Source organism: Coturnix japonica, chromosome Z (genome assembly GCF_001577835.2).
Source record: "Coturnix japonica isolate 7356 chromosome Z, Coturnix japonica 2.1, whole genome shotgun sequence".
In the NCBI taxonomy this organism is placed as follows: Eukaryota; Metazoa; Chordata; class Aves; order Galliformes; family Phasianidae; genus Coturnix; species Coturnix japonica.
Genome location: NC_029547.1, coordinates 10,177,044 through 10,321,222, shown reverse-complemented (window position 1 = coordinate 10,321,222; position 144,179 = coordinate 10,177,044). Strand labels below are relative to the sequence as shown.

The 144,179-nt window shown below is 37.6% G+C and overlaps 1 protein-coding gene and 2 long non-coding RNA genes across 5 annotated transcripts; 1 reads left to right on the top strand and 2 right to left on the bottom strand.

Moving 5' to 3' along the window:
* Positions 1-36,677: 36,677 nt before the first annotated feature.
* Positions 36,678-94,563, bottom strand: SLC1A3 (solute carrier family 1 member 3). Of its 3 annotated transcripts, XM_015848511.2 has the most exons (10): positions 94,322-94,543; positions 92,483-92,756; positions 76,914-77,051; positions 53,941-54,145; positions 52,501-52,543; positions 45,382-45,677; positions 43,448-43,681; positions 41,912-42,106; positions 40,334-40,468; positions 39,119-39,323 (listed from the first exon to the last, which is right to left on the bottom strand). In XM_015848511.2, exons 2-10 carry the CDS (start codon positions 92,661-92,663, stop codon positions 39,119-39,121), a joined length of 1,632 nt encoding a protein of 543 aa, XP_015703997.1. In that variant the 5' UTR covers positions 92,664-92,756; positions 94,322-94,543. The 3 variants fall into 3 exon arrangements, with proteins under 3 accessions (XP_015703996.1, XP_015703997.1, XP_015703999.1); XM_015848510.1 differs by lacking the exon at positions 94,322-94,543 and having other exon boundaries at positions 36,678-39,323; positions 92,483-92,663; XM_015848513.2 differs by lacking the exons at positions 39,119-39,323; positions 40,334-40,468; positions 41,912-42,106; positions 43,448-43,681 and having other exon boundaries at positions 45,378-45,677; positions 94,322-94,563.
* Positions 60,900-66,690, top strand: LOC107305871. The gene is made up of 2 exons (XR_001551907.2): positions 60,900-61,003; positions 65,411-66,690. It is a non-coding gene; the product is annotated as an uncharacterized LOC107305871 (long non-coding RNA).
* Positions 94,564-113,475: 18,912 nt separating the features above from the next.
* Positions 113,476-125,743, bottom strand: LOC107305876. The gene is made up of 3 exons (XR_004305653.1): positions 125,662-125,743; positions 114,375-114,456; positions 113,476-113,885 (listed from the first exon to the last, which is right to left on the bottom strand). It is a non-coding gene; the product is annotated as an uncharacterized LOC107305876 (long non-coding RNA).
* Between the last annotated feature and the right edge of the window lie 18,436 nt (positions 125,744-144,179).

The window sequence follows — 144,179 nt, the reverse complement described above, 5'->3', positions numbered from 1 at the left end:
ACACAATATTTGTAAATCATGCTTAGTTCCAAAAATCGAGAGAAAATGTATCTGCGCACACAGTGACATTTGAATGATGTGGGACATCCCAAAGTGTGTCTCAAATGCATGGGGCATATGCGATGAAGTCATTGGGATCCTCTGAGTAGAGATTAAAATAGCAGATGTCAGAATCTTTATCCAATAATTTCTAAATTAATTCCCTCTTAGCTTTCTCACAGAAGTTACTTAATTCATTAAAAGGTTCCAAGGAGGCATATCTGGTACATAACATCTGGCTAGAAATCTTCAATAGGCTGTAACTGTTGAAATATCAATGTAGAAATGATAAAGTCATGAGGAAGATTCACTTTCCCAAAAACATCCTGATAAAAGCTTTGCATTCATTAGCAGTACTTTCACCTTCCTAAAAAGTGACTAGTATTTCCTTCCCACATTTCTTCTTAAAATGACGTCAGTTGGTAATTTGGCTCACTTACAAACACTAACCAGGGCCACCCTAAGCACCTTCTGTATTTAAAGAAAATTACATGAGAAAATAAGAAAATCAGAGGATCTTCAGCTATTGAAGTAATGTTTTTTCCTGGCAGATTTCTAGTAGTAGAAGTGATATTGAGCAACCTGTCTTCTCTGGAAGAATTTTGATAACTGTATGAGAGAATATATATTAATATTGAATTTCAAATGAAACTTTTTAAAGAACATCACCATTTCTCTAATGCTTGTAAAGCTCTCATTTTTCTGTAGATGTCCCTCAGATATACCCAGCCGTTCTCAGTGCTGGATCTTTGTTCGTAAAGCAGTTCTTGTTGCAAATTGGTGGAACTGAGCAAGACTCAGTGACCTCAGGCTTCTGTGAGACATATACAAGCACAAAAGAAATATTTCAAAGAATAGATCTGAATTTAAGACAAAAGCAGCTTCAAAGTTGTTATATGATAAATTTAAATATCTAACCAAATTATCTTTGAATTTCCCTGTAAAAACTGTGATTCTGCCTTTGTCATGCATTCCAATGGGAAATGCATTCCAAAAGTACCATGCACTCCATTAATCTGTCAAATTGGCACCATCCTATTTTATTGTTAATTGCTTTCTTTTTTGTTATACAGTATTAATGACACTCCCCATGTGATTTTTAAGTAATTTACTCTTCCTTGTAATTAGATGGTATTATTAAAATATACTTTGTATTATGTCACTGTTTCTTTTAAAAAGTGACATTTATGCTGGGGGAGAAGAAGCCTGTAAAATAATGACAACCTGCTTTGATAGAATCATCCACTTAGTGGATTCCTATGGTATCAAAAGACCAATAATTTTTTCATTGTTCAGAAGTCAAAATGTAAAAGGGCAATCTAATCTAAAAAGTCATTTGAGAGCTTATAAAAATGCTTAGAAGATATAGGCTATCCTTTCAGCAAACACAGCTTACAAAGCAAACACAAGAAGCCCTTTTTGGCATTCTCAGCTGTTTTACATGGATAGGTATTTTCTCATGGGTGACTCACTTTTTTTGTACTTGGGACCAGCTCGCAAATATTAAGAGATAAATGAAAAAATCTGATGGATAGTCATATTCCTTACTGTTTATTGTTACTCTTGTACATGTTGCACTAGTCTGCATGTAATATGCCAAGGTCACTCTGAAATTAATGTCTTCTTATTTATTTTCTTGGAAACTACAGCAGACATAAAGAACACAATAACACCATTTGATAGAGCAAATTCTCAGCTACCAAACACTATCTTTCAGTATAGTCACTACCATTACCTATCAATTTTTGTCAGCTGAGCAGCTGGTGGGGCCACCTGGCAGAAACTGTGATGCTGTAATGTTGTCACTGTTGTTTCTGATATGCTGAAGTCTATATTCAGCTCCTTACACAAATCTGCTAATTCATCTGGACAAACTGATCAAGGTTCTCTTCAAGGTGCTTTTTGTGGTGTGATATCCGTACCTGTACCTGGAATGTGCCTTGTTGTTCATGTCACTGTTGCTACTGCTGAAATACATCACCCACCACCCAACTAAGCTCACATCCACTGTCTCATCTCCATAAATCTTCTGAAGTATTGATGAATATCAATGGGTGCCATTTTAGCAGCATGAAGAAAAAGTGACACAACTTTGCTACATCTGTACCAAATGTCAGATTCCATTCTGTCAGATTGCCCTTCTGCTGCCATCTGTCATAGGACAACAAAATGCAATGGAAATTTGGTGGGAAGGCTCATCCTCTACTGCTGTACCACCATCTAATTTGGATATAGTGGGACAAAATAATAAAACAGGAGGTGTTACTTTGAGAGCAGAACTGGTGTGCAAGACATTTCATTTCTTGTATCTGGCCTCAGCCTTCCTCTTTTGTCAGTAGGGCAAGATGCTTAGTTTCAGATGAGACAAAAAAAATTAATTTTGTCTTGCTCCCATAGAAATGCTTTTAAAGATCTCTTTGGCTGGTTTTTATACAGAGATTTCCAACCACTTATACCCATGATTCATTTAAGTAGTAGCACAGTTTATAAAGTTCTGGCCAGTATGACATCTTCAGACACTTGTACTGTCACAGCAGAAGCTGGCAGAGCAGAGGAAGGAGGTATCTCAGTAGCCGTTCAGTCATTCACAAAGTGATTAGCAGACATTCTACTTGTTCAGTATGCCTCAAATAAAATATATATTTATTTCTAAGGAAAGGACTGATCCTGGCTTGGGGGACTGTGCTTCTTTCTGCCAATAATTTCCTTCACCACCTTGGATATGTCATGAAGGGCGGTGTCTGTAATACTTTTGAGAGTGTCTTACTAGGACTGGGAGTGCACTACTCCGAGGAGAATCCCAGCTTGCCGACTTCATTGGCCCAACACGCCAGAGGCTGTTCACCTTGGAGACCTGCTGCGGATATGGGTACGGCCCGGCGCGAGATTTACACCCTCTCCCCCGGATTTTCACAGCTGATCCTTGGCTGGAGGATCCTAGATGGAGATATAAAGCTAATGTAAACTTCTTTTCTGTTTCTCTATTCAGAAGTCACATATTCCTCAGCAAATGTGACTCCTTACCACAGTTTTGTGCGTGTTTCTCTGTGGGCCCTGTGGTTTACTTGGGGACCAAGTTTTCACATTCTTAACACTTCTTCATGTCTGTAGACCACATAGTCTAGAGAGATCTATAGAAAGCTGTGTCTACCAGTCTAAAAATAGTTACCTGTGTTTGTGAGGAGCTATATTGCTGGCACTCCTGAGACCTGTCCCATGATTAAAGTATGTGTGGACAGTACCTAGATAGAGGTCTTTACTGCTAGGAAAGCTCCCTGACAATTTGATGGCATGTTTTTGAAGCTGGACATCTTCACATAAACAGTCAAATATCAAGTTCAAGAATATCAAAGGTGCGATATGTCTACCAAGAAGACAAGAGCACAGCTTATCTGCCAGTTCTACAAAAAGTTATATGACATATTCAGGAGGGAGCTCTACTTTAAGTTTCTGACAGTCCTGAACCCTGTACTTTTAAGACAGGTTGTAACTGATGCTACTGACACCAAGAAATCTAGAGCACAGGTGAGGGATCCTTATTGCCAAACTTCTCTAGCCTTCTGCAGAAGCATCTTTTCCTTCACCATCAGAGAGACTGGATAGACTAGAGCAAGTCTGCCAACAGCTTAGATATAACACACTGTTACACCTATTGCTTACAACATCCCGAATGCAATCCTTTCCAGGGAACATGATTCCAGCAATCATGTCATGAAGCGGCTAACTGTATCCCCATCAGATCAGTCAAGGGAGATTAGCTGGCACCATTCTAAGCCAGTTCTAGCTAGGGAATGTAGTATGTGTAGTAAGAAAGGAAAGTAAGTGTCAACATCTAAGCTCCAAAGATGCAGGAAAGAATAACGAGTGTGGCATCTCACAGAAGAGTTCTCACATAAGCATTTACATTATCTTAGTGGTATCCAGCTGAACTAAAAGTATGAGCTGAAATCACTTCCTCTGAAAGTGAAAGGAGGAAGACACAACAATTTCTTAATTATTCCTTAACAGCTCCACTCTTTAAGAGGCCCATATTTCTTGAGATCATGATCTCAGCCATGGCAGCTGCCTCCAATCTCAGTTTCTTCTCTTCATTGGTGAAAACCAGAATGCTTGTAGAATCTTGATAGATGTACTAAGTTTCACTGAAGAGTGATGTATGACTCCTGAAATAAATTGACTGATCTGAGTTCACTGATTTGAGCTGGTAAAAGTTAACATTGCCATAATGATGCTGTTCTGCACTCCTAATTCACTGCTGCTGTCCACCCCTTCTGAGTGAGATACACGCTGCTGTTCTAAAAATGAACAGTAGAAGCATGTTCTGAATCTGTTTTGTAATTAATCATAGAATCATTAAGAGTGGAAAAAACCTTTAAGACCACCTAGTCCAACCATCAGTCCAGCCATCAGTCCATCACCACCACTTTGTTCCAGCAGAAACTCAGGTTTATCTCCTATACTATTAATTATGGTAATTAAACAGAAATCAGAAGAATTTTTGTTAAATTTTTTGTATTTTTAGAACACTGAGTGTTTCTGAAAAAATGGCTGAAACAGGAAAACTGTCAGTTGCTAAGTTCTAAAGTACCTTCTCAGATCTATGGTCAATGGAAGTCCCAGTACATTTGTATAAAGCACATTTCAGAAAATAATAATGCCATTATGGAATTGACTGTTAAATGTGAAAAGCAAGCACAGACATGAACTTTGGAGGCATGTTTTCAACTAGCTCTAGTGAAAGAAAGGAACTTATTGGGAATAAAACCTCAATGCCTCCAATTTCTCAGAGAGAAAAATTGAAAATCTTAGAGGAAAACCTATCTCAAGACCTTAAGAGGGAAACTGTAGATAGATGCTCAATAGAGAATTTCCCAAGCATGTGGAAGCAGAGAATTGTACTGAGGTTATTGAAATGAAATTGCTTCTGATTATGGCATTCTATCCAAAGGAGTATTCACATTTTACAGTTCCCAGGAAACTGTTGTGAAGTAATGCTACAGGCACAAACACCCTTATTTCCATCTGATCTAAATAGTCAAATCAGAGACTTTTTGTAGCAATGAATAACTTGGGTATTTTAGTCTGATTTCTCTAATGGATTCTCATCCCTTCTGACAGTAAGACTTGGAAAAAGACGCCAGAAAAGAAGATTCTCTGTTCTGAAAGTGTGCTGTTAATTATTCACTCAAATGTAATTTTGCATTCTTCTGAACTAACACACCCCACCTCTTGTGAAAGATCCAGGAAGTCTGTCTGACTTGCAAGATCCTGTTAGAAATATGCTATTAGTATATTATGCTAGATTATGTTTACAACAGTGAGCCACTCCCCACAAACAGGAAGGTCATTTTCATTATCAAGGTCTTGTTTGGGGGCTTTTATGAAATCATCCTTCTAGCATTGTATTGGCTTTATTTACAAGATTTTCACTATGAGAAGCATTTTATACAGAGCTATATCTGAATTTACTGAAGAACATGGTACCCAGCAACAGCTGCTGCCATCACTAATGTCCCTTGTTTGTTTTATAAAGTTGAATGTACTGTTCTCTGCTTAGTTAAATGGGATCCACACTGTAGTGAAGAAAATCAAGTGAAAGAACACAGAAGCTGTATTCTGTATTATAAAGTTATACATAATTTATCTCGAGCCTGCAATTTTTTTCTTGCTGTAATGGTGGTGTTTGTGTATATCACCTCTCCCTTTTCTCATGATTGCAATTCAGAAGTGTCAGCTTCCTTTTCCTCCTATTTTTTTTTAACCATTTATTAGAAAATGCTAATGTTCTATGTCTAACCTTGGGATACCATGGCAATAGATTGGGACATTTTTGTAATTTGAGTATATTCAGTGCATCCTGCAGATTTTCATAGCAATGCTGAGAAAAACACCATAACATACAAAGAGAAATGACAGAAATAATATATTGTTTCTGCACATGGTATCTCAACTGCTGTTTTTTTTATTTTTCGCAGCCATGATGTATTACAGATTAGAGGCAGGTTTTCAGAAGAACAGTCTGTGCAGCCCATGCATTTGCATTTTGGAGAAAAATACATATATCTATACAGTAGCAACTTGATCAGTGGTACAGTCCTGAAAGAACTGATGCAGCACAAAGCAGTGTGTATGTTTGATTCCCTGCACTTTCTCTTAATCATGATACACTGTAGTTATTTTTACTTCGCAGATTCCAGGCCTCTGTTACAGGCCAGAAAAATTACTAGCCACTATTGAATTTATAGTTTTTCCACTTATTATAAATACAGTTCTTCATTGTTTGCATTACTGTGTTGTCCACAGACCTCAGTCAGAACTCAAATTCTATATGTTTTTGTATTGAAAAAGTCATTTATCTGTGGAGGAATTAAAATACAATGCTAGGTAAGATAAATGACATCAGCAAGACTTTTGGTTCACTTAATTTCTCCTTTCTGATTTAACAGAATTTTTTCTGTAGTTACAATAACTCTTATATAGCAATTTTCATCAATAGATTTTAGAATCAGTTTACTAAGGTTGCATTTATACAACTACTGATGTGTAACATACACTTCGTCAAACAAATCACTGAGCTTGATACAACTGTACTTTTGGTCTTAAAAATCATGAGATATCTGTTCTTAGTTTACAAATGAAAGAAAAAAGGATAGAAACCCATCAGCTGAGTGAGATGCAGCAAAGCAGAGCAGAGGAGACAAGTCCAAAGCCCCTGATGATTTAAACCAGAAACGAACTACTATAAAAGAACTTAATGGCACAACTAATGCCTTTGAGTGACTCGGGTGAAATCAGAATCTCACCTTCTATTTAAGGAACCAATAACTACAACACTGATAATCAGCACTTCCAGTAGTAAATTGTGTCAAAGTCCACATTGACAACATGTGGCTTGCAGATCAATGGCTTGGAAGGCCTTAGCTACTCAGATGTCACTGAGTCCATGGATCAATAGAAGTGCTGTTTACTGGCAGGCTGTAATGGTTAAGTAGGAGACTTTTTTATCTGTTGTATCAAAGAGGATTACCTCATCAACTTTATAAATTTCCTAGAACTTATATTAGCTCTCCAGTCAATGACTGTGACAACTGAATTATGATTTTGTTGTTGTCCACATATACGTGCATATTATGCAAACACCAAACAGTGGGCACTTTTGAAAATAGGTCCTAGTGTTATCGTTCCTCCAGTCATTTGTGTGCAGGTTCTCTCTGTTGGGTCTCTCTTTCCAGACTTTCCCTTTTTCGAGGAGAGCCACATTGCCCTGTACCAGTAGCAGTCATTACTCAAAACTGTTCCACCATGCTTGGTGATCAAAGGTTTCCCAGGTGCTGCAGATATGAGGAATGATGTGCCACACTTTGGACTGTCAGATATAGTGGTTTTATGCATGGAGACACCTTTCTTTTCCTCTTTTCTACTCAAGATGGAAAATGCACAGCAGGTTTCAGTTTTCTAGTTTACTATTATTATTTTAATTTAATAGTAGTTACCTAGAACTAAAACAAGCATCAGCAAATAATGTCACTCAGAATAATAAAATAAAAATAAGATCTGTTGCAATGCTGCACACTGAAGCCTAATTGATTTAAGAGGCCCTAGTGGGTGTATAACATAAGTAATTTCCATGTTCTCTACTTTAAAAATATTCTAAATTAACAAATATATAATGTGAGGTTTTTTTCTATTTGTTTTGGGAAAGGGTGAACAAATTTAAATATAGCTCTCATAAGTTTGGCTTACTCTGAGCTCAAAATCAAAAAGAGACCAGTGTTCCCCAAAACAATCTGTGACCCAGTATCTGCAGCAGGTGCTCTCCTGAGGAACTGAAGAGAGGTCATTCACCAAGTCTAGACATCAACACCAGCTATCAGTTTTGAAGATGTTTATACTGTGAGATCTTTTGTGGATGATGAATAAATAACAGAATCCTTATGAATCTGAACAGGAAATTGTATCGCGAGGTTCTCTTAGGCCTTAATTGTCATGTAGGTCAGTGATAGGCAAAGGTGACATTATTCAACCTGTATTATTGCACAGAACAGAACTTCATTGTGGAAGCAAGAAGAAAATCATTGTAGCAAGTAAAACTGGTTGAAAAACGCTTAGTGAACATTCAGTCATATCATTTTAGTGTCTTCAAATGTCATCCAGTCCAACTGTCAGAGGAATGGGGAACTGAGGGAGCTCTGTAATGAGGATTTTACAGAAGAAGCCAAGATATGTGGAAATAATTAATGCCACTCATGCTGTGACAAACAGCTTAGATCTAAAAGCATGTTGCAACCCAAGTATATTGCAACTCAAGCAATCATTAATGGGAGCAGAAAGTTGTGCCTGTCAAAGGTAGGATACTCTTATGCAAACTAATGGTGTTGTATTTTGTTTATGTCAGCCCACCTTCTGCTATATTTAGGAAATAAATTTTCAGCTCACTAATTACAATCACTCTGTGATTTCTGAATGGAGAAAAAGGTCTGCGTTTTACTTGGGCTGTAGCATGCACACTTGAACTTTGGTCAGTTGCAGGTCCCTTGTAACCTCAGGAGATTCACAGGTTGCCATATAATGAGTCATCTCTTCAGAGGAACTTGATGGAAAAAAGATCCATGCTGCTGACTCAGCATGAATAAGATTGCCAAAGAAGCATGATAGCTACACCTTTCCTCAGGTGTTGGCAGAACTGAAGCCATCTTTGCCAAATCTGAGGTACAGTTACGTTCAGAGTGAGATTTATGCATTTTATTATTTAACTTATCAATTCAAATAAAAGATGAAAATGCAGATATGTGCACTACAACCAGTGCAAGAACATTAGAAATGGGGGAAAGTGATCTTGTTCACTTGACGTTTTCTGGAGAATGGAGTCTTTCACTTCATGTGAAAACATTTCTGTTGCCACTGTCTGCATTGCTGCCTGCAAATACCCTGTCAATTTGTACAAACACAGCTGCATGGCTGTGAGGAATATTCCTATAGTTATTATGTTTATGTACATAAATGGTTGTAGGAACAGCAAGGTTCTTATGAGATGAGAAGAAAAATTAAAAAATGTATTCTTGAGAGAATTAAAGCTACGGATTTTCCACCATCAAAAATATACTGAACCCCCAGTTTTTGAGGACTCTTCTGTAGGAAGAAAGTAATTTAGAGAACTTGGATTTTTTCCGTGACACTTATCCCTTCAAATGGTCATACCCTTATTATGCTTCAAATTAAAATAATTTGATATTTAGTTTAAGACATTAGTCTCGTCAGCTGAATTCACATCTACACCTTGGAGACTGACCTGCTGATATCTCCTTTTCACTTTGACAGCATATTTTTTTATGTTAAACTCTGCTTTTTCTGCCCTCTGACTTTTCTTATTTGACTTGCTCTTCATGAAACAGAGAAACACTATTCCAGTAGTTGTGGTGACTCTCTGTCAGAGATTAATGTCGTTAATGGTCATCTAATGATGTGGGATGGAAGAAATGCAGAACTGTAAGTCAGACACAGAAAAGATGAGGAAGCTAGCAGACCTGCCTGGATCAAAGTTTGTTAGGAGTTTCCAGGCTTTTCATTCAGAGAAAGAATACCTAGGTGAGAGAAGATCCTGATCTGAGGAAGAGGTGCCATGTAAATGTAAAGGCTGGTAGTACTGATAGCAGTATACAGCCAAGAGCTCTGCCTGGACAGAGGAAAGGTAGATGTTGGTTAATACCTAGAGGACCTACGTTCTATGGCTTGTGGAGAGCTTCCTCCCAGAGCCTTTTGAAGGAGTATTCTGTCCTGTCTGCCTTATTGCATTAAATTTCAGACTTGATGAATTTCCATCTTTAGAGATGTAGAGATGTCCTTGCCTCTGTCTTGCTAGGAGAACCACCAGTATGCAAACATCTTTGTGCCAGGAAAGCAAATCTAATACATCATTCACCATGATGCCAGAAAGTTGAGTATCTAGATTTTTTGTAAGACTGTCAAAATATGCATATATACCAATATTCACATGGATGTGATAGGATTAGTAGTGTCTAAAACTTTGTCTTCAATGGTGGCTAAGTCCTTACTTTCCAGTGTACCAGAAAACAAGATTATTTCCAAAACGAACAGTGTAAGATGACCCTAAAAGGAGGAGAGGATGCAGATAGAACTGTGTTGAGTTTGTTTAATATTGCAGAATTTTCACATAAATGTTGCTGTGCACAATAATGGGCATGATGTTCAATGTGTATGATACACATGTACGTGACAAAACAAAAAAAAAGCAAGGAAGGACTGAACTCCCCTGTACAGTGTCTATCAGATAAATCTTTGGGCAAGAAGGTAGAATGGGTAGAATTTATTTGCCTTTCTTTCTTTGTGAGTGGCCTTTCCCAGTACACATTCACAGTAGCTATGCTATGAACTTCAAATGCAAATACAACCAGTTTTATAACTTGTAGAGTTCAGCAGATACTTTTGTTTGTACAATGAATGTTACCCAGATTTGGCGTCTGACTGCTGTTATTCATATCAAATTGTCTTTTTTTTTTTGGTTACTTAGCACTCCTGGAAGAAAGGTATCCATTCCCCCTTCCATTCCTTCCTACTCATTCTAGGATACAAGCAAATCAAATATGAAGGCTGTCATTTACAAATCAAAAAGACGTGGCTCTTGTTGGCACTGTAGAAATGTAGTTATTAAAATGTTCATAAGTGTACAGTAAAAAACTCAGGAAAATATATGCTCTTCAGGCGGGTGGAACACTTGCCACATCTTTGTAGTAGCTGCAAAATCGCATTACTTGTAATGAGAAACTGGCTGTATAAAATCCAAGCATTTAAATTAGCATATGCTGTAAGCAGGCTTGGCCACATGGTTGAACTTAATTAAAGCTCAGCAACTCTTTATTTTGGGTTCTATGTCCAAAATCTATTAAAAAAACAGCCATGAGCTGTTTGCTCACAAGACTTCATGCAGCCTTGACCTCTGAAGTTCTGGGACTTCAGGCAAAAATTTCTGTACTTTCTCAACTTCTTTCACACTAATTTGCGCTATTTCTATTTTTCTAACAGAATTGTATTCTTTTTTATGCTTTAATATTATCAACATATTATCTTGATGCTATGGAGAGAATATCTCTTGCATCAACAAAGAATAAAAATAAAAAAAGAGAGAGAAAAGCTTTCCTGTTATGTAGCAACAGGTCTCCATTCAGTGTTGCTGCAACACATTGCCATAGTGATGGGAGGTGTTGCTAGGAAGTTTTCCAGTGGTTCTTAGGTTGCTGACCTGAATATTTAAGCCTTAAAGGGGCCGCTGAAGTGTGCATTTTGAATTACAAATAAAAGCAAATTAGTGTCTTGTTGATACTAACAGATTCTTATGTACTGTTTAGCATGGAAAGCAGTTTTATAACACAACACCAGCACTTTTTCAATGTTATGGACTGGTTTTCAGTACCACTTCTCTAGAAGTTCACATCTCCTGGGTAGAATTCAAGTAACTTGGCTGAGAAATCACAAGCCTTTGCTGTGACACTCAAGAGGATTTTCATTTACTTACACTTAGAGGAACTGCAAAACCTTATTCCCAGTATAGGAAGTATTTATGTTGCATTTATGTCTGTGTCACAGTTTGAGGTCTCTATTTGAGTGAAATTTGTCTAATGAATGAATAAGGACTAATCTGAGAGAAGGTAGGAGGAGGACAATGAAGCAAGAATGCTGAATAGGAGCTGCAAATCTCATCCATCTATATCCAACTCTGCTAAGGGAACCATTCTGTGGATCACATCTATCCCCATAGCTTGCAGTTTTAGTGTTGTAAGAGGCCACGGTTTTGCTCCATTGCCTCAAAGTTTGCTGACAATGGACAAGTCCAGGCAAGTCTTGGTCAAGGGTTGAGAAATCCTTTGTCTGAGGGACAGATGGACAAGGCCAGGGGCAACAAGAGAGCGATAAGCTGCCGATGAGTGGCTGCAAAGTGCTCTTTTGTGTGAGCTTATCTCGAGGAAGATGGCCATCTCAGGAGGTGCACCCAGGAATGTTAGGTAGGCAGGAGAAAGGAGGATAAAAGAGGGATCACCAACCATGAAGTTAGGTTTTCTGACATCAGATTCCTCACAACGTCTGACATCAGATTCCTCACGACCTGACACCTGCGTAATGAAGAAGATGCCTGCATGCTGAAGAACAAGAAAGGTATCTGGCTTCAGATCCTTCGCTGCTGCTTTGCTGCTTCCAGCGGACTCTCCTGGGCCTGCTGCATGAGACCCTGCTGCTTCTTCCACCACCTGCTCTGCACTGACCTACTTGCTGCTTGTGGCCAGTCACTCTGCTGCTGCTCCCTTCTGCTGCTGCTCTCCTCTGCGCTTTTGCCTTGGACCACTTGAACGACATCTGACAGGATGCTGTGGCATCCATGTGGTGACTATCCCCGCTTTGTGCAATTCTTGTTTTCTTCCTACCTTTCCTATCACCTGCGTTCCCCTCCCCATCACCCTAATTCCCAGCAGTCATCACTCTCCCTTCCCCATCTTCTTGGCTGATTATTATTTGTAATAAACTGGTCAGACAACATTTGAGCCATTGTTTCTGAATCTCACTCTGAGTTTCAAAGAGTATCAAAAAGCCTTGGCTCTGACCTAATTGGAGTGTGACAATTGTCACTAATGACATAGCTTTTTACAGTTGTTTTAGGCATGGATAAAATTTTAAAATTATAAAATTTAAGGCATTTGCTTAGCTACATTATTTAGAAAATGAAAACTGAAGGAAGATTTTGTATCTTACCTGCTTGTTTTTTGTTGATTATTTTGTTTAAGATACAAGAGTAGATAAAGCACTTCAGCAAAGTGTTTGACATTGTGTTCCACAACATCCTTGAGGGTGAGATGGGAAATATGGGATAGAGAAGTGGACAGTGAGGTGGACTGAGAACTGGTTGATTGGCAGAGCTCAGGGGGTTGTGATTGATGGTGCAGAGTCTAGCTGGAGGCCTGTAACTAGCAGTGTTCCCTGGGTATTTGTTCTGGGTGTGATCATATTTAATATCTTCATCAGTGTCCTAGATGAAGAGATATAGAACACACCTCAGCAAGTTTGCTGATGATACGGAGCTGGGAGGAGGGGCTGACACACTGGAAAGCTGTGCTGCCATTCAGCAATACCTGGATGGGTTGGAGAGTTGGGCAGGGAGGAACCTGATGAGTTTCAGCAAGGACAAGTGCAGATTCTTGCATCTGGAGAGGAATTACCTCATGCATCAGTACAGGTTAGAGAATGACATGCTGGAAAGGATCTCTGCAGAGAAAGACCAGGACAACTGGCTGGTCATGGGCAAACATTGAGCCTTTGTGGCCAAAAAGGCCAGTGGTACCCTGGGGTGCATTAAAAAGAGTGCAGCCAGAACAAGGAAGGTGATTGTCCCCACTACTCTGCTCTGGTGAGTTCACATCTGGAATTTAAACCATTCATGATTGAATGAGCCTGTCTAAATGACACTCATCCTGGAGAAGGGAAGAGGAGAATTCATTGTGACCTGCTAATATCTGAAGATCATCTTGAGGGAGATCTCACAGCATGTGCAGGACAACATAGGGATCAGCCGCAGCAAGCATGGGTTCATGAAAGGCAGGTCCTACTTGACCAACCTGACTCCCTTCTATGATCCAGTTATCCACCTAGTGGATGAAGGAAAGGCTCATGATGTAGTCGATCATCTAGCCTTCAGCAAAGCCTTTGACACTGTCTCTCACAGCATTCTCCTGGAGAAACTGGCAGTCCATGACTTGGACAGATACACTCTTTAATGTGTAAAGAACTGGCTGGATGGCCGGGCCCAAAGAGTGGTGATGAAGTGAATAACATCCAGCTGGTGTCTGGTCACAAGTGGTATTCCACAGCATTTGGTACTGTCCTGTTTGATATTTTAGTCATGACCCAGATGAGGGCATTAGGTGCATCCTCCTTAAACTTGCAGTTGACACCAAGCTGGCAAGAAGTGTCATAGAATCATAGGATCATAGAATGTCTTGGGGTGGAAGGGACCCCAGGGATCATCAAGTTTCAACCTCCCTGCCACAGACAGGGCCACCAACCTTCCTCCCTGCCTGGGGGAAGAAAGGCCCTACAGAGCAATCTGGACAGTTGCCACACTGAGGGACATGGTCACAGGCGTGGGATGATGGTTGGACTAGATGATCTTAATGGTCCTTCCAGCCTTAATGATTCTGTGATTCTATGAATTAAGCTAAACTGAAGCACAAGAGAATCTTCAAAATGCAGTTCTTCAGATTTTCACTCAAATAGCCTTTGGGATAATTTTCTAGAGAAAATGATTTACCAGCTTTACAGGAAGAGGTTGAAAGAGGTAAGCAATGCTGAGTGACCTAAACACCAACTGACCGTAAAGGCAAATAACTCTAAGTTAACTCATGTTCTCTTCTAGTCACTACTAGTTAAGTGACGACTGATTCAGTGCCTGTGAGATTTCTAAACTTGTTTCCATAAATGTACTGTGCTTGTATACGGCTCTGAATGTTGGCTGTTTTTCTTTTCCTGCTGTCCATACCATCTTTTTGTTATTAACAAGTCATCTGCCTTTGTGAGGTTCTCCTCTATTTATACTGGTAATGTGACTCAAACTCTTTAACTACTGCAAGACAGACTTTTGGGAATAATAGTTCTCACAGTGACAAAATCATGCCTACGTTTGTATTAGTAAATTTTGTATCTTTATGAGCAAGCTTTCTGTTCACTGAAGGGTTGTTTATATGGGAAAGAACAGAAAAATGATTTAAGGTCCAGATCCCTTCTAATAATTAATTCTCAGGTACTTCTTTATTGATCTCTGGGTGTCTTGACTACAGAAACCTGTCAAGAATATCAGTTTTCTTCTCTAAACAGGCTTTAAAATAAAAGAAAAAACAACAACAATAGACGCTGCTCCTCTCAAACAAAATCAGCGATGTTTGAAAGGAGTGTCTATTCTGCTCTGCTGTGCAACAGGACTCCTACATGCTTTATCTGTCCAATACTGCACCCCAGAGGTAAGAAAGCATCACCAACTTTCTTACACAAAACGAAAGCATAATGCTTCAGTGCCTTCATGGCCCTTAGTGTTCATTTTGAGCACCATAAAAGGCAATTCTGACCTCTCATAACAGTTATGTTTTGCCATTGAATGGATTAGTTTTGTATTTGAGAATTACCGTAGACAGTATGCTTTGGCCAGAACTAAGAACTTAGCTGCTGAAGGTGCCACTGCACTGCTGTGATTAAAACTGAGTAAGTACTTGGATGGGTCAGCAGTTTCTCACTGCTCTATCTCCTGGCAATGTATGCTGGCTCTCTTTCTACCCTAGCCCAAGTACACATTAAGTGATAGTTAAGTGATTAAGTGATCTGGGGGCAGATCAGGTAATTGCAGATGTGAAATTCTGTTCCTGAATCATTATTTTATGGTGTGACCTTGACTAACTCAGGTCCTATGCCTTCATTTTCTCAAGATGTTTACCCACTTCTTGAGAAATGGTTTCAGATTCCTAGATATACGATAGCATCAAAAAGCAAAGCATCACTATTGCTGCAATTCTATTGCTTTCTGTGTGGTTTATCTTCTGATTCTCTCTGGTGAGCATAGTCTACTGTGCTTCCACTGAGCAAATCTTGCAGTCATCATCATTGTCTATCTTTCTTTTTGATTGACAAGCAATTTTCTAGAAACTGTTGTCTGTCAGTTAAAAATAAGCACTTCATCTGATGTTTATAAAACGTGGATGATTTTACCAGGTTTTGGGAACCCTAGAAATCCATGAATAGAATATATCCTTCATTCTCCTTGATAATGATTCCCATATCATATATTTTCCATTTTATGCTGCAGCATTACATTTACATAACTTTTGGAGAGGGATCCCAGCCAAGCTCTTCTGGACATCTTAATTACAACAGTATAAATGTTACCATCCTGAAACCAAAGTGAGTTTCATTTCCGTAATAGTTTCCATATGTGGGAAAGTAGACAGTCTCTTTTGGATCTAAACACTCACAAACTTTTAAGAACTCTAAAAGGACTTCTGTTCTTATGCTGGTACACCTGTGGTTTCATTGGAAGGAATCTAGAACCTCCTGCTGTCATTGGTCTTGGTGTAAATGCCCTTCCTTCCTCATTTGATCTGCATGATTTTAAATGGACCTCCAGACTGTTTAGATATCAATTCTATGTGAAATCCTATTTTCTTATTTTTGGTAATTCATGCTTTTATACAAGTACCCCTTTGCAAGCATTACTCTAAACATTATCCCTTTGTAACATAAGTCTGAATTTTGCTTGAAATCTGAAGCAGTAACTCAATTACTCTGCAGGCAGGTGATGTGAAATGAAGAATTTAGTTTCAATTTTATAAAAAGAAACTACATCTCTCCATTTCTTTACCCTTTCATTTAGCTACAAATGACCCATAGTTCAATCTCTCCATTTTGATCAGTAATTTAATCAGTACATCAGCTTCCTTAGTTTTAATTGTCAGCTCTGCGATAAATCTGTTTTCAGGCTTGTTCTGCAAGGAAATATCTGGATACACCAAATTTTAAGAGATTCTGCGTAGAAGTTTCTTTGTGAGGGGGAGTAAAAGCATCACGTACTCCTTTACTTCATCTCTCTTTATCAACAGAACTTTTAAATTTACTTCTTTGCCCTTGGTTACAGTTAATAAAACACCTCTCTATGCCTGAAAATGTACTGAAAGGTCATAGGTCTACCTGTGTTCAATCCTCAGCATCTCACACCATCTCAGAGTACATTTTCAGAGATTAGGAACAAAACAGTATTGCCATCGATGCCCAGTTCCTTTTTTATTGTAGTAACCTTCAATGTACCTTCTTTCACATATTCTGGTTGCTCCTTGGTACTCTTGATTTGGTTCGCTGATGTTCAAACCAATTTTCTGTTTTCTGTGAGAACTAGAATGATGAAAACATTGAACAAAGAAGATGATATATTTTGAGTTTTGTAGGAAGTACTTCAGTGCACAAAATGTTGTCCTTTAGAGCCTCACCGTTTCCTCACAATGTACCTCTCCAAATCAACATTACCGCAAGCCCTCTGGTGGCACGAGTTGGTAGTTCAAGATACTTTTCATATTGTGAGGAAGGCAGTTGCTTTCAGGGATTAAACAGAGACAGTTCAGTTAATGAAGCAATAATTTTATAGGTCAGCATTAATGCAGAACTAAACATCATTTGACTACGTTGTTATTTAACTTAGTAAACTTGGGTAGGATAATCACATAACATGATTTTGAAATAAATCTGTAGTCAGCTTATTGTCCTCTGGTATGATACTTTGTCCTACAAGCATTCCAGTATGGTGCTGTAAAAGACAAGATTGCATTTTAAAGCCAAAGATGCAGGAATAATCGTCTGTGATGGACACAGAGTGTGCAGACACACAGACACACAGACACACACACCACATAGTAATGAAATAAGGCGCAACAAGAAAGGCCTCATAGTACTTGTGAACAATAACAGAAACTTCAATAATCTGTCTGCTGCAGACCTATTTCCATTTTCATGAAGAATAAACTGTCGATTTTTGACTATAATGTCAGAATTTTTAGCTGTGTATTTTTCACCAGGATCATTTTTACCCACAGGAAAAAAAAAAAAAAAAAAAAAAAAAGAAAAGAAAAAAAGAAAGAAATAATGAACAGTGAACAATAATTTGCCACATTTCTTACCAAATCACATTTTCATATCACCTTTGGCAGATATTCTTGGTTCTGCACAAATGTCTACCCTTGCTGTAAGCAAATTCCTGCATTTACTTCCTGTGGGAAAACAAAGCGGAACTTTCTCCTAGCATCTGAAGTTCCTCAATGTGTAATATTTTGTCTGAGTGTTCAGTTTACTTGTCACATGTGTACTCTCATTGGTGCTGGTTCTGTATCTGCGTTACTGCAATAAGCTTAATTAAAAGGGTGCTCAGAACAGTGTGTCACATTTCTCTCTGGGACAGCATGCCCACAGCCTATAGCTGAAACAGAAACCTCTGCCTTTCTTTGTCAGCCCAAAAGCAGAGGTTGTGGTGCACAAAAGCTTCTCGTGCTGTGCCAGCTGTGTGCCCTCAGCATGTGGGTGCTTGCTCCCTGCTCCCACAGACCATGAGGCTGTGTATGGCTATGAGCTGTGGGCCCTTAGCCAGGGGCAGGCAATGTGTATATCAGCATCCTTCCTCCTCTTCCACCACACCCCTGTTGCTGAATTCAGACCAGGGAAAGCTGCATACCTCACATGACATCCTCTGTGAGCTGGGGGTGCCAGCATTGTGCTTTATGAGTCCGTCCTGCAAGCAAAATGTGGCCATTTCAAAAGGAACATAATGAACACTGACAGGTAAAAATGTATTTAGAAGATAAGTTATGGACACAGACAACCAGAATTAGCCTTTAGATTGCTTTGCCGTGGAGCCTTGTGTCATAGGGAACTGAAAGTTTTTATATCTTCGTATGTGGACCAAGTCACATCCTCAGCTGATGGTGCTTTTTAGAAATGTATCATGCTGAAACATCGAGCAACACATTGCCAGTCTCTGCTATTACACTTCATTATTTCTAGATCACTTTAAGATACTCATTTGCTCCAGCAGTGAGTGAATTGTCTTCTCTGGAAAGTTGAACAAAAAGTGGTAGAGGTTAAACATAACCAAGCATGGAACTATTTCAAGACACCTGGCTTTGAAAATCATCCCAAAAGCAAAACCACCAAAGCAGCCTAACAAGCCTGATGAAGGCATTTGTTTGGGTTTAAAAAAAGATGCAGCATTGTTTTTCACATGTTTCAATGTACAGAGCTCAGTTTTTCATAAGTATAAAATAAAAACATTTGTGTCGTCTAAAATAAATCCCCCCAGGCTAACTCTCATTTCTCTTAAAAGTAGTAAAGTGCCCTGTACCGCAACACATTATTTTTGAGGCTTGCTTAATAATATTTCTCTTTCATTGTCATGTATGAAAAGACTGACTTTAAATTAGTGTCAATGGGATGGATTTCACAGGTTGCTTGTGCCTGTGGTCAGACTGGGAGGTGAGGGCAGAGCGTATTTAAGTTTAATCCATGTTTTTTTGCCAGTCTCTTGGGTCACTCTGACCACCAGTACAATCACCACAAACCTCTGCAGTGGGGCTGGTGTTAGGAGAATATTGCACACGCCTCCAGGTATCAGCGCAGAAACAGGCTGCACTGCGGGGGGAGCAGCTGCTGGGGCTCTGACAGGGGAATTCCTAATGCTACAATGTCAGCAGAGGTCAGTGTGTTTTCTAGAGTGCTTCCAGTGATGTCTCTATAGGTCCATTCTCCGAAGATAACTGAAATAGCTGAATGTTGCCATTCGTTTTTTGGAGAGAGCAAAGCAAGTCTGTTTTCATTCCTTGTAATTGCTTCACTCTTTTAAAGCACTCTCATTTTGCCTGTTTCTGGCACACTGGTCAGTATATTTCCAGAGTGTATCTGAGGTGGGCAGAGGAACACAGCAGCACTGCCTCAGATGCTACTGGAAAAAGAAACCTTACACTGGTTCTTGCCATAATACTCAGTTATTTGGAAGACTGTGCTAGGGCTGTTGGATTCAACTGGACTGAATCTGAAGATCTGTTTTGAGCTCTCCAACACCTTACAAGCTTGGGCCCACAGGAACGCCATTTAAAATCTTCTTGGAAAAAGCCCAACAACTGTGTAACAACAATACACTAAAAGCACAATTAAAATGATTTATTTGAAGTAATAAGTGCAACAAGTAGACAGAAATAAACAATTCTGTAATTGGTAATCTTCTATTTTAACATCTGCCTCCTACTTCTTCTGTCCCTTTTTCTCCTCTTGGTTACCATCTGCCTTATAGCCAGCAGGAAATTTTCATTGTCCCAACAACTGATTTTGCTCTTCTCACTTACTCTCTCATTTTTTCTCTCTCTTCTTCCCCCAGACTTCCTTATTTTTAATGAGCTTTGCTTGGTGTGCTGAATGCTCATAGCTTCACTAGGTGTGGAGTGGTGAAGCCTGACCGTGATCTGATGTTATCTGACCTTTGTCTGACCCCACAGCTTGAACACGTTACCCTGTGTCTCATTTCAGCCCAAGTACCCCAGCATTTACCACAATCTGAGATTAATCTTGCCTGTGGGCAGAGAGGCTGTAGATGTAGATTATATATCTCTGATAAGTGGCAGGCCCCTTTGGCTGGAAAGGCTGATAAAACGAGTAGATATGCTTTGCTGATTTTCTTATAGTCTTTGTTTTTATGTGGTGCTGACGTTAGATGTAACTAAGGAGAAGTTTATCTACTGATATTCTGTCCATCTACTGCACTTTGGCACCACAAACGCGCATTATTTTCCTTAGCAGATGCCTCATTGCCCTCTGAAAGTCTCAGCTATGAATCTGGAATACACTGTGTTGGAGAACATTGTGCTCACAGCTTTTCATCAAAATCTTCCCCTGATCATTGAGAACAAACTTCTCTGTAGCATTTCTCCTACTTCTGTAGACTTGTCTTTGGTATGTTCTTCCTGTGAGGAGTTGGAAAGAAATCTCCAGGAAGAGCATATTATACACCTAAGGGGTTTTAAATTCTTTTTAAGACTGCCAAGCAAAATCTTGCTTTTCTAATATATGAGGTTTGTTACACCTATATGAATAAGCTCAGACTGCAGGGAAAGATGGTTAAGCTAAGTCACGTTCCTTACAATTGCTTTGCACTCAGAGCATTCAGTCACTTCCTGCATTTCACCCAGGGTCAAAAACTTGTTTGCCTTTGTCTGCAGAAATGATTACAGTAGCATTGGTCTAGAGGCAAAATATGAACATTCTTTCCCTGCATAAAGTCTGTGCCAAGTATGTTGCAGGAAGGTTAGATGTGAATGACAAACTGGGCATAGAGTTGCACAGCAACAACAGCAATGGATTCATCTGCATCCATCATGAGTTTTAGTTTAGCGTTTGTTTTCTCTCTTACAAGAAAGCCAAACCCATGTGTGGTTTGAATCTCCAGGATTCTCTTCCACGTGAAGCAGTCTGCAGGATCAAACCTGTACAGAGACTGATGAGTATGGGCAGAAGACTGCTTAAACAGTTATTAACAATAGAGCTGATTAAACTTCTCTCAGGGCAGAATATAAACTGTAATCTCAGTAAAATCAATAAAGTCTGGAAATGAGCTAGACTGCAGACGAACTTGGTGCCTTATATTTGCGTTGCTCTGGTCTCTTAATTATCAGGATGCTCTTAGATCCACCATTTCACTTCTAAGTGAGGGCACATCTTCAGATTCTTTGTATTAACAGGTCACAAACGAGCCTGGGTCCTTCTGATCCATCCCCCTCTCACCCTCTCATTTCCCTCCTGGCTATCTTAAGAAGTTAAATATTCCACCCAAACCTCTTTATCTTTGTTCCCAATTCATTGCTGCTCCTCAGATACACAGCCACTACCTTTACTCCTTCTTCCTGTACAGTCTTCCAAGAGCCACATTAAAGGGTGCTGCTTTTTACTTGCAGAGCTTACTACGCCTGGGCTTGAGTAAGGGACATCTCCATTGAGAGTTAGTGATCCTAGGGGATAGTATGGGTATCACCAGCTGTTACAGCACCTCTGTTCCATTACCAGAAGTTATTCTGCAGACTCCAAGTGAAGGTGGATATGTCATCCTACCACTGTCTTATATTTTGCATTGCTCTGAAGAAACTATTTTCCTCTGTACTTTGGTGAATTTTGGAGGGACCAGTGGAGTTAGGTCAGGCTTTGTACGCAATTGAGACTGATAGTATCTACTGCTAGAGATCTATGGGATGCAAAACAGATGGCTATTTGTGGTGAGGCTGTTTCCCATGGATATGTTCATTCGTAGTTTCTTAGCTTTTTTTGTTTGTTTGTTTGTTTGTTTGTTTGTTTTTGAAGGTGGTAATAAGTTCCTTCCTCAGAGCAGAAGGAAGTGCTGCTGGAACCACAGACCTCCCCATGGCTACAGGGAACTATGCCACAACTATTTGGCTGTTCCCTTTGCTCAGAAGAACTCCACATATTCTGGCCATGAATGTGCCACATTAACCCCAGAGAAACTTTCTGAGAGGATGATGGTTGCACTGCAAGAACTTCCTTGTACTCTGCTTATTACCCTATTTGCATTTTGCTTTGCTCATTTGCAAAGCACACACAAAAAAGGAGTGGAAGGGCCAGATTTAATCCTTAATGATCACAAAGTGTTTCAAAGTTGCTAATGCATGACTGCCATTGCTATTTAAAAAATGCATCCTCCACCCCTGCCACGTATGCCATATGAATACTGGTTTGAGGGTGTTCCCACCTGCACGTGGTATCCCAGGAATCACTGCGCTGCTGCCCTGCTTACTGAACCATCCCTGCTTACCACTGACTCACACAATTTTCTGCTGAATAATGACTCTCTGAAATTCAAGTTGTTCCAGCCCACGCATGGCAAAGATTTCTCACTTCAGATTAACATTAAGCATTGCCTGCATCAATCCTGTAGGGACTGGAAAGGGAGGAGTGGGGTAGCTTTGTGGCATGCACTTTGCACATCAGGTGACGTGAAACTAATAAGCAGGTTAGTGCCAGCAATTGGATTTTCACATATCAGATAGAGATGCAGTGTAAAACCTTCAGTGTGGAAAATAAGTAGTTTCAAATATGATGTCAGCACAATAACTTATGAAGACATTGAAGTATTAGTTTGAGTTCTAAAGTCTCAGTCAGAGGCAGGCATGCTTATTCTATGAGAAACAGATTCCCCAGGATATCTGCCTGCAGATTCAGATAAGGGTCGTTCTCAGCTTAGAGAACTTTCCTCCACCTCATCTCTCCTGGCATAAAAATAGAGGAGCTGTGAGATAAGCAAATAACCTGTTCAACTTTCTAGTTACCTGCTACTCATGAGAACAATAAACATTTCACAGGAAATCTTAAGATCTATGCGGAGAACTGAGTACACTGTGCTAGCTTAAAAATGGGCTTAGTCTGGCCACATTCCTTTGCAGCTCACTGATGTGCTTCAGTAAAAGCAAGCAGGAGATCTGTCCCCATGGCTCTAGGAGATTTACAGGAAGATCCTACAGAAACATCTGTAATCCCACATAGATCAGAGCACAATATCTGCCTTGTCCACTCCACTGTCTCAGGAGTGACTCAGCTTGTTGCTGAAGTAAGGTGATAATTTCCCTCAGGAAGTTTCTCAGAGGTGATTTGGGGAATGTCTTTGATCATGTGAGGGCAACTCAGCATATCCTGCTGATGGCACTGACTCTGGAAGGACATAGAGACTTGTAATTTTGTACCTTGTCCTTTCCCAGGCTGAAAAATGTCCTGCAAAATGCTACTACATTCCCTTCCTAACTTTCCCAGCCCTCTTCCCTTTTCTTTCTCTCCCTCTGCCTGATACTGAACCCAGTTTTAATGAAGATACTGCTGCCAGTAAAATGGTGGCTGTATTAGTTTAATGAGCCTGTTCCAGTGTGTTGTTTAATTGCTCCATTAATTCCTTTGTCAGCACTCTGTGTAAAAATGTTATTGGTGTTTGACTAATTTTTCATGCTTGAATTAAAATATATCAGTAAATACAATGTAAATTGCAAAGATGAACTACCAAACTATGGGGATTTAGGGACATGGGTGTTTTCTCTCCCTCTCCCTAAGCAGTAATTACTGAGGTAGATGAAACTTCTGGGAACTGTTATTTCAAATTGAATTTTAACCACTTGTTTCCTGGAAGGGAAGACATCAAGCTCACTGTTTGTGTGAGGCATAAACAAGAACAGTGTGGAGATGATATGTCATGGAGGAATCACAGGGAAGGCAGGTAATGAGATTATGTAAAGGTTATGCCCCTCATATTTAGGTTCAAAAATGAATTAAACCAAGCAACCACTACTAAAGTAATGTTTTTATCCGTGACTGCATTGTCTCTCCCTCTAAAAAGACAGGCTCACAGGACATCCCATGCTCATTTCCTTACTTCTTTCCAAAGGATGAGGTGCCTATTTCATGATCACATGGGAATTAGAGAACTGGGCACAATGAAGAAAGTGTGCTGCATCCCAATGGCCACAACTGCAAGGGAGAGAGAGCTCCTTGCTCCTGTTCTATGAATGCTTTCCCCACAGGGCACCTTTCCGATCTGCATCTGCTTCTTCATTTCCTCCTGGGAAGAGAATCAGCCCAAAGCTCTGCAGAGTTTTTTTCAAGAAGATACTTTGAAGTAGAAGTGATTCTGAAATTACATCAAGTTAAAAAATGCAGTCTTTCCACAGCTCTTAAGCTACAGAAGGTAAAAGTTCTTGTTCTTGTGCAAGCCCAGACTTCTATAACCCACCTGAGACATCCTGTCACTGATTAGCCTGGAGCGTCACAAAGCTGGAAACTTGGGAAACTATCTGGGCTTGGAACATGCCCTCGTTATAAAACCTGTGTTTGCTGTAGTACAACATCCTTTATAGTTCATGTTATTTAATCACAGGACAGCAGAAGTTGATATGATAACAAATTACTTAAAGTCCTATTGTCAAAATCAGAACAGCAAAGGAGGTGAGGGGCCTGGAAATGGGGACTGCAGCCTTCACTGAGACAAATTAGCAGAGGAGTCCATGTTAAGGTGTGGTAAATCAGAACCAGATGACACCTGGGGACACTGCTATTGCTTCAGATGCTCAGACCCTTTCATCTCGGTTGTTCTGACAGCAAGACTGGAATTCAAGTCTGTCAACTGACTCAACAGTACTAAGCTGGCACCCATCTTTGTGATGGGAAGGAGTGGAAGGAAAACTCCTAAATAAATGCACCTTAGGCTCAGAATTATAATTAGGATATGCAGAATGCTGCCAAAGTAAATCAGCTCTGCAGAAAACAAGTGTCAGTTGAAATGATGCTGAATGCCAAAATGCTACAACGATCTTAAGAAAGAAAACAACAAAATCTAGAAAGTGATGGTACTTCACTAAGGTTTCTATAGGGGGAAACACTACATAGGAAAAGCATTAGGAGTTCTCCGCAATAGAAAACGTTGAATCAAAATACCTACCTTATTTTAAATGGAATTTTGGTGAATTTGTGGGCAGGAAATGTTGCTTTGCTGTTCATTCACTTGAGACAGCAAACCTCTAGATTTCAGTTATTCCTTTAGGTGGTGTTTGACTGTCTCTATTCACTGACTGTTTAATATAAATGTGGAATCATACACTGTATTAGAGGGCAAAACATAGATGTGTATCCAAATCACTGACCAACAGAAAGATGCTAGCTCTAGATCAGCATCTTAAATTCTTTTCTAAGTAGTGGCATACCTTCAAGAGCAGGGAGAAACCATGCAGCATCCATCCACCCCCTCCTAAGAGCCTTTTCCAGGGTCACATCTCACCTAAAAGATGGATATACACTCTGCAGCTGCTTGATGTATGATACCTTCATTCTGCTCTATCCAAGTCAAGAAGAACATCTTTTTGGTGGAGATGGACTTGATGATCCTTATGGATCCCTTCCAATTAAGCTTATCCTATGACTTTAAAATGTACTTGGAGGAACAGCAGCCATTCGCTAAGAGCTGCTTCTTTCAGCAGGGACATGGCAGTGTGTAAGCAGGTAGCAGTCACAACTGGGTAACCTTGTGAGGAGTTCTTGCAGAGACTGGAAGCAGAATACACATACTGATGGAATCTTCCTTTGAATAGTTTTTTACCAGTTTGGAGCACTGTAGAAACTGTAGGAAATTTGTGCTGCTCATAAATGTAACCAATCTATTATCCGTCTGTATTAGGTTCTGTTTACCAAAATGTATATTTGTGTGAGTCAATAGTAACTCTTCTGAAGTAATCATCAAAAAAAGCAAGTATGAATTCTGCACAGTCCTTGAAGTGACTTAATTTTTTCTTAAGTCTGCAGGATCTGTTGGATCTCTAGATATGTAGGAGAGGGAAAAACAAAATACTTTGAATGAGCAGCAGATGTATTTATCTAATCCATAGACTGAAATAAGGCTGCACAGGTTACCAAACACTGGCAGAGATAATGTGTATTGTAGAGGAACACGTGTGCTGGTGTACATGTTGCACAACAAACACTCACTATACCAGCTACCAGATTTCATTCACGCTTGAAACAGGAATTACAGGACTGAAAGGAAATTATACTGTGAATTATAATGAGTAGGTTATTACATGAAATATTTATTAAATAAACTGGAGAAAGTGCCAGAGGGAACAAGAAGAAATGTAAAAGATTTGTAAAACATGCTCCTAGGAAAAGCTGGGGGAAGTGAGTTTGTTTAAATTGTAAGGAAGGATACTGCAAACACAGCTGTGTCTGCCTACAGGGAGGCTGTACTAAAGAGGAATATGATCAGCAGTTTTCTGTTCCATGTGGGAAAGAATTGTCTTCTGCTGCAGAGAGGGTTTGAATTGAATGATACAAGGAACTTCTAACTTCCTGCTGTAGAGAACCTTTGCATTGGGGCTGGACTGGATGATCTCTGGAGGTCCCTTCCAGCCCCTATAATTCTGTGCTTCTGTGATTCTGTGAAATATAACACTGGTTACTAACTACGCTAGTCTCAAGAGCAGGTCAGACAAACATCTGTCAAAGATAATGTTCATATGATTTTGCCTCTGTACATGTGCTTAATCTCTACAGACATCTGAAAATCCCTACTGTTGCAGTGTTGTTTAAGCCCGGTTTAAGCAGAACAGAAGGACTTGGGGAGAAAAAGAATTAAGATGCGAAGAGAAAATGAAACAGGATAAAACGCAGAATGGATTCCCCAATTTCAAGTCAAATCTGCCACATCATTTTCTTTGATATTCAGTCTTGCCACAATGTCTTGGAGAAAATTATCAACTGAATCAAAGTATTTGGGACAACGTAGCACTGCTCAGGAGCTTGAGGTGCTGGTTAAAGGAGGAACTGAGATGAGTAAAATTGAAGTGGACATTACTGGCAAAGTTGAGAAAAAACTTCGTAATTCACTGAATGACATTAATATAAAAGGAAGTCAAATGATTAAATGCAGATAAATTCATTTGTGCAAAGTAGAAACTCACTGCACTTGGGGATTAACAACAAGATTTACTGCTATTAAAAAAAAATATATATATTTCAATATATATATATATATATTGAAAATCTTTAAAGGATGACTGCAAGTAGCCAGAATGAGGTGACAGTAAAGCAGTAAATGAGATCTGGAGATGTGTTAAAGAGATGTTTGGTAGCTATTTGGAAGAATTAAAGTTTTTCTGTGTCCATAACTTCATGTGAAATACTATTTGCAATTCTGGTTGCACAAGTAAGAGAAGGGTGAGGGCTTGGGCACAGCACAGGAGTGCGAGCACAGATAGTAGAGAAGATAAACAGCAGAGTAGACTAGAAATGAGTTTATTCTTTGTCCAGATGGCTAAGAGAAAATACAGTACCTTAACAGAGATGGGACTGAAAAGAGACACTTACATGCTAGGAAGTATTTGGAATAAGACAGATCGATATTAAGTGGTTTTATGAAAGCAGGGAATAAAGAGTAAATTCCTAACCACTGGATTGGCTAATAAACAACTTAACAGTTACAGTAATAGAGGTAAAATCCTAAATCCTAATTTACTATTCAGCAATAAAGAGCTTGTTGTATTCACAATGAGAGATGTACAAGGTAGTATCACTGATAACATGGCACTTGCCTCACAAAATCTTGCTTTCTTGCCTCCTCTCCTTCAGTAATAATCACATATGTCTTTTGCTTCACATTCTGCTATGCTAATTGGGAACTCAAGAACCAGACTTGCATCAGAACTCCAGTTCATTTCAATTAATAATGTGACTTTGAAAAGAGAAAGCCAATGTTTTAGAGAAGGTGCAAAACTTCTGAATAGAACATGTGTTGTAGTATACCACAAATGGATTTTCTTCCTACTCATCACATCCTTATAAAATAGCACTCTTCTGAATTCTACAGAAATCTTTATCCCAAGATAATACAAAGAAACTGACTGCAATGCGTGAAATTTTATGGGATACTATTTTGCCTCTTTGTTAAAGAGAACATAAAAGGCACATTTACTTTATGCTTACTAGAGATCTTGTCTTCCTTAGTAGTGCTTCTACTACTTCTACTTCTTCTATGCTACTTTTGGCTGGGAGGTTTTCATGCTGCTAATACAGACAGTAACTTTGCCTTTCTTGGAATGTCCTGTTGCTGTTGCATAGTTTTTGAAATTATGTGGCCAAATATGAAGAAGGAGCTGCTATTCAGTCCACTGGAAAAAGAAACAAACAAACAAACGATTTTTTTTTTCAGATTTCTGAAACAGTACTTTCTCATTTTATTAATCTTCACCAAGTATAGACTACTTTTGCATTGTTTTTTGAAAGGTTTACTTCTGAAAGTTATAGCTGAAAGAGATATTAAGATCAGAATGATGAAAAACGAAGAGCAATATGCTTATAGTCTGAGCTGAATTTACAGGCACCGCTTCTACTGGACTCCATGTTTTAGGGACAAGTAGTAAGTGCAGTTGCTCGAAATGCTTCTGTTTAGGGCCACTAGATGTCAGGCTGAACAAACAAAACTGTGTGATTTGGACTGAATTTCATCCTCGTTTAATGGTCTAGTTGCAACATCCATCACTCAAGCTTTCTCTGTATAAAGAGACATGCTGTTATGAAGGCTGTAATTAATGTAGGGACAGGACATCTTCTGGACCAAAGCACTCTGCTGGAAGGGCATGAAACTTCACCGAATTATTACAGCAAAATTTTCAGTGTATAAGAGCTAGCAAATTCTGTGTTGCTTCTTGTCCCAGTCAATTCATGGGGATAAATGGCCAGAGGGCAGCCTCTGAACGGAATTCAGGAAGTCCCCTTGCTGAACATGCTTTGTATACCAACTTATCCACTAATTCAAGAGAGCAGTAGACAAGGGTGAAGCAGAGTGACAAAAGTGATGAAAATTAAATGAACAGCACTGCCACTATTTAGGGTTAGCTGTAAATCATAGAGTCACAGAATCACTGAATGGCTTGGTTTGGAATGGACTTTAAAACCCATGCAGTTCCAGCTCCTTGCCATGGGCGTGCTTGCCACCCATTGGATCAGGCTGCTCAGGAAACCTGTGATTTACTCTGCCATCTCAGCTGAATGAATGTTTAGTGCTGGCTAATCAGGCTAATGAATAATGGCCCTGTGAGGAGCTTTTGACTATTTGCAGGCCCAAACTGTTAAGGGAAAGAAATCACAGGTCTATGATTGCATCATGTTTGGCACAATTGTGTGAATGGAGTTGCTAGAATGGAGATGTCACATCACATCTGAAGCTTCCATAATACTTGTAATATATGTGTCTATGATGAATTCTCCCAAATGAATATACAATAGAGGTTCAGAATTCACTTACTTTTGACTTGCCATGTGACATATGACCTTTCACACAGTTTTTGTCAGAACTCCTTTTCAGCACAAAAGAAATGTAAAATGTTCAGAGCCTCTCAAGAGAGAGAGAAAAAATAGCAACTTCATAGCATGCCATTTCTGAAGTTCTTTCTGCTGAGTTTTCTAAGTAACTTACTTTTAATAAATTGCTTTCACAGACGTGCTGGCTCCCCAGCTATAGCACTGCCAGAGCTCCAGCAGGCCAGCAATGCTGTACTTCCCTTTGCAAATACTGTGTCAGCTCCCTCACAAGGCTGTGTGTTTATCCACGTGTTCAGTGAATATTTATCCTACTATCTTATCGTGGGAAGAAGTAATAACTGTTGCTCTATACCTGTACCTTTTCTTTTACAGTGCTCTATCTCTTGTGTTCAGTTTGTTGTTAGGGCTCTCATAGAGACACTGTTCCAGGCTGGCAGTAAAGTGCTACCTGTGGTCATGGACGTGTTTTCACAATCCTGTAAATCTTCTCTATGTTTTTAGTAGATTCATTCACCTTTTGCTGTTAGTGGAGTTTTGCTGTGAAAATTCTTGTGCGGTTTCATTCACTGAAAGGTCAGTATTTGCTGGAGTAATTTTTGAGGGCAGTTAGTTCAGTAGCATTCAGTATAACAGACATCAGATGTTCAAAACCGTCAGTTGAACCATTTTGAGACTAACAAAAAATACAATTGGACACTCTTTATTTCTTCTTTCTAATTCTTTATGTTATTCTTGGGAAACTTTATTTTCCAAGGAACTACAGACCAGTCAGTCTCACCTCTGTATTTGACATAATTGTGCAGCAGATCCTCCTGAAGGCCCTAATAAGGCACATGGAAAATTAAGATGAGGTGATAGGTGGTAAACAACGTGGCTTCATCAAGGGCAAGTCATATCTAACAAAACTGGTGGCCTTTGATGGTGGAGATACAATGTCAGTGGAAAAGAGAAGAGTAATTAATGTCATCTACCTGGACTTGTGCAAAGCATTTGACACTGTTCTGCATGACATCCTGATCACCAAATTGAAGAAAAATGGATTTGATAGATGGACCACTCACTGGATAAGGAATTGGCTGGATGGTCATGCTCAGAGAGTTGTGGTCAGTGACTCAGTGGCCAATTTGAGATTGGTGATGAGTGGCTTTTGTCAGGGATTGGTGCTGGGACTGGTGCTATTTAACATCTTTGTATGTGACATGGACAGTGGGATTGAGTGCACACTCAGCAAGTTTGCAGACAGCACCAAGCTGAGTGGTACAGTTGACATGTTAGAGGGGAGGGATGCTATGATCATAGGACTGGAATGCCTCCCCTGTGAGGACAGGCTGAGATAGCTGGGTCTCCTCAGTTCAGAGGAGAGAAGGCTCCAGAGGAAACATGAGCAGCTTTCCAGTTCATGGAAGGGGCCTACAGGAGAGACAGGGAGGGATGTTTTCTAAGGGTAGGCAGTGACAGGACGAGGGGAAATTGCTTTAAACTGGCAGATTTAGGGTAGATTTAGACTAGCTATTAGGAAGAAATCTTTGCTGTGAGGGTGGTGAGACACTGAATCAAGTTGCCTTGTGAGGTTGTGGATGCCCCCTCCCTGGAGGCATTGAAGGCCAGGCTGGATGGGGCTTTGGGCATCCTGGTCTAAGTGAGAGATGTCCCTGTCTGTAACAGGGGTTTTGAACTATATGATCTTAAAGGTCCTTTCCAACATGAGTCTATGATTATGTCACAGTGGAATTGCATTTGTAGACAGCTATGAGGGATGAAAAATTATTTTAAGATAGTATTGTCAGTCGTCTGATTCTGATTCTAGGAGAGTGCAATACAATATGTAGTACTACTAGAGTTGGCAACGCTGCAGTTTTGGGAAGGAAAAGCTCAGGCCCTGGACAGATGCCACACAACCTTTTTTTTTTTTTTTTTTTTTTTTTTGCCAGCAGAGAACAACCTCGTGCCTGACAGATGTAGTCCTGAAAGATCTCATCTGAATTCTGACGTAGTTCAGAGGGCAGACCATCAGCCAACCAGGTGGAAGAAGATTGAAGAAGATACTTGATCTATGTTATGGGGGCTCTATAACTTGTCGTCAGTTTGGAGAGCTGAGTTGAGGAACTGGCATGGGCCAGACTTAGGAGCAAGGAAACTCAACACTTTTTTATGATTCTTCATCAAATGTACCAGTTGCTTTTTGACCACAGCCGATGACCTGGATGAGTCCTTTTCAGTTAGATACCAATCAGAGCTTCTTGTAGGAAGGCTATCATTTGGTCAGGCTCTTTCAAAATGTGTTATCTCTATTTACTGTCTGTATGTGTCAACAGGGACAAGCTTCAGCAAGTATAGTTTCCAAGTGTAGAAATCTAGCATTCCACAAAGGAGAACTGGAAATTTGGGCAGAGGGGAACTTCATGTGGTTCAACAAGAGTATAGAGTCCTACTCCTGGAGGGGTATAAAGACCTCACATGCAGATTATGGTCTGACTTGCTGGAAACAAACTCTGCAGAGAAGGACCTGGGTGTCCTGGGGATAGCAGGCTGGCCATGAAGTAGCAGTCTGCCTCTGTGGACAAGAAGGACAATGATATTCTGGGGTATATTAAAAAGAGTGCAACCAGCATGTCTAGGGAAGTGATCCTCCCCCTCTACTCTGCCCTGGTGAGGTCACATTTGGAGTGCCATGTCCAGTTCTGTGCTCCCAAGTTCAAGACAAGGAACTTCTGGATAGAGTCCAACAGAGGGCCACAAAGATGATGAGGAATTTGGAGCATCTTCATTCTAAGGAAAGGCTGAGAGACTTGTGGCTGCTCACCACTGAGAAGAGAAGGCTGATGGGGATCTTATAAATGTTTCTAAATATGCAAAGTGTGGGAGTCAAGTGGATAGGGCCAGTCTGTTTTAAGTGGTGTACAGAAGTAGGACAAGGTGCAAAGGGAACAAACTAGAGCACAGGAAGTTCCATAATAAAACAAGAAAGAAATTTATTTTGAAGGTGATGGAGCACTGGAACTGGCTGTCCATGGTGGTTGTGGAATCTCCTTCTCTAGAGATATTCAAGACTCTTAGAAATATTACTTCTCAGAAAGGGTGGTCAGGCACTGGAATGGACTGCCCAGGGAGGTGATGGAGTCACCAACCCTGGGGGTGTTCAAGGAATGAGTGGATGTTGTGTTGAGGGACATGGTTTAATGAGAGCTATTGGCAGTAGGTGAAAGGTTGGACTGGATGATCTTTTAGGTCTTTTCCAACCTTGGTGATTCAATGATTCCATGACTCAACCTTGAAGTTTTCCTGTGCAATCTATTGCAATTAACTCGCTTTAGCAGGGAGTTGAACTAGATGATCACAAAAGGTCACTTCCAGCCTCCATGATTCTGTAATTCTGTTATTCTCACAGCACATTGGCAGATACCAGATCACCAAAGGCCCCTTTAAAGCGAGATTAGCAATTGTGCTAAACTTCATCTTGTTAGCAACCAGAATTAGCAAATAATAAGGCTACACACCAGCATTGTCCATTACTTAAAAGAATGTTTCAGGCACAGTGTAGGACATTTACTCTAAGAAAACTCATCTTGCCTGAGATGCTCAGATAAAGAATAGGCAAATGAGCACAAACACATACAAAAGAACACATATAACAAGAATAAAGGTGTTCATGGCTGAACATTTTAATGGCTGTGCTGAACAAAGTACAAGATGAATGAATCTATTATTCACGTGAATAAACTGGATTACAGTAACATTCTGCAGATGAAGTAGTCTCGCGAAGTTTTTTGCTGAACTGTTCACCAGATGGTTTCATTTAGATTTTAATTGGAGAAAACTTTCTTGTATAAAACATTTGCCACACGATGGCAGCACAATCCAATGGGACCATGGCTGTCCTTGCTGGGAAACATTTTGCTTTTTGTAGGTGGCTGATTGTTACGGAGCCACAGAACAGCTAAAAATGAAGTGCTGGCAGCATCTGAATAGCTCTTTTGCACTGCGGATGCTAAGTGGCACACTGGGTTAGTATCGTAGTCTTTTCTCCCAGAGACTCAGCCTTACATCCTGGCTTAGCCAGCAAGTGAAAGCAAGCTGGGTGGTCCAGTCCTAGTCCCCATTTGTGCATATCACAAAACCACCACACAGCTTGGCATGGCCAGGCACTGCTGCCTGGAGGAGGAGTGGGATTCAAAGAGCAAGGGGCAAGATGAAGCAGCAACTCTGTGTGTGGGAAGTTGTGTGGCACCTGCAAAGACCCAATGCCTGTCAATATCTGGCATCAATGCTGATTTTATTCTGAATATATTTGCACTGTAGTTTACTCCCTGTGTGTGAAATACTAGTCAAATCTTTATTCTATTTTTCTTCCTACTGCAGTTAGTGGGAGTTTTGGCAGAAGAGTAATCAAGCACCAAAGAATTTGGCCTGGTTTTGTGCACAGTTAAAGTGAACAAATTGATTTAAGTTTTGTTTGAAGCAAAGGTTGTGTGAGTTCCCAAATGCACCTCAAATGTCTAAAGCACAGAAGCATTCAAAGGTCCAGATCAGTAGATCTTCTGAGTCTGCGAGGTGCACTAGGTATTACTCAGCTTTGTACAGCTCCACTGTATGGGCTCTCCACAGTCTTCATCACAGAGTCATAGAATTGTTTGAGTTGTTCACTCTCTGGGTGACATGTTTCAGTGCCTCACCACTCTAATTGCAAAAAAGTATCTTATATCTAATCTACATCTCCCCTCCTTTGAAACCATTTCCCTTTGTTCTATCACCATGAACTCTGATAAAGAGTCTGTCCCCTTCTTTCTTACAGCTCCCCTGTAGATACTGACAGGATGTTCTCACGTCTTCCCACAGCATTCTCTCCTCCAGACTGAACAGCCCCAGCTCTCTCAGCCCATCCTCAAAGGAAAGATGTTCCACCCCTTGCATCATATTTTTGTGGTCCTCCTCTGGCTGTGCCTCATTTCCTGTCAACAGTCAAGAAAAAATTCTGAGCAATAGGGAAATGAGGAAAAATATGTAAGGTGTGGGGAAAGAAAGAAATAGCAAAGAAGTGTTCATATAAAAATATATTGCTGAAAAATGCAGTTTTGAGATAAGTGCTTATGAAGCTGTGCCAGCATTTGTGAGTACAACTGGCTTTAAAGTGAGTAGAGGTAGAAAAGTTGATCTATTTCTTTTTGACATTTTCCTTGAAAAATTGTCCAGCATTTTATTCAAGAAATACAGTTCACTTAAAAGCTGGTTCACTTCATTTTAAATAGATCAGAAATTAGATTAAAATGAGGTGTTTTGTGGGAATACAAGAATACAGTGAAGGGGATGATGAAACACTTAACTTTACCTGAAACAGACTGCTCTGTAATAAAAAAATTTGTAATAAAAAAAATTGTTTCATGATGCCATGGAAAAATTTTATCCTCCCATGTTTTTCAGTTCTCTCACTGAAGTGAAAAATCAGTTATTTGTGCAGCCCTAGTTGTGTAATGAGGCATGCTGATGAAAAACTTTGGTTAGAGATGAAAATGTTCCTGTTCTAAAATTTTGGCATTTTAGATACCTCTGTGTAACCAGAAGCCAGAACGGAGGAAAAAGAAGGACGAAAAAGGCTCACCATGTTATCTTCCAGCTAATGTTTTCTTTACTGTCAGAGAGAATCTTGCTGCCTCTCTGATGTTGCAAGTCTGGGTTTTCTGATTGTCATGGAGGTGCAGACATCTCTCCCCATCTCTCCATTGCTCCACACTTCCAGTGTAAGCCAATCTCTTAATAAAAATAAACGACAGGAAACCAGACAGGGAGTGATCTATCAGCTCTCCTCAATATTTTATCCTGTTCTGGGAAACTGCTGATCATGCTAGAAGCAAGTTGTTGACACTGATGACACTGTGTTGATTACAACAAGCACAGCTAGCACAGTTGATCACATCAGAAGCAAATTGTTCTCTTCTGGATCATTTTTACTCTTTATTAAACCAAATACATGTTATATTACTGGTTGAAAACAATGCTGTTTATCTCTCATCAATTGCATTTGCACTGGAACACAAATGTCCCTAGTGCAAACCAGTCCTTCTGAAAGGAAGGCAGAAGCACTTTCTTCTGCCAGTAGTTCATTTTCCACATGCATGATCCCTTTGCTTTGTATGGGCCACACACTGTCACAGAGACATAAATTCTTGTCTAAGAATGGCATGCCTGTTTTGTACCTCAACTTCCAAATGAAAACACCACTGAAAAACTATACAATACTAGAGACCTTATTCTGTTTCGGGCCACTGAGCTGTGCGGTCACCATGCCAGTAATACCTCCGAGCAATGCACTAACCCTTTTTTCTTTAGCTCTTCGTGTAGTGATAGTAATTATCAAAACACAAAGATGCCTAACTGAATTGAATCAAAAAATGAATGTGTAGACAACATTAAAAAATGGGTAAAATGATGCTTATGCATTTGATAACATAACCATTACTTCTTTGTTTGTTTGTTTTTTTTTTAATGCCGATTGCATTTATGTATTGTTTTTGCTCAAAATGCTTCAGATGAATCAATGAAAGTCAATGTCCAGTTCTGTTGGCATGTTCAGGAAGGCAAGGCTTCTCTCTGCTGTCTCTATCTGCTCCAAGACAGATTTCCAAATGCAAGTGATTCAGCTCACATACCTTCCCACTCCTTCTGACAAGACATTCACATCCATTAGATAGTATCTCTGCTAGCTGAAGTTATTGCCAGATGAACCCTGACACCATAACAAACTACTTCTGTGAGAACAGTGGATTGTGTAGGATGACCATAACATTACAGTGCTTTAATACCCCAGTCAAAGGACTCCTATTGCTTCCCATGGCACAGTGACCCTTCTGTGTTTGGACCATGAAATTATACATTCAAAATGAACCAGCAACTTTTCAGTTACTGAATCAATTGAAATATAAATGCTTACCTTTTTAAGATTTTGCAGATTTACCTACATGTGAATGAACTTCATTCAGTTTGACATTTTTTCTTATAATTTTTAATGTTCCTTCCTGCCCTCCCTTCCTTGCCTTCTTTGGTCAGTGGTGTTTCACTTATCTGTTTTCTTTGATCTTGGAACTCTAAGCAGATATTTGAAGTGAGGAATCCCCGCTGTGTAGAATGACCTGGGGTCCCATAATATAAATTTGTTTGCTTTGAGTTTGTGTAGAACTTTGGTTAGAGAGCCATTGAAAAAAAATCTCCCCAAAAAGTAGTAATGTAAAACTATTTTTATTGAAAATACATCTACAAAGTAATGCTTCTCAATCCACTCTGTGTGCATACCAACTCAGAACCAATGAGGGCTGAGCAAGGGAATCTTTCTATAATACCTGATTTCCATAAGAAACAAAGTTAGTTTAAAAAAAGATCACATACTTTGTGAAACAATTCATTTTTCTCTGCTGATGTCATAGAAAGACAGCCATTTATATTATGTCTTTGCAATGTATTTCCAAACAGAATCTTAACAAAAATTAAATCGTTATGCTGTACATTCTACAGTTAAAATTTATACACACATTTTGAATACAGTATCTATATAAAAATATCTCTAATTACACGTATCTGAGAATGTCTATCTGTATCCTAGATTTGCATTCTGTTAGCAAAAACATAAAAGTCACACTTGCTTTCTTTCAGTGAGAGATTAATTTAAGAGCTTTGTAGGTTTGACCGCTCAGTGCTCTGAGTTAAACCCTGCTCACTTAAGTCACTGAAGAGTTCCTGCTCCTATTGTCTGGACTAATCAACTGGAGAAGATGGGCAGGAGTTTTCAGTCCTAAACAAAACAGTCTTGCCTTGTTGCTCTAAACATGGGAAAAAATTTACCTTCAATCAGGATGTTGACATTTTCACTACAGTGAAATACACCGCATTTATGTTGTCTTAAAGACAAAAGCAGCATGGTGAATATTTTTTGTATTGCGCTTTGGGCATTACAAGGGAATCAATCCTTCATTCATACAATCAAGTTTTATTTTGTTGGGCAAGGTAGAAAGAAGAAAAAAGAACATTTAAATAAAAACCATCACTCAACATTACTCTGCCTTCTGATTAGTATTTCTTCATTCCCCTAACTGTAGCTGTATTTTAAAAAATTCCAGTTTAACCTCTACAATTATACAAGTTAAAAGGAGAATGTATATAATTAATATTTCTAAGAAGGGGCTTCACTGGGGAATGATTCTGGAATGAACAAAAAAAGCAACAGGATTACAAGTGCATTGTCTCTCTTTTTTCATTCTTTCCCTACTGATTCCTTGAAAGAAATCTACAATATTGAGCTTTAAAATCCTTTGTAATTATTTTTTCATATATTTATTATAGTATTTACTATTTTGTATTTTAGATTAGGTTAGATTTATAGATTTTTCCTAGCAAAAGGTGAAAAAGCACCCATTAGTTTTACTTTCTAAAGGGTTATTTTTTATTTTTGGGATGCTGCTCATAAATGCATAAGGCTTTTGGAATTTTGCACTGAAACAGGGAGCCTTCTTCTCCAGGTGGAAAAACACAGATCTATCTAATGGCTTTATTACTGATCAGTGGAAGACCAAGGGTTTTGGAGCTCTACAATCAGAAGATCTCTTGTTAGCCCTAAGGATTCAGATTTAGAATCCAGTCTTGTTAGGATCTGAACAACTCAACCTTCTGCACTTTCTGCAGAGGGCCGGTACTGCCTCCTATTTATATTATTGTTTATTAAGTAGATTAATTGGTGTACCTAAAGCATATTTTTTTATATCCCCAAAAATAGAAGAAGATGCATTTCCAGTCCCAGAGTCAGTACAGCCTAGGGCCTTGCCCCTACAAACATTTACAGACATTGATTGTTCAGCTGGGTTGTGGAGTTGAAATTAAAGGGCAAATCCAGTGCGGAGGTACACATATATACATACACAAATGTCTGCAAATCCATGGGAACTGACTAGGCTGAGTTTTTGTCAAGATCAGCTGAGGATAATGTAAAAAATAGTGTCTAGGTAAAATTGTTTCTCAGCTTAGCTGACAAAGTGCTGATTGTGGGAATTGTTTCTGCATCTATACACTTCCTTTTTTATTCCTTCAATTAATGTCCTTTTATTGTCTAGTAATTGAACAAGGCTGTAATGCTAGAAAAAAAAGAACATCAAGTGAAAGAAATCTTATTAATTTACTCAGCTGAATGCAGTTATCAAGTTGGAAAGTACTGATTGTGTGCTTACAGATGTTGAATTTTCCAATAGGTATTTAAAAAAAAAAAACATTTTCAAGCTCTGTTATATGATTTTACTTTCCAGTTCATTAAAAAAAAAAAAAATCACATTTTCAGGGCTGAGTAACAAAGATGCCGTTTTTTTTTCTTTTTTTTTTTCTTTTTCTTTCTTTTTCTTTTTTTTCTTTCTTCTTTTTTTTTTTTTATCCTCACTTAGCACATTTCTAGCAGGACCAGTGTTGCTGTCTGTTATTTTTTTTAATTTTTTTTTTTATTTTTAAAGTGGGAAGCCACTTGATCACTGCTAGTCTGGAATATATTTCCATTAATTCTTTTCAGTGCTAGCATAAATGGAAAAGATAAGGAATAAGTGAATGTGGTGAATTCAAGATATAAAAGGCTGGAAAAAGTGTGTGTTTTCCGCACTTGTAGTGTTAGACTCATGCCATCTTTGCCCTACATCTTGGTTTCGCTGTCTAATGGTTTCTCATTTTCGTTTTCTTGTGAGATCAGCTGGTATGGTTTCTTCATTTCATTCTCCTCTATCACAGAATTCCCCATCTCGGCATCCCTGTTCTTCAGCTCATGCCGTGACAAGTGTTCAACAATTCCTGCTCCAATGGAGTCTCCCAAGACATTGGTAGTAGTACGGAGACGATCCCTAAGGAGAAATAGTAAATTAACCCTGAGTTTATCACTTGTTCAGGGAAGTATGCAGACAAGATATTTAAATTTTCACTGTATATCTACTAGACGATTCAGCAGTTTTATGTTTATTATGTATATTATTGAATTGATTGTCATTATTCCTCCTTCAACAGAAAACTGCAATATACAAGGATTTGGAGAAACTACATCTGTTAATACCGTTGGCAACTCCACCCTAAGAAATAGCTTGTGATGTGGAGAACAAAAGGAAAATATGGCAGATGCTTATCAGAGGCACTTTTATACTTGTTTGGGTTTATATCCTCTGACATACAAGCCAATGAGAATCTGCCTGATTTTCATTTTCCTTCTGACCAAAGTTTCCTCCAGCTTCTTGCAAGGATCACTTGATAAGAGTTCATGGGTAAAACTCTCTGGAAACTAGGTCAGAGGAAATAGGCTGGAAGAAACATGCCTGTGATTTACTTCTTGGATCTAGGATATCTCCCTGTATACCTATGGATGTGACTGTACTGTCTTCTGCAAAGGAACAGAACAACTGATGTGTGATACATTATGGGTGCTGGATAAGAAGTAAAGAACTGTTTTTCACTTCCATGTCTGTGGAGAAGATACTAACCTTTCCTGGATTAAATAGCCACCCCAGCTCAATATTCTAAGCCTAACTGATGGAATTTCATTAACAGCTTCCAAAAAAAACACCAACAAGCAAACAAACAAATAAACAAAAGTAGTCACACTAGAGCAATTCTTTTCTAGTTGAATTACTGCATCTGAAAATTTTCTTAGTATCCTAAGTATCCAGGTTTATAAATCATCCTTTTGCACATAAGTAGAGCCATCATTAGGCTACACCATCTGCTTTAAGAACGTATCTTAATTGCAAGAAATTGTGATTCACAACTTCTAGAGCAAAAGCTCACTGCGGTGTTGTCAAATTGTGCCTGCCTACTGCACCTCCAAATAAATTTAAGTTCTTAATTCAGCCATTTAAGTACTTACAAGAACCAGTCCACTGCGATGATAAGAGTGATATCATCTGTAGGCAAACCCACTGATGTAAGCACAATGACCATGGTCACCAGCCCTGCCTGGGGAATGCCTGCAGCACCGATGCTGGCTGCTGTAGCTGTGATGCTGTGCAAAGAGACCGCAAGAACAATTAATTGACTTCTGTAGTAAACACTTTTTATCATCTGGTAAACACCGAAAACAAGTACAAGCAAGAAAGCATTTCTCTTTAGTAAAGAAAGAAAACTGTGAACCCAGCCCCTAATCTGAACACTGCACAGCTTGGAGGGGTATGTGGATTTTAGTCCAAAATGTATACACTGAGCATTTATCCAGAATTCTGGTAACATGATTTTGTGGCATGGTAAATACCCTTCTTAGTGCTTATGGCCAGTCAAAAACATCATAGGTACATGCCACCAGTCACTGAACAAACCAATTCCATCAGCTCAAATGTGTTAAAGTTGAGGAATTAATTTTGTCCCGGCAGATGTGATTCAAAGTTTTATTCTCTGTCCACCTCACTATAACCTTATGCTAGGTAAATTACCAACTCCTTTGCCATTTTGAATTCAGTCAACAGAAATCAGAAAACTGGCAAAACCCCTGAATCATACATTCTAGTAGCTTGGCTGAAATATGCTTGTTCACTTTCACTTTAGTAAGAATTTTGTTTTGTCAGGTGATTTGTCAGGGAGCAGCTCTGGTATTAACAAATGTTAAATTACTGCTCTGGAGTGTGAAAGCAGAGTGTCATTAACGTTCTGTTAATGAATATTAAGTTAATATGGTGGGCTTTATGGAGAGAAGCACTTCTGCTTGAAAATACCCTGTGTTTTCAGTTCACCATTATCTGAATGTTCAGTGTTGCTGAGTAATAAATACCTGCTTGTCTGCCTACATTTTTCCACTCTCCCCTTGCTGACATTCATCTACAGTGCACATGTATCCATCACCCTCTTCTCTCAAGCCATTGGAGTCACAGAACAAAATTAATGGAAATCAGTTATCATGTGCTACTTAGGTTTTTTTTTTCCTTTTTGCTGTCACATTTCAAACATGAAGGCTTGTTTGCTTGAAAAAATACTCATCTTCTCCACCTCTATCAGCAGATGTAATAAAATGTACTGCTTCTCCTTACACAGCTTGCTCTATGTGAGACCAAGACTAGGAAAATACCACCCTGCTTGACTTAGCAGTGCACCATGCCACTGTGCTGCTCCTTTGCTACAGCTTGGTACGTTCACTGTAAACTATCTGGTGCAGATCCCAACATCTGTGTGAATACTTCAAGAAAATTTTAATGACAAAAGAAATTTAAATCTTCTTTTTGACCCTACTATGTGCAGTGATAGGTATCTCATGTTCCAGTTTTTTAAATGTTTACCTAATGAAGGGTATGTGCTGGGGGCCTCTTCTGTGCAGAAGGTGTAAATCGTTACAGTTATTCACCTACTTTAGTAGTACTTGTTTTTAGCTCTAGATGTTTATTGTTTAATCCCTCTCTAAATGACAAGAAATCATCACAGAGGTGCTTTCATTAGATGTAGGTAATAATGACTTCTGTACCTGATTGTGATAATCTGCCCAAAGTTCAGGTCAAAGTTGTTAACCTGGGCAATGAAAATTGCAGCCAAAGCCTCATATAAGGCAGTTCCATCCATATTAATTGTAGCACCAACTGGCAGTACAAATCTTGTAACTCGTTTGTCCACTCCATTTATTTCTTCTAGACACTTAAATGTAACAGGCAGTGTTGCAGAACTGAAACAAAAAGAAAGAAGTCATGATGTGAGTTTTACACTGTAGAATGCAAACTGTCATTCACTGTGATGACACGTGTATATATCTGCCAAGCTATATATGATACTGGAGGTTCTCCTGATCCTCTGGGACTAGTTGGCTGTTTTGTAAGAATAGATTTGTCTCTTTGTTCTTAAAGATGCATCTTTCCACCTGATCACACTGAAGAGATTTTTCAGCAGCGCAGGTTTCTGTGGTTCAGTGACCTCTTCATTGCTAACTACTTCACAGACTTGGAAAACTTTATCAGTACTGATAAAATAAAAATACTGATAAAGAGCAAAGAAGGGAAGTAAACATTGTGCTAGAAAACCTCTTTGATGACAGTCAACATAAAATAACATTTTGAATAATTTTTAAATCTACTTGCATTACATTATACTGTCTTAATACAGCAGCTGTTTAGGTTCCTACTAAGAATCTTGAGCAGCTAAGATTGGAAAATACACTTTTAACACTATTACACACTGAAGTTCAGTTTTGATAGAACTAGGTATTTGTTTTAATTGCCACTATTTATTTTCTTTTGAACCATGTTGATTGTCTTTAGTTTTACTACTGACCTTTAAAAATCATTAAGAAAATTCCCATTTAGGCATTCTACACATTGCAAGCACTGACATCAAAATGTCAAATAAGAAGGAGTTGGTTTCAAAAGTAGATGTCTTTCCTTAACTGAAAATATGCTGACACAGTCTTTTGTAAGTCCTCAAGAGACTTTTTACCATATGAAATTTACTCAGACTCTGTGTTAATAGTCCTAATAGCTTCTCGTCTGGATGTGGAATATGAAATAAGTATTTCATTTTGGCAACATTTTCTTCCATCTCAGATGCAAACAGACATTAGTTCACATGAAGTCTTTCACTTCACCAACATAGAACACTAGTGGACTTTCTGTTGCAGGTCCAGGATACTTAGCATAGTACATCACCCGCCAAGAAAGGCTCCTGAGCTCTCTCACAATTGCCTCTGAGGCTTCATGCTTGCTTCTTTGTTTTGCCATGCACAACATTTCTTTTGACAGCTTTGTCCTTCACCAACAATTACAAACTCCTACAGAACTCAAGGACCAGGGCTAAATGGTGTCACAAAGGCTCCAGCCATACAGTCTGCATTACCAAATATGTCAATTTCATACCTTTTCAGGAGTTCATAATAAAAATAACAGTCTGAATCAATATAATGCTAATGACCATCTCTCACAGAGTGAAGTTAACCAGCTGCATTAGGCAAAAGTTTGTTTCTTAAAGCAATAATATTAAAAATATATATATTTGGCCCTAAAATATTATTTTATACCTGGAAGATGTTCCCAAAGCTGTGACTAGTGCCTGGATTAGGCCTCCAATAAACACCCAAGGGTTTTTACGAGTGATTAGGAAGTACAGGAGAGGTAGAACTATGACAGCGTGAATAAGCAAACCGATTATAACTGTTACAGTATACATGGCAAGCTGACCACCAATCACGCCCATATCTTCCATCTCAACAATTTTTCCAGCAATCAAAAAGAGGATTCCAAGTGGAGCATACCTGCAAATAAGAAATCAAATTAGTATTGTAGTGAACAATATAAAATGCTCCCCTGTTCATAACTTTTACACATTTGTATGTGTGCTTCAAGGTAGGATATTACTAATTGGATGACTGTAATTGAAAAGCAGTTCAGGAGTTTAACTGTTAGACTATAAGGAGCTCAAATTGGATGAAACCACAGCACAAAGATTTTTTATAGGCTCTACTACATTCAAAATCTGTTAAGAGGAACATCAGAGGAGTATAGCATGCCTTTCAGACACAAAGCCTTGAAGATTAACTTAAAAATGCATGCAAATCACTTAGGAAAACTGGAGTGGCCAGACATGTGACTAACACTGCAATGTAAAGGGAGTGTCATTAGAAGAACAATTTCAGCTCAAAATTCTCCAGCAACAGGCCTTCATATGTAGGGAGATGAGCTCCCTTCATAATTCAAGTATCATTTACAAGCTGGTTTAGCAAATTTGTTTAATATTCTGCAAGTTAGAATGAAGTCTCATTCAACACAGTTGAAGTATATGCCAAGTGTCCTTCTTTGTTCTCTCTCCAATGTTGTTTCTTATGTTGCAGGGGAAGAACTCACTCTCCCAATGATTTCACGATGTTTCTGTCCATTCCTGGTGGAGCATTCCATAAATACTTTAGTGTGAAGCTGTCTGTATGGAAAAGGTTATGGCACTGTGGGGTAGCAACATAAGTGGTCTTATCTATTTCTTCCTATCAGTAATCACAGCTACAAGTAAAGGAGTTAGCACTGGGCATAAAACTCTTAGATCTACAGAAACATAATTCTATTATTACAGCAGAACTTTTGATACAGCCCTATTTCCATTTCCATAAGTACCCATTTGTCTTTTTATCAGCGAGCATCATTATATAGAATATCTTAATTGTGCCTTGAAACATAAAATACACATTGAAGCTTACTAGAAGTAACATTTTCTACCCTCTGCTTTGTTATCTCAAGTGTTCTTATAAGCAATGGGAAAAGATTTTTGATTTGCACAGATGTTTTCTGTATTATAGAATTTTACAACATACTCTTTTATAGTTTTGCACTTAGTATGTGCAGGTTTTGAGGTTTTGGGGATTGTGAAAAGGCAACAAGACATTTCAGCCTTTTCTTTCAAAAGCTACCTTCTACATGACAGAAAACAAGACTTCATTTCTGAAAAGGATTTCTGTGTGTTTTGGGGAAAATGTATAGGTTTTATTTATCTATTAAACAGAGGAAACGAAACAGCAAAAAATATGTATATCTTTGTGCAGCTACAATGCAAGGACATAGTTACATACTATATAACTGCAGGAACTGCTTGTGTTGGAAACTAATGGTAGCAAGGTCTTTCTATGTAGAAATAAGATTATAGGAGAGATTTGCTGGTTTCCTCTAATGAAATCTGAGTAGATGATAAGGAAATTTTGATAGCATGTTATTTTGACTTCTCACCTTATGAATTCATAGAATGAGTGCTAAGCTTGGCAAGGTGTGCCAAAGATCCTGATTCTTAGGATAAAAAGCCAAACACACTGTAAGACTAAATATATAAAACTACAATTTAGGGTTTCATTTACCAGAAAGTTACAATTCAATTAAGTTCTTATTGTATCACTTTCTGCCAAAAACTCTGGCTATCCACTATAGTGAAAAATAAAGTTAGTAACTTAATACATAATTTATCAGAGGCACTTACCACATGATTAGAGCTACCAGTCTCATGATAGCCTCATTAAGGCTATCAAAGAAGTCTTTTAAGGCCTGACCTTGCTCCTTCATGCTTCCAATCACCAGGCCAAAGCTTATTGAGAAAACCACCAAGCCAAGGGCATTCACTCCATTTACAGAACCTGGAACAGGAACCATTTCCTCTTTCATTTGTGTGAGGGTTTCCATTGCTGCTGATACATTACTTATTATGGAAGCCACTGTGGACGTGTCATTGGACGGGATATCTACTTTAAACATTCTCTTTTCATAGTTAGTTTTGAACTGGTAAAAGAAAAAGAACAGAAAGGTGGAAATCATGTGAATTGTCCAAACAAAGGTAAAAATCACATATCATTGAATTATTAATTTCCACGGTAAAACGTGAATTTTTGCATAATGCTTGTTGGTAAAGTAAGCTGTCATTCGTGTGAGTTTATTATGAATCTATCAATATTTAATTTGCCTTTTTATAAATAACCATTATTCCCCCAAATATTTATTCAACTGTTTTTGAATTAGAAAAAAATAGACTGAAAGTAATCTAAATATAACATACCTACTCCTCCCAATTCCTTAACTTGAAATTAGAAATTTGCTATTAGAAAAGACATTAGTTTTCTCTACTATGCAATAAAAAGGCACCACTTTTGTTGATATGGAATTAGTTCTCAATTTAAATAGTTCCTCTATGGAATGGGGAAATCAATTTAAATCTCTCAGTGCTGTACTAAATCTCTACTTTGACAGCCAGCCTTCCACCACGTACTTTTCCAAAAAGAAACGTGTACCCTGAATATTTGTTCCAGCATTCAAAAAAACCCTCAGCCCTATCCTTATTAAATTCATCTGAGCACAAGAAATACTAAGTAAAACTCACAAAATGTTTCTAGATTATCTTGGGATACTAAATATCATTTTAAAGCAATGGGATACAGTTGTCAAGAGTATTCAGTATCTTTGGATTTTTATTCCTTTGGATGTGTCTACAAAACCCAAATGTTAAGTTCAAAAGCTGTAGAGTTAGTAGCAATATTTGGAGACCGTTGCATACTCTGAAAGCATCTGAATGAGCATCTGAATGAAATGAAGCTAGTATACTTAAAACTAAGATGGGAAACCTAAATATCAGCACATAGCAAAGCTAACCTAGGTTTCTTTTACTTTCCATAGCTGAATTGTTTTAATTTAGTTCTACCACATATACACTGTATCTCCTGAAGGCTTTAAGTTTTTCAGATTTTTGCGTTAAATTACAGGAGATTTAAGGAAACAAGTTGTACATACAAAAGATATAGCAGAACTAAGATATCCTTGAGTTTTAAATGAAATTTGATAAAAAATTATAAAAGAAATGTATGAAGCCTTATTCCGTAACTAGAGGAGGCAAATGAGCTATTCAAGCAGTTGGCTGACAGAGGAACACAGCACCCCCCTCACTCACTCCTGTCTGTGAAAATTTCTTTGCTGTATTGCTGTATGAAATGAAGTTTGATCTCTCTGTGAGATAGCACAGTTCTTCAAAACGGCAGGAAAATGATCAAAAGTGGCTTTTTTTTTTTTTTTTTTAATAGGTTACAGTGGTGAATCAAGTCACTGAGAAATTGAATGCCAGAAGCTAAGCAACACTGAAATTGGAACTACTGTCCAAAGCTGTACATGAAATGCTTCCAGTTGTTAATTTTTTTTTGAGGTTTAATGGGAGTGTGATGACTTCATAATACAAATAATTTTATTTATCTTAGTCATTGTATATAATAAAACAAAACCAACTAGGTAGACATTTCTTATTTCAGATATCTGAAGGGTCTAATTATGCTGGACTTTCAGACATGCAGATTAGACAAACATAAAAAGGTAACCTCTTAATGAAGACTGAAGTTAAAGACTAATTTCCTATTGAATTTATTTTTATTTCTTGCTCTCTCCAGACACAATTACTGCCTTCTCCTTGGTTCTCCTAAATTATCCCCAGATTATTCTCTTTTTCCTGCCTATTTGAGTAAGTCAAAAGCAACATAATAGGGCTTCTAGACCGTGTTAGGTGTGTGCTGTCTGCTGCCTGTTGCAACAGGTTATTGACTAAGTCATAAACTACTTTTATTTCATCGGTACCACAGTTTTTGTAAGACATCCACTCCTGTGTCAGTTACATTGGAGATACTGGATTCCAACGTTATCAGTGGGAACCGGAAAGTGTTGGGCAGGGGAGGAGAAAGCACAATCATATGAAATTTCTCACCTCTTTGGAAAGGCAGTTAGAAATCATCTTAGGTTACACTAATTATTTCTTTTTCCTTTTCTCTTCCACCCCCCACCCCCCACTCCACCCACCCCAGTCCCACCCTCCTTTTTCTTCTTTTTCCTTCTTTTTGCTGATTTTGAAATTCTATCTCAGTCAGAAGATGCCCATTGTATTGGTAAATGTTTTTTAGGGGGTATTATACAGATTTTAGAACTTCTCTCAGCAAAGTCTTCCCTTTTCTGCTACTACTATGTACTCTGTGTACTACTGGTACACAAAGTTGTTGATCTTTTCTGTGGACTCACACTGCTGGTAAAAATGAAGTATTCAGAAATGTTGGCTTTACCCTAGGGAGAACAGTCTTTCTAGAATTCTTCCCAGGGTGGAGAGCAGTGGAAAAACAGTTTTTTTTAGAGTTGAATTCAAAGTGGGAATTTGAGCACAAAACTCAGAGAGCAACCTTTATTTGTTCTAAAACAGTCAATTGTGTTGGCCTTTCATTAGTGATAAATGAGGTTATGGATAAATTCACTGATGTGTCAGTCTTACTGTGCACAAAGCTGTCTATCAAAAAGTAATGAGAAAATTCCTGGTGAAGCAAATTAGAAGGTATTAGGGAAAAATAAATATAGTAACTGCAAAGGAAAAAGTGTAGGTTGAAGTTTATTCTTTTTAATAATTTTTGCAGATGACTCTGAAAGCAAAATAGAAGATTGCTTAACCAGCACTGGAAAAAATATATATGAAAAGAATAAAAAATTCTCTGTGCAGAATGGTGAAAAACCAACAGTTTACAGAAAGCAACAGTATAAAAGAATATCTTCTAAAGGATAGGAAATATTGAAGGTTGTGAATTGGTAGTAGCTGAGCTGACTATCATTGTTTTGCAGAGAAACTATCAACAGATTATTTCGTGAGTTTTTATGAAATTTCTTTTTTCAGGCAAAACTTTACTGCATCTTTCTGGGAATAAGGTTTATCAGCTGCCTTGGGAATCGAAGTAAAAACATGTACCTCAAGCTGACATTTTAATATCACACTACACTTCTGTGAATCCTCATTCTTTTGTATCATTCAGTAATGGAAGAAAGTAGATAAAGAAGAACTCTCCTATAATTCCTACAGGTGGGCTTAGGATTTTCAGAAGAGACATCTGTGTTTTACTAGGAATCTACACACCTACACTGATAATCTGGGATAGACTAAACAACATAACTGTGGTCCTGTCATTTTGAAGAGTCTTTTATACATTTTGTCACCAAGTAAAAAGAATTTTGCCTGATAGGATTTTATTTTCAATATAGTCATACAGTTTCCTTTAGTTCACATACAGAAAGCAAACAGGTAGCAAGGAAAATGCTATCTGATACACAGTAATACTAATAGCTTTCTACAAACAAATTTATATGCAAGAAAATTCTATAATGTAGTTTCTGGAATTAGTCCAAGACACTGTGAAGCTTTAAAATTATTTTGAATTCAGATATCTCATGATGAAATAGGCAATAGATTTAATTTCTCATTGTAATATAATGAATTACCTGTTTGCACTATATTTTTTCAACTATATATATATATATATATATATAGGGAAAATATATATATTATATATATATATATATATATTGGGGAATATATATAATATATATATATATATATTGGGGAATATATATATATTATATATATATTGTGAAATATATATATATATATTATATTGTGAAATATATATATATATATATATATATATATATATATATATATATAAATAAAAAACTCAATATATATATTTCACCACCTGTGCAAGATACTCATAGCCCTCTCATTTGAATTCATTACATGACATTAAGAAGCAACAGTAGGTACCACGGAAGTAGCACATGCCACCATTTAGCTTGTGAAAAATGTAATTGCATTGGTAAATACTCTGAAAAGTCGTGATTTACTATCAGTATTCTGACATACTATAATTAGTGCTATCTGTTCTAGGTCAATATGGTGATGTGGTTTCTAGTGAGTGATGATTTTGAAGAGAACAGGTTTTCTAGCCCTAAAATGCAAGGACAAATATATATAGATAAATGAGAATAAAGCCGAAATACTCTGTCTTCCAGATTCATTTTTTCCTGTCCTTATGGACATATATGAAAGCATTTGAGGTTTTCTGCAGAAGAATTGATGACACAGGTTAAAATGCATCTCAACCAGACAATACTATCATGAGGAATCGACAGTATGTATACCAACAGTCTTGTCTTGAAGTGTAATTAACACTTCCAATCCCCTTGATAAGAATGAGTTATGGAAAGAACATTAATTAAAAACAGCTTGGATGAAATTCAGTTATCAGATACACCTTTACAGTTCTTTAAGCTTCATCTGGCAACAAATTCTGCCTATTCACAGTACAGTGGCCTCCTCCAACAAATTATTAGACTGATTCTGTTTTCCCTGATGACCCTAACTTCTCTCTTTGTTTCTTTTGTCTTTTGATATATCCCGAGAGCACAGCACAGCAAGTAATCAGATAGGATGAACTTTCTGCCTATCTATCAGACAAGCAATAGATATCAACTTTGAATTTAGCATGGAAAAAAATGAAAAGCTGTAGCCAGAGGTGAAAGATAAATCTGAAGATTTCTTTGCATATCCCCAAGTTTGGGGTGAGTACTGAACTATAAAGAATATTTTGAAGAAAATTCTCTAATTTTAGACAAGTGTGAAATATTTACCTGCCATCAGTCTTTTCAGATTGTCATTGCTGAGAAAAGGCACAATGCCCCACATAGAAAAGTATCATCGTATGTCATAGGGAAATAACCAGCACTAGAAACTTTGTCATAGGCTTTAATTTTCTTCTGATTCCAGAGATCCCTATCTGCCACTGATTTATTTGAAGTGAGGGCTGACTGAGACAGTGCAATCAGACCTTTCATGAGTAGAAAGGGATTAACTTGTGAGGAATAAAATGAACCTAATGCCTGACATTTTTGAAGTTATTGTTCTTAACTAGGCCTGCTAGGATAAGATGTGCCCTGAAGCCTTCTTGGTGTATGGAGCTGAAAAGCATCATCTAGGCCTGAAATGGATCTTCTCATTCCCAGCTGAAAGGTTTCAACAAGGATTTCCTTAGCTCTTATTCCTGTTTACTGGGATGAACATTTTCAGAAGAGGAGGAGGAGGAATAGGAGGAAGAAGTGCAGGAGGAGGAGAAACAAGAGGAGGCAGTTTTGTTTGCTTCACAGGCTTGCTGTGAAAATACAGTAAAAGGAAGTTAAAGAGCAAGAAGACTGGCTGGAAAGCAGCAGAAAATCCAGCAAGATCCTTCCTGATTAAGTCCTGAGATCCCAGCATTCCTTCCAGTTTCTTCTATCACTAGCAATGTCATAAAAGCTGTCCTAGCTCCCTCTAAAAGCCCTCTCCATCTTGGCTACCATTTTCTAGATAGAAATTCTATTTAATTATGCAGAAAAGGTATTCCACATTCCGAAGTCCAACTTTACTTCACTAAAATGAATTATGCAAAGGAAAGCAAAAATTTTCAATGTTAAAAATTTGAGTAATGTTTGGTCTTTTGAGGTAACATCTTTGGTGCATTAGTGGAACTATTTTGGAATGCATTTGCTATTGATAGGGAACATAGTGTTCAGAACGTGTTGTGAGTCTGAACACAGTAATTGGAGGTTCTATATGGTGGTAATAATGAGAAAGAAGGAAAATCCTTCCACTACATTTCAGTGCAGATCTCTATCAGGAAAGAAACATGTTGAAGGATGCTATAAGACAGAATGTGTGCGCCTGATACATCAAAAGATCTAAGTATGGAGTGTATATGCCAGTGACATCTGCTGATGGAAGTCAGAAAAAACATTCATTAAACGCTTCCTATTCATTGAACTGTTACTAGGAAAATCCTTTAGGCTGTGAAACACATGGGAAATACAACATATATAATAGAAGCAGAATCTACAGGACCTCTTTAATTAACATCTTAGATTTAAGACTGCTATTCACTGAGTTAAATTTCCTGTTGCTATAGGAATTTTCATTAAAAACAGATGATCTATTTCATTCCCACTACTCCATTTTTTCAAGACATCACCATGATAAACCTTCTTCTAGTTAAAAAGCCTTATACTAACTCCCATTTTATGTTTAGTCATAGTAATGTCCGTGTCAACGTTTGCAATGGCCAATTCACTCATTATTATGCTTATACTTTTTCTAGGTTTACAGTGTGCTAAGCCATACCACCTTCTTAGGTATTTGTTAATTAACTCAAAACAAAGTATTTCAACTTTTCTGTGTGTTTCTTGTGGCAATGTTGTTCATCAAAACACCTGTGCCTAAGGAAGATGTTGCTGTTTGTTTTAAATTCTCTTCTGCTGTAATTCAGTACATCTTTTCAAAGCTTTTACTTTAAATTCTTGCTTTTTTTCCTCCACATTCCATCCCATTTGGTTACTACAGTAGCAACTGGTAAACTCAGTTAGAGATTGCTTCTTGGTTCTGTACAAAGTAATTAAGTTGTGACAAGACGCATTAAAAAATTTCCCTGGATCCATGATGTCTTGTTTTTAAAAGAGGTATGTAACTAGTTACTATTGTTTTCTCTGTAGAATAGTTTATGTTAGGACTAGGCTAATGAGGGAGGAATTTGGGAAGCAATGAAGTAAGAACATTCCCATGCATTCCTATCACAGGTAATGGAATGTCCCCTTGTTTGATTCTATTACTGATATTCACAAAACTGTTGCCTCAGTTTCTAACCTATGCACATTTTCCATTTTTTAACATCTTCCAATCTGTAAAGTCTTTTCAATTCCCAGTATCTTCAGATTTAATATGAGCTGGAAAAAAACATACCTGTTTAAAGCAAGCTTCCACCAAATTTGGAGGGAACATATTTCTGTGAAAGAGAAAGAAGATTATATGAGATATACTATGATTCTAGTTACATATTAAGTAGTGGCAGAGCCAATTAAATAGTTGACCAGATAATTTTCAAAGGAACCCTAAGATGAATATGTATTTATGCATACAGATACATACAACAAGTAGAGCTTTGTGTACAGAATTGGCCCGGTTAGCTTTATCAGGACAAAATGCAATAGGGTTCAAGAGATCATGTCAATTATAATCTTTGGATCCAATATGGTATAGCAGGTCTTGTAATGGAGCAGAACATTAGCTAATTTATCACATGAACAAAGCTCTATGTATTGGTACCAACTTTTTAGTTTACATTTATTTATTTTGTCAGGACCTAGATTAATAAAGAAATTATTAATAATGCGTTTCTATTTCTCAAAAACCTTTGCAGTCACATAGCCTTGTAAATAATGATTTCATAACTCAATTTTGTATCTTATGATTAAAAAAAATAAATATTTCCAAAGGCGAAGCATTCTTTAATAGTAACACAGACACATATAACAATATATGTGTTTACATGCTTGTTACATATGGGGGCTTGTTTATTTCCTTTTCAAAATGGTGATATTTCTGAGGGGATTAGAGGCAGCGTAACTGAATAAATCTTGAGGAATCTGAGTGCAAACCTCTTCATGGATCTTTCTGAAGTCCCCCTTCCTGGCAGCATGACTCTTGGAGGCCTTTCTCCATGTCTCTGGCTTCTCCAAATGGGTTAGTGGAACACAAAATTTTGATGGCTTTACCTGTGGAAAAGCTCCTGAGTTCAAAACCTCAGTTTCCCTACTCCCTGGAATACATCTACGACATATTAACTCTAGAAAAGAGGTATTGCAGAGTCTCTGAGCAAGGAGAAAACATGATTTTGTATTTGTGCCCTCTATTTCAAGCATTCATTTTGCCTGTTCCTGGAATTTATTTCCCATCCATACAATTTAAAAAGGTTGAGTAGATGAACCCAGATTGGCATTGAAGAAAAGCTAAATCAGGGCTTCAATGAAATGAGAAAATTGTTGAAAGTTGGAAGTAAAGAAAGCAGAGGAATTTGGTAATAAGGATTGTGCTATGGAAGAAGGGGAAAAGACCCATGCAGATAGCAGAACAGAAAACTTTATTTCGTATGTAAAATAATCTTTTTTTTTTTTTTTTTTTTTTTTAATATTAAAAGCAGCTTCTTCCCTTGCAGCAACCTGATTGGAATGTAAAACTATGCATTGTAGCACTGTAAGTGTTAGAGATATCGGTATTGCATAGCTGAAAGAAATGTAACTAGCTTATACACTCACTACCTAAATTTATTCACTATACATCTCTTGAGAATCCAGATATCACTGTTGTCATTGGTACAGAAAATATGCAATATCATAGCCATACCTTATTAAATCAAGAAAGGCATCTGCTGCTGTCACTTGCACAATTTTGCCTTCTCTGTGCATGTTTTCTTTTGTACCTTTCCCGGGGTGGATGATGACCACAATGATTATACCAATCAGTACAGCAATGATCGTAGTACTCATGTAGTAGACTACTGCTCTGACTCCCATCTTTCCTGATGCTTTACTGTCCAGGGCAGCAATTCCTAGTAAATTTAAGCACAAGCACATTCACCTCATGAGTAATGACTATAAAGTCAGCACAACGCGAATAGGTTTATGGGAAGAGTTTTGTGGACCAGTACAAAGACGGCTATCCAAAGTAAGTTGTCCTTTTTTTTGCAGCTCGTACTGCCAATGTTTTCATCTCCAGTCTCTAATGCTTGCAATCACATTCTCTGTCATGTCATAAGAGTTACAGTTTTATGCGCTTTCTTAGCACCCGTTGAAGTTAAATACTATTGGTGTGAAGCAGTATAAAATCATAGAATCATAGAATCACCACGGTTGGAAAAGACCTAGAAAATCATCCAGTCCAGTATGGCACTCCCTGTATTCCAGTGAGCCAATTTTTCAATTTTCATCAGTGTAATGACCATAATTTGAAAAATGTGCCTTAGGAATGTTTTGCACCTAACTTGTAATGGCAAGAAATAAAACAGTACTCTCAAGAAATTTTGAGGATGTTGTTACAATTAACATGAGTTTATTCAATTGTTAGTGAATGACCTGAGTTTACCTCTGTTTCAAGCCATGGGAATTTAAAATAGATTGAATGCTGCTAGCTTGTTTCAGAAAATTCTTACTATTTTATGAATAAGCATTTAGAGTCCTTTATAAGCTTTTCAAAACTTGCGACATTAATCCTAATTCTTGTCTGGTCTTAATGTGTCTGATCTATAGTGAATACTAGGGTGCTCAGTGTGGCATCTGCTAAAGTATTTGTTCTCCAGATTGCACCAACACGGTTGCACTATGGTTGTTAAGCAAATGTACTTGCAACATCTGAGGGGTGTCTCATGAACACTGTCAGAAATGGAAAAACTCTTTCCAAACAGGTGCAGGTACTATTTTTGTCCCTAAAATGTCCCTTGGTACTTTCTCTTTGCAATTTCAAGTAGTCAGTAACTTTCCCAGACTCCATCTGCATGGTTGCACCACGTGTTCCATATCAGTGCTAATGCTTCCTGTTGGAATAGTGTTTTCAAACTGCAGGATGAAGAAAGACATTATGAAAGAATCTTCTGCAACAGACTCCTATAAATACTAAGCTGCACAGTGTTTATGTCAGCATTTGTTGGAAAATTTATTTTTAAAGTATCACTAGCTATCTTGAAAAGAAGTGCAATTTAAAATTAATTCATGCATACTAGTTCAACCAACTATTTTTACATGCTTAAATTACTATTCTGTGCTTTTACTTTCTGTCTTTAAAGTATCAGCAATGGACTGTATATTCTTTCTGTTTAGCCAAGATCAGCTTTAAAGTTGGACTATATCTTAAACAAACGAACAAACAAACAGACAAACAAAAAACTTAGTTTATGTACTTTGTTAAGAAGATTTGGAAATGCTCAGATGCTAAATTAATCTGTTTTCAGAATCCTGATTTTTACAAATAGTAGATTTGGGACCAAATGCTGATCACTGTCAGCCTGCAGGGTTCCCAAAGCCTACTGCTTTAACCAGTTCTAATCTTTGTGTTCCACACTGGACACTAGACTCAGTCTCCTACACTACAAAAATCACTAGGAGTCAATGTAGGTCACATCTTACCACTGAAGAGTGCTGTGTAGAAGGATTAGAGCTTGTGATCCTATTTCTTTCTTGGGCACATTCTGGGATCAAGTGGTGAACCATGTGTACCTGATATGTCAGGGAGCAAGAGTCATGCTCTTTCCTTTGTAATCTGCTTTCCAGCTTGGCTTCCTACTATGCACTCTGGCTGTGACTACATGGCCCCTTATTTTAGGTTGCTTAGTCTCATTTCTGCTGTCGCTTATCCTATAAATGACCTCTCAGCTTGAAAGCAGGGTACAGTAATTCCTCTCTTCTTGGGCTCTAACTGCTGATGCCATGTACAGCAGGAAGCATTCACTGTAGAGGGATAGCAGCCGCACGTGTGAACAAAAGATATATGAGGAGGAAGCAAACTCTTGCCTCAGAGAACCCTTACTAGGGTTCTGCTGGGCAGGTTTCCCTCAGACTGGGGTTAATGGGAACCTGAAGAGGAACACCCAGTACCTGCCAGTGCTAAAGCTTCAAAAGCTTCTAGGACACAAACAAGAAGACATCTAAAAAAATATTGAAAATCTGTTTTGGAACATGGGAAAATGAAGGTTTTTGTTTTCTTTATATTTTAAGATGTTGACAAGATTTCTTAGAGCTGAATGGGTCTCTGGAAGGGCTCTTAATGGAGAAGCAATAAAGTTTGCTCCAAAGCTTTCATGTGTCACAGACCATTGTATCCTCAGTGTGTCCTTTCATAGCCAGCCAGAAAAACTCCCATTGTGCCACTGGAGATGTATGTGCCCCTTTCATCCTGCTGCTACCCCCCCTCCCCACAGCTTCTGGCTCCCGCACCCTGCAACCTCCTCTCTTTCCCTCCTTCCTCTTCCCCAAGGGGCCTGGGAAACTCCGCTGGGCTGCTGGTCCCCACGCACAGGGATGCCTTGAAGTTGTCAGGGCAACCTCAAGCGCTGTGCCCGTAATTCCTCCTAACGTGTGCGCGCGCACAGTGTGAATGGGAACAATTTTTTAAGTGTTGGTGGAGATGAAGGGAGGGCAAGAAAGAAGGGGGCTGGCATATGTCTGTAGAACTGCAAACAAACCCAAACCCCTGCCTGTCCTCTCTCTTCCCCCACTTTTTTCCTCTCTTGAGAAATAAGGGGCAAATCAGTCACACCGTGAATGCAATAAAAACATGTTGCAGAGTGTCAGGACAAAAAGCAAAGCACTGCGCTGTTCTATAACAAAGGTATTAAAGAAGAAAAGACAGTGTTTTAGGATGTAGGGAACGCAGTGGGAGCAAGTAAGTAGGGTAACTGCAGAAGAAAGAAAAAGAGAAACACAGTGGAGAAAAAAGGGGGAAAAAAATCTAGTTAGTGCAATTTGTTAAATTTTGATTTGTTAATCTGACTGCTCGTATTGTTTGCCTAACTTAATCATGGCTCTCCAAATTAGCATGACCCGATCATGGAGACCTTTTCTTGAATAGCTACTCTATTACTACTACTTTTCTTTCAGTCTATTTTTATTATACTTGTGAGTCCAAATTATAAAGAATTCTTAAATTTATAGATCTGGAGATGCTTCAATTGATATCAGTTTTCTTCACATTGCAAATAAACTGTACATAGTCCATCTGTAGTCCTGTACTTTACTAGGGCACATTAACACAGTCAAGATACTGTAGCCCCCGGGAAGATCAAGGATAAAACATACTGATCATGTTTTCTAGAGATAATAATTAAATCAGTTACTTTGGAGCTGCTTACTGAAAAAAATTCCAAAGAATTGTTCTAAAAGTCAAAAATCAATGCCTGTGCTAAAAATTCCAACTTCAGAACACTTCCTCCCAATAACTGTTGCAACCCTAACCCCAACCCTAATACCATAAGTTCTGTGGTATGTAAGTCTGAGATTTAAGTCCATACCTAGTTTACCCATCACAGTAACATAAAGTTTCTACCTGGTTTGTTTTGTTGGTGCTGTTTGTTGGTTACTTGGTGGTGGTTTTTATTGTTGTTTTGGGCTTGGTTTTGTTCTGTCTTGTTTAGCAAAGAGGGTACATATTCACCTTAGTTAGGTGAATCTATCATTAGATAACTGGTCAGCAGCTTGTATGACTGAGGTCCTATTTCTGCATGTAAATCCCCAATCAGCAAAGCACACTTGAACTTAAATTTGTCCCTAATGTTAATTACTAACAAAGGTTATTTGTTGAAATAAGGCGCAAACTAACAGTTTTTAAATGGGATATTTTCCTTTACACACACTGACCCCAAAATATTCCAAGAGTACACAGTGCAACACTGAAGACCTGGGTAGCTAAGAAGATCCATTTTGTTTCTTTTAAAAAAACAGTCACTGTATAGGAGTGACCTTAAATCCTTCAGTGATTTTAGCATTTGTCAGAGCAAGAAAGTTCTATGCATCTGTATAATCATAGTCTGAAAAAAAAATAAAGTGAACATCTATCACATGAAAAGTCTGTTTCTAAAAGTCTTTTGTTGTCCTTTAAAACTTTTAGGAAAAAAATAGATTTTATGTATTAGCTCTCTTACAATATAATTCTTGTGTTTTGTATAATAGAATCTATCATGTTGCCCAAAATAGATTTAAATATTGGTTACTTTAAAAATATTTGTTACTTACTATGATAAAGATTTAAAATATGTAAGATAATTAACTCTAAATGAAAGTTTACAGCAAACTATGCTGTCCGGTCCTCATAAGGATTCACTATGGCAAATAAGAAAGGGAGATTTCTAAGATTGCTTCAATTTTTTTTCTTAATAACAATAATTAGAACTGAATTAATAGCACTTTCTTGGTAATGTGGTTTTTTATATAAATTTCCTTTTCAAGTTTCAGACTGAGTATTTAAAAACAGAACATTATGAGCAGAACATCTTTTCACTGTTAATTATTTTCCTGTTTATTTTTTATATTCTCTTCATTAGGAAATTGCAGTTGCTTGTTAAAGACTCTTATGGTGGAACAGCAATAATGGCAACTGTTGATTCAGGAGTGTTGCCCTAATTTTGTTTCTGTTAGGTTGTCTTTCACTCTCCTAATGAAGCACTATTAAAAGGACTACTCCCGACCCCCTACATCCACTAAGCACTATGAGATGAGTAAACTCTCAGTGTGAGACCACGAGAACAATCCCTTTTGTGTATGTTGATGAGAATTTGTGAAAAAGAAAAAGGCTGTGCAAGCTCATGGTGAAATATCCTGACAGAAGCATTCTAAGGAGAAGCATTAGTTAGGTAAAGACAGTGGCAGTATTGCCTGACTTTAATTAACATGATTATGTTTGAGGCTTTATTCTGATAGCTGCCAAGTATTCCCAGAACAGGAATGTCAATATTTAAAGCTTTGACAGCTGAGTCTATGAAAGATCATGCCCCATGATAGTCCGAGCTCCAGGTTAGTTCTTCTGGTAAGAAAATAAAATTGGAAATAAATAAATAAATAAATAAATAAATAAATAAATAAATAAAATAGAAGTAACATTTTCAAAGAATTATAAGCAATGGTAGATTAATATTTAATTAGTACAACTAATAACTTCTTGAAGACACATCAAATTCACGTCTGAAATGCAGCTATGTCTGTCCTTTTTACAAGAACCAAGAGAACAAGCTGCCCCAAATCTCAGTTTAGTTTATTCTTACACGAATATGGAAACTGAAATAACGAAATTGCATGTTTTAGTATTTTTGCCTTGTCCATTAAGACAATTTGACAAAGCTCTCAGGAAAATCATTAATTATGTTTGATCCAAAGTTACGTGACTGTGATTAAGCCAAAATGAATAAAGAAAACCATGGCTGGGATGTAGTAAGGCAAGTTAATGAGCCAATTAAGTGGTCAGGAAGGGCTCCTGATGGATCAAACATGCCCCACAGCTTTGTAGTCCAGACCCATTCCTTGCCATTAGAATGCTATTTACTTTGTTTTTTGTAGAATTAGTTTTTCTGTCTATTGTTCTAAATCATCTCAGGATGGTATCAGACAAGCACCAGACCTGGTACAAAGGAAGCAGAAGGAGGGCATGTCTGGGAGAAGACAGACAGCCTATTTGGCAGCAGTTTTCCTTTGCCTTTGCTTTGGGTTGGCTGTACTATTAGAATGCATCCTTTGCTGTGTAGGAGCAGTGCTGCTGAAGCACACTCAAAGTTTCTCACTTTACCCTGATTATCTTTCAGCCGGCTCTGTTCTCACCACTTTGCAGAACACAGCAGGCACCAGCTGGACAAGGATGAGCAAACAAAGGTGTGGAAAAGAACACCTGGGCTCAAGAGGACTCTGGAGAGCGTGAGCTACTTGAGATAGTACAGACTTGCAAAAAATCAACATCAAAATAAGCCATTCTGAAAATATAAAGATATTTTTGCTACATTTAATAAGAAATACCACTGCATGAATCAGAGAAATCACTGAACTTAACAGGAAGGTGGGTCTTGAAAGCATGTATAAGAGTCCACATAAGCACTTACATAAAGCAGTGTCCCTTCTTCTGTGGATTTTTCATCACCACAGCAAGGAGAAATGTTGCAGATGATGCAAACCTAACTACGTCATGCATACTTATTCCTGGTATTCATACAACATTTGGTTTGAATTATATCTGAGTGTGGGCACTGGATACCAATCAGTGACCACTGATGCTGAATCACTCCCCATGTTTCGGGAAGGTTTTGCACAGGCAACAAAATAGTGATGCAAACCAAAAATCATTTTCCTGTTGGTCCAATGCTTGACAAAGACAGTATAAGAATATTCTAGCAACTATAGTGTGTTACTAGCTGCAAGTGTATTTCCTCCTTACCTTTCTAACTCTTGCTAGGGGAAAATAGTTACTAACTGATCATGGTTTATTGGCCTTCATCCTCCTTGCCTGTCCAACCATAGTTACATCATTAGTAGGAGTATGCTTGTGAAACCACAATAAGAATACTTTCAGAACATCATTTGCTGTTCATGGTAGAGGCCCAAGTAAACTCCAGTGGCTTTGCAGTGACTTTTACCTTCCATTTAACCACCAGTAATGAAAGACCATTTTTATTGTCATTCATCACTGATACTGCTCCTTCTGTGTAATAAATTCATTTTAACAGTATGACACTCTGCTTAATTTCAGTGCATCTAGTTAAATTGTTATCATCTTGTTTTTTGTAAAAGTGACAGTAAAATGTCATTGGTGAAAACTATTTCCTGGGACATCAAGCATAGTACTCTGACAGAGCTGGCAAATACACTGTAATTTCTTGGTCAGAATTTTATGTAGACTGAAGTTCAGATCAGCTGCTATTTTTACTTTAGCTGTTTTCATGGTAGGTTATACCAGTCTTTCACTGCTCTTACTGAGGTGGCTTTCACAGATTTTTTTTACAAATAATACAAAAATAACTTCATTTTCCTCCTTTCAGTCTCCTGACAGTGCCAGTCATTGAAGGCAGGGAAATCAAGAAGCTTCTCAAGACTGTAGTTGTTGCTAAATGATATGTAGACATCAATGTATTGCAGCCTCCACTAAAATAAAATATGTAAATAGCACTGAGATACTGCATTTATGTACATTAGTGATACATGTATTAGTGAAGAAAACCTCTTGCAGTGGTATGAAGACTGCCATTGATTTACTGTCCGGGGTTACAAGATACCAGAATGTGTTTGGAGAAGGACATTTCCTGAAACTCACATCTGCCTGAGAAGAAGCCTGCTGTGGGCCTGTTTAGATACCCGTTTAACTCTTCACTTTATTCCATCTTTTGCTCACAGTATTGGAATGTGCCAAACAATATGCTTTTTGAAGGGAAACCAGGGAGTAATTTATCTTCTTTATGTGTGCTAAGCAGAGCAGGAGGGAGAAGCAAGCAGGGATTCACAGCAAGCCATGGAGCGGTGATTAGTAACAGCTGACAGTCTCAAACCAAGACTCTCTTTCTTTGGTTACCTCATTGTAATAACACAGTACAAAGGACTGACTGTATTTAAGCCAAGAATCAGAGACTCAGGAACACAGAAAATAGCAGCTCACATTTTTTTGGTAACAAAACACTGCTACTACCTGCACAGTGCAGCTCTAAAAAGACATAATTTCACATCCAGACATTTGGATCAAACTTCCCTGGAAATGGGATTCTTCTGTCGGGCATGCAGCTGCTCATTTTCCGTATCATGAGTGAAACAATAAGCACATAAAATTTGTTTAAGGAAAAATGTAATATAGTAAGTTATGTCAGATTGATCAGAAAAGGTTCATTGTGGCAGCTGATAATCCAAAAGTCATTAAAGTACCTCAGACCCAGGACGTGTTGTTACAAGATTAAAATAAATACATCAATATCTACTTTTATAGTAACAGACCTTTCCTCTGTTCCCCGAGGATGAAAATACCACTTCTCACTTACTCTGAGTATGTTGCCAAAAAGTATTTACTTTAACTACAAACTGTAATGTATCCTGGCAAAATGCCACTTAAAATGATGCCTTTCCCTTCTGGATGATGCTAAGCACATTACTTAGTGAACCATAAAAGCAGTCTCTTAAAGTACACGTGGAAGCTTTTAATCTGCTAAAATGCAGGTCTGAGTTTTGGCAAACTGCACCTGGAGCCCTTCAAAGACAAGTTTTTATTATATGCAGAACTTATTAAGCAATATCCCGCAAATGTACTGTTGCTGCATTCCACATGATGAAGCTGTAAACAATTTACTGTTACTAATACCCTCCTGATCAACTTAAGCTGCTACTGAGAAAAATAGTATGACATACTTTAGCACAGAGATACGAGACTGAAGACTGAAGGAACAGTAGTTAGTGTTGCAGTATATTATAAAAATGCACTTGCTTTTCTATCTTCAGTATGTAACAGATATCTGAAGAGACACCTCTGCTGAACTGCTAAAAAAGTGAAATGAACATAATTTTAGTGACTGAATAGCAAGATCTTAAATATATATAGGTTTGTGTACAAAATGACACCAGGTTTGGTGTATGGGATTGTACCAATTTGTAATTTGTAATAGCTTTACGCTAGAGGCATCATCTCCTCACTCAAGATGTGATCCAGTATTGTTGGACCGCAAACCTTTGTCCTCTTTACTAAAATATTCGACAATATACTCCATTACAATAGTAGTGTCTTTCTTTTATTTGCATGATTGTCCACTGGAGTCTGAAAATGGTTAAAGTTCATGCAGTAGCCATGATTAAGAAAGTTTTGCTTGGTTGGATGGTACTCAGCTGAGATTTGAACTATTGGCAGTGAGTTTCTAATGCATATGGTAACAACCTAGCCATTGGGTTTCTCCTTGTATTTTATTTCAGCACTATTTTTAATACCCTGAGGTACCTCTGTTTGCTAATTCAGCAATATTAAGGTAACTCTGAAAAGAACAGCATGACGTTGCCTGTAGTTACGTGAACAAGACATGATATTTTGGAATAATCTGAGGTTACTGCAGCAACTGCCCACTCATTAAATCCTGCATATTTTCAATTGTTGCAGTGGCTACTATCTACCCCTGTTTCTTAATAAACACACTACACTGTCTTATTTTTAACAAATCTTACCAAAGAAAATAGCACCACTTTGTTCATCTGTGTGCTTATCTTTTTCCAAAGAATCACAGTAACTTGGATTTGGTAATGAAAATTTTGCATATAAAATTTTAAATATTGTAAGAACTTGAATAATAACAAATCTAAAAAACATCCTGAGACTTCCCTAATCAGGTCAGTCTAAAGAGTTAGGAATTCCACATAAAGATATTTGAAAAAAAAATGATGATAGCAACTGATGATTTAATTTATATCTACGACAAGAATTCAATGGGTAAAAGACAGAAGAACCTAAGAGAAAACTAGCATCTTATTTGTGAATTTAAGTTCTGCTAATATGCAAAGTGTATACTGAGAAGTCTTTACTTTCGCTGCAACAAGTCATTATGCTTCGAATTGCCTTTACACTTAGGACTTTTTTTCATAGTTCAGTAATGATGTTAAGGCTGTTCTGAGAACTTGTTATGAAAGTGTGGGGTTGGAGTTTCATGTGAACAGGCTTTTGTTTTCCTTCTCTTCTCTCCTTTGTTTCAGTGACCTCTTGAACTCTGGGTCACTGATTCAGTTACAGCCTTGCATCATCCAAGCTGTACATATTTTGCTTTGTCTTTCCCCACCTTACAGACTTGTAGGAGGTAATGGAAAGAAGTGCAGACTTCTTCTGAAATGCCTGACAGTAGCAAGGAGTACTTTTAAATAATATTATTAATCTCTTTTGGGGGATCTTATAGTGCTGCATGTAGGGCTGCAAATGGGTTCTGGCTTCCCTGATTCGAGTGCTGTACAGTTGCCATCTGGGTATCATCTGTTTGCAGGCAGAACTGAGGATATGAATTTATATGAGAGGTCTGGGGTACCAAAGAAAATATCATCTGTTTTAAAACTAAACAGATGAAAGAGAAGAGGTTTTTTTTTTTTCTTTTATTATTACTTTTTTTAGATTACTGTTATTTTTGGACAGTGATGACCTACTGTACAGAAGAGAATCCTGTTTACTTTTAAGGAGCTATTAAACATCCTATCTTGAATTTGAAAGCTCTATTTTCTTTACAGATACAGGTTCTTTGCACAGATTCATTAGTCTTGAGACAGACATTAGAAAGCTTAGTAAGCTAACATTGTTGAGCTATTTTTATTTTTATGTTTATTTTTATTTTTATTTTATTTTTATTTATTTATTTATTTATTTATTTTACTAGATTTAGAGAGTAAAGATGTACTGTGATTGTAAATAGAGGACAAGGCTGATTTTCAGTGCAAGAATGTATTCACTGATGAAACAGCCATTCATTAAGTGAACTCTTGACCAAAATCTATTGTGTCTCTAGCTCTAAAAAGGAGCTATTTTCACTGAAGAATCTCTGATACTATCAAATATTCAAATCTAAGTTAGAAGTGGGTGGTGAATGTCAGAATAAAGTAAGCATTTAGCTTAGCATACAAGTACTGAGAGCTGTTTATGGAGGGAGTATATTAATTCTAGTGCAAATATAGTACTTACAGTACTATGCTGTATTTTTCCTTTTCCTTATCAACCATCAGTGAAGAGCTATTGGCACAATTATCTGAAGACAAAAAGGTGCAGTTATCTGAAGAAATGAAAATTCTGTTTAATTCTGGATTACTGAAAATCTGATCCTGAAAACACACTGATGTGAGGCAAACTTGCAGCTTAAGATCTGTGAAGTCATTCAAATGAAGCAGTGTGCATTAATACTGACTAAAGAACTATACTAGAATTACCAGCTCTTAACTACATAGGAGTTACAACTCATGCTCTCCAAATACTGGAATAACTTAAAAATGGATATTTTGTAAATCGAGTACTTTTGTTGGCTGAGTGCTGAGTTTTTGAAATATAGTCAGAGTATACTTTTGAGTTTTTCCTTACTTCTAGATTTAATTCGCTTAGATATTTCACTTCTATAAAAGATGAGTTTTAAAAAATGACATTAAGATCTGAATGCTTCTAGAGGCACTGGAGTTGAATGCTCTGCAGTTTTCTTTATTCCTATGTTTCTTATTCAGAATTAAAATTGAATTGCTATTCAATTGTTCAAAACTGTATGGGATTTTATCTTCTAACTTCCCATATGGCAACATAAATAATGAAACAATGTTTTCTTTTTGCACAAATCTTTCTGTGTCCTAATAGTTTTTGCTTCTCCTTTCAGGCCATCATTTGTACAGCTGGTTTTGATAGACTCCCGTGGAGTAGAAAATCTCTTCAAGAAAATATAGACAGAAGAAATACATGGGACATTTTCATCTGATTTGCTGAGTAATCAAGTATAAAAGATTTAAAAGGTTACATTCCCAGCAGCTTCTCTTACCGTTCTGCAAAATACAAGTGTTTTCTCAACAGGAGTAACTGAGAGTTAAATACAAATCTTCCCTGTTCCAATGCATGCACCAAACCTGGAGGAACCCATGCTTGCATGAATTCTACATGTCTTCCTTTCAGAGGACAGGACTATGTCTTGCACTGACAAACTCTCTACTAAGATGAGAAAAGCTAAACTTACCACCACTTCTGGCCTGGGAAACTCAGAGATAAGCTAGCTAGCTATGAGAACAATCAGTGGACCACAAGAATTTCTTTGTCTCCACTTCTGGAATTCAAATGGTGCTTGCTACCTTCCAGAGTCAGGAGGCTTTAAGGTGGATACAACTGAAGTTGCTGTGCTATGTATCAGTGATCTCACAGTATTCAGTCAAACCTTACCAAGATCAGAGAGAATTAACCATTACCAAAATCAAACCAACTTATCAAACCAAACCAAATTAAACCATGCCAAACCAAACCAAACGGTGATTTCTGGGATTGATGGGATGATGCGTGAGTTCTGCAGAAAGCTTCAGCAGTGCAACAACACTGAGTTGCGCACTGGACTGACTGATGTGAAGAAAACTGGATCAGTCTGTTTGAGTCTGAAATGTTGACATCACAAGACCTTCCACCCAATTAAAACAGGCTGTCAATTCTGTAAGGGGACTCCAAGTTTCAGCAAACATTTTGCTCTGTTCATGCCTGCCTCAGGCACATCTGGTGACAATATTGCAACAGATGTATCACACTGTGTTTCACAGATCTGCAAAAAGTTATCATCTATGAAAAGGAACTATGAAACAACTGGAAAGATCACAGAATCACAGAAACACAGAATCACAAAGATTGGAAAAGACCTAAAAGATCATCTAGTCCAACCATTCACCTATTACCAATAGCTCCCACTAAACCATGTCTCTCAACACAACATCCAAACATGCCTTGAACACCCCCAGGGTGGGAGGTTAGATATTCCTAGCAACAAAGCAAGTTCTTAAATACTTGGCAGTGACATCTTCTGTGATGATCTTCATTCCATATGCAACAGTAATGTTTATGTTTTGTTGCTTTCATTTCTCAAGGGCTGAATTGGATGCTGCAAAATATACACATTGAAACAATAAAGAAAAGGTAAAGAACTAAAAATATACACTAACAGTAGCATGTGGGTGGAAGGAATTGCAGAGAACACAGAATTGCTCCATATTATCATGAGGCTCAAATCCCAGATGTTGCTGTCTCTTACTTTTATCTTTAATTTGAACAAATCAGTTAGATACTTTTTCTGAGTTTCTCTGTGTTTCCTCTTCACCATCCAACACCAGTGGATGATGAACAGCTAGCGGAGCAGTCATCCTTATCTTCCAGACAATCAAATACTTTATCATAGAATCATAGGATTATAGAATTATCTAGGTTGGAAAAGACCTTGAAGATCATCAAGTCCAACCACAGCCTAACCATAGTACCCTAACTCTAACAACCCTCTGCTAAATCATACCCCTGAGCACCACATCTAAATGGCTCTTAAACACATCCAGGGATGGCGATTCAAGCACCTCCCTGGGGAGCCTATTCCAGTACTTAACTACCCTTTCTGTAAGGAAGTGTTTCCTAACATCCAACCTAAACTTGCCCTGGTGCAACTTGAGGCCATTTCCCCTCGTCCTGTCCCTAGTCACCAGTGAGAAGAGACTTGCCCCACTCTCACTGTAAGAGACCATGTATTTGACCATGAAGCCAGACCTAGGGCTTTAGTCTTGTAGTTCCTACAGTGCATAGTGATATCCCTAGTTTGCAGTTGCTCAGAATTCAGGTAGGACATCCAACAGTGCTAGCAAAAGGCAGTAACTGCCTCCAGTAAAGATCATCCTGTCTCACAGAAATTTATGACACATAGATATGTTTGAAGAGTGGCATATAGGAGATCCAGAAATTACATTTGAGAATTTAATCAAAATAGTACATTAAAAGATCAAGAATTGCCCATTATCAATGCACAGAAAAAGAAGAATAAGGAGTGAAAACAAGGATAGAGGGCCTGATGATTGCATTACAGTCTTATGAGAGCTGAAAACCTTCTGCTTATGCACAAAGGACTTAGCTTGCAGTGGGTACTTCTGCAATGATCTGAGCAGCTGATGCAGTGATTCAGGAAGTAATTTGTGTCTGTCAGATTTTATAACTCTGATGAAAGGATGATAAGCGTTACTCATGCTGGTGTGCAAGTACTCCCAGTAGTGTTCCTGTGTCCCCAAAATGCACCCTTAGAAACATTCTTGATTAAGGGAACATTCTTGACTGTTTAGATGTTTCTGGTCTTCATGAGTGATTGTGGCAATTATCTTTGTGCAGCCTCTGTTAAAGCAGAGACAAACTGACAAGGAAGTAAATATGTTAGAGCTGTATTATATTCACACATAGGAAGTAGGAATGCAGATCACAGTGTTCAAGCTAGAGGTAATGAGGTGAAAGAAGTAGGAAAACAAAAGCTGCAAGCTTAATAGTCAACAATGGTTCTATCTGTGAGCTCTCCAGCTTTGTTTCAAAATGGTTAACTTCTGGCTTGTGCCAACGTGCAGCACAATTTAATTCTGCACAGTGTGAAAAAGGACATTATTATAAATGTGCTCCCAAACTATTTCACTGGACACCGTGTATTTCCTTTTTTATACAAAATCATTATGAGATACAAAACCTACTCCTTCTAAGCCTCTGAAAATTATTTATGATTTCTATAGACTTCTATGGCAATCATCTACCCATTTTATCTTTTCCAAGCCAAAAAGTTGTAGTCTGTCTAATCCCTGCTTGTATTTCACTAGAACTGTACACCACTAGTAAGCATTGTAATTTGCTTCACACTGTTCATGGCGAGTCTGAGAACCCTTTCCTGTATACTAATGGCCAATTAAGAACTAATGATTAGGCATAGTATAGCTGCAGTATGGTCACCTTTCCCAGGTGTATTAAATTGCACTTGGCACTGTTCATCTGCCATTTTATCACAGTAATTCACTATTGAAAACAGCATTATTTACAGCTTCAGTCTTCAATATTACGAATAAAATGCTATATCTATGTCCTAATGCCTAAACTGCTGAGAAGACTTATTTATAATCTAATGCAGCTAATCTTACATTTACTGTTGTGGACTTTACTTTTCAGGTATGGTGTGTTTTTATTCCTGTAACCAGTACAAATCCATTTCTATTCAAGTAAAAAAAAGTAAAAGTACAGCTCTTGTACAGTTGATGGGAATAGGAAATGAATGGGCAAAGAAATAGTAATAAAGATTCAGTGTGGTTTTGATGCAGTCCATCAGTGCTCAAGATATTTTAATTGTTACAAGTTCTTCCAAGTAGTTTTTATTCTGCAGCAACTTGCTTTTCAGCAAGGAAAATCTTGTTATACACTTGGAGTAAAATAAAGAATCAAAACAAAGTCTTTATGGATGGGAGGTTATTACCTATCATGAGCTCAACTGAAAATCCACAGAGAATGCAAAATGAATGGCAGCGTATAATGACTGGTTATACCGTAGTTTGTGAAACAACTGAAACTAGTGGTCCACTGAGAAAATATGTATTTTACAGTAAAATATAAGCCATCCTTTAATTAAGCTCTATTAGATAACTTAAATTATTTTGGAGGTTCTTTTAAATTTTGCTTCCTTTAAGTATTACAGACCTGAAGACTCTTGCTGTTTGTGCATTACTGCTTGCACAGAATAATGCTTCCAACGTTTCCCTTCTTCTTACTTTCCACTGTTGGATGCTGCTCACCGTGCTTAAGTTTTAAGATATAATCAAATTTATTGTAGATAGTATTGTTATATGCAGTAATTTACTCTCTGCTCTCACTGACTTCTTATTTTTAGTGGCATCAGAACTCACTTGGATTTTCTTTCTCAGGCTCTTGTGAAGACTGATTCTGCATAATTCCTATTGCAAAAGTGTTGAGAATTGAGAACATTATCACAAGTGTCAGTCTTAAATACATTTATATATTGGTGCTTCTAGGCTCTGAATAGTTTGCAATTTTTTTTCTTCTTACTTTCTAAAACATAACTGTCCTGCTACTTTTGTAACTGCTAAGAGCTTTTGTCCAAATTGTTTTAGAATTACATAATTATTAAGTTTATCCTGCCTGTGTTCCTTTAAAGACTGTGTATAAGAGGGTTCTAACTTTTTCATTTTTTACTACCTGCCTAAGGATCATTGGACGTTATAGATAACAACTAGATAATATATATATATAAATATATATATATATAATATAGATAAATAATTGGATTAAACAGCAATGCAGGCATATCAGCTGGTGTTTTCAATTTCTTCCTTTTACTTGTATGGAAAATGGCAAAAACTGCTTTTTTTTTTTTTTTTTTTTTAAGCAAATCAGTTGTAGATTTTTAGCTGCTGTTAATATAGATACGTTAGTCTGAGGCAAAATTTTTACAGAACTTGGACCTGTACAGAGTTTGGATAGTAATATTTCTCCAGTTGTTTCTTTATTCCTGCAGGGGATCCCATTTACAAGATGAATGGGTATTCATAAATTCAACAACTAGCATGGCCATATTTTAAATCAGTCTTGAATTTGAAGACACACAAATCAGAGTGAGTTTTTTTTCTTTAGTGGAAAAAAAAAAAAGGATTTGAATGTTCAAATTGAAGAGCGCTGTCATCGGCTATTCAAATTGCATGTATGCCTATGTGAGTGCATTAATTGTTGTGTATGTGAAAAATACAGGAGTATGAAATTAAAACTGCCATGGAGTTTAGCTTTTACATGCTTTCATAGTACTGTGGTGAAGTGGGAAGGTGGACAAGTTACCTTAAAAAGAAGGTAAGTTATTCCTTTAATAACATTTTTTTGTGTTAAATGAAAGGCTTGAGAAAAACATAACATTCTTAGGATATTTGTGGACTGGTTTCTTATAGCTTAATCCTGTAGGGGATACCTACAGAATTCACCTGTAGAAAACTTCAGTAGAAATAGAAATACACAGGCAGCTCAAATACAGTAAAAATTCAAAAGTTGGTTCTGGTTTTTGTCTGCACCTAGAGTCAAATAAGATCAGCACAAAATTTCCCACTGATTGCTCTGTTTTCGGTAATTATTTCTTTAGGACATACAAAAATGAACAAATTCTAGAAAGACTGGAAAAAATAAATTATATTTTGGAAAATAGATTTATAATTCTGGTGACCAGGTAAACTGAACAAACACTGCCTTTTTTTTTTAAATTGTCATGTATGAACTAGTAGAACTGAATCAGGAATATATTACCCAAACTGAGACATGGAAGAGTAAGACTGATTTTTGCTAATACTTTTTACTTCCATCTTTTCTGTGGGTATCTGAGATGTTCATGGGTCTGTTCTGCTAGAATGAATTAAATGGAATTACTCTTATCATCTCCTTTTTCTCCCTGGAAAAAAGACAGTGCTGGCTTGATAGCATTTGTTCTCTCTACAGAAACCTACTGACACTGTGCTAAAGCTCTGTAGAATATTAATATGGATTAAGTCCATTTATCTATGTACAGTAATCAAGGAGAGACTCATTATATTGATATATTTGTTGTTAAAAGCAGACAGCACCTGTAACCTTATAGTAAATGACAGTGCTTATTACACAGTAGACTTGTCACTGAGTAGACAGGAGATCACTGGAACTAACTGAAGATTTTGTCCAATGTATTTTCCTCTTCCACAAAACTAGACAAGAGTGGATTTCCAGCCTGGTCCTTTATGTTCACTGCTATTAATTTAACATGTTCATAAAGAACACTGTGAATATCAAAATGAGAGGGTGCTAACATTTTACCAGCAAATAAGAATATTGGTGAAATGTAATAGAACTTGCATCCACTTACACTTGATTTACTACCTCATGCCAAACTCTGGAAAATTATACTCTAACTTCATAAATTTAGTAACTCAGGACTGAAGTACTTTCTGGAATTATGTACTTTTTGTAGACTAAGTACAGCTGCTCTCAGTGGAAGGTTATGCTAATGTACTGCAGCTCCATGTCATGCAACCTACTGTAGGTCCATCAAACCACATCAGGAGAAATTATTTTTTATTTTTTCATCAGTAATTCTTGTTGGATCAAGATTTTTGGTGATATGATCATAGCTGGCCGAAAACCGTCACCAGGTAACTTTGGGTATTGTATTTCCATAGCAACCATCTCATGGTTGACCCCGTATCATTCTTACTGTACTTATTTGCTCAAGTTTATTTCCATCTCCACAGTGATAGAATTGCTATACCCTTTGTGCCTGCTGAGCCAGGACAAATACATGTCTTCATTAAAATTTCCAGCATATGTAGTCTTCTACTTAGCAGCACTATTAAAAAAATCCTTGCCAAAACTACATCTGAAAGGATAAAGGAAGCAGAGGTATAAAAAGGTAACATGGTTTGCCTAAAGCTGCACAATGTTTCACAGTATTAATTTCCACAATTTACATCCATAAATTTCTTTGTGCAAAACCTGGCTGTGCAACAATTGATTATGTGTTCATTTGTTTCATTGAATATTATATTTGCTCCTTTATAGGTAATTTAAAGCATCTTGACTGTTAAATGTGGTCTTTAATTATGTTTGATTAATTATTTGAGTAACTTTATGTGTTTTATATATATATATATATATATATATATATATATAATTTTTATGATATTCCTTACAACTTGTTCTTAGCATCATCATCATTTGTTGCACTCCACTGAGAACTGAAATTCAGAGCATCACATGTATGTCTGAGGTAAGTTAGCAGACACCCCCACATTTGGAAATTCCAGGTCTCTGCACTTTGTCAGCTCTTTCCATAGCGTGCAGTGGTAAATGCTAACAACATTAGTGCTTGCTTATACTATTGCTCTTTTCACATTCCCTTTCTCTTTGCCCAGCTTAAGTTAGTGTATTTTTTCAGGGCAGGTTGTTTTATTACTTCATTTGTGCAGTATGCAGCTTGATCAAACTTTTCATGCTCTGCTATATTTCACCTGAAAAATATATCTGGAGGAAATGCACTTGATTTAGTTTGGTTACTTGCATTTAAAAGTAGTGGTCCAGGCTTCCAGAATTTCAGGGACAGAGTTGTGACCAGAACTGTGCAAAATATTCACAAATAGGCATTAGAAAATTTCTTTAGTTTCAATATTTTTTACAAATGTTATTCTCTAACTATGGTTTTCATGGAGACCTATCATTACATATTTCTGTAAACTGCCTTACTAAATAAAATATGGAGACAGAATTTGTGGGGTAGTTTAAGAGCTGTAATTTTAACTTCATGATATTCTTGCTGTAACTGCTCAAAAGTGTTAATGTATAGTGTTTTTAATGCTGGCACAAATTTAGCAGTATTTGGCTTTTTCATAATGAGTGGAATTGTTAGCACATGAGTATATATTTATTTTAGATATTTTTTACAGACACTGAATATTTTAAAGTAATTATGTCAAGCAAATTGTTTACGTAAAATGCTTCATGTTACAACAAAATAGGAAGTATAAAATACTTGGAAATCCTACAAATAATGCAAATTCAAAGCAGAAATGGGACAAATCTGTTAGCCTTGTATTTGTATAAGAAGTCAGGCCAAATTTGGTCATAAAAAAATAGAAATTTTCTCTATTATTTTATTTATGCTGTCTCTCACATGTTATGCCTTAATTTGGCTTCGTAAGAAATACTGATTGAGACCACTGATGTAGGTCAGTGAAAATAAAGACTGGCATAGAGTATTCATGGGATTTGTGCTTAAACCTTAAAAGATTAATAAATATTCATATAATCCCATTTTCCTTTAAACAATAAAAAATGGTTAAAGGTATGGAAATATCCTCAATTTTCTCCCAAGCAAATGGTCACACATGCTTAGTAACATACAGATCAGAAAGTAGAATCTAATGGAGAAAGCTGCTTGAGCCACGTACAGTAATGGTAAGTCAGAAGTCAAATGTGAGTAAACATCTATTTGCCAAAATGCTCTCCATCATACTTGAAAAATCATGGCTGTCTTGTGAAGTCTCCAGTAACTGGAAAAAGGGAAGCATTGCTCCCATTTTTAAGAAAGGAAGAAACGATGACCTGCGTAACTACAGGCACGTGAGCCTCACCTTTGTGCCTGGTGAGATCATGGAGCAGATCCTCTTAGGAGCTATTTTAAGGCACATACAATACAAAGAGGTGATGGAAGACAGCCAGCATGGCTTCACCAAGGGCAGATCTTTCCTGACCAAACTGGTGATATTCTATGATGGAGTGATGGCTTCAGTGGACATGGGAAGGGCAATTGATGTCTTCAACCTGGAGTTTGCAAAACCTTTGATATGGTCATTCACCACACCCTTCTGTCTAAATTGGAGAGGTGTGGTCTTGAAAGTTGGACTCTTCAATGGATTAGTAATTGCCTGGCTGGATGCAGCCAAAGGGTTGTGATCAATGGTTTCAACTGCTGCTCTTCAATATGTTCATTGATGTCACAGATGATGGCATCGAGTGCACCCTCAGCAAGTTTGTGATGACTCCAAGCTGAGCAGTGCAGTTGACACACTGGAAGGAAGGGAAGCCATCCACAGGGACCTGGACAGGCTGGAGAAGTGGGCCCATGAAAATTTAATGAGGTTCAAATTGGTGGGGGCAATCCCAGGTGTTTATGCAGACTCCTTGAGAATCCCTTGAGTGCAGCCCTGCAGAGAAGGACTTGGGGGTCCTGGTGGACAAGAAGCTGGACATGATCCAGCAGTGTGCACTTGCATCCCAGAAGGCCAACTGTGTTCTGGGCTGCATTAAAAAAGAGGTGGCCAGCAGGGAGAGGGAGGTGATTGTCCCCCTCTACTCAACACTTGTGAGGCCCCATCTGCAGTACTGCATCCAGGTCTGGGGCCCCCAGTACAGGAAGGATGTGGAGCTCTTAGAGTGGGTCCAGAGCAGGGCCACTAAGATGGTATGAGAGCTTGAGCACCTCTCCTATCAGCCTATAAACAGGAGGGAAAATGGCTGTTTACGAGGGTGGATAGTGACAAGACAAGGGGATGGGTTTAAACTGAGATAGGGGAGGTTTCAGTTAGATATTAGGAGGAAGTTTTTCGCTCAGAGGGTGGTAATGCCCTGGAACAGGTTGTCCAATGAGGTTGTGGATGGCTCACACCTGGAGGCATTCAAAGCCAGGCTGGATGCCCATTCTGGGCAGCCTGGTCTGGTGGCTGGTGACCCTGCACATAGCAAGGGGGTTGAAAATCGGTGATCATTATGGTCCCTTTCAACCCAGGCCATTCTATGATTCTGTGTTCTCTGAATAGGATTCTGTATTGTTACTTCTGAGAAAATGCAGAAGCAGAGTGTTTAGAAACACGACTGAGTTGACTTCACTATTTATAGTCCTATATTCACTATGAGAGTTTGTGGATGACTGAACTGTTAATTAGGACCATAGTACTCTTCACTTTCAACATATATCTGTCACTTTTGCAACAGCCCACCCTTTCTATAGTTATTTCTTCCCCTTTATCCTAATTTCCTTGCCTTTAAAAAAATTAACAAAGGAAGGTAGTTATGCTGAACCTATTTCTAACACTTCTAACATCTTACGTTCTGATGCCATCCTCAAAACCAGTTATACTGCACTCACATAAATACAAAAGGAAACCAAGAACATCATCTCTTGGAGACACTGTCATGCTTGCAAACAGCAAAAATATTTATTCAGATAATTTGAAGTGTTAAAAAATATTATTATATCATAATGCTATGTAATATTATGCTGTCAGCATGCAAGACTCTGGAGGAAACTTACACTTACACTTTTGCCAAATAAAATACAGGAAATAAGAAATTTGGCTCATGGATGATTCACAGAGCAGACATAAAAGTGATTTGGGAAGGATAAGACTTTTCTCCAATGAATTAGATTATAATGTATCAAACAACCCAACAGTGTTTACGTAATTGTATGGTAGTATAAGAGTTATAGTTTGTTATTTAGTTACTGAATGATATCTTTGTATTTACATGAGTGTGAGAGTTCTGTATCAAATGTATAAGAACATATTTATCATATTTATGTTTTAAAAACTATTTTTGTACTAAATGAGGTACTGTTTATTGTAGAAAACATTTTTTTTTCCAGAGTTTTTAGCAACAAGCTGAGAAATTTCTTGTAGTTCAACAAAAAAGATGCAATAATGTGGTATTTCAGAATTCTTTTAGCAGAATGAGATCTACTCTTTGCAAATTGCATTGAATTTTCTGTGATTATTCCCTTCCAGACTAAAGTAATTTGAGTATTTTAGTTCACCTTAATAATAAATGTTCTTGCTTTAAAGGGAAAATCTAAGAGCATTCCACTCAGCTCTGCAAGGTGTTTGCATGATAATTAATCTCTTAGATAGATAACAATTATCTTAATTAAAAATATCAATATAAAAATGTAAATGATTTAAAAACAACAACATAAACAACAATAAAACAAAACAAAAACAAACAAACAACAACAAAATCCCCAAAGTATTGTCTGAAGACAGGGATGGAAGATTCTTTCTGGACTAGAATTATCTAGAAACATTGACAAATCCCTATGGAGACTTGGAGATACTGAAAACAAACTGGTTTAAATGCAAGGCCAACTCCTTCTGAAATCTGTGACTCTGCATCTGAAGATCTATGCCTGAACAAAGTGCTTCTACACAATTTTGCTTCTTTTCTGGATCAACAAGAGCACCAGCATGAGTCTCAGCTGATACTGAGGAACGGTAAATCTCTCTTCCTTTTCACTTTTAAAGATTCTTTTCTAAATGTTTGTGCAACCTGAAGAGTTAACCTGGAGAGTTTTGCAGGTGAAAGGGACAAGACAGTAAGCAGATATGAGCAATAGAATATACATGGGCTGGGAATAAAAACTGTCATAATTTCCATAGTTTCCAATACAAGATTCATAAATTTATCACTAGTCTCAGAATGCATTAAGCTTTCAAAAGAAGAAACAGGAAATAAATTTTTTTACAGATCAGCCCCATGCGTTATTGATTTCAGTCAATAGCTGGAACTTTCTCAGGTCTTGGAAGCATTTTTCTGAGATTTACTGTTATCTCTTTGAAAATAGTAGGTCATTGTGGAAGAAAACATCTCTTCAGAAAGGAGGACAAAAAGAATCAGCCTCACAGCAGCTGTGATGTAGTAATGCACAGTTATAATGTCTTGGAACTGGGAAAAACATCTTTAGTTTCTTTGTATTCAAAACTTTTAGACTTGTTTTTGTTTTTGTTTATGTTATTTCGTGTGTGGTACATCTTTATGAAATTAATAACAACAAATATTTTTACCTGTAACTAGACTGGATACAATTAGTGGCAGGACCAGCATTTGCAGCATTCTCATGAGTAGTTCTCCTGGAAATGAAAAGTATTTGACTTCCCGATAGCTCATCTTATATGATCGGAGAGAAAATCCAAGAATTACACCTGTAGAGAGGGAAAAGATGTAATGATTTACTCTTCTGAAGCAGTAATAACATCTGAATATGAGTACAGTAATTGAAAAAGCTGACTATAAGACATATAATCTATGTTTATGTAAAAGGAAACTGTCCTTACTACTGTGGCTGAGTTCTTTGACTTCTGGGATTCTGAATATAATCACATATGCAGTGCATGTGCATGCTAGCCACCAGCATCCAGATGCCTTGCCCATTCCTGTCTTCTCTGCAGGACCTAAGCCTGCAGACATGCTTCAGATGGGGTGAGATAACCTGATGAGCTGAGAATCCCCTTGTGGTTAGGCCTTCACACAGCAAAGCAGCACTAGGATGTGAGTAGCTTTATACATGCCTGCCTTCAGACACATAGGCACTTGCGAAGCAGCAGCTAATTTAATGGGAGGGCCTTTCTGGATGACTAAGTGGCAGGTTTTGATACCTGAGGCAGTAGGGTGAGGGAGTGTCTGAATCCATTCATCTTGCTGGGAGTAGATAAGTGATGCTGGAGATATATTTACAAATGGAAGCCATGGGTAGTCCCATGTTCACAGCTGGAACTTCTAATATTTCATCCTCCACCTGGCACCAGTGGCCTCACTTGCTTATCTGGTTATTTTTTTGGTTACAATTTACTGACCATTACTCATTACAATTTACTGACCATTAAACACTTTGGCATCTATCTGATGTAGGCTTTCTATATCCAGCCAGGCAGCACACTTCTGTACCTGGAACATTCCTTGCTCATGCAGATGATGAAAGTTAGCTCTCCTTTCCCACTCCATGTTGGAATTGGAAGAGACCCTTAATGGTCACCTATTCAAATCCCTGCAGTGGAATAGGGATGTCTACAACCAGATGAGATTGCTCAAAGCTCAATACAGCCTGACCATGGATGGTTCAAAGACAAAGCATCCACCATACATCTTTGTAACTTGTTCTTGTCCACTGTCCATTACTAGCATTTGGGCTAATTTTTGCTGTATAGAAAGTTGAATCAGATACTTAATTCAACTGCAGAAATAATTTATTTTACTGGCTTCCAGATTTATTCACTGAGGTGATATTTTTGTATAGCTGTACAAATGTTGGTCCATTTGTATCCACAAGGAAACAGATAGGAATGTGTCTTGAAGAAGACTGGGATTAATGTTTTTTGGCAGACAGGCATACTCAGATGTCCTGATAATTTTCATGGAACTGCATCCTTAGTGATATAATGGGCAGCAGAGGATTCTAGCTCTCTTATAAAACTTCCTATAACTTGGGTAGGTACCGAAGACGCCAGCACATAGCACCTAGTTCCAGTTATTGATCACTTGACCACAAGATTTTAGATTTGTAAATCCGTGCAGCAGGTATCTTCATTCCAAAATTTTATCAGCTAAAATATGTTGCTATGCCTCCTACACTAGCTTATTGCCAGCTATTGGCATAAGGAAATGACTACAACTCCCATGTTAGTAGCCTGTATTGTCTGACCATCCTGCTGGGAAACCTTTAAGACTGGGTAAGTTACAAGTATCCAGAAAAGTGTAGGAGAGAAAATCCCACTGTGAAACAGTGAGTGAAAAGCATTAAGAATTCAAGGGGAAAAAAAGCAAAGAGATCACACTGTGGAATAGAGTGATAGGACTGGAGAACATTTATTTTTGCCTCACTCATATTTTGTGGACTCTGGAAGTCAAAGTGCATTTTCTACAAATGATTTTATAAGTGAGAGTGAACTATAAAGTGCAGAAGGGCCCCAGAAGACCTGTGTTAAAATTTTCTTCTCTTAAGATTTGAAATTCCACTGCAGTTTTACTAATTATTTTCTTTTTATATGGGAAACACATTTCTCAGACATAAAGAATCCATCTGGACCCTTTGTTTCTTCACTTAATGAGCGTGACATTTTGACAACTGGGTAACAAGCAAATAGAGCTAGACCAGTCTTTTACTTAGGCTCCGGTCCTGCAATTAGTTCTACATGGATTAATCTCTGCACTAATACAAAGCCTTACTGAAGTTAGAGAGGGTTTCTGAGGCTGCTATAAGAACTAATACTTATGCTATACTCGAGGGTCTTGATTATCTCATCCACTACTGTCCAAGCAGTACAATGTTGGCTAAGAGAGAATCAGGACCCAAGTGGATGTTGATTCAATGAATATTACTGGTGGTATTCCTTTTTTTTTTTTTTTTCCCCTTGTCCTAATGTGCATTGTGCATAATTACAGTATTGCCCAACACCGTAATTTACAAGAAAATAATTCTGCAACATGGAAAATATGTGCCCTGGTGACCTGGTCTGACATCTGATATTTACTAATTCTTCAGCCTTAATCTTAGCACTACCATTGATTTATGTGAAGTCATGCCTAGGCCATAAAAACCTTTCTCTAACTCAGTTTCCCTACTGATAAAATAGAGTAGTAATTGCTTTACAGATCTCTCTGAATACTGTGTTAACATAGCCATCTTAGCAGCAAAAGAAGGAATTTAACCAAATGATTTTCTCATTGTAGACTGAAAATTAAAGCAGAACAGCATGATTTTATTAGCCTCTCTTGATTTTAGAATAAATGAAGATGAAATTTCGTTTTATGTTCTGGGTTCAATACTTAAGATACTGGATATTTCTTCCTGTCTGTTAAGATTTTATTAACAAACATAATGGTCATGAAAACAAACAAACAAAAAAATGAAAGTAGTTAAAATAGCTTTGACTTGTTTTAATTAATTGTTTAGAGCCAACACTTACAGGTTTTAAATAATCAGATAACACCACAAAATCATAATTAAAAGTCAGGCACAACAACAAGATATTAAAATTAATTCAGTATGAGCCATTAAACCTTTGGAAAATGTGCAGTATTTCAACAGCCATCCACATCAGTGTCTGGTAAGTGAGGTATGGATTAGCACCCTCCACAATCAGGACTGAGAAAGGTAAATAATGGAGCAGGCTTTTCTCAGAAAAGTTTCAAGTTTCTGATTAATTCTGAAAATTGTAATGAAACAAAGCCTTGTGTGAAACATACTGTACTGCCACAACCTGTAGGGCAGGTTTCCGTCTACCCTTTGTAACAGAAAAGAACAGCTCATCTACAATATCAGAGCCTAACCTCTTAAACAGTAAATGGTGTACAGTTTCTACACTGCTAGAAAGAGTAGATTCAACAGAATCTGTTTTGTTTTGTTTTTCTGGACAAAAATCAACAGTGTTTGTTTAAAATGAAGATCCGTATTCCATATGTCTGTAAAGTAGTACAAAGAAACAATTTATGCATAATAAAGCAAATCAGGTTACAGTTTAAAAATGTGGCTTTTGAGGTGTACTTCTCAGTGATACTCTCAAATTTATGGAAAATCTTTGTGCAGATAAATCTGATGACAATCAGATTAAACTTTTATCTATAGCATTTCTATTCCAGCGTATGTTCAAATTAGAATCTAACTTACATGAATTCAGTCAAGAGAGGATTTAAAACTTGAAAGGAGCAGAGGGGAAAATAATGTTGTTAGTAATGAGAATGGAACTGAAATGGCAGAAATGGCAGATATGATTTGGGATTGCTTGTTCCTAAAGCAGGAAAATATTGATGAATCAGTCTAGGCTTTTCCAAATGGCTGCGGTAACAGAAAGGAAACAAAAGTTTTCACTATTGCAGACAAATACCCTTTTATTTGAAATTTCTTAAATGGACTAACATCAGGGTGTGGTAAGTATTGAAATCTGAGTCTGAAGCAGCAATTAAAAAATAATATTTTTATACTCAGTTTTTAAGAACTATTTGGTTACTGAGTTTTGTTTTGTTTTTTCCTATGCTGTCATTACAAAATTTACTACTTTGAAATTATTCCATGGAGAAAATAAAGATATTCTTAACTGTGTTACATAATAATAAAAACTGTTTCACATGATACTTTATATTACTTAGAAAAAAGAAAGGTTGCACATCCATATGCAATTAAAACACCACATCAGTGAAAAAACAAACAAACAAACAAAAAAACCCCAAAGCTCTTAGAAGATGATAAACTGGTCTTTTTGCAGATCTAGGGGCTTACTCAAGAACTTCAGGGGAATTAATTCTTTTTTTTTGGCTTACCTCAATTAATTGCATATAAAAATTTAATACAGAAGGATGAGCTTTTTTTCTCTACTTCACGTAATTAATAACTTTAAAAAAGTAAGGAAGTTTACAAGAAATGGCAAGATATTTTTAAGTGAATAATAGCAGCAGTTCTGCTGAAGAAGTATTTTTCAATTTTAAAATTAATCCTTAAAAGCTTCCCTTGTCTATCTTACATCAGGAACACACAGAAAATAAAGCCACACAGTTTCTTGGAGTTTATATTCTTTAAACGTCTGTGTTCTGTATATTTCTGTACACGATCTAGCATGTTGCCTTTTTAATTGATCGTAAATCATTCAGATTTGTGTTGAGTGGAAAATTGTTAGATGGTATAAATTACTGTGAAAAAACTGCCCTCCAAATGAGATCAGAGAGCTATAGGGATTGGAAAGTATCACTGCAGGTCACCTAGTCCAAACTCCTGCAAAGAGGGTTCCCTATACTATAGATATTCTGCTTTTTACCAGTAAATTCCAAGTCACTGTTACATGAGCTCCTTTTCTTCAAAAGATTATTACAGTATTTATCTTTTCCAGGAGGAAATAGGAAATATCCATAGAACTGGAGAAGAGTTCCTTAGACTAAGTAGAATGGTCACTAAAATAATCACTGTTAAGCACGATCTTTCAGAAAACCTTGTGACCATCAAGCAAATAACATTTTGTTCTATGACAGAAATTAGGCTGGAGCCAGTGGAAGAATCAGGCTCCTACCAGACTAATGGGACATTGTATATTTCTGTTAGCCGCACAACCATTTCATTCTTATGTTCCAACAGAGTCCTGGGATGAATGCTTCTGTTTTTTGGGTCATTTGTTTTTGCTTAATTTACCATTCTGTTCTGACACCTTTTCTTCTAACAACCATTTTCAGATAAGACATCAACTGTATCTACTTAAGACAAACAGGTAAATAATCCCTCTAGAGATAAGGAATACTTTAAGGTGCCGACAAAATCACAATCATTCTTAACCTCTTGATCTCTTTTTTGTTTCATAATTTTGAATGAAACCTTCCACCTACTCTCTGCATATGGTAACTTATTCCTTTCTTGAGTTCTGATTTTCCCTATGTAGGTAGGAAGGTCTGTTCCCTTTGTCACCATTCTGAATAACCCAAATTCAGAATTCATCTTACTATTACATATTTGTATACTGTAGCAATATTCTTGTTAGTGACTTTTTAAATTTCTATTAATTATATCTTAAGTATTATTAACTCCTATTGTAACTGTTCTTTAGTAGCTAGGTGAAAAAAAGCTAGTGAGGTCTTGCAGGTGGATATGGTGAAGAAGGGTACGAGTTAATCTGGATGCAAATAACTCTCTCCATTCATTGTCTGAGAGATAGGATGGAGGGAGCCAGGAAAGAACTTGTTTAAAAGAGCTTAATATCCTAGACATGACTGGGGCAGAGGAGCCTGTGATATTTTGCTAAGGGACAGTTCTAGCAACAAAAATACCTGGCTTGTCCATGTATAAAGTAAGTCTATTTCAGTCAGGATGCACAGTGCTTATTGTGCACAATTGGATGTATACTTCTGTACGCAGTGATTGTGGCAGGCTTGGCATTTCAAGGGTACTGCTGAAGTCTTTGCCTATGTGATACTGAGCCAGGCTGCCAGACATCAAGTAATATAGCTGAAACTCCCGCTATGGAAGATCAGAAAACAGAGGCAAAAAATCTTCAAATTCCATCGGAATAGAATTTTAAGGCTGTAAAGAGAGGTTTTCTGGTATGAATTTGACTTTCTCCAAAAATTAGAGTTGCACTGGTGCTGGAGTTGTTCCTCATATCAGGGAAAAAGTCATTGTGTTACTTCTGCTTAGTCTCTGCAGGAATGCCATGGTGCTGGCTGCTATGCTAAGCAAAGAGGCTGTGCTGCGGTCTCCAGTCACTACAGAGGAGCCTGGACTTGACAGCCTTGTTGGGCCTTTGCACTGCTGCAAGCACATCAGCCCCTCCTTGGATATTGTGGACAAAAAGGCTACAAGTGGGAATGAGGAGTATGAAGCTGTAAGAACTGACAGGCTGAAGGATCTGGGCTTGATAAGATTGGAAAAGAGAAGGATGCATGGAGACATCATTGTGGCCTTCCAGAATTTAAAGAGATTTTAGAAACACGAGGGAAATCAACTTTTTACATGGGTAGATAGCGATAGAATGAGGGGAAATGACTATAAACTGAAGGAAGGGAGATTTAGGTTAGATGTCAATGGGACAGTTCTTACATAAGTAAGATGAAACAAGTAATTACAAAGATTTTCTAGAGATTTTGAAATGAAGAAGAGTTTTCACCGCTACACAAAATGCAACACACACCCAACACAGGTCAGATAGACTGTATTTTGGGAAGTATTGTTTAAAATTAAGACACTATTCAGTACTCTACAATGTTACAGTAATAACTTTTTTCATGCCTGGTTTTATTTTGCTCTCCAATCTTCTTGACAAATGTCCATATTTTCACTCCTATAAAGAGTAATTCCCAATAGATAAGAGGACTGGTGTCTTGTAAAGTTTACATAGTTCTTTTCTTGCCTTTACATTTCTTTCTTGCCTGTTTTTCATCAACTGAAAGCTGACATAATCCTAAACATCACAAAACTCTGCTCTTCTCTTCAACAGACTCATCTGCCTATCAGTAATCTTCTGTCTTTTTTACAGTACAGTAACACTCAGGAACTGCAGTCAATGAGACTGAGATCTCTCTGTGCCAAGAACTTTATGTAAACAAAATCAAAAAACAGGGCCCTATTCTGAAGAATGTCTGGTGTAGCTTAATGGAGAGCCTGAGTTTAGACCTTGATAGTTGCATTTATTTGTGTATTTTGATTTCACCTTAGACATACATTACAAAACATTTCTTCGCAGGCTCAGTTTCCTTGATGTGCAGTTTTATATGATCATCTGTGAGACACTTGAATTATGCATTTATATCTCTGTGGAGCTAGCCCAACTTTCTCATTCCTACAAAACCACCTGTTAATTGAACTCAGCACTAATAGTCTAAACCTGCAATTGAGGTATTTGCCACTGAGGATTAAGTTTTTGTTGAATCAAGATATGCCTGTGCCAGACCTGTTTGGGTCATGGAACATAATTCACATGGCAGATTTTGTCAGAAGATTTAAAAGATTTCTTATCCAGTACTTTACTGACATATGCAAACAATCTGGACAGAATTGAAAGGAAGGATTTCCAGATGTGGAATATATCAGGTTTGAGGATCAATGTGATCCTTTATTATTGAAAGAAATCATATTCTGTCAATAAGGAATTCAGGTTCATTAGTGGTATTCATTGGAACATGTTATTATCATTTCAAAAAGATGGTTAGGCTGCTTTCAGTCAGTTATATTTGTTCAGATGAGACTCCTAAAAATCTTATTATGACTTTGATCAGACTGCCTAGATCTAGAATCTTCCATCCTTTCTGATCAGTAGTCAACAGCCTCTTCCAGTGTATGAATTTCAAAAAGTTCTTCATTTCATTTCATTTTGATGAGGACCCATTTGAGCTTTTTAATTAACTGACTTCTTATGAGTTGTAATTTGAAGGTACAGTGGGTGGTCTGTCAGTCTGAAAATGTTGTATGAGGGAGGATTGAACTGGATGTAACTTCCACATCAATTCTGATACCTTTCCTCTCACTTCTAAGCATTCAGAATGGAAGGTCACAAAAAAAAAAAAAAAAAAAAAAAAAAAAAAAAAAAAAAAAGCAAAGGAAAACTGGCAGCTGGAACAGCACTTAATCACAAAGCGCCTCAGCCCAAATTTTGACCTTCAAAGTCCCTCTAGATAAAATAGCTTAGTTGTGAGACTGTAAAGTTAATGGAAACTTCTTTTCTTTTTCATTCTTTCTTTTTTTCTTTCTTTTTTTCTTTTTTAAGTTTCCTTTTCACAGTTCTGCTTGTCTTTTTTCTTAGAATTGCCATGATCAGTTTTCTTATTTCCAATCTAAGTACTGGAGAACAAGAAGCCGAATACAGCTAACACATATATGCAGAGAATCAGCTGGATTTGGAATGCCCTATGTTACTGTTATTTCACCAATGATTTCCTTACTACGTGGGGCTCCCTGCTAAAGATGAGTGTTTTCACCATTAGGATAAAACACTACACTTCCTTTTGTTCTCTTGGCATATAACTTTCAATCTCTCACTTCCTTCTGCCCAATGACATAACTTTGAAAGATATGGTGGAATCCATTCTTAAACTCAGATTTTGAAAGGGAAAGTGCAAGTTGATTCCTCAAGAGCCATTGACACTATGCCCAAGGTGGTGATTCACATACTTCTGGATTTTGACTGTTTGGAAGTATCTGCCATGATCCAAATTAACAGAAAGGAGTGGGAGCAGGAATGCAGTTCTGCTTTATTTTACCTCCTGTCAAGATTGTAACAGTTACATATCTGCTTTGCAGACTTGCGGGGTCACACTTTGAATCTCCTTGCTCTCAACCATATTCTACAAAGATACTCAGCTCTGAGATATGAATTTCATGTACAGCAAGCTCCCTTCACTTAATTTAAGGCTTTAGAGGACTAGGTTATAAGTCCCTGTTTGTTGATGTATATGCTCCCAAGTCAAAAAGATTTCAAAAGCCATCAAAAATTATGCAGTAACTTAATCCATCAGCTAGGAATTTCTTCATTAATAGTTTCACTACAGTCAAGCTATGATAGTGTCTGTTTTTCTGGTTGTTTTTCGTTTGTTTGTTTGTTTAAACTTGGTTCTTGTGTCTTCTAAAAACTGACTATTTTCTAAAGGCAATTTGAAGAAGTAGTTTATGTTCAAGTGTAAATACCGTTTACCACATAAATTGCATCTTTTATACACCTTTGTGGAGGAAATGAATTTTCAGTTGGGCCAGGTTACTGAAATGTTAAAAAACCAATCATGTACTGTGTAGAGGCTAAGGTGATTCTGATTTATGGTCTTACAGCAGTGCTAATAGGCAGTAGGTAGCCATGTCAAATTTAAAGGAAGAAAATACTATTCCTTTTTCAATTTTTGGAATTGAACGACATCCAAAAGTTGAATATAAAAACTGCTAAGAGAAGAAACTTGGTACTACATCTACAGAGGATAAGAATAGCACTTTGTTACCCTTCTGATTCTCATACTATCCTTCTGACTTTGCCTCCCTTCCAACTTTTAACTGCTTGTCCTTTCAGTGATATGTATAGTTCAGTTGATCTATTACTGAACTTTTGCATGGTTTTAAAAGTTAAATTCCCTGGGATTGCATCATGTTAGTTAAAAGCACCCATGTTGTCAGTACAGTTCCAGCTCTGCAGTGTTGATGCAATGAAAAAATTAATCAAGTACCTACAAAAATCAATCTGGAATTATTTCCATTTGTTTCTGCCCCATTTATCACATCACCTTCCACAATCAGTTGCCTCACTGCTTCCTAATAGACAATATCAGCATCAGTATATTCTGTGAAGAGCTCATTCAGAGAAATTAGCATACGAAGTAGAAATCTCTGAGCTCCTTTTCTGTTATTTATCAGTTACTTTCTCTTACTGCTCCAAAGGTCCAAGACAGACTGTCTAGGCAACAAATATGTGACAAAATATGGTAAATGCAAAGGATAATAGGTGAGTTCTAATCTGAAATTTAATGAAATACAAAATGTGAATGTGATGTACAGGAAAAGAAAGAATTGGGAGAATGGACAGGATATACACACAACTAATGTAACTGGGTGGACTATTTTTTGCACTTAACCTTGTAAAGAAGGAGTGAAATAATCAAAAAGTTAATATCTCCCAGCTGCTACATATTCAGTTATTTCATCATTTTTAGCAGCCTTATGAATATTTAGAAGATTGAATTTCTTAATTTATCTCTTTCATTATGGATTGTTTTGTGTTCTTTTTCAAATACTTTCATATCATAAATCTCACAAACTTTCAGATTCCTGATTATTTCAAGAATATTCAACCAAATAAATTAATAAATAAGCTTCTGGAATTAATAAATGACTGAATATGACATATTGGACTACACTTTCATTTTGGGCAACTGAAAGGCATTCCAGTGCTGATGGCTACTCATTGAAGTGTTTGAGTAGCTAGGGTGCTAGTAAAAACCTAAAGAGCTTAAACATTTACTCAGCATTCAAGTCACTACCACTTTGTTCTTGATTTTGTATTGCTTTGCAGTCACCACAGTAACTACAGCACACATACAGAAAAGTGAAAAGAACTGAACAGGCCTGAAAATAGTTTGTCACCAAAATATTTCTCTATTTCTCCCTAATGCTCACAAAACTACAAACTCTTTCTTGATGGTCTTTTATACTCATTTCTTTTGTACCTTATCCTTTGATGGCACGATTGACATGTTCTATGAGTACTGCAATAAAAGTTATCAGCAAATCTCTTAGAAATCACTGAACACAGTAAATGCCTTTGTTAATGGCCTGTGCTCCACTCTAAAAAGCCTTGAAATTCATTTTGTACAGAGTACTATTAAATAAATAAATTTAAATTGAATTTCTAGAGCAAGTTTTGAAAATGCCAGCAATGCCTACATTTTCACAAGCTGTATGAAGAAAACAGTGAATAGATGACTCTCTGGATTGATTTGTGATTGCCCAGAAATGTTACATTTCAGCACCACCTGGCAAGCCTACTGATTGGCCTAACAAAAGCAAATAAGATATTAAGGTAACATTGAGCATATCTTGCACCTTTGCTAACATCTGTACTGGTACTGAATACACAGCTTTTATTTAGCAGCCATGTGAATTGTCGTTACTACACTGCATATGGCAGTCAGACAAGTAGCACTGGGCTGTTTCATTAACACCAGAATGTTCTTAATACATGCATGTTTTTAAAACATTCTTTTATATGTTTTTATTACATTGCTAGGAGGGTTCATGCGGTAAGAAAGAGCCATTGTGTAGCGCATGTTCTTCAGGAAAATGCTGGGATAAAGACATCCTCTGACTTCATAAAAGACAGAATTTCTTCACATCTCCCTAAGCTATCTTGATTTATTTCTATGTATTTTGCCTTTTGCTGGCATCACATTTTTTTGTTACATTTACAATATTTTCTCACGTGGGACTCACCTATCGCAACAACTTCTCCTACCATGATGGATCTCTGTTTTGTTCTCATGAAAATTTTACCAAGATTTCTGTCAGCACTGTCACTGTGCACACTTCCAGTGTGCAATAGTGTCATATAACCTTCTCTTCAATGGATACAGGATATACAGGATATCTACCAGTAGCAGAAAGCAAATTGCTTCAAAGTACAAGATTCTGTCCTTTATTATTATTTTTTTTTTTTTTTTTTTGGTAATCCATGGGTTCTGTTTACCCGTGTGTCACTTGCATAATTTTAAATTACTGTCGGGACGTGTAGTGTGTTGAGATAGGAGAATTTGCAACTCTGGACCTCTGCACAGCTTCTCACTGTCCAGATCTTTTAGGTTTTTTGTTTGTTTGTTTTTAAATACTGGATCATCTGCAGGATTTATTTAACTCTGCTTTCTAGCTTCACATTACACTTTTAACTGCTTTGTTTGAAAGGACATCAGAAAGTTTTGTGATCATATGGAAGGCACACACTTGTTGTAGGATAGATCTTGTATATGCCTGTCAGCAATTCACATTTTTCGTGAGATTCCCTGCAGTTTCAGAGGACTGCATGTCATGATGCAGACAACCTGAGCTCTCTTTGGTGGGTAGGTAGCAAGAAACACAAATTGGTTCCCAGAATGAGCTCCATCTCCATCCCTCTTGACTGGTGCCATGGTAGTTTCATTTCTATGCAGAAAGAGCTTTTTATTGTACTTGCTTCACAACTTCCTTTCTCACTGAGCCTCTTAGTTATAACAGTATGTTTTTCTGTGAACAGCTTCCCAGGAGTTCTGTGAGCTTGGAGCTTTCCTTTAGTACAAGTTCAGAATCTACAAGATATTTTAGGGCACTCAGAAGTCCTGCCAGAGCAAAATCTGGACTTGTGTGCATTTCTGGAAAATGGGAGGTCGGTAACAGAGAATTGTGTCCGCTGGAGGAAGAACATATGAAAGGAAGGCATTTTGGGGACAGGATGATGAAGTGAAGTAGCGTGGGAGAGAGGGCAGCCCCTGAGATTCTGCCAGTAATTTGGCTAACACTTCAAAGGTGGTAACACTTCCTGCAGATTTTCCATGAGCCACCCCGGCATCAACCCTACCTTAAACAGCTCCTGGTCATCACAACACTGAATTCACCAATGGTCAGCTTCCTAAATTCACCTCACATATCTATTGGCTTTTGCCAACATCTACTGATTAAAAAAAAACAAACAACAAAACATATTTTAATATTTCTAGCTGAGCCAGCAGAATCTGAAAAAAATAATTTTAACTCACTTTGCTGACCATGCTTTTCTCAGTCTCTCGAAGGTCTTGAAAGTAGTTTAAATTTATCTAAAAATGGCAATAGTTATGATAATGCAAATGATATACTAGACAGAACCTGCCTATGCAAAATGAGAAGTCAGAGGAAACTTACTTGAGATTTAAAAAAATAGAGAATAGCATGTGAATAATCATCAGTGAGAGTTATAACTCCTGGAACATTCATCATTAGATTTTTAAAGAGTAACTGTTTTGGTATTGGAACAGATAATTTAGAAATCAATTCAGAATTGGACTGCAGGCAGAAGTGAAGGTAATTGATTGTATTTCTCCTTCCCAAGTGAATGCCACAAAATCTCTGCTCTGTCACTAAAAATCAGTTCTCAAAGAACTGCACATTGCAGCCATCCACTTCATAACAAAGTGCTTGTTTCCACAGACACTCACTCACAAGAAATACTCGAATACTTGCTTCAAGCTACAGTCCTGGATGTGGGCTAGGGCAGATGATCCAATCCACTTGATATCTACCAGCATGGATCCTACTCAGCAGAAAATTCATAAATGGTCTACTGAGTGGGCTTTTTCTTCTCACTCCCTAGGCAAAAGCAGCCTAAAACAAATGCTTCTGAGAAATTGCCGTTTTCGTTTAAGATAAAATTTCGATTTTCTGCAGTTGAGTCTTCATTAAAATTGATGGACTGACAGCCGTAGAAATTGACGTGTTCTATCTCCACAGATTTCAGAAAGCATTAAAGATCTTTTACCTGAGCATAGGTTGGTCTCTACCTATATTCTCATTTAAGAATCTCTGATGAGACAATCAGTAATCCTAACTTGTGGGTTATTTCTATAATATTTATTGCTATCTGCTAGGAAAGGACTGAGCCCTCCACCTGATTTTTCACAGATCATCAAACAGCTAAGAGATAATAAGAATTCTGTCCAGACTAGACAGATGAAGCACAACCACTGAATATTTTCCAAACTCTTAAGCCAACTGTTTCCTATTTCTGTATTTTTCCACAACAGTGAAAACTTATCCAAAAAGAGTTTTACCTTTTTATAGCTGCCAAGTGTGAACATGCTGTTCTAATCACACATGTAATGTAGAATTACACCAACCATGTGAGAAATTTTTTGAATATTCCTTAATAGCAATGAGAAGATTCTTTAAGATATTACAGCAGTCAGAGGTGTCCACAGGTTTGTGAGCATAATTTTAGCATTTGAGTCATCTGAGGCTGCACATTTTTGTCAGTTCTCCAACCTGAGTTCCATCTTTACTGTACTCTGCCCTGGCTGTAGGTGGTAGTGGAGTTATGGGCAGCTGTTTGTCATTAGTACTCTAAAGATAATTGGAACATGCAATGTAAACACACTCTTGCAGTCTACATTTCTGCTCCTACATTTCTGACTTTAGGGTAGTCATCCTGGAGCCTGATGGTAGTGAAAAATATGTGAAATTGTTTTGCTTTTGTCTGTTATTTGCATCAATTGTATTGCTTTGAGTTTGGACAGTGTTTGAAAACCTGGATAGCTTGCTCTGCCTTTTCTCACCAGTGTAGATAAGATGTTTATTATTTGTTCCCCAACCAATATTAATGCTTTGGGACTTTTTTGCATGGAGCAAATTCTTATTTAGGAATAAAAAGTAATTTTGATCAAATACCATTGGTAAACAAGTGAGAATTACATTTTCATTATAGCAATAAAGTACCTAAGTTAACCTTAAGTAGACCAGTATAATTTTCTCCCAGAAAAAGACCATCAAAACTAAAAGTGGTTTAAAATAACCTTATAGCACTGGTGTCAGACAACAATAATGGTAGAGCCCTAAAATTTCAACTCTAAGAAAGATGTAAAAATAAAGCAAGCTGATTTTTGCAGAACATCATCATCAAGGATGTTTGGATCTGTGTAGGATTAAGATGTATACCTTAAAGTAAAACATTTGTGTCTTGATGAGCAGTTTCATGGTTTTATATTGCAAACTAATTAAAAATGAAAACAGGGAAAAAAAAAAAAAGGGATGGTAAAACGTTAATATTCTTGCTCACAGTATGAGTACTTAAAGGAGTATATGGTGTCATTCAGAAAATAAATCTGTACATAAAGGAAAATGATAAAAAATGATTATATGGTTATAAAAAGTAATATTTTTCCTTAAAAATTGCATATTTTTGTCAGACAATTCTGCCTCTAATGTAAATATAAAACATGTAGCTATATTTTAAATTATCATTTTTTGCATTCCTAATTTGCATGCTGTTTGATGTTCCAGATTCCTCTCCATACCATCTAAACAGGCATTTAATCAGGTGTTATCTTGCAATTCTTTGAACAGGTAACATTTCTATTGTTGCCACAATTGCATCTGAAAGATGCATGTGTAAGATTGTGAGAAACAGAGAAAGCAAGCCTGCACTTACTTTTGATTGGTTTGTATTTGTCATGCGGAAACTAAAAAGACTGAAGCTCTGATACAGAAGTTTGCTCAGATGTAAGTTAAAGTTTCATTCCTGTTTCATTCATAAAGAATTTCTGTTAGTCATTACAAAGTGTTCATTATGATGAAACTGGAAAAATTTACATCCTGAGCATTTTGCTTAACCTGCTTTGAGTAGAAGATTTTGCTGAGAATGTTCTGTTACAGTTATTGAGCCTAATTCTTTAGGAGAAGAGCCTGTAAAACATCTGACCTCTTCCTCCACATTTTTTCTTAGAAATACTAGAATAATTTAAATGGCTCTCTGCACAGCTTCCACACACAGTTGCAAGAGCCCAAACTCTCCAAGCAAGATCATCCTTATCAGTGCAGAAGAATTTGGAATCTTGTTTGTAATGCAAAACACCCAGGCAAATTGTCATTGTCAAATGCAGTGGAAAACAGAATATTCCTATGGAACAAATGACTCACCGAGAATCACAGCAACAACGGTGAAGAGCACAAAGGCATTCCTCAATAAGTAACTCTTAACATCATCCTTTGTTATGCTCTGCACCTTTTTTTTTGCCAAAAGTGTACGTTTCCGGACTCCTTGTTGAAAGCGTTCCATCCTACTTCCAGTTTTGGGATCTTCTCCATTACCTTTAGTCATTATCTTGCAGAAAGTATTCTTTTATAATAAACTTCTATCAAAATCCTTTCAGAAAAATGGGAGACCCTTTTCTGTGAGAGGTGCTGCAGGAGCCTGCAAGACAAGAAATACCAAAAACTGCAGTAAGATTTCAGAGGAATGATTAACCACATATTTACATGGAAGCAGATGTTCTTCCCATTTCAATAAAACTTGTATTTGTTGTAATGCCTAAGTTGTTGATTGTGAGAAGAACCCTTAGAAGGAAGGATTTTATGTTCTGTTCAGACAGGCATCCTGCTTATTAAAAGTTACAGTGAGCTTGCTGCCATTCTGTAAAAACCAGGGCTAACTTTTTTTGATTCCTAGAGTAACATGAACTGGTTACTATTCCTGGAAGTATAAGGCTCTATGTCAAGTGCATATGTCAAGTGTACTTCCCATCTGATCAGGAAATCCTTGCCATATGAAGAAAAGAGAGGAAAAAAAAAAAACAAAAAAAAAACTAGCTCACCTTCACTATAGACACTGAGAAACTGAATATTGAGAAATATTTTGCTTGAACTGGAACATTTAAAGTGTTCTGCATTTCAGATGTTTTTAACAGGCTGCCTGCATTGTCTGAATTCCTCCTTTTCGCATGGCAAAACACAGCAGGAATCATTTATTCATCCCTCAGCCACTATTTAGAAGGTGTGCCCTTGACAGTTTTATACTGATAATATTCATCTTTAAAGTGTACAAACTATTTGGAGTACATCTGTAAAACATCAGAAGTTATATCCCACTTAGCTTGCTGTTTCTAACCATAACACAAGCTCTCCTTGCAAGTAGTGTCCAGCAACTATAGGCATACAGTCTGAATTCAAGAAACCATGCCACTGAATCAACCATAAAATGTTTTAATATTTAAAGTTTATTCTCTGTTTAAGAATAAAATACTGACATCTGCTTGGTATTGACTTATTTCATAATGGAGTCTACACAAAGGTGGTTTTTCAGACTGATAATCTGGTTTTCTGAAGTGTTAATACAGCAGAATGCTTTTATGAGGAAATCAGAAATTTATGTCTACATGAACTTCATTCTTTCTATTGAAACCTGCCTCCATTATACACAGTTTAACTGTAACACCTTAGTAAACTGAGTGCCTAAATATATGTATTTTTTCAATTGGGAAGCAGTTGGAATATAAATACAAAAGATTCTGATATAATATGCCTTAGAGTAAATATCATATTGTAGGAAATTGATTTTATTGAGATTTAGTCACTGCTTTCTGAACTGCCATATGTTTGGAGACTGGCACGTGAGCGCAGCATTCTCTGTGAATTTTAACAGAAAGACACATGCTTTACTTGTTTAGAGAGTGAAAACATTTGCACCAGATGTTTACATTAGTACTTATTCCAGTCTGAGGACTGTGTGCAAGAAGGTTTTTCAGAGCAATTGATTTTCACTCTTTTGCAAGAAACAGATTCACTCAGCATGCCTTTTCTTCCCTAGATGCTTCATGCAGCTAATCTATAGAGCTCTACAGAGCTAATGTGCTCTATAACAGCTCAGCATTAAGGTCAAGAGAGAACGTGAGTATAGGCAGTAGGATCGTTATACTAAGGAACATACAAAGGATAAGAGTGAGAAATGAGTGTTCCCGCGCAGCTGAAGGGTCTGCTCACCTTTCCAGACCTGTGTGGTTCCGTATGCTGTTGGCAGATCAGGTTGGGATTTCCCAGCAAATGCAGCAGAGCTGCACGGTTCAGCGAGCGGGAGGCAGAAAACTGACAATCCGCGTGTGCTGGGGAATGCAGCAACTTACTATCACTGCAACTTAAGGAAAGGGGAGGAGACTGTCAGCCCTGCTCTGAAAAAAATTAAAGACATCAGGGAGAGGGGAAAGCTGAGCTGCTGGAATATTGATGAGCCTCAGCGCAGTGAGAACAGGGTCACTTTCTTTGTTTTTCCTTTTAGACCACTTTCACGCTTTGTCAGTTCAGCTTCATTAGAAATGCAAAATCAGAACCCAGGAAGGACTGAGGATTGCGCACGCACTGGAGCTGAGCACTTCTCCACTCAGTGTTGCAGGCTGAAAGCTGCAAAGCCTCCACATAATTATATAACACCTTCCCTGTGCTCACTAAAATAAATGATATAATACATTAGTATGACAGCTTGTACCAATAAGAAGCAAGGTGTGATGCTGTTAGGTATTTTCTAAACCTTAACAACACCTATTCATGAACACCTATTCTTCCAGGGTTGGAACCAGATGTATCTTTCAGAAGCAACTGGAGCACTGTCAAGAGTAGAGAAAAATGCAATCAGCTGTAATTCTTTATACGTTTCCTGTAGATAATCAGAGGACATGATGAGACTCGTCTCCCATTTGGCAATTTAAATCCACTGGATGTTAAGCCCCATTCAACCTGTTTCAATAGCATGGAATGAATGGTGAAGTGAAAAGCATAATACATCCACTTTTGGGAAATAACTGGCCTTTTTTTCCCCCAGTATTTAAAAGTTTACACTACTGAAAAGATGTTTGCAGAGTAGAGTCAGAGGAATTCCCACACACTTCTCAACTCTTGAAGGCACATTAACATTAAAAATGTTGGTCAAGTCAGTTAAAATTCTTCAACAATCATAATTCAGTGCATTTGTCATTGTCATGACTTAAAGTCATGAGACTTTAAGTGTATTTTCCCTTAAGTTTAACAAAATCTGTAAGTTGACATTTATGAGAATCAGTTTACAGATGATGTGGCTTTAAATGGTTTCAAGTATACAGAATACTCTGCCACACCAAACACACACAAATAGGTAAGAAACAAAATTCAGAGCAGTGCAACTTCCACACAGTCAGAGTGACAGCTTTGCAAAGATGTTTTCTGATTTAAAATGTGCTTAACAGAACAATGTATAACATAAGGAAAAAACTCTTTTACAGTATAATGCATCCACACTCATGCTTAATGAAGGCTTGCGTTTGGACTGAGAACCATGGAATCTTGATCTTACATTTCACAAGAGGGAAAATAAACATCTGAATGACCTTAATTTGTATTCATTTATTTTAAAAAGCAAGAAAAATTGTTAACATCTTGTGTTGCAAGGATAGAAACCACTCGCTGCATTTTTTAATACCTGGCAGCTTAGATGTCCATCTCATAACTATTTTTCCAGTGCAGCTTTTAAATATTTTCACCCCCTTGCCTGGAGTTGGGAGCTGACCTCTTTCCTGACCCTTGGCCTCTATTGATCAGTTTGTTTGATGTTTCCTTGTGGAGCATGGTGAGCTTTTTGTGACACCTCCCAGATAAAGACTTCATTCTGCCCTGCATTCAAATAGGTGGTAATGTTCAAGGTGCCTTAGCTGGAGAGAAGTCAGGACCCAAGTGAGGTGATCTGAAAGTACACCATCTTGAAAAGAGAATCTTGTGAGAATCAGCTATTGAATGAGACAAGATGTAAACAGACATTAAGCAGTATTACAGCATGGTTTAACTTCGGCAGTAATATTTTCATTTGCCCTCATGAGCAATAGATACTGTTGAAGAATGCTTAGAGAAACAGAACACGAAGGGCGTTCTGGGAGTGTGTTCAAAATTTTCTTTCTTCTTTTCCCTCTGTTTCCTTTCCTGACAACCATTCCTTTTATAAATCTACTTATCTCTGACAGTGAAATTAGGAAACTTGTAAAGAATATATAAATATTACTATCCAATATATTACTATTACAGTATTATTAAAATAAACAGGTATTTTAGGTGTTCCTCAATAACAATAAATGAGTCACAGTTAGTAATGCAGTTTCTCCTGGCAACACACAATTCTAATGTACCTACTTGAATTACCTTTTAAGTATACAACAGACTTAATGGGTTTAGTATACAGTCTTTAATCCCAGGGCTAGGATGAGATTTAAAGTGTTACCAGTTGAGAACTCTAATCTGTAATTTTAGTATTATAAGTTTCTAGGGACAGCAACTTAAAGTACAGAAGTTCCTAGAAACATTATAGCCTTTAGATTGAACCAGGCAACACTTGGAATGTGGAAAAGCATCAGTATGCTTTTTTGAGTAACAGAGCAGCATTCAAGGTGTTACCATCAATGTTACATTGGTAAAATCATTTCTACGTACCTTAGGACAAGCAACAATGCAAGGCCTTGTAAAGCCTTTCTACATAGTTATTTTAGCACAGAACCCTTTGTGCTTTGGGCTTCAGTTTCAGCCCTGTCTTGAGAAAGCAGGAGATGCACAGATAGAGTGAAGACAAATTAATTTGAACCTTTTCCTTATGGGCAGTGTGGATCCACACGATAAACTCAAGTTCTGTTTTGTTGTGGTGAGAAAAATCTGCCAGTAAATGTACTTTGCACACTGGCAAAATGTCTTTGTAAACTTAGTGAAGATATCAGAGTGGAAGCTGCAGTTAAAAAAAAAAAGGTATTGTTATTTTCATGTGAATAGAGCTATCAAGAGAAACCTTAGGGAAATTAAAAGTAGCAAATGCAAGATGTGGAACTGAAGCAATGAATTTCATTTTATTCCACTCCATTTCTCGGAGGGTAATAAAACCTAGCTTGAGCGTGCATGGATCCCAGTTGAAAAAGGTATCTTAACAATCCAAGCAATCCAGTCTTCACATTAACAAATCAGCACTACCAATTAATGCTGGCAGTACCTTAAAAGTTTTGTAGTTTTAGGTAGAAGCTCAGTTAAATATTGTTGAAACTTTATGCAGTCTCTTCCACAGTGGTAAAATAGAAATGAAGTACTTGTGAAAGAGTACATTTATTCATAGTTAATCGTATGTAACCAGTCTTCAATTAACTTGGACAAAATGAGAATATATGTGACTGCCTTGCAAGCTCAAACTCAGCTTAGTACCATTAGATCCTGTTGTGCCAATGAAGAAACTGACTTTCTGAGAGGTTAAATTTAATCCATATAAACTAGCGAATAATTGGCAGAGCTAAGGCAAAGCCTTAGGCTCCTGAGTACTTCAACTGGATCATGGCATGCTTTTTTTTCCCCTGCAATACTAGATTGGCTTTGCATTTCTCCTTTTGACCCTGCAATACTAGATTGGCTTTGCATTTCTCCTTTTGACCATGCTGAAATAACCATGAGAAATTAATTTTTGGTTTTGGTTGTTTTCAGATCTGTTTAACACAGTGAAATTTGACAAATACCTCACTTTTGCCAGCCAAATGTGAAAAATATACATTATTTTTGTTTAAGATATGATACAGTGAAAGTTAACACTTTCATCGAAAACAGATAGTGTTTTGTTATGTGTATACTTGTGTGCCCCCTACACGCATCAAAGACATAGTTTATGTTCTGTTAGAAAACACGTATCCATGCACCGTGAAAACATTAACCTGAGTTACTACTACTTGTAGCCTGAAAACCTTTTAGTGCTTGTACTGTATTATCAGGTTTTGTTTTTATCATAAAGAAATACAGATCACATCGTCTAAGACCACTCAAGGATGTGAATCACAGCATGTTGCTGTTATTTACTTTTAGAAGATAATTCCATCTACTGGTTACTCTGAACTTGAATTTATCATCACAATTGTAGCATCTGATTGCTAGACAACAAATATTTGGTCAAAACCAATTATCAATAAATAACATGTTGTGAAATGTTCTGTTGATGGCAGAGATTAGATGATTATTGTAAAATACCACTCTTCTGACAAAATAACAGTTTAAAAGCAAAGTCCAATTACAGTCTTAGATTTACTAACTCAAGTTAGCCAAGAAATCTTTTTGGCTACTCTAATTCCAAAATTTTGAGGTCTTGTGCCATGAAAATAATGGTAATTTTTTTTGTTTTAGAGCTCTGATGTTTTTCAGTTAGAAGTTGTGCAATAGAAACACAGCATTCCTTTCTGCTCGGTGACAATTCCCAGCAGAGAAACACGAACCTGCAGTATCTCCATTCAGCATCGCCGGCTGCCTGGGCCTCACCACACAATGCACGTTGGAATTGACAGTGCTGCCTCTTTTCAGTGTCAGGAGAAGGGTGAAGGGAAGATTAGTTTAGCCAGTGGAGAACGTGGCTCATGAACTTTTTTCCTAAATATCTTATCATAGTTGTGAATATACAATGGAATAGTTCTCACTAAAATGTATGTAGGGCTGTAGGAAGGGATGAGAGGTTGTATGGGACAGTGTCATTGTAAGAAATCTAAAGGGATCACATTAGTAGCTTGTAAAGATTCAGATCCAAGGTTCCATACAGTGTTGCTTTGCTGGCTTTCCTATAGCTTGCAAAAACCACACAGACAGGTTCAACTCAAAAGTTCATATAGCACTGTGGCTAGTTAGGAAAGAGCACAATACTGGCAACAGACTACTATCCCTCTTTCTCTCTCTGCTACCTCTTTCTGATTTATCTTTCTAAAATCTTTTCTATGAAGAGATGTAAACTTTCCAAACATGTGAATTTTCTGAGCTAGAGCATGTCCCGAAGGGAAGCCCTGCTGGAAGCATGCACTGCCGCAAGTCATGGTAGCAACAGAGCAATGATGTCCCATTTGTACTATATTGGGAACATAGTGCTGTTGGTGGGCGTCTCACTGTCTGAACAGTTTTCTGTCTTTATTTACTCCCATACTATTAAAAAAGCCTATTTCTTGTATTCCATGTTGCTCCTTATACAGGATGCTCTTTACACAGAGTGCAGCCTTATCAGTAGTGCATGTCTCAGCCTGTATAACAGACAAAGTCGTGAACTTCTTTTCCTTTTCACATTCCTTTGTTTTCTTTGACAAGGTGCTGTTATTAAACAAAATGAGAGCAGATAGGTGAGAAACAAATCTAAAGAGCATTATTTCTTTCTAAATTAAAATCTGACACCATCTACATGAAACACATTTCATATGAAACATTGCTTTTTATTTGACATCTTTGTTCATAGTTATTTCTATTATGAAACAATGGTTTATCATCTCTTTAATACATCCTAGTGTGTTGCTAGAATAGCAAATAAGATTAATACAAAGAAAACCATTCACTTGTAAGAAGTTCAGTTGAGGGAACTTGTTTATTTGGAGCAATAAGCTAACATGGACTGTTTAAATACACATTTATTACTATAGAACCATAATTACTGCAATCAAGACACATAAAAATCTTTTGTAAAAATAATTGTAATTTAAAAGCACATAGCTCAAAGTTGCTATTATAATAATGACTATAATAGCAACTGCTTAGCATTTGGACATTTTTTTGGCAGGAGGGCTTTGCATTGTTTATTGTGAGAAAGAAACAGGCTCTGAGAAAACATGCACATTTTCACTGAGGGAAAAAGCAGCACCAGGTTTGGAAAAACAAATGTCAGAAAGTCTTTTTCCTTCTTTTTCACTATATAATGAATCCACATCAGCTGATACAATATAAAGTCATTAAGTTCTTCTGTACGATCTATATTTCATATACCATGGTAGATCCCAGAATATCTTTGCTTCACAGTAACCCTGGCATCCGGACATTCAGTCTGTCTGGTAGTCAGCATTTATTTTCTTGCTGTGTTTTTCATTCTGAAATTCCATTCTCTACTGGGATCCCAGGCCCACAGAACTCATTAGTTCTCTGTGACTTACTTAAAAGCAAATTGGAACAGTCCTTTAATATTTATTACAAATTGCTTTTGAAATGTGCTCAAATGCCTGCCATCAGATCTAGTTAAGCTGAGGAAGGTGTTAATTATCAAGGTGAACAAGGATGTTTCAATGGAGACAAGACATCTCACTGAGACTGATATATTAGCTTACTTTATTCTGTTCAGGACCAGGTTCTTCACTTCACTTTTGAGAGGACATGAATATGCTCACTGCAGTAAAGAAATTCAAAAAGCTATAAAAAAAAAAACAAACAAAAATTGAGAAAAGAAATGTGTAGAGTTCACATTTTAAAATTCTGCAGTGCACTAGTAAAATTCATGCAGATGAACAGATTGAGATACATTTCATTATGTGGTGTAGCAGCCACGTGTGGCTCTTCAGAATGTGGCTCATCTTCAAAATCACTGTTGCCACTACTGAAACGCACCACTAATTGCCCCACAGAGCTTACATCCCCAGTTTAGTGTCCATAAATATTTAGCTTGTGAATGTGAACATGTGCCATTTTTTTCCACGTGGAAGTTTTTCCAGTGACACCCCTTTGCCTCATCTGCACTTCCATGTCAGACTCCTCTGCAGCAATTTGTTACACAGCATTTAATGAAAGATTAGTGGGGAGGCTCAGTATCTATTGCCACCCTTCCAGCATCCACCTCTGATACTGTGGGCCAACATGGTGAAATATGAGGCATTATTTCCAGAGCAGTCCTTACATTATACAAGGAGATTGTTTTCCATGCAGTCACTCAGTCCAACCCTTCTGCTCCTTTCTGAATTCCAGCTCCAGCTGAGCATTGCCTTCCCTCTTGCCCTCTTTCCTTTGATAGAGCAACTTCTCCCCATGACTGTACACTCATCGTTCTCCTTCCTTCTATTCCCATTATTACTATCTCCTCTCTTCATTCTTCTCCCTTCAATATTTTGCTTTGAATACAAGGAATATTACTGTTTTCATTCATTTCAGCAAATTTAAGTTTTGAAGGAAGCTTAGGCCTTAGCTTCTACAACACCTATTCCAAGTCATTTCCTATTTTATGCTTCTTCTTTACGTAGATAATAATCTTCATTTCTCTTTGTTTTCCCACATTTTCTTTTCCCTGCAGGCTTTTTTATATGGCCTTTTTGTTCTTTTCTTTACTTGACTATCTTCTTTTTCCCTTTTGCCTCTTCCTGGTATTCTGTTTGTATTATTTCACAGTTATTCTGGGAAGTGGAACTGAAGGACTTGTGCTCATGGAGGAGTTAGTACAGCTGGCAGTCTATAGATCAGTGAGGATGCACTCAAACAGCATCATGCTGAGAACTGGTTAGGCTGAAATCTCTCCTTTCTCCAACTAAATAAGGACAGCCTGTCTGGACAGCGGAAGAGATTTCCCTTTGCAGCTGCAAGAACATCAACTCTTCTCTAAACAGGGATGTCTCTTCCGCCTGCAGACTGGGTGCAAAAAAAGGAAATTATTTTAATTAATTTGTTAAACCAAAGGGAATGTCAGTGTGAACAGCCAGATACGTTTCAAAACAAAAAAGTTTAGGCAAAAATAGGGGGAAATGAGAGACAATACTTTTGAAGTGCTGCTTTATACAAGTCTTTCACATGGCTCCAAAAATGTCTGTATTTCTTCCAGTTATGTCTACCACCTAGTGTTAACTTCAAAATAGTGATGTATTGAGTGCTTTACTTAGCTGCTCTGTGAATGGGTCCCATTCACCACAAGTCCCAGCTCACTCCATATGCAGGCAAAACTCCCAGTGAAGACAATGGGAGTCCAGGTCTCCTGACTCACATTTTGCTCAGGCAAAACCCCCATTGTCCAGTGATTGCTTTGCTCAATGAGCAGTGATTCAGAAGTGCTGAATAGGAACTAGTCAGCTGTGCTTTGATAATAATTTCCTGATGATTCATTAATTCTGTAAAATCACTATTGAATTTTTTGCATAATTAGCCAGCAATTTCGGTTTGACCTATAACTCTAAAACTGCATCACCTATGAGAATGGGTCATCTTGCAAAATGTATCCCTAAAGCACTATTTTCTCTGAAATCTGAATACTTGAATAATATTTGATACTTTTGATTTTCTGTTAAGCCAAGGAATATGATAGTATTTAATTATGTGATCAAGTTTCTGATACTTTTCTTGGAAACAGAATTACATTGTCTCAGGAGAACAAAATAAGAGATGAATGAAATAATAGATTTTAGCAGATTTTGTTGTGCTGTACATGACATAAGACATGCAAACTGTACAAATCACAAGCTCTTCAAGTCTTCAGTGGGTCAGTAACAAACTCAGCATTCTTACATGTTTACAATGCAAACATTGAAGGTTTGCAGTAATATTGTACTGTGATAGGTGTAGGGGAAAAGCATGAAAATAAAACATGCTTTACCTCACTTTAAGTGTTCATAATCTGTATTTCCCTCATTTTATTAATTATGTGTTTAATTATTTCATTTCATCACAGTTTTCCCTCTGAAATCTAAAGGATTTTTAGAGGGAACAAAATAAGTGTGAGACATGTCTAATCCCCCATGCAACTAATTTCATTAATCCCACCAATGCGAATATCTTGGTAGGTTGTGTATATTTAACATTTTGTTCTGTAGACATTTTGATAAGAGGGTGCTGTTAATACATTTGCAATATACGACAATACTGCGATATTTTTCTCTAAACAGATATTAACCATAAACCTTAATATACTTTATTTGCATGACCAGAAAGAGTACGAGTCATCTGCAAAACAACTCACTGCTCTACAAGACATTCTGAAAAGTGAAAATTACCATAGATCTTCACTTGGCTTACGCTAAAATTGTAGACCTTTAGTACAAGCTTCTCAAAGCCTCAGAAATGATTGTAGGATAATGTGGGAAACATGAAACATGCCGTGAGGGTATCAGATGAGTTTTGATTTCATTGGAATTCTCATTATATACACTATCATACTGCCTTACAATCATGGACTGGTTTGACTTGGAAGGAGACTTTGAAAATTATCTAATTTCACTTCGTCATCACCTTTTAGCATAAGGTCATAATCTTCCCTTCCCTTCCCTTCCCTTCCCTTCCCTTCCCTTCCCTTCCCTTCCCTTCCCTTCCCTTCCTCCTTCCCTTCCCCTTCCCTTCCCTTCCCTTCCCTTCCCTTCCCTCCCTCCCTTCCCTTCCCTTCCCTTTCCCTTCCCTTCCCTTCCCTTCCCTTCCCTTCCCTTCCCTTCCCTTCCCTTCATCAGAACAAGGTTATTAAAGATCTCTTTTAACCTCTCATTAATTTTTTTTTTTAAATTTTTCTTTAACTGAACTCCTCTCCAGAGGAAGGTTTCAGCTCTGAACTTCAGAGCACTTTCAGTGCAATTTATAATTTTATTCATTTTCTGAGTGCTTCAGATAAAAGCCCTGGAGAAGAAACAAATACAGTTCACACAGTAGGGTATTTGTAAATGATAATAACCTCTCCAAGTCTCAAGATCTCAGAACTATTCTTTTCACTCTGATACTTTCAACACAGTACAATGCAACAGGATTTTCAGACTCCTAATCCATCACTTCCAACTGAGGTACCAGCACCCACGATGTGTAGCAATCTTTATTTCTATTTCTATTCAATTTCTATTACAGTTCTCTCACTCTCTTTTTAAATTAAATGGCACACTTCAGTTCCTATTCAATTCTGTAATTTTTTCTTTTTTCATGGCATGGTATCTTTATTATTATGACACGTTTATACTCTCTGAAAATAAAAACACTTGCATACATAAAATTCATGTTTAAGTAATAGCATGAATGTATAGTGTATGCAGCCATTAGTCATTTCCAAAATATTCTTTGTAAAAGACTGCATATTTTATTGAAAATTATGCAACATCAGAGTATAGAAAAATTAATATTAATTTTCAGTGATTTTTTTTTTTTCATGATTTTTATTTTTAGAATAGAATTGTGTAATTGGAAGGGATCTTCAGAGATTGTGTATTCCAACTACATGACCACTTCTCTGGGCAGCTTATGCCAGTGCCTCGCCACCGTCTGAGAAAAGACGCCTAATCTGAATCTTAGTTTAAAGCCATTCCTCCTTGTCCTATCACTATTAGACCACGTAAAAAATTGCTTCCCTTCCTGGTTATAAGTTCCCCTCAATTACAGGGAAGTCTAAAATGAGGCCTGCCCAGTATCCTAGGCTGAACAAACCTAACTGCCTCAGCCTTTTTTCATAGGAAAGGCATTCCAGCTCTTCAGTCATCTGTGTGGCCCTCCTCTGGACCCTCTCCAACATCTCTGTATCCTTATTCTGGGGAACGCAGACCTGGGCACAGTACAGCAGTTGGGGCCTTACAAGGGAAGAGTAGCGAGGGACAATCCCTTCCCTCTCCCTGCTGCCACCCCTCTTTTGATGCAGCCCAGGACACTGTTGGCCTTCCAGACTGCAAATGAACACTGTTGGCTCGTGTCCAGCCTTTCATCCACAAGAACCCAACAGATCCTTTCTTTAGGGGGCTACTCTTAATGAGTTCTTCCCCCAGCTTACATATCAGGGATTGCCCCAACTCAAGTGCAACACCCTATACTTGACCTTGTTGAACTTCATTATTTCAAGTGGGCCTACCTTTTAAACCTGTCCCGATCATTATATGAATTACGATATTGAAAAGTACCAGTGCCAGGACAGACCTCTTGGGGACACCATTAGTGATTAGCATACTCTTGGACATAGTTGACTACAACCCTCTGACTATGACCACCCAACCAATTCTTAATCCACTCAGCTTTCAAATCTCTCTCTCCAACTTAGCGATAAGGATGTGGGATGGGATTGTGTCAAAGGCCACGCACAGATCAAAACAGACATCAGTTGCCCTTTCTTTGTCCACAAATGCTGTCATTCTATCATAAAAGGCCACTGGACTGATCTGGAACAATATGCCATTAGTGAAGCTGTGCTGGCTGACTCAGACCACCTCCTTGTCATGTATGAGGTACATTTTTCCACAGTAGATCCTTCTTGAAGAAGGAGTTACATTCAGTATACTTTTGGTCTCATTGAATTTTTAGATAAATACTGTGGTCACAAAAGGAGCCAAAATGGAAAAATGTGGGTTTGGGTAGATATTTTTTTTTAATTGATATCTGTGAAACAGAACTGTGATGTCACTATTAAATTTGTAGTGAATTCCATATTAATATAATTACTGACACAAATAGCACTGTTTTTTCATCATTCATTCATTGTTTATTTGTGTGTAAGTTCTCGACTACAATTCTGTTTATATGTCAAAGTCTTAGTCTTAACCATTCACAAATGTAATTCATATAATTTTTGAAATGCATTTTGAATGAATTTCATTTTGTGAACAGCTTTGTTAGTGTGAACAAAGCAAATCTGGAATGCATTTCAGATGGCCATATACAATTTATTAGAAATATAAATCTACATGCTTATTATTTAATATCCTTATTTATCACACGTTTTCAAAAGTTGAAACTAGAATATTGCATTGTAGTTCCATCATGAAACTACAGTATTTGTAAATGCCAAGTTCTGTTTTCTGGGTTTTTATTATTTATTTATTTAGTTAGTTAAATGAAGGTAATGCCTACATTTGCTATGAAAATAAAGTTGTAATTTAATGGATTTTGTTTCTTAGATATAGATTAAATTTAGGAATAGCCATATTCACCTCTGTGAAGTGGGAGGAACTGTGGCCCATTAGTAATGGGAGTCAGTCAGCTGCTACGTCAAATTGCCTGGTACATGGCAAACACCAGGATGAAGGGCTGTTGGACTGTTGGTGTGAATGCCTCACACAAGCAGAAAGTAGCAAGAGGAGGAGCAGTGGTAAGCACCATCCTGCTAGGCAGAAGAGAGAGAATCTTAGGCAAATGATTGCCACTGGAAATGAACTACTAGCTTATACACTTAGTACACCATGGAATAGAATCTGGTGTGCTTTTTCAAAAATATAGAGGTAGCTGGCTATCACCTTTCTAGTCACCAACATCTGTAATCTTTACATGACCATCTACTACTATTAGCAGATCAAATAGCTCTTGAGTGAGAGAAGTACTAGAGAAATCTGGATGCCGCCACAGTGGGAGTGCAGATGTTGTTATTCTAAACACATCACTTTAATATATAAATAAGTTATATGTGTTAATCTTAAAACTATTCTTTTCAAGCTAGCATCTTTGAAGTCTTTCATTCTCTGGACAGGAATGTAAGTTCTACCACAGAGCAGAGAAAGTAGAGGCAGTTTTACTTCGAATTAATGAAAGCAGCCAGACCAGAGCAGTTTGCATTCCACCTACCCTGCTATCCTAATAAAATTCTTCTTCTTAATTTGATCACACAGCATGACTTTTCCTAAACAAACAAGCAAAGAAGAAACTCCTCCACACCAATTATGCTTTCTCCTTTGCTAACAGTCTAATATGTAAGAAGATTCTCTGGCTTTCTTCTGTGCTTGTATATGTGGAAGTCAGTACATGGATTCACATTTACATCACAGTAATTCAGTGCAAATAGTGCAACTGATCCACAGATATGCTGATAAAATCTTTGAATTGAAGTCGTTGGGACTGAAAATTTTGAAAGGAAATCCTCAAATAATAAATTAATTAAAACTTTTTAATACACTATTTCTTTTGTTACATATGTTATTCCGCTAAACTTACTAGATCATGTCATTTGGAAAATATTTTTATAGCATTTTTGGGCTATCAGTATAGCATTCTGTAGTACATTTGAGTAAGAGTCTTCTTGTAGATAGGAGAACATTTCCCACTAGATACTCCTGCATTTTTCTGTTTGTGAATTCTACCAAGATTAAAACATGAATATTATCACAGAAGTAGAACATAGCAAAGTTTTTGCCATAGGTGCTCTCGGGAAACTTTGGAGAAGACTGTTCTCATTAGCTAGCACACCGCTTTTACACCAGACATTCTTCTGGGCTCAGAACAGCTTCCAGATCTCCCACTTGTAGTATATTAATCCACCACTGACTATATTACAGACATATGAAACTTGAAAAACAAACCTCTCAGCTACATTTTTGTAACCTCATTCACGTCAGTCTGACTTTCCTCTTCGTGCCTGGCTCTCCTTTTTGTTCACAAATATGCTAATGAGTGAAATCTTCCTGATATGAATGTACAATGGCTTTGTCTAGTTAAAGTGGTTTTGTTTTCCTATTCTTTATTGTTTTCTTGATAAATCTGCATTTTGATCTTGAGGCCACCTTCCTCCTGGCACAGCTCTCGTTCCAGTGGTGCCTGTTGTGAGTGCAGAGTGAAAAGCAGAGTCTCAAAGCATATAAGGATGTGAAAGCTCTAATTCAGATGAAATATAAAAATTTCCCGTCATGTTTCAGAAAAACGTGCAATCTGTGCAAATTCAGAGGAAAAAGGTCAGTGTCTTACAACTTGCAGTAAAAGCCATTATTTTCTTCCCAAGGTCACCATGATACAATTTCAAATAGAAATTAGATGCAAGTGAAAAACTGAATCATACTGACTGTCCCATTATTTCCTAATCATATTATTTTTTACTAAAATTCAAAATCAGAACAATCAAAACAACCTCAGAAAGCATTTTTTTTCCTCAAATCTGTTTTGAATTAAGATTCTAATTAAATTAGAATTGTGAAAATAAAAAATTCAAGTGATGAAGATTTTTTCTTCATAGATAGTTTGTGTGAAATTCAATTCCTATAGTATGCACCTTCTGTGCAACCCACTCAGCATCAGGAATTTGATGCCTGGAGAGGCTGGGAGAGCTATTGTCCTTAAACACTGGGATACAAGGGTCCCCTTTTTGTACAACTCAATGACTGACAGTGATTCAAGATACACTATAGTGAGAAAACAAAAACTGGAAAGGCAATAAGAAAAAAAAGTGTCATTCTTAAACTAGATTTCTCCACATATTATCTGTTTTACTTGAAAAGTAATCTCATCAGCTGTTGTGCATTTAGAAATGCCTAATTTTGAAGGAGAATGGCAGTGGAACCCCTGCAATGATCTTTTTATTCAGAGCATATGCACTAGAATAATAAATATGGCATGTACTGCTGGCATGAGACACTTTTGCTACTTCTGATTTTTCATTTCATGATTGTGTTTACAGAGGTTGATATGTTGGCACAGTGGGAATCTTCTGTTTGCCCTTAAGCCGTATACAGCCCTGCCTTAGGGGCAGCTATGCTGGTAGCTGCATAGTAGTACCAGGGTACCCTGTAGTACCAGGGTACTCTGCCAAAACCCTCATCCCTGCAATGAGAAGCAATTATTTTGTCCACGGGCAACAGGTAATTCAATATCTGTGCTCATTCAATTTGGATGGAGAGTGATGACCAGCTTAGAAAACACCATTTGTGTTTGGATGATGATTTGGTGATTCCATATGGCTAGATTATTCAAAACCCTTTCAGGAATTTCTGTTTCACGTATTTAATACTATGATGGTCTACTTTTTTTTTTTTTTTTGCATGCTAAGAAATCCATGTTTCATAAAACATAGATTTGAATGTCTGTATTGAGATGTTGGGTTTCTCACTAGCAGGCCAGCTTACATCAGGCAGCATTGCAACTGCAGGCTCTGTGTGTTAAACTGTTAAACGCAGACTGAAATGTACTTAGGGGATGGATTTGTTGTACTTAAGCAGATGTACAGAGGGAAGAAGGGGGTGTTCTTAAAAGAAAACAAGGAAAAGCTGTACTTTCCTCCACATACAGATTTAATGCATGATGCCAAATGTAGAAGAGCCTCAGTAGTCTGAGCTTGATGACCTGTAGGGAAGGCCTGATAATGGAGGGAGATCAAAGCATCTGTGAGAACCCAGATAGCATCCAGTGCTCCCAGCAAGGGCTGGGCCTTTTGTGTAGTTTAAGCACAAAAAACAGACAGTCGGTGCCCTGAAGCGCTTTCTGTCTGAAGAGCTGGTTGTACCAAACAGATGAATCTGCTGGGGAGTGGACCCTACTGTCAGCATCCTGTGGAACTCATTTCTTTTGTTTTTCTTCTGAGAGTGGAGATCGGGAAAGAGCATTAAAAGAAATTCAGGGGTGGGAAACAGGCACATAATCTTGATAGCTGGAAATCTGCAAGGAGCATGGGGCCTTATGGAGGCATTTGGTGAAAGATAAAAGTATCTTCTAATTAGTTACTGGAATTTTAAACGGAAGGCTTTACAAAGCACAGTGTCATCCTAGAGGAATTTTAATCATGTTTAGGATTTTGGAGCTGAAAAGGAAAGAGTGTAAGGTTCTTAAAACAATATGTAATGTTTCTACTGTCATGACTTGGCTTGTTTACTGTAGTAAAATATTAACCTGGGCCCATAATGCTTTGAATTTCGAAGACTTTAAGTTAAGTTACTTGACATATATGTAAGATTCCCATTAATTCCTGTGAACTTTACTGGGTTTGACTGAAGTATCTTGGAGACGGTTGCAGAGTGACTCTGCTGGCAGGACAGGCAATATAGTAAGCGCTGCAAGGCATGTACCAGCAAGCAGCCAGGGATGAAGAGTTGTACCTACCTGAGTACGTCTGGCTAATATGTGTCCTGAAATATCCATACGCCTCCGTTTTGCTCAGTAGGTGTCTCTGGTGGAACAGTAGGGAATAGGAAGCACAAGCAAAGGCAAAAGAGCAGAATAAGTTCAACTGTCCAGAATTACATAATTCAGTTTAGCTGCAAACTAGTCCTGTCTGCATGTCTTCTAGACAGGGCTCAACATGTGCATGTGCTGATACTGACTAAAGAGCTAAGAATATCTGGATGGCATTTGTGCTGATAGTTTAAGACCATGTGACTGTGATGTATGATCACGTAGCTCAAAATCAAATGGTTTTCTGCATTATGCAAGAAACAGCCAGAATAATGAACCCTCCCCCCTGTACTGTAGAGTGGCATATTTCAAATAGAAGTATTTATTTATGCCCATATAAGATATTCTATAGGGATGGACAGAAATTGAGTGCTCATAACTTTTTGAATTCTCTGAAATCTTCATATACTTTTCTAGTATGCTTCATTTTTGTATTTCAGTTGCTAATGAAAAAAAAAATTACTTTTCTACAGTTGCTGGTACTAAAGATAATTTAAGTTTACTTTTACTTTATCTTCTCCTGTACCATCACAGTAATTCGACTTTTTGGCAATGACTCTCACAAATATAAACTGTCTTCAGGTCTGCTAAGCAGTTACAGTTGAATATCATGATTGTTTTTTGGTTTGTTTGTTTCTTTCTTTCTTTCATTCTACATGACTTTTGGATAAACATGGAACATTTTTTAGTTCCACTGATGGATTCACACAGCAGCATGAACTGTATTAGGCTCCAGGGATGACCATAAAATGCTTAGATATGGCAATCAAAAAGACAGTGCATGCAAAAGCTTTGGTATATAAACTTTGCTGACCTTCATGGACAGTGCAACTTTGATCATTTTATCACAATTTTTTCAACAGCTCTTTTTGTTGGAGTTCTTTCTTTGCTCTTCTCTTGGCAGAACAGCTGCTTCTCTCTGGCCACTGGGTACAGCCTTATTTTATTTATTCTTGCCTTCAACTTTTGTAGGGAAGCCAGATACATGGGGATGGGTGTTATATAACAAATACAATAAGTAAATAAAGCCCTATTTGCAACGTTCTTGCTGTCCACAGTGAAATCTGTGGTCATGGAGAAAGGAGTTCGTTACACAAAAATGCCCTGTTTGATCCTGTTGGGGCAAATGGCTAAAAACTAGGAGGGGTAGTTTGAAAGCTGAAAAGTGAAATTAACAAAAAACAGCCAGTTTAGGGACAACTGGTCAACATGTTGAGTGACTTGGTAAAAAAAAAATACTGAAGCATAGATTGTTCCTCTATACAAAATGAGCCACTGAATTTACATTCAAATTCTTAATCCTTCCAAATTTAAAATAGTTGAAATTCAGGTTGCTGCTGGCACTGGCCACTGAGAAGCAATGCCAGAGTCTCACTTTGCTATGGAAAGTTGATTGTGTAGAGCCAAAAGACTGATCCAGGATTCACGCACCGCAAGCAGTCACTGAGTTTACTTGAAGCACTAAGATAGATTTTATATCATTTAGAACTTTAAAAGGAATTGAAAGAGAAGGTCAGCAGGGTCATTTTTGCTCTTATTAGCTCTAGAACTTCAGAAGGTGTCTTTACTTGTGTTGCCCAGCTTTTCAAATGCTTATAAAGACTTAAGAATATTTCTTCTCAATCTTTTAATTCTGTAATTACTTGCCATCTCATTTAAGATTTCCAGTTTTGACCTTTTGTTAGTCCTTTTCCCCTCTTCCCATGCTATTACTACTTCCCCCGCCCCTCTGTACTTCTTTCTCCTTGAACCATTTCTTCCTCTCATTTTTGAACTAGATACTGTTGGTATTGTTTTTCCTTTGGTTGTGGAGGAGTATCATGTCATCATGATTGAAGTTCTTTGAAACTGGACAATCAAAAAGAAGAGATACAAAATTATTTTGTTTGCAGTTTGATTAAGAAAAACCTGATGATACTTTTAAGCCTTCCATTAAAACAGTTTTGTTTTTTTTTTTTTTTTTTTTTGTGGTCTGGAAATGTGTTAATACCTGTATGTAACTTCAACACTGATACACTGATAAAGTATTTCCATAGATATGTTACTGCACCCTTGCAGAAAGCCATTCACATTAGCAAAGTGATTTCATTAATGGGAGTGTAGCCAATAGCTTGAGGGAACTAATTTTTCTCCTCAATATGGCACTTGTCATGCCTCATTGGACTACTGCATCAAGTCTTGGCCTCCCTGATACAGGGAAGAGCAGGGCAAGTCCAGTAGAGAACTATGAAGGTGTTTGTGGTAGTGAAGAATGTAGTCTGTGAGGAGAAGCCTGAAGTTGTTCTGCCTCTAAAAGAGAAGAAAAACAGGGAGGAACTTATTGCTGTCTTCAAATATCTAATGGGAACATATGGAGAAAATGATTAGAGATTCTTTTCAGAGATGCACAGTCGAAGGAGAAGAGAACAACTGGAATTAAGTTTGATCTTATTAAAATTATATATGTGTGTGTAACATATATATGTGTGTATATGCATATTATTTTATGTATATTTATATTTCTAAAAATTATATATATATTATACATAATTATATACATATGTTTATATATAAATTATATATATATATATATACATAAGTTTAAGTTGATTAGATTTTGACATAGATTATTTTCTTTTTTTAGCTGTCTTGTTAAAAAAAGGAAAACTGTGTAATAAATGAAACATCCATATACAATTATGTGCCTTTGTTTCTATACCACTTGTGAGCAATTTGATAGCTTTGGGAAAATGTCCATTCAGTTTTTTATATTCATGAAGACTTCACCCTGCTCTTGAAGTGCCTTCCCTAGATTATCATTCTCTTTTGTTGTTTTGTGTATTTTCTTTTATCGTCAATTAATATGGCAGTCTACTTTCTTCTTCTTCTTCTTCTTCTTTCTTTTATTTCCTTTTTTTTTTTCCCCCCCTGTGGCCTGCTCCTTTGACCTCATACTCCCAGATCACCATTTTTAAAGTTATTGTGATCATCTTTGTTCTTTGCTCTGCTCTTCTATCTTAGGTACAGATGTCATATCGTAACTATTAAATGCCAATAGATTCTTTGGGTTATTCGCAACTTCTTTCATTGAGTTAGATGCATAGCTCCTTTCCAGACATCTGTGCATGTGGGCTTGGAGCAATACATACAAATTATGAGCATCTGAATTGTAACCTGAATAATTTATAGAAATCAATGTTAAAAATCTATAGAGAGACAACTCAATAAAATTAATGTACTGCACAAGTCAAGTTTAATCAGGACTTAATTAGAAATCTTTTGCCACCATATTTTTCTGGAAGTTCTTGGAGAATACTGGTTTTCAGGAGATGGAATTAGAGGGTGTTCTCTTTTGTCCTTTATCATGGTTCATACCAGGAAAAGTCTGAACTTGTAAGTAAAAGACTCAGGGAAACAAATCACGTTAGTTAAAGTGCTCAGATACCCTAATTCACTGATATAGAAGAAATTCAAATTACTGGGCCAAATTTAGAGAAGATAAGAATAAGATAATTTACACTGTCTTCTGTTATGCATAAGCCCCCAGGATACATCCTTCCATTCACTCCGAGTTTCAAACACAAGGCAATTTTTTTTCTTTCTTTTTTTTTTTTTTTTTACTGCATAGCACAACATTTTTCTAAGAAAGTACTGTCTGTAGTTTAACTGCCTTAGCATTATCTCCTTGAAATTTTCTGCATAGTAACCGCTGACTTGTGATCATCTCCCACTGGTTTCTCTGTCAAAACTGGTGCCAGGTCAACCACAGTTTCCATTTTCTCCATTCTGTTTTCCCAAGTTCTCTGCTCTCTGAATTTCTTATATAACTTGTCCTCTTCAGCCATTATGAATACAGTAAAATTCAGGGACTTGAACTCACAATTGACAAAGTATGTTTAGATTTCTTCTCTCTATTCCCTTCCCTCTTCTTTTTCTGTGGGTACGGGCACAGGAACATTTGCCTTTGGTTTCCACATGAACTCAGGTGTGAGTTGGAAAGCTGACAGTGCATCTGGAACACAGAGTATATCTAGTTTAGACAGGTAAAGAACTTTGGTTCAAAATGTTTGATGCTCAGATGTGCTTTCCACAGCCAGAAGCTTTTGAATTCTGCAGAAATTACAACTTCAGTAAGTTGCTTTTTTGTCCTCATTTTCAGACCTTGCTGAAAATGAGGACTAAGAAGCAACGAGGTTTAAATACATTTGAATAGCCCTCACCAATACTAGTCAGGCTAGAGGTTTTTTTCCTGTAATGACCATTAGAGTCACAGGAGAGGCAAAGAAGTATGCACATATTTGATAAATATTTGAAATATTCCAAATCTGCTTGTTCTGAAGGAGGAAAATGAGAAGCTATAGAAGCTGTGACTTTGGAATCCATGTAACATACTTAAAGAATCTGCGGTAACTACATACTATGACTTTACTTACATATGAATTATTTCAGTTGAGGGATGTGTGTGAAAATGCAGGAAATACCACCACTAGCACACAATTACCTGAAATCACGTTCCCAATGGAGCTTAGAAAATCTTGAACAAATTTTCTTTTTCTGCTTTTCCTTTGGTTTGAAGTTTTCCTCTGGCAACGTGAAAAACAGGTTCTTTTATTTAGCATTTGTTAGCACTTGGATGACTATAAAGACTTCTAACAATAAGAATTCAATGGGCTGAATGCCATCAAACCTGGAGAAACGTTTTTAAGGGCTAACTAATGTTGCATATTAAGTTGCAAAACTGAGGGAAAGCAAAGAAAGGGACACTATTTTGTACTCACTATTCAGGGATTAGGGTATCCAAAATAAAGCAAGAGCCCAAAGAACAGGAAGATAAGGTCATAGCTGCACTGAATGAAGTGGATGGAATCCAACAAAAATCTGTTTAAATTTATCTGTTCTTCTATTGGGACAGAATGTACTTCTAGACAGAATAAACATTAAAACATAGAAAGCGCAACACAGTGTAGAGGTGGATTTGATTTTTACAAGATAAACTGATACACATTTTAAAAAATCTTATTTCTGATTCTCACACGATTCTGTAGTTGTCTTATTTACTTTCTGATTAACAATAGAATGTTTTACACAAATATCTTTCTTGACTCCAAGATGCACAAAACTAAGTATTTCATGATTCACATTTGTCTTTCAAATGTGAGATAAGGGCAAAATAAAATTAAAAAGTGATCACTGAAAATCTCTCAGAGGGTGATTGAACATAACCTACCATGATCTCATGACAAGGGAAATGTTCTAAACACCGGAGTACTATGGTAAAGTCTCCAGTTACTCTTCTACATTTGTAAGAGAGAACAGTGGTCTGTGTGCCAGTACTCAAATGCATGACTTTTCTTTTTGATGCTCAGTGATGAGAGTAATATCTAGAAGTACCATCTGGATCATATAGTTCCGGGCATTCCAGCAGTTAGTCCAGCCCTTTCTTCTCTTGCTTTCTTCCATAAGTTCAACACTCACCTCTCAGTTTTCCATTGTGTTCCTCAAATTTTTTTCCCTCCATAATATGCTAGTTTTAATCCAGTCTTCCTTTCTGATCCAGATCACTGATGTATCAAATCAGCCCTACTGACAGAGCAAGGGAGGGGTAGGCACAGTCCATCAGGGATCATGGGAAGAATTGCTCTCCCCATGAGAAGTACACAGCTGCTAGATGCACTCAGATACACCAGTGCACCACATCCTTAAGCTGCATTAAGCTTGATTACTCTGAGCCATTGCTCAAGCTGCTGCCAGAAATTTCACTTGCCAGTATGAACTTCGGCCAAGCTAAACAGTTGGACAGTTTGAAGGACTGATCTGGCTGAGAACTGACTTTGTGGCATCAACAAGAAAATTACAAGTTTTCAGCTCAGTCACTTTCCTGACTTGGAAGTGGTGCCTCAGGCGAATGTATAAGTGCCAGAAGTAATGTGTGTCCAAAGACACCCAGCTCTTAACTGTGGTTTCACAAAGGTGACTGCTTGCAGCTTCCAAGCAAGCAAGGGAAGCACTCCAGATCCATTTTTTCCCCTTATTTGATGTCACCTGGATTAGACGTTTTCTCCACCTCCCACACTGACTGCTTCTCAATAGGTAGCTCTCTCTTACTCACTATAAAGGGAACTTTCCTTCACCCTAGATTTTTATTTTTAGGCAGTGAAGCAATAAGCTTCTCAATATCAGATTCATTTTATTTTTGGCTGTTGCCCAATCACTGAAACAAGAGGACAGATCAGGAAAGATTACAGAATGTATTCCAAAGCTTCCAAAGTAACTCATTATAGTGAAGGGAATGGAATGGAATAGCTCTGTGTTACTACTTCTCTTTGTATAGAAGCTTAGGTAATTTATGCCAAGGCAGCTCAGGCTTAGTTATAATTTAAAGATATTTGCAGATAATAGTTCTTGAGGAAGGCCTATAGTTTGCAGCATTGCTAATATCATGTGGCAATATATAGATATCAAGTAATGTTTATGTATACTTATATAAAATGTAATACTATATGTTTTGGGATAAGTGAATTCTCTGCATTTTATAGATAAACACTGCCTCCTATTTACAGAGATAATAATATAAAATTTACAATGTTAATGCTTCAATTTTTTATTTTTTTTATTTTTATTTTTCTGCAACTTACACATGCATTTCATTGATATTAAATAATTTGAAAGCCTAGATATAAAAAGCTGAGTTTTCCATCTCATGTAAATACATGGACTTCTCCCTTGGAGGGGTCTCTTCCTGATGTACAGATAAAAGTTTGTCACTGATAGTCATTGATAAGAAATGATACAACTATAACAACCATTCAGAGGCAGAAGTTGCAGAGTAACAGTCAGCAGTAAGCTCTTGCCGCTCTGAAGGCCAATGTTATAAAGGGCTCTGTCAGAGGAGGGAGGTCAGCATGAGCAAGTAGATTATTGTTTCTCTCTACTTTGCCCTCATGAGGTCCCAACTGGAATACTGCATCCAGCTATGGGACCCCAGTACAAGAAGGATATGGAGCTGTTGAAGCAGATCTGGAGGAGGGCCATGCAGAGGCTGTAGAACTTGCCCCTATGAAGAAAGGCTGAGGGAACTGGGCTTGTTCAGTCCGGAGAAGTGAAGGCTATGAGGAGACCTTGATGCAGCCTTCCAGTATTTAAAAGAAGATTATAAACAAGAGGAGAATCAACTTTTTACAGGGATAGACTGTGATAAAACAAGGAGGAATAGTTTTAAGCTCAAGGAGGGAGGGTTTAGATTAGATGTCAGGGGACCTCGTTGCAGCCTTCCAGTCCTTTTAAGGAGCTTATAAACAGAAGGGAGACCAACTTCTTACAAGGACCAATAATGTCAGGATAAAGGGGAATGTCATTGAACTAAAAGAGGGGATATTTATTTTAAGTTAGGAGGAGATTGTTTGCTCAGAGTATTGTGAGGCATTGGCATAGGCTGCCTGGAGTATCTTGGTGCCATGTCCCTGGAGGAGTATGAGGCTCCTGGGCAGCCTGATCTGATGGGGGTCAACCAGCCCATAGCAGGGGAGGTGAAACTAGTTGGTCTTTAATGTCAGAAAAAAACCTGAGCAGTTCCTGTGCCCTGCTCATGGTAGACATCCAAGGATAGACAGAAGACTCAAGGCAGATAGCACAGATCTGTGCCCCAAACACCTTCATGCTTGTTCCAAAGAAGATCTCCCACTTTTATAACTTTAGAAATTCTCTAGAAGATGGAAAGAGCTTCTATAGATTTCATGTGTGGCTCTCTTTAGCATGGTATTTTACTGCAGCTTTCTTACATATACTGAGCAGGCAGGTGGAAGGATCTATCTCAACTTGCCATAGGATGTTACTCCATATTTTGTTTCAGATACCTTCAAATGTTTTCTGCAAAAGACTGTAACCATAGCAAAATTATTCTCAGGAAGACTTTTTGCTGTCTTACCCTTTTATCTCAATGAAATAATGTATCTTCTTCACACTTCTGTGCTTTAAAACTATTCTGTATCAGCCATTCAGCAATACTTAGCCATCTTACAATACGGCATAGATTTCGCCTCTGCTCCTGCAACAACATTTTAATTCTTCCACTGATCTTATCTAACTAGAGCTCACTAGCTTCTGAGCATTAAGTTGGTACTAGTGACAATAAATTGTTTCATGTTCACACAGGCTTTAATTTACATTATGACTAGTGATAAGTTATATTCATGAAGAGATGATGGGGAATTCAGAGGGATCACTCAAACAATTCTGAGACTCCTTATTTTGTAATTCCTTTTCTGACTGCTGTTTTCAGTAGTTAGTTGCAGAATTGCATTCCTTCTTTTGTTTCTAACTGTATATTCTTTCCAACTCTGATGACTCAAAACCCAAAAAATATTCTAAGAAGGAAGGTATTATTAACAGATGCATAGGATGCTTCTATAAGTAGCTTTGTGTGATGCTCCTGTGCTGCTGTTTGTCTAATCCAGTGAAAAGATATCTTGAAAATGTTTATGAGAAGAAATTGCCCAAGAAAGCTGTGGGTGTCCCATCCCTGGAGGTGTCCAAGGCTAAGTTTCATGGGGCCCAGGCAGTTGGAACTGGATGATTTTTGTAGTCCCTTCAAACTCAAGCTATTGTATGATTCCATTATTTCTTGCTTTTCGGTTGTGTAGATTAAAAAAACCAACACACTGTTTCTGTATACAAGAGAGATGACCAATTGCACACTCTAGGGAACATTCAGAGTTTGAATGCTTTTCTCACTCCGAGCTGATGTCAAAGGACTCTAATCTGCTCACCTAAAAATCTGTTTTTGTATATCCTTCATAATTGCCTATGCAAGCAGATGAAGTGCTTCCCAAGATTTTCACTGAGATGTTGAGTGCCCTCAGAATGGTCCTGCCTTCCACTTTGCAAAGAACATAGACTGTGGTACCCTGGTCTCATGCTGCTTTCTTACTCAGATTTAATCAGCATCCTGCTCTTCATCTAATAGGATTTCTGTGAACATAAAAAGGATGCTGAAATTTTTTTGGAGGGTTTATCACTTCTACCTAATTTCTTTAGTCCTATAACCAGCCAGGACTATTTATGTCAAAAAACCTTCTGTTCAAACAACTGTCACAATCTGCTATCATTTTTTTTAATTAGGAAAACAGTCTTTTCTGCCTTATGTTCTGGAGTTGAACACTCAAAGTTAAAATCCTAACTTAGGAATTTGATAGATATAGATATATTTCTAAGTTACTAAGTGAATTAAATGGTAAAAATAATGTACAACACTTGTTTTAAGGCTCCTGGGGATAAGTACAGTAGTTCTGAAGCTTTCCTGTAATAGAATTTAGTTCCATGATTTTTAATTTAGGCTTTAAGACAGCATGATATCTCCTATAGATTTCAAAAGTGTGAGGAAATGCATTTAGTTCATGTTTGCCTGTTTAAGGGCATGCATGAAGAGGTACTATGCTGCTGCTGTTGATTGTCATTCATTACACTTCATGGTCAGCCACAAGTCTGCTCCTTCTGCATCTGAATTGCTTCCAAAAAACAAACACTTGCTTTGCTCATTGAAGTGTTTCACAAGAAATCTTCTGAAACTAACACTATAAAAATTGTCTGGTGCATATGTACTCCTATGACTCATTCAATTTATAAACTACTAATCGTGGCTGACTTTTAAAAGAGTAAGAGAAGTAAGAGAAGTTTAATTCAACTCAAGCTTTTGGGGTGATTTCTCATTCGCTTTGCTATTTTTTATTTTTTTACTTTGATTTGTCCTACATCTCCACTTTCTGCTTGAGAAAGGGGCATGGAATCTGGCCCTACAAAGAGTTAGCCGGTGATTAAAATGTTTTATCTTTTTGCAGCTTGGTGCAAAATGTGTTTTCTTTCATTTCTTTCTCTTTTCTTTTCTGAACTAGTGGCAGTTTATTAATAGTTACCATGGCAGTCATCGTTGCCATAGCGATTGTAAACAAATGAAGGATGTGACCAAAAGTTGGAAGTGGTAGAGCACACAAACAGCAGCCCTGTGGGTAGTTCCTGTCCCTACGGGAGAGCGAAGGAAGCTTTTTTTAAAATAAATGAGTACTCACCATCATTAAGTGGAACATAAAAATGAATAGAAATCTCCTTGGGCACTAAAAGTAATTAGTTACAGGTGATGAGTCTTACTTTAGAGCAGTACACTTAAAACTGCAATGGTTATGCACACACACACACATGAATATAACACAGTTTCTGCTGCTGTGTTTTCCTAAGTATTGTTTGCAATACACCGATGCACAATGTTCAATAATAGTGATGAGAATCTCCTCTGATATTTGGTTCTTCATCTTCTATGAGTGACAGGGGCACAGGCCCATGTATTCCCATGAACAATTTTTCCATTTTTTGGTTTTCCTAGGGGTTCCCAAGTTTGTATTCAGAAGCTCTACTTTTTATCAATATAAAAACCAACTTAAAAGGTGTTCTAGAATTTTCTTGGTAATGTAGCTACATTTCATGCTCAAGTTTTTATTATAATAAAGAGGTGTGGCGTAACAGACTTCAGTATGAAATGATTAACATTCAGTTGGATCTGAAACAATCATTTCCTAGGGATCACAGCTGCATCTGAAGAGATTCAGACACCTCGGTTTCTACACTTGCTGGAGCAGGAAGTCAGCTGCGTAGATGGTTGGTTGGATAGCCAACACAGAACTGACAATATTTGCAGTCCAGGCATCTACCCTCTTTGTGTATGTTAGTGCTCCCTTCACTAGTACAGACAAATTCATCTGCAAAGAAGTGTGATTTCAATAGAAGAACAAGCAACTATATTATGTCAAGAACAAAAATTGCCACTCTCTGAATTAACTCCATCAAAAAAGAAAAAAGGGGATGCTCACCTCACCTGTTCCACTAATCTAAATGATTATATGAATATCCCAGGATTTTTTCCTGCTTTTGAGATTAGAATCTTATGTAGAAAATTATTAAAGAAATCAATCACAAGACTGACACTGCAGGGAGCTCTGCAGAATGCCGCAATGAAATTACAATTGAAGAAGCCAGAGCAAAAACAGGAGACAAGCTCTGACTTGCCAGTAGTAATGGTTCTATAAGGAGAAATCTGCAAGATTCAAACAAGGCAAAAACTTTTCTTATTTAATCTGAGAGGTTGTTGTAAAATTAAAGAATCTAATTTTGGAACCAACACCTCAGAAAAAGGCCAAATATTAAAAAGGGAAACTGCAATGGAAGTATCATCAGATTTTTAAGGTGAAAAAGATACAGATCCATAAAAGTCATTTCAGAATAAGTTACCACAAAGTAACAAAAACTGAAACTTGTCTGGTTTTTTTTTTTTTTTTTTTTTTTTTTAGTTTGTCTTTTTTTTTTTTTTTTTTTTTTTGTAGTTTTATCCTTTGGTCGAATGACAAACATTTTCCTGTAAATCTTGCTTCTTCATTTCTGCTTTTACTCCTTTCACGATTTCTACAAGATTTTCAAATGCTTTTCCATCAGAGATGTGTCCAAACTCTACGACTGACTTTTAATGATACTTAAAAATATAGTCTCTAACAATTTGAATAACTAATCTGTAGTATATATGTAAATAATTGATTCTGTGCTGCTGGAGGATAAGAATTCTACTGTAATTTCTGTCACTATTGTTCCCTTCCTAAAACACAAATGGAGCAAAGTTTATTGGAGGCCATCTCCACCCTTCTGCTGGTATGTGTTGCACCTCAGCACAGAAAGAAGTTACATACCAGTCTCATTTTCTTCTTTAATTATGCCCACGTTTTATGGGTTTTCAGTCATGTTTAGAAGCTGCAGGCAACCAAATGTCGTCACTGGCTGAATTCCTGAAGTAACTTTGAATAATGTGCTGGTCTGCCACAGGGAAACTCAGTGCATTGCTGTGCTGTATTTAATAGGTTTGTTTCTAGCCTTTAATAATACTGTCTATTAGAAAAATATACAATAGGAAAATGCTGTCTATGAAGACTAGCATGCAAATATCATAAAATAAAAAGGAGATGATATAAAGAAGGTAGTTTTTGGCAACTCAAACTCAAACTGTTGCTGACTTGAATATGTACATTAAATACATTTTTCTTTCTTCAACAGAAAAATTCTGAAAAAAGACTGTAATAAGAATATTAATGCCAGTTAATTTTTTTCCAAGGTATATGTACCAGAAATTCATGAATTATGCTAAAGTCAGCTCTTCAGAACAAACATTCTTCCAGAAATGATGCATGATCCTGTGTACCAGTGAGTAACAAAAATTATTCTAGAAAAGAAATTAGAAAAATAGCTATTGAAATCTATTTTTTTTTTTAACACTTTGCAAATAAAACAAAAAGCAGATCTGCTAATATAATTCTCAGATAATTCCTAGTGGGAAATGCTTTAAATAATTTCCTGTGGTTTTTGCTGTAAGTTCTAGCTACAGTCAGAAAGAAATACCCCCTTCTCAAGTGGAAAACATATTTGTAGTCTTAAAAAAATCAACACTATGCATGAACTATTAGTTTAATCAATGATGAATTAAATCTAAATTGAATTACAATCTCAAACTGTAATTAAGTTCCAGTCTTGGAGGAGGTGTATCTTATAGTTCTTTACTGAATTCGGGGGGAAAAGTATGTGTGTATTCAGGAAAATTCAGTGAGGTTATAGAATGGTACAAAAAAATGCTTAAGGCAAGGGTAGTGGTTTGACATCTTTAAAGATATGAAATAGAATATACCTAGTAATCTATTTAAAATATTATGATTTATATTTTGTTTTTCAATGTGATCCTGAAGCACCATACCTGCATAGTAGCCAACTACTTGTAACTTTTGTCAATGTCACAGCTGAATCTTTGTAAAATTTATAGCTTCCAGGAAAGGGTATGGACTGATTTCTGTTTCATTTACTAACTCATGAGAAGCTGTGTTTTCATATGCCCTGTCTATGGTCCTAGTGGAGAGAACTGGGCAAGGGAATGGGCTGTAAATTGCTTAGAACCAAAACGATTAATTCATTTATTTTGTCCAAACGTGTAAAAATAATATGTCAAAGAAAAAAACCAACCAAACAAACAAAACAAACAAACAAACAAAAAAACCCAACAACATCAAAAGTACTAAGAAAATGTCTTACTTAACATATTCACAGCTTCAAATCCAACCATCAGCCTGACCTACTGAGTCCCATCAATACAATATGCCCATTACTGCTATGACCCCATTTCTCTTAAATACCATCTGGAGAGGGGACTCCACAATTTCCTTTGGCAGCCTGTTCCAATTCTGTACCAGTCTTTCCATGAGGAAATTGTTCCTGGTATTCACTATAAACCTCCCTGTCACAGTCTGAAGCCACTTCCTCACAGCCTATCTCTTGTCACCTGAGAAGAGACTGACAGCTTTGGCAATGCAACATCCTCTGTAGTACTTGTAGAGAGCAACAAGGTCTCCCCTGGCCTTCCTCTTTTCCAGACTAAACAATCCCAGTTGCCTCAGTCATTCCTCATATGTTTTTCTTTCCACCCCCCTCCATCAGCTTCCTTCTTGTTCTCTGCAAAACCTCAAGCAACATAATGTCTTTATGGCCAGGGGCCCTGAATAGGACATAGCAGGGTATCTAACTTAGCAAAACTCCTGCATGTAAGCTATCCTCCAGAATGTAAATTTTCCTCAATGTTACGATCATTAGCCATCATAAAAATGAATATCAGGTTTTCATGCAGTGTTTCACATCTGCAGATTTGAAAATACACAAAGTATTCAGTATATCTTACTGATTTTACAGATGGAGAAACTGTACTGAACTGAAAAGAAAGTTCTTTGGGCTGATTCTTCCACAGTATTTCTTTATGTTAGTTAGCATTTGTGGCTTGACTTAGTTTGTGTCACATGGATTGCCTTGGTTGCATAAGCTGAAGAACAAGTTTCAACTTAGCAAATGCCATATCACCCAATGTATTTACACTGAGGGAAGAATCAAAGAAATGAAGTATTCCCCTTTTAAAATGCTAACTTCAGTAAACAGAGAGTAACAGGGAATACTAACTTACAATGCCGGTGAACTCATTTCGGTGCTAAAATTAGAAAAATTTGGATGAATGGGTAAGTTTGAGAATGGACAAGACTAAAATACGGGATTTCCAGAGGGCTTATCTCTATTTTTGTTTCCTTGTGAACTATGAACAGAAAGAGATTCAACATGCCCAAGCACTGCACTTAGGTTGGGGCAATCCCAGCTATGTGTACAAACTGGGAGGAGAACTCATTGAGGGCAGCCCTTCAGAGAAGGATTTGGAGGTTCTTGTCCTCTAAGTCTTTAATCTAAGCAGATCTCTCAAACTGTTAAGTTAAGCTCAATATTTGCGTGCAGTCTTTTGAAAAAAGTACTGTTGCTGTTGTTACTACATCTGAAGGTCATCAGATTGGTTCAAGTAAATAACAGAGACCTTAGGGGAGGATTTCAGTTTTGGAAGTTAAAAACTGAGTAACTGAACTTACATATTCTACACAGAAACTGAAGTCTACTTTTTATCACATATTAAAAGGCGTCACATATTTCAAGACAAGCTTAATGCTTTAATGAATTCCATGAAAATATTATTCTAAATGTTTTGAAATAAATTTAGAACTTTACAAATTACATTTGCAACCAAGATTTTGTTTTTACAATCTGAGCTTGAGATAAAATTTGGCATTATTTTTTCCTAGGCCTTAAATCTTACATATATATGTGTGTATTTTAATTATTATTCCAACTGCTTTAAACTGCCTCAGAGCATCAGAGGCTATTCCACATCTGGCAACATGAAGATGTCAGTACTATGGGACTACATTTCACAGGTTGGAAACACGATTCTTTGATGTTTGTCCTGAGAAGAGACTCAAGCCTGCTTAGCATTGCTGAATCCAGAGCGCACTGGGTAACTACTCACACATGAAGAAGAGTTGACTACATGTCTGCCATAGCTCTTGAGAATTTCTTTGACGTTGTATTCCCGTAATGTAAGAAATTATATGTTCATCATGGGCTATTCAGTGAACCCAGAAAAACACAAAAATTCCATCTATTCAGCTTGGACAGTATTTTAAATAGGAAAAATAAAACAGGACCATGGAAGTTCAGGCACTTAGTCTTTCAATCTGCAAAGTGTATCTTGTTTCTGAATTATGCACCATTTCCCATATTTTGTGAAGATCAAGATCATCTGTGAAAATTATCTCTTTTACTGGAAAACAATGGTCAATTTTCTAGAGCAGGACAGAGATGAAGAGTTTAGAGTCTGTCTCCAGCTTTGCAAGAGGCTCCAATTGTAACTCAGGATAAGTCATTTACTCTCTTTAAACCTGAGGTTTATTTCTACTATTAAAATGGGCTTGTAAGAGATAACCCCTATTAGATTATTAGATCAGTTAGATCTTCCGAGCTCCTTGGAGACAACCTAGGTATTATTATTTCATGGTGACTTTCAGCAAGGCAGATCCCTACACATTTGTCAAGACCTTTATTTTAAATCCATGTAATCAAAGTAACAATTACTTTTTCAAACAATCATAGAATGGCTTGTGCTGGAAAGAATGTTAAAGATCAGCTACCTCTGACTTTCCCACCTTGGGTTTGTTGCCCCGCACAAGCTCAGGCTGCCCAGGGCCCCATCCAAACCAGCTCCAAGCACCTCCAGAGATGAGACACCCACAGCCATGTCACTGCCTCATCACCATCTAAAGAATTTCTTCCTAACATAATCTAAATCCACCCTCTTTTGGTTTAAAGCCACCCCCCAGTCTTATCTCAGCCCATGTAAAAAGTCATTTTACCTCCTGTTTGTAAACTCTACTCAAGTACTGGAAAGCCACAATGAGGTCTCCCCACAGCCTTCTCTTCTCTAAACTAAACAAGAAAAGCTCACTTCCTGTCTTTATACAAGAGGTGATTCAGCCCTCTGACCATCTTGGTGCCCCTCCTCTCGAACCATTCCAACAGCTCCACATCTTTCTTGTGCTGGGCACTCCAGGCCTGGATGCAGGTGAGGACTCACAAGGGTAGAGTAGATGGAGACAATCACCTCCCTCAAGCAGCCTCATTTGGCATGCAGAACCCCCAAGTCATTATCCACAGGCCTGCTCAAAATGTACCACTCTGTATGTACACACCTACGTGGTTGACCCAGCCTAAGCGCAGCTCCTTTCTATTGGCCTTGTTGAATATCATTTGGTTCATGCAAGCCCATTTTCAAGCCTGTATTTTCTTAGAAGATAAAGGCTGGTCTATACAAGCAGAACAGCCAAATCCACAGTCACACACAGTGAACTTCTCATTCCAGGCCAACCCTCAACTCTATTCCACAACTATCAGGAAAAACATGTTTTAAATTACAAACTGAAGCCATGCAGTGACTTTTGGGAGATAAAGCAGATTTTCAAAATGGAATTAGTCAGAATATTTCTGTCTGTTTTAACAAGAAGAATGAAGAGGGGAGATTCTCAAAAGCACCAGGCTTCCTTTTTTAAAGATACATGTATGCCTGTGAGACAATTATTTCAACTTTTGAAAACACTCTCTTGTACTGTCATCTTATTTCTAGAACATCTTTTAGAATGTAGATAACATAATGATAAGATTATGTGATTAAAATAACAAAAATACCAAAGCATAATTTTCTGTGAGAAAACTGAAAGGCTCTGAGTATAAATCTAATTTTCTGTTGCAATAAACAGTTGGGAACTAAAATATTGTTTTAAAATAACTGTACTTCATGAATGTGCATGCCTAGAGTCCCAATTGCTGTTTGATTTTGTACTAGAAATTTAAAGTACAATTAGCAGTGAAATAGCCAGTTGTTAAGGGCATCAATAAATTAAAGCTGGAAAACAATGCTGACTAGTGCTTAGTATGCAGATCATACAAACCTAAACTGAAAAGACACGCATTAGGATTCTGGACACCTGGTCTACTCTGGTGGTGAATAAAAAAGACGGCTGAATTTTGGACTCCAGTCATACAATTCTAACAGTTAATCGTCTTTGTAATGGTTCATTTACATGTTAGAAGATCTAAAAGACAGGAAGTACAGTGTCTGGCTTTGAATCTTAGTCTTACAGTTTTCTGTTAGCTTCCTACGGCAGGAATTGCTATTTATTACCCACTGTTTTATAGCATTCTGAGTAAGGTTTTCATAAATTACACAACAATATAGCTACCTAAAATCATGAGTACAACTCAGACTCCGATTATCATATTTTCTATAATGAAAAATAAGATGTCATAATTTATATGAAGTGCCAAAAATTGATTATTTCAAAAGTGTAACATCATCGAATACACCACACATCTTAATACAATTATTCTATTTTAGAAATTGTGATGAGCATCACTAAATGACTTATAAAACTCCTTGAAGCTTTATCACCCATGGTCATTGTCTGACAAGGTGCAGTAATTTGCTGAGGTAATATAAAACCTCTCTGACACCGTGGGTCTTCAGACCTGAAATGAGTCTGAGCAAATACATCCCCCTAGCCAGAGGGGTGACATAAGCACTGATTTTGGTGTTCCTTTATAAAAATGGCATGTTATTTGCTGTTGGAGACTTTACTCACAGGCCTACAAGCAAACAGATATGTTTTGATTGTAAAGCTCTACCTTTTCTGTAAAGTTTAATTGTACATTTGTTTTCTTGCACTTGAAGGAACCATCTAATATGAAGAACAGTTCTACATTAAGCATGGAAAATTTAAACAGTCCTCCAAGTCACATCATTCCTAATCTGAAGGTATCATAACTAGAGTTTAGTTGGCATCAGTAGAATACCAGAGAGACTATCAGAGTGGTGATCTTCTGTTACCAGTTTAACAAGATGCAAACAATCTCCATACAGAGGAGCTTGGAAGCAGAGTTGCTATTGGTCATAAAAAAGGTTTTTTTGTGTGGATAGAACAAGAAGAGCTGCTTCCGAGGTACAGCCATAATAAGGTTGAAAGTTTGTGGGTTAAAACTGGGACCAGACCAATACAGGACATCTGGTCTACATCTGTGGTCTACCACAGGCCACCTGATCAAGAGGATCCTGTCGATGAGGTCTCCTTGTTTCTGCTACAAGAGGCATCACACTCACAAACTTTCATCCTGATGGGGGATTTCAACATGTCTGTTGGGAAAGTAGCACAATGGGCTGCAAGCAATCTAAAAAACTCCTGGAGTCACCGGAGGATAACTGGGCTATCCAGTATCCAGATTGACCGACCAGAAGTGAGGCTTTAATGGTCCTGATGCTCACCAGTGCAGAAGAACTCAATGAAGAGAATAAGATCGGAAGCAGTCTGGGCTTTAACAACCATGCTCTTATTGAGATTGTGATCTGAAGGAACATGGTCTTGACAAAGAACAGAGACAGAATGCCAGATTTCACAAGATAGATCTTAAGGTCCCTTCCAACTGAAGCCATTCTACAATTTGTGTGGTTATTCCAACCCAGGTGTAGGACTCCTGTGCTTGAATTTGTTGAATTTCACAAAGTTCCTCTCCACCTAACTCTACAGGCTGTCTAAGTCTCACTGAACAGAAGCACAACCTTCTGGTGAGCCAGCCACTCCTATCAAGGAAATGGCATCTGGAACAAGTTGTCCTATCACATTCCCAGGGTCACAATAGAGGCTGGCTGGCCCATAGTTTCTCAGGTCCTCATTCTTGCCCTTTTCAAATATTGGACTGACAAGGGTCTTCCTTCAGTCCTCGAGTACCTCTCCCATTTTCCAGGACTTTTCAAATATGATAGAGTGGAGTTTTGCAATCAACTCTTTCAGCTCCATCATTCTGGAGTCATTTCAGTTCATCATTCTGGAGTCCATAGATCCTGGGTTGCATCAAGAGAAGAGTGACCAGCAGGTCAAGGGAGATGATTCTGCCCCTCTACTCTCATATCATTAGACCCCACCTGGAGTACTGCATCCAGTTCTGGGGCACGCAATTGGAATGGGTCCAGATGAAGGCCACAAAGATGGCTATAAAGTGGGAGAGGGTAGATTTAGACTAGATATCAGGAAGAAATTCTTTACCATCAGGGTGGTGAGATACATAAACAGGCTGTACAGTGAGGTTGTGGATGCCCCCTTCCTGGAGGGACTCAAGGCCAGGCTGGATGGGGCTTTGGAACAAGATGGTCTCTACAGTCCTTTGCAACCCAAACTGTTCTGTGGCTATGATTTTATGATTTGTGTGTACTGAGTTTGCCTAGGTGATCTCTAACCAGATGCTCCTCAACCTCGTGGAATTCTTCTCTCCAGACTTTCTTATCTCCTAAGTCTGGGATTCCTGAAGTACATGTTTCAAGAATGGCTGATTTGTGAAAACTTAAAGAAATGCCTGCAAAATGAGACTAAATTGCATGTGAATACTTCTATCACTTTCACAAAACAAAAACTGGACAATATTACTTTGTTTATTTTTTGTTCATGTTCATGATGTGAAGACTGTAAGGATACATCTTCTCTTTAGGAAAAAATCTATTTCAACTGCAAAGTGCTGGCTACTTTTAAGAATCAATACTTACTTTTACTGATCTTTTCTTATCTTTATTTAACAGATTTTTAGAATAATAAATTGGAAATGTCCATAACCTGGAACAGTGAGGATGACGAAGCTCTGGAACAGGCTGCCCAGGGAGGTTGTAGGAGCTCCTTCTCTGGAGATATTCAAGACCTACCTGGAGGCCTACCTGTGCAGCCTACTGTAAGGACCCTGGTTTGCTGGAGAATTGGACTTAATGATCTCTAGAAGTCCCTTCCAGCCCCTAAAGTTCAGTGATTCTTTGATGCAGAACCAAGGTAATCAAAGTAAGAAATGTTGTAATGTTATATCACATATTTGGGAATTTTCTTGCTTCACTTTATGTTCTCAAAACAAGGAATAGCACTGTATTTTTAGTCAATAAAACGTCTTCATTTGTACAAAATGGTTTCTTTCCTGTTTTTCAGTGAACCAAGGGATCCATTACACAGTCAGTTTCACAGTTTGGTGTGAAGCTTTGACAGATTGGTGAAGGAAAAAAATATAATTTTGAAAACAACAGAGACTGTCAAAATCAGGTAATATTGGCGTAGTTTTACCTTGCTACCACTGTTGTCATCCAAAGCTTTAGAGATCTGTCAGTGGAATCCTCATTTCATTTGTGCATATACAACTACTGTCTGTGGTGTCTAGATTGCTTGCCACCTCTGAAAACAGAATCTATAGGGGTGAACAAACTTTATTAATGGCAAGGGAAAAGAAGAGGTAATCTCTTATGTACTGATGCTGGTTTTACTGATCATACTGAAGGCTGGCTGGTAAAAATTGCAGGAAAATCTGACTTAAAGGTAAGTCTAATTTTCTCTTGAAATATCATTGTTGGGGAATAAGTTCAACTGGGAGACAGGCCTGAGTGAAGAACTGCTAAGATAACAACAGCCAAAGGAGCTGAAGCAGAACCACGCTATGGGGATATGAAGAAGTGCTTTGCTGGATGCCTGGTGATGACATGATTTAAGCAAGGGGGGCCCCAGGAGTGGGAAGGGTTGTGTGTGCATGGGGTTGCATAGCAGGTGTACAGGACATGCATGCGTGGAAGCCATGCTGGTATATAAGCCGTGTGACGCAGCAGTAAATTGAGCGAAGATTCCATGGCACCCACGACACTGTCTCTCTCCGGATGGGGTACATTCCAGATGGGGTCCAGTCCGGGGTCAGTTGTTGGTAACGACAATCATGGTAGGCATTTTGTGCACATAAATACTTAGCCTAAGCTAATTCATATGGAATTAGTATATCCTATCAGATAATTTTGAGACCCATTTCTCTGAACTTGCAAGACATAGGGTATAACTTCTGAAAACTGGTAGGAAAACACAAAATTGTGTACCTGTAATGTACACAACAATAATGCAGGTAGATCTGCTTGCAGTTTCTTCTATGAATGTTAATTGACATTTTTATTAAGAACTGATCTTCATTTACCTTTAACTTTATCAAGCATTAACTCACTTTTTCAGACTGTTATAAGTTGAATGCTTGGAGAAATTTTTCTTTTGAATACATTGCTTCCATGCAGATGTAAGAAAACTTTTCATTTTCAAATTAAAACAAGATATCTGTCAACCACCTCTCTGAAAACTCTGACAGCTCTTTACTACGGTATTTGCAGTTTGGCAGTGTGCTTATAACAATTTCTCTAGAGTTCTACCCTCACATAGCCAAGTTATGCTTTGAATCATCTTACTTGGAATGTGTTCCAAGACTTGTTAAGAGTTCAGCAACTTAATCTGAAGATTGATGGAGGCAGCCTTGCACAGTTCTTGGCCAGCCTGAGCACGTCACTCTAAAAACACAGCTGTGTGTGCTACAGAGCCCAGGCACAAAATCTCACTCTGGTGTAGTTACTTCCAGCTGTTTGTGGTCTAGCTTAGTTGTAGGCAAACAAATGCCAGGAGCAGCAGGGTCTCTCCTGTACTCAAATGCGCTCTGGAGTGCAGTGGAGATAAGAGCTGAATCAGGAGCAGTATGGGAATCTGAGCTTTAGCTTGCCAAGGCCAGATGAGCAGGGGGTGTGGATCAGTGAATTTGGTGTAGGGGAGCATTATGATCTGGGAGCTTATTAGAAATAAGGCTGAAAAAATTCTAAAGTAAACAGATACAAGCAAGATTTAGGCTGCAGCTCCTCAGGAAAGTGAGCCAAGTGCAATGAGATCATCTGTGCCACATCCTATAAATCTGCACTTTCTTTCTGATTGTCTACCTTCCCTTTCTTGTATAGGATTTACTACCCTATCCCTTCCCTTGGCACAGGTGATGCTTCTCTTAGCTGTCTTAATGCACTAAATTTCAGCAAAAACTAAAACATTAGTGTGTTATCAACATTGTTGTGGATGTCCCTGTTCATTGCAGGGGAGCTGGACTAGATGACCATCCTGGACTATCCTGTCCAACTCTACAGCTTCTCTGATTCTGTGAGGAGAATGAAGTACAGACATTGTGAAAGTCTCCCAGTTGGTGACAGTATGTTTTATAGAACAACACTCTGATTGTATTAGTGGATGTGCAAAAATGGCTGATAGTAACAGGTAACAGGTAGTGACAAGGTTGAGAACTGCAGGTGAAAAGAGAGAAATCTGGCAAGGTTTAGAATGAAAGCAGGATGGATTCAATGGAACAGAAACACAAGTGAAAAGGTCTGAAAAGAGGATGGGACTTTTCTGATACTTAGAAGTTTTGCTGGTTTTAAGGCCTTATTAAGTAAAGCAGCTGATTTTGATGAGAGCTACTCTTCTAGCGTAATTGCTGTGCTGTAAGTCAAATTTATGTGTATAGAACCTTGTTTACGTGTGTTATGATATGTTCGCGTATGAGGTAATATATTAATATATTTGTGTGTTGTGCTGAATCACTTCCACAGGAGCAGAAATCTATTCTCCAAATGAATCTTACCTATTTAATTTTAGATCATACTTCTGTCTTATTGGAGTATACCATCTTTCCTTCCTGTCTTTGCTATTTGTACTTCTTCCAGAATATAGTCTCCCATTTGGTTCTCTTCCTCTGTAAATTAGTAGCATTTGTTAAGAGGCAGTTTGCACCTCTCTTGACTTCAGCCTGGATGGGGCATTTGAGCTTCAAAATGTCTCTTTTGTAGTGCAGAGACCAGTTTTTATTCCAGAGTTCTATGCAAATATCCATGCTGTCATTGTTCAGTAAAAACACTAATAAATATAAAGTAGTGTGAAGAGTATATTGTAATTGAAAATGCAGAAATGAGATACTTGTTTTTGGATCAGTTACTGATGCGTTTTTCTTTGGCACAAATGAAGTTTGCACACTTCTGTTGTCCAGACACAGGCTTATTGTTTTTCATTACATTAGTATGTTTTCATGTTATTAAACATGGAATAAACTGAAATATCAGTTAGTGAATTAAGCAAAACTCCCCTACAGACTAACTACACTTCTGTTTAGTCTTCATGTTTTATACTTTGTCTTTTCATTCTACAACAGGCAAGTACTTTCATTACTATAGCAACCACTGAAATGTGTGATACTGTATGTACAAACATCTTTCTAAGAAGTACAGAGCACTATAGGAACTGAGCTGTTGAGCAGAGGCAGTAAAAGCTTGAAATAGAAGCATTTCAAATGCATCATTCATAGAAGTGATGCAAGTCTCACACTCATGATGCTAGACAAAGAATGTGAAGGATCAATGTGATTGTAGGCCTCTTCAGATATTTCATCTTACTGCTTGTAGGATGGAAGTTTATAAGCATTTCAATTAAAAAAATAAAAATAAAAATTATAATTTCTTTGTGCTGGAAAATGTTTTCCTAAACACAGCTTTCAACCAGGCAATGTGATGGTGTTCCTTTTGCAATAATTATCTTTCCAGTGCTTCCCATCGCCTCCTATTTCCAGTGCTGTGCTTTTCCATTTACTTCTGTTAAACATATCTGATTCAGATAATGTATATTATCTCAGCTTTATTCCTTTGAATGTGCTTCTCTTTAGAAAAAGTTGGGCATGGGAGCCATGTATGTAGGAGTTTAACAGATCTGTTTTCTTTGGAACAATTTTTAATTCTCCATTGTTTAATTATGTGTATATATATACATGTATGCCTTTATTCAGCTGTTTGTCAAAAGTACATTGCAAAAATTTACACAAGGAGCAAATGTAACCAGTCAGCACCCCTCTATATAGTATAGCCTCCATTTCTTCTAAGGTGTGCTGACATATACAAACTTTATTTCCCAAAGTGTTGGCAGCTGCAATTGCAGTAGGGGCCACAACTAGTGGGACTCATGATTGCTCTTAGAACTGATGGATTGATTCATGGAATGATGTGAGCCTCCCAGATATATAACCTGCATTTTACAGACCAGCAGTGGAGAGTGTTGTAAGTGATACAGCTAAGGCAGCACTCATTGTCTGATCTGAAGCTAAGACAAGCATCCTGCAGTGCAGTTTCATGTCAGCTGTGCTGTGCCTAGTCACATCAGCCAGTCTTTGTGTTAAGAGTCACCACTTCAGATCATGAGAGTGACTGGCCCAGGACACAGCAAGGCTGTCCATCAAACACTAGCGTCTCCAGCAGTTGTCATAAATGAAAGCTAGGAAGATGGAAAGAACAGGCAAACATGCCCTCTGTGAGCATTCTGTTCTTTTTGACTCAGAGTTGTGCAGCAGAAGTGTTCTGCGTGCAGCTGAAGCAAAATACTAGCCTACGATTCTGTTGATAAAAAGTTTAGTTTCCATGAAAACGTGCTTAGTGAGTAAAGTGATTACAGACTTAAACCTAAGGTCTAAAAGAGTGGTCTGTGTACTCATTCACCAGAAGAAGGGGGGAAAATCTAAGTAATAGAATATAAACTTCAATTGTTCTTCTTCAACCTGTGAGTGTGCACCAGGTCTACCTTCACAAGCAAGCAAAGTTACCTTACCAGCATGAATAGCCTCACTAAAGCAATTGACTTCACAGGAACTGTGATTCATGCTAAAAGAGAAAACAACTGATTTCCTTCCTTTTCTGATAGATTTCTTAAATTACCTCCTTTTGTTGCCAGCTCTGTCGCCTGGTATTTCTAAGACCTTTTGAACCCTGTCGTACAGAAAGGTAACACTGTAGCATCACAGTTACCTGTAAATAAATCTCACGCCTATTATTTAATCCTCCTAGCCTCCTGAAGGTGGATTAGGGAGCGTCTGTCCTCAGGGACTGCCTGCATTGATGCTGAGATGGAGAACAGGACAAGGTCACACTGAGGACAGGAACACTACCAGCACTCTGCAACTAGTGCTGTTATGGTGATCCTCTTGAATTACACTTCAGATGAGCCCTGCTATTCTCTTCAGTTATTGTTGACTAGAAATGGTTGCAGCTTGTTCTCACATCTGAGGAACAAGGCCATATTTTGCTAGAACCTGGTTAGTAGCAAGTATATGATGTTAGCCTTTTCCTTGGGAAGCGGCAAATGAAGTCCTTAAAAAATCTATTTGAGCAGACACAGCAACTGCCATCGCTTTTGCACCAGGTGCAAGTTAGAAAGCTCCCAAAACAAGGGACAGAGCATAAGCCTTCAAGTTATCAGCATAATGCCCAATTCTGGGGTACTTACAAGTGGTCACCATGAAAGAGCAGCACAGCACAGAAATGAAGATGAGAGGTAAGCACAGTACCTCACAAAAAAAATAAAAAATAAAAAACAGAAATCTTAGTACTGCATTAAGCAGATCATATAAATGTACCACTGCCTTTAAGTGGAAAGAAATGGATTATATCATTTGAACCAAAACTGGAGCTTCATCATAAGAAATCAAACTGTCTGGATGTTGCAGAATATGTTATAGGCAACTTACAAATAATTTTTAAAATCACAAATTATACCTCATACATCTTTTGAAACTATAAAAAACCTTCTTTTTCGCTGATCAGAGCGAAATTATAGAGAGATTATTTTAAGATGTCTTGGTAGAATTTCTTGTGGGAGTAGTTAGCTCTTTCTAAAACTTAAAAGAAATAAACACCTTTTCCTCACATCGTATCAGAAGAACTCAAAGACGTAGTTGTTCTGTGTCAGGAACATTCCATTTGTTGGGGAAGGGTATTTGCAAGGTATCCAGCATGGAAATACTGTGGGCTAGTAAAAGCTGAGATTACAGAAGCAACATCCAAATTCTTCAGTCCTTGATTTGGCATTGTCAATCAGATTTTCATGGCTGTTTCCCAAATAGAGCATTACAGCATGTATCATATTTCTTGGTCATTTAGGCATTGTCTGAAAGTATTTCACAATGCACATAAGAATACACACTCACCATGTTCTTTTACATGCATGTGTGCTCTTACAGTCATACACATTAAGAGGGACTGAATTTTGTCTGCCCGCTGGTGTCGACAGAAAAAGGATTAGTTAATGCAGAATTTTAAATCTCAATTTTTTATTTTTTTTTCTTTTCTGTAGCATCTGATTGGTTATCTGATAAATAATGCTGAATTCATTAGGATTTACATGATGAGATAGAGAAGGCCTTCAGCCTTAAGACATATTCTGTTTTACACAGATCACATGCCTTACCAGGAGTTTTGTTGGAGTAATTTTAATGCCTTGAAAAGCACTGTGACACACTTTAAAGAAAAGTGGTATAAAAGCAGCTCATCTGGTACCACCAAGTACCTTATATTTGTATGAAACCTGAGTATTCAGTGTTTTTGGCTACTGGATAGACTAGACTTAAAAAAGCTGTGCAGTGAGATCACCACCAAGTTTCCGTTGTCACAGTCTGTTATGATTTAAGGTGAAATTTAAGCCTGTTCATCTGCTGTGAATTTTTCCTATATTTCAGTTCTGTTTCAGATGTACAAGTTTGATTGTGAAAATTAACCTTCTGGACAATCTGGAAACCAGACCAGGAAAGATTGTTTCAAGATACTGCAGGAGAGCTCACTGAGTACATGTGGGAAATGTGAAAGATGTTACTGAAGGTTCCTATCTGTCAGCTAAGCACCTAACTGGTGGCTGCAGTGAGGGAGAGAGAAACATGAAAGAAAGATAGGATAAAGCCATTGCTAAGTTTTGTGCTACACTGTCTTGATTGTCAAAAAGCATTAGATAAATATGAAGACCTTATGATTAATACTTGTGTATGTTGTACATTTTGCTTGAGCTTGGTATTATGACAGTTTTGAGTTGATTCTGAGTATGAAGTTATGGAGTCGCTGAATTGTAGGATGTCTTGGGGTGGAGGAGACCTTAAAGATCACTGAACTGCAGCTTCCCTGCCATGGGCAGGATTTCCACTCACTAAATCAAGTTACATATATATACGTAAATACATACATAGCATGACTTTTTCATTTCAAAAATGAAAGCTTAAACACAACATCATTTTGTTTACTATAGCACTTGATTCCTGCTTTTTATTAATGATGAGAACCACAAGAAAGTGTCTAAGAGTTGTGATTTATTGTGTATATGTATGTTGGAAAATTAGTCTATCCATTGTCAGATGCTACTGCTCAAACCAATAGCAGTAGCACACATCTATAGAGAAGAAACTTTGCTCTTCTTATATTTGCATATTCTAGAATATACTTGCCTCTGGCAGTCTCACCTAATTTTCAGTTTCTCTGTGGCCTCTTCCTGTGCTTGATAAGCTCATGACTTAGCCAGAGTGTTCTCTTTCTACATTTTCTATCATTCCTCTTCACTGGACTAGACTGTACTTGTGCCTTAATACCATTTCTTTGAGGAACTGCCAGGTCTTTTTAACTCCTTTTCCTCGTGTACCTGACTTCTGTAAATTCTTAAGTGACATTTCCCTGAGTTTACTAGAACTTACTGAAATTTATTGCTTATATTTTGTTGTCCTCTCTTTGGCTTCACTACTCTTTAATGCTGCTTTTAACACTTTCTCTTTCTCTCTCTCTCTCTCTCTCTCTCTACATGTGTGTGCTTGAAAGCTCTGACATTTCAGAGGAGCAGAGATAGGCTTCTTAGCTTTTAGAAGTGCAAATATGACATGCAACATCCAAGCTTTCTCAAGGAACACTTCCAGTTCTCTTACAGCACAGTTCACTACAGTTTTATTTGCTGATACTATGTCGTGGAAAAGTATTTAATACATCTTTCTAGTGTCTTTATTTCTGCTTACGAGATTATAGCCAGCATCATATCACAAGCCATCTCTCCATGAATGACTGCAAACAATACTTTCAGAACTACTGATTTAGAGCACAGCTGTTGCCCAATCAGAGCAGGTCCTTGATCAACTCTAAACAAGATGGAAAAAAAAGACCTTTAATGACTTAGAACGTTGTATATACACCTGGAGATCACTTGTGACAAAATTCAAGAAAGAACGACAGTGATTGTGTAATTGCAGAAAACATTCTGAAGACTGATTCAGACTGCTGGAACAGTCTGCTCAGGAAGGTTGTGGAATCTCCTTTTCCTATTCAACACCTACTTGGATGTTTTCCTCTGCAATATACAGTAGGGAACCTGCTTTAGCAGGGGGTGATCTAGATGATCTCCAAAGGTCTCTTCCAACCTCCAAGATTCAGTGATTCTATGAAGCTGTTTCTGCAGTGCTGTTGTACAAAAACTGGTGCACATACAAGACCAATGATTTAAAAGAAATCCTTGAACATATGTATGCATTTGTATTTTTAACATAACGGACATTTCAGCGGTATTTAGAATACTAGAATCATAGAATGGTTTGGGCTGGAAGGGACCTTTAAGGTCATCTAGTTTCAACACCCCTGCTGTAGGCAGAGACACCTCCCACTGGACCAGGTTGCTCACAGCCCCATCCAGCCTGGCCTTGAATGCTTCCAGGGAGGAGGCATCCACAACCTCACTAGGCACCCTGTTCCACTGTATCACCAATATCATAGTATAGAGTTTCTTCCTGATAACTAGTTTAAATCTACCCTCTTCCAGTTAAAAATAATTTCCCCTCACATTGTCGCTACATGCCCTTTTTTTCTGTATGTAGACCCTCTTCAGGTACTGGATGGCCACTACAACGTCTCCTTGGGCTGAAGAGCCCCCACTCACTCAGCCTGTCCCCCTATGTCTGTCTTCAGAACCAGTGATAGACCATAGGACCCCTGGAGCTGAAGGACCATGTCTGCAAGAATAATAAACTCCCAGTAAGACCCCAAATTGTGCAGGATTTGCTATTGTCACTGGATGCATCTAAGTCTATCGGGCTCACTGTGATTGATCCCAGAGTACTCAAAGATCTGCATGATGTCAATGAGAGACCTCTCTCAATTATTTTTCATGAGTGTTAGGAATCTGGACAGCTCTTGAGTGATTGGAAGCTGACAATTGTTGTCCTTGTTTTCAAGAAAAACAAGAAGACCTTGGTAATTAGATGCCCACCAGTCTTGCTTCAATGCCTGGTAAAACTTTGATGACTATTATTCTGTGAGTTATGGAAAAACACTTGAAAGACAATGCAGTCATTGGTCACAACCAGTATGTCTTCATGATCAGAATGACCTGTTCAATGAGCTTCATCTCCTTACCATCATAGTATCATAGTCTTGTGCAGGTTGGAAGGGACCTTAGAGATCATCGAGTCCAACCCCTCAGGATTCGAGCCTCCTACCACTTGTGCCACCGGGACACACAGTGACAAGATATATATGACAAGAGTACACACTTAGCTGACCAAAGGAAGCCATTGGGTATTGTCCATTTGTGTTTCAGCAAAGCTTTCAGTGATGTTTCTTGCCATTTCTTTCTGGAAAAGAGTCCAGCATACAGTTAGACAAAGACATAGTAAAGTGATCACAGCCCCAGGCTGGCAGAGTTCAAGGACTGTTTGGACAATGTCCTCAGTCAAAAGTTTGGGTTTAGATGGTCTTTCATGGACCCAAGAGATGGGCTCAGTGACCCTTGTGGGACCCTCCCATCTCAGGATATTCTATGTTTCTATGACATTATGGTTCTACTTAAGGGATTAATTAAGAGGATTAAGGGGATTATGATAGTTAATATATACAGAGTGCCTGATGATAAAAAACCACACAAGAACTAGGCTAATGTAGTGTTACCAGAAGTTAAAAGTCAGTTAAAAAAAATATAAACATATGAAGTAGGGGCCTGGAAAACGTGGATTCTGAACTACACAACACAGGGTAGTCTTCTAAACTTACTATTGCTACTCCATGGCTGCATCACACTATGAAGCCTCTCAGAACCTCAGCTGGAAGAGTCCAGCCAAAGATTTACAGTTAAACAGAGAAAATATGTTTGTCTTTCCGGGATACCTTCAGATGGAAAAGCCCTTACTTTGTAAAATGGAACATTTTATTTTACAGATGCACATGTGGTTTTGGACACGTTCACAAAGATCAGCATCCGTGGTTCAAATCTTTTCTTCAAAGGGACTCCAACATATTTCCATATTCAAGGCAGCAAGTCCTTAGCAATTTGTGGGCTGAATAACTTCACATCACTATAGATATGCATTTGCTCTTGCTTTCAAGAATTCTGCAATGACAGTTTCACAATGCCTTATAGAAGCACATTAGTGCAGACTTCAAGCTCTGCTGGCTGAACTGTGGCTGACCAGAAGTTCTTCCTGGAAGCCTTGAATAAACAGCGAATTTCTGCCAGCCCAAGTGCTTGAAGAGGAACAAGTGCTATTAACCTGCTACCTTGCTAGATCAAGGAATTGCGAAGAAAGAGCAGGGACAATGTAAGTCACAATTCCTGAGAAAGAGAGGGAAAAAATACCTACAGTTCATTTTAGAAGAACTTTTGGGCAGTACTGGAGACACTGGAGCAATTCTGTGCAACAGGAAGTACTTCAGTGAGTGGCGCAAGCGGTGAAGCCTGGTTTACTGTAAGTGCCTACAAACATCTAAGTGAATAATTCCAAGACTATGCTTTTATCTCAGCCCTTTTCAGACATCAGAAAATGAAAGAAAAGTACAAGGAATATCTGCACTGTGGGAAAATGTTTAATTGAAATTTGTGTTTTGTGAGATACTGGGGAGTCTAAAATGAGGAGAATCCTTGGCATACAAAGAGACTTGTGTAAAGACAGTGTGATCTCTTGTAAGCTTTGTTTCCTCAAGAAATCAGACTGAAAGTCTGGAGCAGCTGTTTCTGTAGGAAGCTTCAGACTGTCTTTGAAGGCAGGCAAGCACTCAGATAAAGATACCATATTTCTGAGCTCTTTCGAGAAGAGATGAAAGAGAAGAAAAAAGCCCTCCTAAGGAGGAAGGGGTCAAGGTCTGTGTAGCTTTCATTCAGCTAAGTTATTTGAACTTTCACAAATAGAGTTCAAAAAGGTAGAAGTAGTTCCGGGAAATGAACAAAAGGGAGGAACATAAAGATAAAACTGGTAAATGAAATTTCTCTTTAAGCGTATTCATTTTTTACAGTGCAAGAACCGGAATGTGGCCAGGAAAAACTGGGGTGACCATAGCACTGCTATGCATACTGCTGTCTTAGCTACCAGAGCAGCTTTGAGCTTGCTGTATTCTGTGCTAGCTGTAAGAATGTGGAGGAACAGACAGGAAAGAAGATTAACTTCTGCTCCCTTGTGGCTTTAGTTTTGTGTTTGAAATCAGTGAATGAGACTATTCATTTCAGGCAGAGTAAGCAAACAGCTTCAGACTAAGATATACAGTTTTCAAGAATTTACAACCACCTGATAAAAGAGGATACAATCTTCACCCCTCCAAAGCAGCTTTGTAAATAGAACTTCTGGAACTAGAAATATTAGGTACAAAGCACCTAAAATAATGTGTTCCTGTCAGATGAAAGATACTGTCTACATGAAAATATTGCTGTTTAAAAGAAATTGGTTTATTTACAGAAGTATGTTAGGTCCATATACTTCTTTGTTTAATTTCAGATAGTACCTTCTAGCAAATTTCTGAGAATACATTTTTACTTAATTTCTTAGAATAAAAATAAATGAATAAATAAAATGAACTCCAAATAGTAAAAACTGGTCATCAGATTTGCAGCTCTTAGAAAGGTATTTAGAAATGCAAACTCAACTAATATGTAGATACACCAGCATGTAAGTTCTTTTCTAAAAGATATTAATTGTGAATTATTTCTCATTCCTCTGTTAGAAGTCTGATACTTGACAGCACTTCAAGCCGTCAAACCCAATGCAAAATGAGAGGAAAGCCCAGTTTTAATAATCTGAAAAAAATCTTCTCCTGTGGGTGAAAGATACTGCTGTGAACAAAGATATTGCTTCTTTACATTCACAGTTCACTCTATCTTTTCAATAAGAGGGGCAGGAATTATAAATGATTATTTTGCTTCCTGCGTTACTACTGGGAACTTTGTGGGATTGCGACGTTCTTAATTTAACGGCACATAAGCTCCACCTTCTGGTAAAACCTGATATTTCTCAGGGGTCATAGAATCGGAATCGTATAATGGTCTGGGTTGAAAAGGACCACAATGATCGTCTCGTTTCAACCCCTCTGTTACGGGCAGGGTAATCAACCACCAGACCAGGCTGCCCAGAGCCACATCCAGCCTGGCCTTGAATGCCTCCAGGGATGGGGCATCGACAATCTTCTTGGGTAACCTGTTCCAGTGTGTCACCAGCCTCTGATTGAAAAACTTCCTCCTAATATCTAACCTAAACCTCCTTTGTCTTAGTTTTAAACCAGTCCTCCTTGTTCTATCACTGTTCACCCTCATAAAGAGCCATTTCCCCTCCTGTTTATATGCTCCTTTCATGAACTGGAAGGCCACAGCTAGGTCTCCCTGGAGCCTTCTCTTTTCCAAGCTAAACAAGCCCAGAGAAGATCATAAAATCATAGGATTGTCCAGGTTGAAAAGGAGCTCAAAGAACAGACCATGATGTGCTGTGCTGTCCTGTTTATTAGTGAAATTCTGCATTTGGATGTATAATTTTGTGTTATTATCCGTTTTAGTACTCTAGCAAAGTGAAAACCTTCAACGTATTTATTGACATTAATGATAATAATATCTATGATAATCATTTTTACCTACTTTGTAAGATGACAGGAGTAATTAATAGCAGTGTTACCTTAATGTCTTAAGGCTTACCCTTGGACCAGGAGTCCATTTTGCATTTCAGAAATTCAATCCTTAAAAGATGGTGTCAGAGAAACACTAAGATATTACAAGTGACTAAAGATATTTTCCATCAGTCAAGTACAAGATAACATTGAGATACTATTGGAAAGCATGATAAACAATACAAGGACAGAATTACCATATTCTTATATGTCATCTAACAAAATCTGTTGTGGGGCAACTTACCATCATCAGGATTATTTCAAGAGGAAGTAGTTGGTGGAGTACTGAAGTAGGTCCTGGTACTTAGTGGTCCTGGTTGATAAAAATGTAACATGAGCCAGCACCTTGCACTTGCAGCAGGCAGTAGGCAGAAGAAGAAGACAACAGCTTACACTTTCTAGAGAAGAAAAAAAGAGATTTGGTGAAAAATTGCCCAGAAGATGGGTTGGAATAACAATCAGAAAAATTATTTCTTCATTATACATTAAGACCAGGACAAAATATCAAGTCATAGGCAAAAGTAGCTCTAATGGAATTTTTATAAGAATACTTGGAAAAGTTTTGCTGTGCAAGTCTGAATGTTTTCAAGGAGATACATATATACATATATACACACACATATATATATATAAATGACAGCAATCTGGTAATCTGGTAAAAGACTGGAGCCTCCTTGAACAAGGCATTGTCCAAAACGTACTGACTTCCTACACATGCAGCCCACCAAGTTTTAAATATAGAGTAACAAATTGATGTTTCTACTTCTCTTGTTGTATTTCAGCAAAGGAAGAAAAAAACTCCTCATGATATTGATCATATTGATCTGCTGTGCTTGCAGATATTGGTCTGAAGTTTTTTACATGAGAAGGTAAGAAATTTCATTAAGCCCAGAATGTGCTGCTTTTGTACCATCAAATACCCTTTACAGCAAAAAGAAAACGTTCCATGTAAAGCATGAAGACCATCAGCGAGGCAATGGCAGGCCCATGTGTTTCCATGATACATTTTCTAGAAGCATATGGCACATGCAGTGCATGATAAAATAATAAACAATGATCATCATTAATTGCATAAAAATGCTGTGCTCTGCATGGCATGTCTTTGAATTGTGAGCAAGGAGGGTAACGCTGGCAAGAAAAAACAGACAGCAAACAGCTGCACAACAGGGAGTAGTTTTAAAAGGCACCAGCCATGAAAGAAGTGGGCAGCTTGTCAGACTGCTTCAAGATTGTGCTGATAGACAGCATTTTTATTAGAAAGATTTCAGATTTGCTCACAAAAAGCAGATGTTTCATATTATTGGGTGTTGTTTATTCAGTTAATGTTTTGCAGGTGGTAATATCTCTTCAGCTTTTGAAGTAGAAGATTCTCCAGCTGTCCCACTAGGGAAACATGATAGAAACCTTCTAGCTCAGTTCAGAGTGTAATTGAATCAATCACTAGAATTTTATGTAGTTTGACACACTGTGTTTTATTAGTAGTGCACGACAGGGAGGTGCCTGTTGAGAGGAACTGATGACCTGAATAAATGACAGAATTACTGAGGAGTTGAAGTTGGAAGGGACCCATAAAAATTGGCCTATGCAACCTCCATGCATGTAGTAGGGGCAGATAAGGCAGGCTGCCCAGCACTGTGTGCATTTAAGTTTTGAATCTCACCAAGGATGGAGACTTTGCAACCTGTCTGGATAACTTATTTTGGTATTCTTTCACAGTTACAGTAAAAAAGAAACTAATAATAATATTTTTTTTTCTTCCATTTAATTAGTATCTTC

Coding starts and splice junctions, on each gene's coding strand:
- SLC1A3 (XM_015848511.2), bottom strand. CDS start 92,663: ATGACTAAAGGTAATGGAGAAGATCCCAAAACTGGAAGTAGGATGGAA. Junction 45,678..52,500: donor TGGAAGCTTGCTTTAAACAG/GTATGTTTTTTT, acceptor TTCTTTTACCAG/TTCAAAACTAACTATGAAAA. Junction 40,469..41,911: donor GGGCAGATTATCACAATCAG/GTACAGAAGTCA, acceptor CTCTTTGCACAG/CATCACAGCTACAGCAGCCA.